Source organism: Megascapheus bottae, chromosome 17, assembly GCF_031878675.1.
Source record: "Megascapheus bottae isolate mThoBot1 chromosome 17, mThoBot2.hap1, whole genome shotgun sequence".
NCBI lineage: Eukaryota > Metazoa > Chordata > Mammalia > Rodentia > Geomyidae > Megascapheus > Megascapheus bottae.
In genome coordinates, this window is record NC_143525.1 from 19,855,142 (window position 1) to 19,993,257 (window position 138,116).

The 138,116-nt window shown below is 48.8% G+C and overlaps 7 protein-coding genes across 14 annotated transcripts; 5 read left to right on the forward strand and 2 right to left on the reverse strand.

The window, feature by feature from the left end:
- Positions 1-6,329: 6,329 nt before the first annotated feature.
- Positions 6,330-55,427, forward strand: Hdac5 (histone deacetylase 5). Of its 7 annotated transcripts, none has more exons than XM_090350160.1 (27): positions 6,330-6,397; positions 21,824-22,036; positions 30,220-30,294; positions 40,882-41,141; positions 41,242-41,386; positions 41,484-41,598; positions 41,882-42,012; positions 42,169-42,315; positions 42,407-42,519; positions 42,856-42,987; positions 43,183-43,420; positions 45,071-45,285; positions 45,563-45,844; positions 46,530-46,695; positions 47,421-47,554; positions 47,873-48,005; positions 48,381-48,430; positions 48,579-48,686; positions 49,037-49,092; positions 49,218-49,305; positions 52,915-53,034; positions 53,295-53,392; positions 53,512-53,630; positions 54,136-54,269; positions 54,856-54,940; positions 55,059-55,224; positions 55,306-55,427. In XM_090350160.1, exons 2-27 carry the CDS (start codon positions 22,015-22,017, stop codon positions 55,343-55,345), a joined length of 3,372 nt encoding a protein of 1,123 aa, XP_090206286.1. In that variant the 5' UTR covers positions 6,330-6,397; positions 21,824-22,014; the 3' UTR covers positions 55,346-55,427. The 7 variants fall into 7 exon arrangements, with proteins under 7 accessions (XP_090206286.1, XP_090206285.1, XP_090206288.1 ...); XM_090350159.1 differs by lacking the exon at positions 6,330-6,397 and adding an exon at positions 15,912-16,051; XM_090350162.1 differs by lacking the exon at positions 6,330-6,397 and adding an exon at positions 15,912-16,051 and having other exon boundaries at positions 47,873-47,993.
- A 2,003-nt stretch (positions 55,428-57,430) lies between these two features.
- Positions 57,431-61,819, reverse strand: G6pc3 (glucose-6-phosphatase catalytic subunit 3). Its single transcript, XM_090350164.1, has 6 exons — positions 61,497-61,819; positions 59,376-59,482; positions 58,885-58,975; positions 58,580-58,698; positions 58,239-58,380; positions 57,431-58,061 (listed from the first exon to the last, which is right to left on the reverse strand). Exons 1-6 carry the CDS (start codon positions 61,712-61,714, stop codon positions 57,698-57,700), a joined length of 1,041 nt encoding a protein of 346 aa, XP_090206290.1. The 5' UTR covers positions 61,715-61,819; the 3' UTR covers positions 57,431-57,697.
- A 4,226-nt stretch (positions 61,820-66,045) lies between these two features.
- Positions 66,046-86,267, forward strand: Lsm12 (LSM12 homolog). Its single transcript, XM_090350166.1, has 5 exons — positions 66,046-66,220; positions 68,083-68,216; positions 80,501-80,610; positions 82,866-82,992; positions 84,566-86,267. The coding sequence occupies exons 1-5, from the start codon at positions 66,097-66,099 to the stop codon at positions 84,656-84,658; spliced, it is 588 nt and encodes a 195-aa protein (XP_090206292.1). The 5' UTR covers positions 66,046-66,096; the 3' UTR covers positions 84,659-86,267.
- A 6,568-nt stretch (positions 86,268-92,835) lies between these two features.
- Positions 92,836-96,150, forward strand: Tmem101 (transmembrane protein 101). Its single transcript, XM_090350168.1, has 4 exons — positions 92,836-93,047; positions 93,309-93,489; positions 94,144-94,290; positions 95,141-96,150. Exons 1-4 carry the CDS (start codon positions 92,911-92,913, stop codon positions 95,447-95,449), a joined length of 774 nt encoding a protein of 257 aa, XP_090206294.1. The 5' UTR covers positions 92,836-92,910; the 3' UTR covers positions 95,450-96,150.
- A 765-nt stretch (positions 96,151-96,915) lies between these two features.
- Nags (N-acetylglutamate synthase) lies at positions 96,916-101,697 on the reverse strand. Its single transcript, XM_090350167.1, has 7 exons — positions 101,263-101,697; positions 100,582-100,856; positions 100,282-100,495; positions 99,946-100,126; positions 99,065-99,236; positions 98,791-98,973; positions 96,916-97,907 (listed from the first exon to the last, which is right to left on the reverse strand). Exons 1-7 carry the CDS (start codon positions 101,683-101,685, stop codon positions 97,754-97,756), a joined length of 1,602 nt encoding a protein of 533 aa, XP_090206293.1. The 5' UTR covers positions 101,686-101,697; the 3' UTR covers positions 96,916-97,753.
- A 28,125-nt stretch (positions 101,698-129,822) lies between these two features.
- Positions 129,823-130,953, forward strand: Pyy (peptide YY). 2 transcript variants are annotated; one of them, XM_090351629.1, is made up of 4 exons: positions 129,823-129,895; positions 130,273-130,460; positions 130,559-130,648; positions 130,786-130,953. In XM_090351629.1, exons 2-4 carry the CDS (start codon positions 130,273-130,275, stop codon positions 130,811-130,813), a joined length of 306 nt encoding a protein of 101 aa, XP_090207755.1. In that variant the 5' UTR covers positions 129,823-129,895; the 3' UTR covers positions 130,814-130,953. The 2 variants fall into 2 exon arrangements, with proteins under 2 accessions (XP_090207755.1, XP_090207756.1); XM_090351630.1 differs by having other exon boundaries at positions 130,789-130,953.
- Positions 130,954-134,866: 3,913 nt separating this feature from the next.
- On the forward strand, positions 134,867-135,741 carry Ppy (pancreatic polypeptide). Its single transcript, XM_090351631.1, has 3 exons — positions 134,867-135,057; positions 135,523-135,594; positions 135,717-135,741. The coding sequence occupies exons 1-3, from the start codon at positions 134,867-134,869 to the stop codon at positions 135,739-135,741; spliced, it is 288 nt and encodes a 95-aa protein (XP_090207757.1).
- The last annotated feature ends 2,375 nt before the right edge of the window (positions 135,742-138,116 follow it).

A 138,116-nucleotide genomic window follows, 5' to 3' on the forward strand; every position in this document is an offset into this window, starting at 1 on the left:
TGCTCTGGCTTCCTCTCTGTCTCATCCTGCTTCTCATTCAGTCTCCCAATCAACATCAAATCTAGAGAGAGGTTTGATAGCTGCCTTGGCTATACAATTAGACAATGGCTTATATTTGATTCTGCTGCTAAGTGGCTGGGTAACCTTGAGTAAAGTTTCTCCTCTGAACTTCAGTTGCTTCATCCATGGAAATAACATACTTCAACATCTTCTCAGGGCTGCTGGGGGAATAAATGAATGAATGCAATAAAGTGGCTAATTCCAAGCCTGGCATGTTGGCAGGGCCTCAACAAAGTGGTGGGTTCCCCCCCCCCCCACCTTGCTTGAGTTTGCAAACATGTGCTGAGAATTGTTATGGGAACCACATGGCTTGGGTTTGTATCTATTTTGGCATATTTGAAAATGGATTTTTACCCTAATTTGTGTTTTTATCATAGGAGCAGTTGTATGCAAATCTGTATCAGGATGCACCTCTATATTTACATTTGCCTTGCTAGAGACAATTGTATGTGTTCCACATGCCCAGAGTTTTGTGTGGCTGTGTTAGTGTGTGGGTGTTGTATGTTGAGTAAATGTATGGAATTCAATGTGTGTTGTGTACGACATATGTGGGTGGTGGAGGACTGGCCTGTGTGTGTGTGGCTTTGTGTGAAGGCTGTGGATTCCAAATCAAAGTGTATTCACTGTATGCAAACCAGCTGTTTAGAACTTTGTGTTGACAAAAATATTTGCTTTCTTTCTCTTTCTCTTTCTTTCTGTCTTACTCTCTTGCCAGTACTAGGGCTTGAACTCGGGGCCTTGAATTCAGGGACTTATGTTCTTGCTTGGCTTTTTCTGATTAGGATTAGTGCTCTGCTACGTGAGCCACTGCTTCACTTCTAGATTTTTCTGGTGAATGGAGATAAGAGTCTCATAGACTTTCCTGTTGGGGCTAGCTTCAAACCTTGATCTTCAGATCTCACCCACTTCAGTAGCTAGGATTACAGGTGTGAGCCACCATAACCTACCTTTTATTTCTTTTTCTTTCTTTCTTTCCTTTTTTTTTTTCTTTCTTTTTTTGGTGGGTCATGGGGCCTGAATTCTGGGCCTGGGCACTGTTCCTGGGCTCTTCAGCTCAAGGCTACTACCCTACCCCTTGAGCCTCAGCCCCACTTCCCATTTTCAATTGATTAATTGTAGATAAGAGCCTCATGGTCTTTAGTGCCCAGGCTGTCTTTGAACCTCGATCCTCAGATCTCAGCCTCCTGAGTAGCTAGGATTACGAGCTTCTTTAATTCTTTCTTTTGGAGCTAGTTACTGGGGACTGAATTCAGGGCCTCTTGCACTCAAGGCAGGTGCTGTACCACTTAAGCCACACCTCTATTCCCCTTTGCTTTTGTCAATTTCAAGCAGGGTCTCGGTTTATGCCAGGACCACTGTGGGCTGAGAACCTGTGCTTTTTCCTGAGCCAGGGCTGACAAGCTTGCACCATTATGCCCATCCATTGTACATCTCCTGTTAGCTAGGACAACAGGGCACCAGCCACCACATCCTGTCACTGGTTGAGATGAGTCTACAGACATTTTATGCCTTGGCTGACCTCCAGCAGAGATCCCCTGGTCTCTGCCTTCCAGGTATATAGAATTACAGGCTTGAGCCACTGCCAGGCTGTGCAAATGTTATTGACACCATCCAATAGAGTAGACATTGGCCCCCAGTGACTTATTGAACACCTCAGATGTGGCTGGTGGATACCAAGGAACTTTAATTAAATGCAAATAGCCACAGGTACAAAGCACAGACAGAGAACTCCCGAGTTTATTTTCTCTACTCACCAGGTGATGTGTCTATTTCTCTCCCTCTTACCTACTCCATCAGCATCCGCATCCCAGTATCTAAAGGAGCCCCACCCACGCCAACACACTCGCGTGTGTGTCTGTGTGTGCGCGTGCGCGCGTGTGCATGCGCGTGTGTGAGACGTACAGACAGGCCTCGCCCCCTCCCGTGAGTCCCCAGTGGAGCAGTGAATCAGCCTGACAATGAGGTGAGTCATTCAAAAACTGCTCCAGGCCGGGCCCAGCAGGGGAGAAGCGAACGTCAGCCAGCCTGGCAGCCCTGCCCCCTCCCCATCACCCGCTGGGATGCTCTACCCCACGCACTGCAGATGTTCGGAAGCAATTGACGCGGGCCAATCAACGCACCGAACTTCAGCTCCCCCGCCCCTCCCGCGGCGTTGCAATCCATTCATTCCCCAGGCCCTTTCTCCCCTCCAATGGCTGGTGAGTCATCTCAAGATTTCCCTCGAGGATGGAGACTGCAGGTCCTCCTTCCTCTCTGTGCCACAAATCTTAACACCCACCTCCCCAAACCCTCTAGCCCAGCGGGTCCTGACAGGAGGGAATGGGAAGTTGGGCCTTTGGTGCCAAGATTGGGCTTTGACAATAAAATTGACCTGCTCAGGGATGCGGAGGTTCAGGGATGGACTCTTATCTCCAGTTAACCACCCAAAACTTGGTAGTGGAGTTGTGTGGCTCAAGAGGTAGAGTGCCAGCCTTGAGTGAAAAAGCTAAGGATCTGAGCACAGGTGGTTCATGCCTGAAATCCTACCCAAGCCCCAAGACACACACACACACACACACACACACACACACACACACACACACACAATTGTAAATCATGTGCAGTGACACATACATCCCAGAATATATTCAGGAAGCAGAGGTAAGAGTATCTCAAGTTGGATGTTGGCCCCAGGGGAAGGAAACAGTAACAAGAAAAAGGATTGTAGGCTTCTATGCCTAATGACATACAGTTTTTTTTTCTTTAAGGAAATGAGAGTCAGACACTGTTGGCTCATGCCTGTAATCCTACCTACTCAGAAGGCTGAGAGTTGAAGATTGTGGGTCAAAGCTAGCCTTGGCTGAAAACTTCTTGCAAGACTGTTATCTCCAGTTAACAACCCAAAAAACCTGGAAGTGGTGCTGAATTCAAGCCCCAGGACCAACAACAAAAAAGAGAAAGGAAAGAAGGAAAGAAAGAGGAAGGAGGGAGGAAGGAAGGAAGAGAGAGAGAAAGAAGGAAAGAAATGAGAAAGGCTGGTTCAGTGGCTCTTGCCAATAACCTTAGCTATTCAGGAGGCTGAAATTGGGAAGATATGGGTTAGAAGCCAGCCTGGGCAGCAAAAAATCCCTGAGACTCAATCTCAGTTAAAGAAATTTGCATGTATGGTAGCACAGGTGTATCATCCCAGCTATGCTGGGAAACATAAAATAAGAGGATTATGGTCCTGTGGAAAAGGCAAGACCACCCCATCTCAAAATAATCAGTGTGAGCTGGATGCCTATAATCCTAGCTACTCAGGAGACTGAGATCTGAGGATCACAGTTCAAAGCCAACCCAGGCAGAAAAATCCCTGTAAGACTCTTATCTCCAATTAACCACCAGAAACCAAAAGTGGAGATGGGGCTCAAAGTGGTAGAGTGCTAGCCTTGAGGGAAAGAGCCCAGGGACAGCTTCCAGACCCTGAGTTCATAACCAAAAACAAAAAAAAAAATCATTTAGCCAGTCACCAGTAGCTCAAGCCAGAATCCTAGCTACTAAGGAGGTCAGGATCTAAGGACTGTGGTTCAAAGCCAGCCCAGGCAGAAAGGTCCATGAGAATTTTTTTGTGGGTTGAGGGCGGGGAGTTATGGGGCTTGAACTCTGGGCCTGGGCACTGTCACTGAGCTCTTCAGCTCAAGGCCAGCACTCTATTACTTGAGCCACAGTGCCACTTGCAGTTTTCTGGTGGTTAATTGGAGATAATTGGAGTATCATGGACTTGTGTCTGGGCTGGCTTTGAACCACAATCTTTAGATCTCAGCCTCCTGAGTAGCTAGGATTGCAGGCATGAGCCACTGTTGGCCCAGCCTGTGGCTGAGTGGTAGAATGCTAACCTTGAGCACAAAAAGCTCAGAAATAGTCCCTAGGCCCAGAGTTCAAGGCTCAGGACTGGCAAAAAAAAAATGAATAATAGGGCTGGGAGTTTGGCCTAGTGGTAAAGTTGCTTGCCTAGCATGCACACAGACCAGGGTTCGATTCCTCAGCATCACATACATAGAAAAATCTGGAAATGGTGCTGTGGCTCAAGGGTAGAGCTCTAGCCTTGAGAAAAGTCCAAGGACAGTGCTCAGGCCCTGAGTTCAAGCCCCACAAATGGCAAAAAAAGAAAAGAAAAAATAAAAATATATAAATAAAATTATAGGGGTATTAATGGGAATTAAATGTACGGGATATTTTATTGTGTTGATTAAAAAATGTCCTAAAACTGGACTTTGGTGATGATTGAATCATCTGGCTACAATTTAATTTAATTTATTTTTTTGCCAGTCCTTGGGCTTGAACTCAGGGCCTGGTCACTGTCTTTGAGCATTTTTTTGTTCAAAACTAGCCCTCTACTACTTGAGCCATAGTGCCACTTCTGGCTTTTTCTGTGTATATGGTACCCAGGAGTCGAATCTAGGGCTTCATGGATGCTAGGTGAGCTCTCTATCTGTATGCCACACTCTTGGCCCTAGACTGTAAGTTATGTATGTTATACTTAAAGAAAATTTTTTTACCAGTCCTAGGCTTGAACTTAGGGCCTGGGCACTGGCACTGTCCTTGGACTTTCTCAAGGCTAGGGTTCTACCACTTGAGCCTCAGCACCAGTTCCAGCTTTTTTCTATGTATGTGGTGCCGAGGAATCTAACCCGGGTCTTCATGCATGCTAGGCAAGCATTCTACCATGAAGCCAAACTCCCCCCCTACCCAATTTTTTAAAAATAAAACAAAATCCATTTGCTGGGCCATCTGCCACTGAAATCAGTTTTCTAGCCCAGCGTTCCTAGGAGCCCCTTAGGTCCTTCCTTATTCAGGCAGGATCTGTGGGGGCAAGGAAACAGACTTGAGTGTGGATAACTGAGCATGCACCTTGCTTCCCATTCCATTCAGAGTGGTTTGGAAAAGCCTGGTCCCCAGGGGAATGAAGAACCCAGGTTTGTAAATGGCAAAGCAACACAGAGTCGAGTCAGAAGTCATTTTTGTTGTGGAAGACTCAGTGAGTAGCCATAGCCTAAATGAGAGAACCAGGCTGAGTAAGGCTGGAGCTTTGGCTTTGTTACATGGTAGCCCTTTTCCACAGGTTACTCCACATCATTCCCTCAGCCACCCAAGGAGAAGGTGGTCATCCAGTTTCACAGATGAGGAGACACAGATCCAGGAGAATAAGTTACCATGGAAGCTCACACAGCTGCCAACTGCCTGAACTTTAGTGTAGGTTGAAAACCTTATTGGCTGGGCATTTCCCACAAAGGAAGATGGATGGATGAAACCAGTGGTTAGGTCAAGTGCTAGGCTCTGATGATCTAGGGTCAGACCTTGCATCTTCACTGCCTGGATTTGTGGCTTTTGGCAAATTTCTGAAGTGTCCTTAGCTTCAGGTCCTTTATCCTAGAAGTGGGGATGGGGCCAAAGGTAGTTCAGTGGCAGATACTTGCCTAGCTTATGTGAAGCTCCAATACTATTTTAAACATTTAAATAAAAAGCCAGGTGCTAGTGTAATCTTAGTTATTTAGGAGGCTGAGATGCGAGGATCCTCAGCTGTCAGCCTTCTGATAGCTAGCATTATAGGTGCCTGAAAAGGATTGAAGTTTGAAGCTAGTTCAGGCAGGAAAGTATGTGAGCCTATTATTTTTAATTAACCAGCCAGAAGCTGGAAGTGGAAGTGTCACTCAAGCAATAGAGAGCCAGCCTTGAGTAAAAAAAAGGTGAGAGAATCAGGCTCTGGTGGCTTATATCTGTAATCTTAGCTACTCAGGAAGCTAAGATCTGAAGATCATGGCTCAAAATCAGCCTGGGGGAGTTTGGCCTAGTAGTTAAAGCGCTTGCCTAGCATGCACGAAGACCCGGGTTCGATTCCTTGGTACCACATACATAGACAAAAGCCGGAAATGGTGCTGAGGCTCAAGTGGTAGAGTGCTAGCCTTGAGAAAGTCCAAGGACAGCGCTCAGGCCCTGAGCTCAAGCCCAGGACTGGCAAAAAAAAAAAAAAAAAAAAACAGCCTGGGTAGGAAAATCCATGAGACTTATCTACCCAGTTAACCCCCAGAAAACTGGAAGTGAAGTCATGTCTTCAAGTGGTAGAGCAGTGGCTCTGAACAAAAGGAGCTCAGGGAAAGCACCGAGGCCCTGAGTTCAAGCCCCAGTTATCACCTATACCCAGAGTAATTTTTTTGTTTTAAACAAGTTCAACCAACTTGTTTTAGGTGCCATGATGCTAGCTTTGCCTGGGAGATGCCATTGTTTGCTAAGAGTAGAGAGCTAGTAGCCTGTCCTCAGTCTCCAGGACCAGAGAAGACAGGAAGCCCGGGAAAGATACAAGAGTCCAAGGACTAACTAGGTAAGTTCCCAGAAGAAGAATGACTGTCTGTGATCTGGACAGGTCCTCCCTGTTTTATTTGTTTGTTTGTTTTGAATTATAACTCAAAGCTTGCAGAGCTGGAAAAGTCAGAAGTCATCAATCCAACCATGCCCTTTCCTTTTGTTTTTGAGACAGTCTTGCTATGTAGCCTAAGATGGCCTTACATTTAGGATCCTCTTGCCCTGGCTGAGATGACAGATACAACTATATCTTTTTCAGATGAGAAAACAGAAGCCTAGAGGGGTGATGGCTTGTTCAAGGCTCTTCTTTGTTGCCCTTCCTCCACATGTATCTGAGACTCAAAACTTAGTGACTGGGAGTTGGACACTGGCCGGAAACTAGTTGCTATCTACCTCAGGCCCAGTGGAGAGTGCCCTGGGGATGGAGAGGAAAGGGAAAGGAGAAAGAAATAGTTTTTTCTATCCTTCCTTCTCAACTTCACTTTGTTGGATCATCCGGAAATGTCTCTATATGGAGAAAGAAAATCTTGTCTACCTGTTTCATCATACAGATAGATAAGCAAGGGCCTATTTGTATCCCATTGCTGCTTCCAAAGAAAGGAGGAAAGGAAGGAAGGAAGGAAGGAAGGAAGGGAGGGAGGGAGGGCGGGAGGGAGGGAGAAAGGAAAGCCTGGAGAGAGGAAAAGACTTGTCCAGAATCATGTAGGGAGACCCAACTCAAATTTAGGCATCCAAATGGGATCTTGCCTGCCTGCCTGCTTGCCTTTCTTCCTTCCTTTTTTGTTGTTTTATTTTGTTTGTATGCCTGTAATGGGGCTTGACCTAAAGACTTGGGCTCTGTTCCTGAGTTTTTTTTGCTGGAGGTCAGCAGTCTACCACTTGAGCTACAGTTCCATTACTGGCTTTTTTGATGATTAAGTGTTGATAAGAGATTCAAGAGTTTCCTGTCCTGGTTAGCTTTAAACCCCAATCCTCAGATCTAACCTCCTGAGTAGCCAGGATTATAGATGTGAGCCCCTTGCATCCAGCTTGAAGGGCCGTTTTCACTAGACTGCATCAGTCCTGGATAACATTGGTTTTTTTGCTTGTTTGTTTTGTTTTGCTTTGCTTTATACACATGTCATTTGCCTTAAAATCAATTTTCTCCTGGCTCCAGAGCCTTAAGCGTCCCGATGGAATGAAGGTCCATCCTCTAATTTAAAGCTTGTCACTAGCTTGGTGCTGGTGGCTCATTCCTGGAATCCTAGCTACTGACAAGGCTGAGATTTATGGGTTTTGGGCTGAGATTCTCAATTTTGATTCACCACCAAAAAGCTGGAAGTGGATCCATGGCTCAAGTAGTAGAGTGCCAGCCTTGGCTAAAACAGTGAGAACCTGAGGCCCTAAGTTCCAGTTCAAGCCCTAATAATACACACACACACACACACACACACACACACACACACACACACACACACCATCACTATGTTGGACTTTGCCACATCTGTCATCATACCTAATTTGAAACTCACAGAGTGTAAGAACTGAAAAGGATTTCAAAAAGCAGTAGTCTAAGTCCTGTTCTAGACAAGTGGATAAAAGCCCTGAGGGAAATGATATTAAGAGCACACCAGAATGAGGTCGTCCTCAGGACCCAGGTTTCCTCATGTCCTGACCTGTGGTCATGATTGTGTCATCCTCTCTTGTAGTCCCCATAGAAACTAGCATTGTGCTAGACTCATCACTTTCCAAGAAGCTCAATAAAGTCTTGCCGAATGCAGCATAGACAAGACACCATTGTGTGCAAGATACCTTTGCCTTTTGCTAAAAGCTTTACAGTACATATTGTCTTTGATAAATAGCTAATAAGTGATGGTTGCTTGAGTTCATCTTCATTCTGCATTATTACTTTCTGCCTGAGGCTGTATTCAGGCAGAGGTGGACTATTTCAATGGCAGTCACTCTTTGGAGGCAAGGAAGATCATTCCATATAGCCTTACCAAGAACCAGAAAACTCAGGGCTAAATCACTCTGGCCAGAGCCTCTGGCATCTACCCACAGAATCCTCCCAGCCCAGAGAAATTACAGATGAGAATTTAGAAGTGAAGCCACATTGTAACACGGGTGTACTGTCTGTATCTCAGGCATTGCTATCCCTGGAGGGGTTTTCCACACACCCTGGGGAAGCCAGGGGGTATGGAGGAAATAGTTATACTGACAGCTCAGCAATATGCATCCACCAAAGCAGGGAGGAAGATGGCTTCTATCTCCTGCCCCAAGTCATGGCCAGGAGATGCTCATGATTCCAAATGGGAGTCATAACGCCCAGAGCCCCAAGCAGTGTTGCTTACTACTTACCATTCCACTCCTAGCCCCTTTGCAAAGTCTCTAATTGTGCTACTACTTGTCAGGCGAGAGCAGTTAAACGCCTAGCTCTCCTCTGAGACTTACTTCCTATTACCAAGGGACAAATTCAGCACTGGTTCTGCTGCAGAAGTTCCCTAGTCATTCACTGGATCAATCTACTACTGGATCACATCTCCAGAGTCGCTGCACATGGAGAAATTAAGGTAATGTTTAAGGAGACAGCCTCTCAACTTGCTTTTTCATGGGGAATACTCCTGGCAACAATCTCTGCTTACCCTAAGAACTCACAATAAAAGAGACATTTCAGTGGTGGGGTGCCAGTGGTTCATGCCTGTAATCCTAGCTACTCAGGAGGATCTAAGGATTGTAGTTCGAAGCCAGCCTGGGCAGGAAAGTTTGTGAGATTCTTGTCTCCACTGAACTATCAAAAAAGCTGGAAGAGGAGCTATGGCTCAAGTGGTAGAGTGCAACCCTTGAGCAAAAAGCTTGGGAACACCTCCCTGGCTGTGTTCAAGCCCCAGGACTGGGGTGGGAGGGGAGAGAAAGAGAGAAAGAGAGAGAGAGAGAGAGAGAGAGAGAGAGAGAGAGAGAGAGAGAGAGAGAGACAGAGAGAGAGACAGAGAGAGACAGAGAGACAGAGACAGAGAGAGAGAGACAGAGACAGAGAGACAGAGACAGAGACAGAGAGACAGAGACAGAGAGAGAGAGAGAGAGAGAGAGAGAGAGAGAGTTAGAGTTGTTTCTATCCTATTCAGAACTTCAATCTCTTTCAAGCCAGACATCTCTGTACTCTCAGTACCTATCACAGGCTCACGAAACATTAAAAAATGCTGATTAGTGCAATATCCACTCACCTGAGAGGGAAAATCGGAAGGTTTATCAGGGCCTCATATACTGTATTATTTCCTCCCACCCTCCTCTCTTCTTTCCCTCCCTCTCTCCCTTCCTTCCTACCTTCCTTCTCCAACAACTTCTTCACCTCTTCCTCCTCGTCTTCTTTCACCAACTACTTCTCCTCCTCCTCCTCCTCCTCCTCCTCCTCCTCCTCCTCCTCCTCCTCTTTCTCCTCCTCCTCCTCCTCTAACTATTTATCCTTACCCTCTTTTTCCTTCTTCTGGGAATGAAACCCAGGACCTTACACAAACTAAGCATGTACTGTACCCCTACTCTCAACCTCCCATAAGGTAAATTCTTGTGATTTCTGGGGAATTTGGCTTCTGGGAACCTGAGGTGATAATTTCAGAACATCCAGAGAAGAGGACTAGAGTTTTGGGTTTGGGAGTCTAGCTTCAATGACACCTTTCCCTTTGTTTGGAACTATTGAGTCCTGGGTTTGCATTTCAGTTCTCTCTTGCAGGAACATTTTAGCTTCTCTGAGCAACAGACTGTCATGTATGGAACAGGACATGTCTAGCTTAAGTGTTCTAGGAGACAGTTACTGGTCATCTTTTGTCGGATAGATAGATCTTAAGAGGAGACTGTCTGGAAATTTCTTGTGTCCTCAGACGTTCATTGAACACCTATTATGTTTGAGGTCATGGACTAGGTGATGGAAAGGCAAAAAATCTGTGATTTAGACTGGGTGCTGGTAGCTCACACTGTCATCCTAGCTACTCAGGAAGCTGAGATCTGAGGATCATGGTTTGAAGCCACCCCTGGTAGGAAAGTCCGTGAGATTCTTTCTTCCAATTAACAGCCAAAAAAGCCAGAAGCGAAGCTGTAGCTAAAGTGGGAGAGTGCTAATTTTGAAAACAGAAGCTCAGGGATAGCACCCAGGCCTTGAGTTCAAGTCTGAGGACTGGGACAAAAAAGCAAAAAGAAGAACAAGAGGAGGAGGAGGAGAAGGAGGAGGCAGAGGAGGACGAGGAGGAAAAAAACAACAGCTCCCAGTGCTGAGGAGGTCAAGGCAGGAAACTTTTCAAGGCCCTGACCAAGAGAAAGAGAGGTGAGGGGGAAAGGAACACCAAATTGCCCCATAATTAGAGAAGTACTGTCTTCAGAATGATGAGGGGTGACTCTAGAGGATGGTTTTCTTCTCATTTCATTATCTCTGAAAGTGCTCACCTTGGCTTACTTTGTTTTTGGGCCAGCCCTGGGGCTTGAACTCAGAGCCTGGCCACTGTCCCTGGACATCTTTTACTCAAGGCTAGCACTCTACCACAGGAAAAAAAGCCACAGCTTCAGTTTTGGCTTTTTTTTTGTACTGTATTAGAGATAAGAATCGAATGTACTTTTTCTGCTCAAACTCAAACTATGATCTCAGCTCTCAGCCTCCTGAGAAGCTAGGATTAAAGGCTTGAGATACTGGCATCTGACTCTTTGCTTACTCAAGCCTCTCTGTTTCCAGGCCTTATAGGAAGAGGTGTGGTTTCTGTACTCAAGACACTTGCTTATAGTGTACGGGTGTGCATGTGTGTGTGTGTGTGTGTGTGTGTGTGTGTGTGTGTGTGTGTGTGTGCTGGGGGTGGGGAGGAAGAAGAGTTTTGGCTCAGTCATGGACTATGTGCTTAGCATGTGCAAGACACATGCACCAAAAAAGAAAACAAGGAAAAGTAAAAAGGAGAAGAAGAAAGCTTATAGTTTAGGAGAAGGATATGGACAATGCCATAAATATGCCATAAATGGTTGTTTATACAAATTATTTTCAGGGTCAATGAAAACCTACATAACATTAAAGGATTATTGAAGGCCTCTTTTGGGAAGTGATAGTTAATTAAACTCTCACAGATGTGTAGGAGCTAGCTCTGCTAAAGGGGAAGGGGCATTCCAGAAAAGAAGAAGAAGAAGAAAAAGAAGAAGAAGAAGGGGGGCAAGCAAAAGGAAAAAGGCCTGTGCAAAGGCCCTGAAGAGCAAGGAGCCCATTATTAAGGGACAAGAGAAAAAGCCACATGGCTGGAAGATAGAAAACCGAGGAATGGTTAGTTGGTAGAAACTTTGGGCTGGTATTTTTCCAAGTTCCAGAACTCAGTAAATTTGCTCCTTTAGTTCCAGAAAAGGATTAGCTGCAGCAAAATTTCCTGAGTATGAGTTAAAAAGCAAAGATTTCTGGACCTCCTTTCTGATGAGTTAACAAGCCTTGGAGATGGAATCCAAAATTTAGCATTTGTGTGTGTGTGTGTGTGTGTGTGTGTGTGTGTGTGTGTGTGTATGCACATGTGTGTGCTAATTACTAGAGCTTAAACCCACAGCCGGATACTGTCCCTGAGTTCAAAGATGGCACTCTACCATTTGAACCACAGCTTTTTTGCTGGTTAATTGACGCTAAGAGTCTTTCAGATTAGTCTGCCCAGGCTGGCATTGAACTCTGATCCTCTGATCTTAGCCTCTTGAATAGCTATGAATCATCCTTACCTAGATCAAGAGGTAACATTTTGAACAAGTGCCTCAAGTGATTCGTTACAATGGAAAGTTTGAAAGTCCCTTTTTTGGACCACATAGTACACGTTAGTGGCAAAACTCTTTCTTGTTTAGATTTGTATTCTAAAAGGTCCTCCGGTTTCTGGAGGAAGCTGAGATAGATGAAGGCAGTGGATGAGTCTGGGGTGAGCCAGTACTGTCTCAGGTGAAGAGTCTTTAGCATAGAACCAAGAGGTGGTGATGGACAGATTCATGAACTACTTTATAGAAGATCTTTTAATCATTATTATTATTATTATTATTATTATTATTATTATTATTTTGCCAGTCCTGGGCTTGAGCTCAGGGCCTGAGCACTGTCCTTGGACTTTCCTCAAGGCTGGTGTTCTACCCTGAGCCACTGCACCACTTATGGCATTTTCTATGTATGTGGTACCGAGGAATTGAACCTGGGTTTTCGTGCATGCTAGGCAGGCACTCTACCACTAGGCTAAACTCCTGGCCCACCTTTTAATTATTATAGAAAGGTTTGTGTGTGTGTGTTTTCTAGTGCCTGGACTCTTGGTGTTGTCCCTGAACTCTTCAGCTCAAGGCTACTGCCCTATCCTTTGAGCCACAGCCCCGCTTCCCATTTTCTAGTAGTTAATTGGAGATAAGAGTCTCGTGTTCTTTAGTATCCAGGCTGGCTTTGAACCTCGATCCTCAGATCTCAGCTTCCTGAGTAGCTAGGATTACAGGCGTAAGCCACCACGCCTGTCTTTTTTTTTTTTTTTTTTTGCCAGTCCTGAGGCTTGAACTCAGGGCCCACTGTTCTTGGACACTTTTTGCTCAAGGCTAGCACTCTGCCACTTGATCCTTAGTGCCACTTTTGGCTTTTTCTGTATATGTGGTTCCAAGGTGCATGCTAGGTGAGCACACTGCCACAAGGCAAAGCTCCCAGCCCATATTACAGAAAGTTTTATGTAACATCCTTTGCTGTCTTTGACTAGGTAGGTAACTCATGATTGTTGAAAAACCAGATACATAGGGAAAAAAAAACACACACAAACAAAAACACCAAAGGAGAAAATAAATCTTTCTTTTTTCATGCTGGTCCTAGGGCTTTTATGCTGGTCCCCCAGGGCTTGGGGATTGTCCTTGAGCGCTCCCTCTCCTCTCTTTCTCCAAAGCTAACATTCCAGTCCTTGAGACACAGCTCCATATTTGAGTTTTTAGTAGTTAACTGTAGATCAAAGTCTCACTGACTTTTCTATTGGGCTGGCTTCAAACTATAATCCTCTGATCTCAACCTCCTGAATAGCTAGGATAATAGGTATCAGCCACCAGCACTTGGTGAAAGTAAGCATTGTGATATATATTCTTCCAGGCTTCTATATCTATATATATCTTCTCTCTCTCTCTCTCTCTCTCTCTCTCTCTCTCTCTCTCTCTCTCTCTCTCTCTCTCTCTCTCTCCTCTCCTCTCCTCTCCTCTCCTCTCCTCTCCTCTCCTTCTTGTTCTACCTCTCTCTCCCACCTCTTCTTCCCTTTCTCTCTCCCCCCATCCCTCTTTTTTTTTTTTGCCAGTCCTGGGCTTGGGCTCAGGGCTTGAGCACTGTCCTCAGACTTTCTCAAGGCTAGAGCTCTACCACTTGAGCCTCAGCACCATTTCCGGCTTTTTTTCTATGCATGTGGTACCGAGGAGGAATCGAACCCAGGTATTTGTGCATGCTAGGCAAGCACTCTACCACTAGGCCAAACTCCCGGCTCCCCGCCCCCCCATCCCTCTTATGCTGGTTCAGAGGCCTGAACTCAGGAACTGGGTGCTGTCTCTTAAGGTTGTTTTTTTTCCCCCCTATTCTGGAGTTTGAACTCAGGGCCTGAGCACTGTCCTTGGGTTTTCTCAAGGCTAATGATCTACTATTTGAGTATTTGAGCAACAGCACCACTTCTGGCTTTTTCTGTATATATGATACCTAGGAATCGAATCTAAGGCTTTGTGCATGCTAGGCAAGTGCCAGTAGACCACACTCCTAGCCTTTTTTTTTTTTTTTGGTGCCAGTCCTGGGCTTCAACTCTGGGCCTGAGCACTGTCCTTGGACTTGGACTTTCTCAAGGCTAGAGCTCTACCACTTGAGCCTCAGCACCACTTCCGGCTTTTTTTTTTTTATTTATGTGGTACCGAGGAATTGAACCTGGGTCTTTGTGCATGCTAGGCAAGCACTCTACCTCTAGGCCAAACTCCCGGCCCCCCTAGCCTTTTTTTTTTTTTTTTAAATTTTTAATAGTTAATTGGGGATAAGAGTTTCAGAAGTTTCCTTCTCTGGCTGGCTTGGAACTATGATCCTCAGACTTCAGCCTCCTGAATAGCTAGGATTATAGATGTGGACCAGTGGTGTCTAGCTATATAGTTTCATGATCTAGTTTGTTATTGCTTATAACAAATCAATTCAATGATGTTTATTGGATTCCTGCTTTTCAGGATAATAATATATCAAGCTAGGAACGTGACTCAATCCCTCAGTTGGATTCCTCAGTACCACATTAACAGAAAAGGCTGGAAGTGGTGCTGTGGCTCAAGTCATAGAGTGCTAGCCTTGAGCAAAAGAAGCTCAGGGGCAGTGTCCAGGCCTTGAGACCAGCAAAGAAAAAAAAATACACACACAGACAGTCAATGGTAGAGCTATGCATTTTGTTTTCTTTTGTGTGTGGTTTTGAAGCAGGGCTTCTCACATTCTGAATACATGCCTTGATTCTGAAATACACTTACCAGCCCTGGACTTTTTCTTTTCTTTTCTTTCTTTCTTCCATTTATTTTTAACGAGTTGTGGGGTTTGAACTCAGGGTCTAGGTTCTGTCCCTTTTCTCACTCTACCACTTTGGGCCACAGTGCCACTTCCTGTTTTCTGATGGTTTATTGGAGATAAAAGACTCAAGGACTTTCCTTCTGGGGCTGGCTTTGAACCTTCATCCTCAGATTTCAGCCTCCTGTGTTGGTAGAATTACAGGTGTGAGCCACCAGTAACCATGGATTTAATTAATTTTGATAACATTCTATACTATTATAAACAATCTCCTATGCTCATTTTGGAATCCAATAATATTTATTTCCTTATAATACATTTTTGCTAGTGGTATTGCTGGGTTTGACAAACTGTGCAGGTTTAATCACATACTCCTGTTGTGTCTCAAGGGGTGGTATTGTGAGGAAGGCTGGCACCACAGGGACTGGCAGTCTTTCAGGTTCCTGGCCTGCCCTTATTTGAAGTCCCTGGTCTGTCACACACATCTCCAGGTTTTCTGCACGTTTTTCTTTCTTCACTAGCATGGATGTAAAGTACCAGATCTGGAATGGCAAGTCAGAGACTTGCCAAAGGAATGCATTTCTAGCTTTATCCTGCAACAGAGGCTTGTGGTCTTTAACCCCCTAAGAATCTACCCCAATCCCCACCCCCAGCTCTCCCTGGAGGGCGTGTTAGGAAGCAGCTTAGGCAGGCAAAGATTGCACCATCCTGGGGTTTGAAAAAGAAGTGGAGGAAGCATAGAGAACAAAGTCCTAGTTCCCAAAGGCCAAAGCCCCAGAAGCCGGTTCCCAATGCTCCCAGCTCTTCTTCCATGAGGAAGCCTGGGACTCCAATCCCTTCTCCTCCAGCCCCTCTCTAGCCCAACCTTTTTTTAGGACTCTGGCCCTTTAAGAAGCTGTCACTGTGGCTCGGCTAGCCCCGCCCAGCGAGGGGCGGGCCCTCGGGGAGGGGAGGGGCTCGCAGTGGTTGAAGCTGGGAGAAGGGGGGGGGGGAGCTGGGTCTATTTTTAGCTCGGGGCCGGGTCACGTGACGGGAGTGACGTCTCCGAATGTTGTTGTTGGTGGCGGCGGCGAGCGGAGCCGGAGGAGCCGCCGCAAAGATGGAGGAGTCGTCGAGGAGGCGCTGCTGCTGCCGCCGCCGCCGCTGCTGCCGCCGCCGCCCGCGAAGCCGGAGCTCGAGCCGCAGCGGGTGAGCGCGTCGTACCCGCCGGGATCCCACCTTCTGTGGGTGGGGGTGCAGGGCCGGGACTCCCGCCGCGGCTGCCCGCGGGCTCCCCGCGCCCGCGCCCCGCGCTCCGCGCCCCGCGCCCCTCTCGCCTTCCTCCCGGCGCTCGCTCGCTCGCTCGCTCGGTGCCAGCCGGTGGGCGCCCCCCCTCGGGAGCGCCCGCCAGCCCGGGAGCCGGGCCTCGGGCTCGCCGCGCGCGCCCCTCCCCAGCCCTCCCTCCCGAGCAGGGCGCCTTCTCTGCAGGTAAGGGAGGGGCGGTCTTCCCGCGCCCCCAGATCGCCCAGGGACCGGCCGGGACGTCTCGTGTGTCCCCTCCCCAGCGGCGCGTTTGGCGTTGCAGAATGATTTCAGCTCTGCACCCGGATTCTGGGCAGATCCCCCCCCACCTCTTCGCTGGACACCCTTTTTTCTTGGTACTCTGAGGGGAAGGGCGCTGCCCACCCACAGCGCTTCTCCCTATCACTAGGAACGCATCCTGGGTTTTATGTCCTTGACTTCCTTGCAGAAGAAGGGGGACTGGGGCGGCGGGGGGGGGGGGGATTGTCCCACCTTACTTCTCTCTCCTATTATTCTTACCTCCTCGCCTGGGAGGTGTTACTGCGTTTGTTCCTGCCCTCTTCTGTCTGACACCCTGGAGCTAGGGAGATAGCTAGGAGATAATTTGGAGCTTCACCTTCCTTGTCCCGGGTGGATGCCCCCCCCCTCGTACCCATTTTTCATCCTAGGTCTGTGTCTCACTGGAGGTAGGGACTCTGGTTGACTGTGCCTTGTTAACTTGAGGTGGGAGGGGGAGTCAGTTCCTCTACCCCACCCTTCTCCGGGGCCCTGGGGAAGATGAGAACTGGCTGGATATGTGTAATTAATCTGGGAGTGTATTGGGGGGGTGAGGGGTGACCACCACCTGATATTTCTGTATTTGGTCCTTTGAGATGAGTTGTGTCCTTAAAGAGGAAAGGTAGCAACTGCAGTTTTCTTTAGAAGAGGGGATTGTGAAAGGGACCCACCACTCTGACAGTGACCACTATGCTTTTGGGACATGGAATTAGTTTTGGAGTCTGTGGTGGTAGTGGTGGGGGGTTGTGGTTAGGTTCAGGGTCCATTGGGAGGGGAGGTTGGAGCCAGATCATAGAAACAAAAGGAGGCGGAAGATGGTAGGGTCTTGGCCAGAGGACCTCTGGCCACATTCCCTGAAGGACTGATTCTGGGACTAGTTCCTATCTTGAATCTCCTCTTAGGTTTTGGAGGTGTGGGCTGAGAGAATCCTCAATCTCCTGAAGCCCTTGGCACTGGGACCCTTGAGCCCGAGCTGCTTGTTGAGATTCTGGGCTGGGCTGGGGATATGGATGAGCCATCTTGGGGTCTGCCTGTTTTCTTCATTCCAGACTTTCCTCCTTCCTTTCCCTCCCTCAGCACAAAGCTTGGAGGGTGATCTTGGTTTGCTTCCTTTCCTTTTTCTTAGATACTCTTTTCCCCTTTCCACTTGCACTTGGATCCGCACTGTCTTGATGAGGCTGGTGTGTGGGGGTTGTCTCTGAGTTAGAAGCCCCCAGCATCTCTACTCTGTCATGGCCAGTGGGACAAATCCCAGGTACATGTTACCTGGGAGCAGGGGGAGGGGAAGTGCTTGCTGAGGGCCAGCTTCCCCTGTCCCTGTATAGCTTTCTACTTTGGCTGGATGTGTAGTCTGGAGTGGGGGACAACAGTATCCTATGCTCCACCCACCTCAAGTAGAGGCAGAAACAAAGGTTTGCTTTCCCTTTCCAAGGGGTGGCATCTTAGCTGTGTGCTTACAAATGGGGCCTGGGAATTGAGGGGGGGTCATTTGTGTTTCTGCACAGCAGGGGAGGGGGATCAGCCACGGGAGCTGGGGGTAGTGCAGTTGGTACTGAAGTACCAGCTGCTCTTTAATAATTAATTCTTCCTACTCACATCCCTTTGAGGAGGGATGTCTGGAACACGGCATCAGGCTCAGCCAGCCTGCTAGAGGACGCATTTCTGTTGGTGGTGGTTGCTGGTTGCGGGAGTGGGGTGGGGGTAAGAGAGAGACAGCAAGTGGGGGCCGTTCTTGGCATTTTCGGAGCGCTGTCTTTTGCTCATGAATGAAAACCTGATGCAGCCAGTGAGGAGGCCTATTGTAGCCCACTTAGGCTAATTAAACTTTCTCTGCCTTTCTTCCCCCACCCCACCTCAGCCCAGCCCTTTCTTGAATAGGAACCCTGTCTGGTAATGCTGGGGAGTGGGTATCATTCTGTCTGAGGTTTTAGGGCAAACAGACCCCTTCCTCTGCCCTCTGCCTCCGCCTCTTCCCCTCTTCCCCTCCCCCCCTCTTTTTTTTTTTTTTCTAGAAATAGAAGCCTCCTCCATCTGGCTTGTGCAGATGCCTGGAGCTGCGTCTGAGCAGACAAACAGAAATGGGCCGATTGCAAAAATGAATTTGTCAGCCCCGTGTCTTTTTTCCTCTCTTGTTGTCTTCTTCCTTTTCCTAGTTTGGGGCCTGAACATGTGAGTCAGTACCCTGCGTGTCTTACCCTTCTGGTCTTCGGTTGGCTCAGATTGGGAGAGATACAAGGCCATGGAGGCCCTCAGAGGCTGGAGAAAGTGGTCTCCTGTGGCCATGATCAGGAGGGGTCAAGATGAGGAGCACTTGGTGCCTATGGATGGGATTGGCGCTTTTTCTTGCAGTCATTGGGGCAAGCAAAGCCCATGTCAGACTCCTAGGACCTCTTGACCCTGCTGCCTATGGCCTGGGGAGTGGCCTTGGCCTAGCTGCTCAGGACTTGGGCCTGCCTTTTGCAGGGCCAGAGCTATTTGTTGAGAGGGGGTGGCGTGGAGGTACTAGAGTCCAGGTTCTGGAGAGGCCTTCCAAGGCCGGCCCTACACCTGGAATTTAGAGGGAATTGTTTGAGAGACAAGATCCCTGCAGGGCAGCATTGTGAACATGTGGCCTTTGGGACATTGCACTGCCCCAGCCTGCCTTACTGGTCTGCACTTTTCCACCCTGGCAGTTTTTATTGCTCACAAATGTGGTAGGAGGGTCTCTGTTTGGTTTCTGCCCTACCTACTGCAGCTTAGCCACCCTTATAGATAGGATTCTGCTAGTTTCCTGCATTCTTCTTGCTCCGCTGCTCTGGCTGGAGGTAGAAGGTGGGTTTGCCTCCTGCATGGAAGTAGATATCTATCTGGAAGAAAGTTAGTCCACCAGGGTGGCGTGGTCCCTGAGGGTCACCACGCAGTTCCTGGTCTGCAGCTTAGGTATTTTTTTTTTTTTTGACCAGTCCTGGGGCTTGGACTTAGGGCTTGGGCACTGTCCTTGGATACTTTTTGCAAAAGGGTAACACTTTGCCACTTGAGCCACAGCACCACTTCCAGCTTTTTCCTGTGTATGTGGTACCCAGGAATCGAACCCAGGGCTTCATGCATGCTAGGCTAGTATTCTACCACTAAGCTATGCTCCTAGCCCCTGCAACTCAGGTTTTGAACATCACGTTGCCCTCTTTCCCCTTTGTGCCCTACCCCAGACAAGAATCTACACCTGTTCTGATCAGGGACAGACCTTGAACATGGCTTTGTTTCCCAGAAAGTCCTAGTCTGTGGCTCTTATTCATTTACGAGACTTATTTATTTATTTATTTATTTATTTTTGCCAGTGCTGGGGTTTGAACTCTGGACCTGAGTGTTGTCCTTGAACTCCTTTTGCTCAAGGCTGGCACTCTACCACTTGAGCCAGAGCTCCAGTTCTAGATTTTTCTGTGAGTAATTAGAGATAAGAGACTCACAGACTTTCCTGATGGGGCTGGAGGCTTTAAACTATGTTTCTTACATCTCAGCGTCCTGAGTATCTAGGATTACATGAGTGAGCCACTAGCTTCTGGCTGTTTATTTTTTGAGGTGGTCTCACTATATAGCCCAGGATGGCCTTAAACATGCCATCTTAGATCCAGGAAGATTCTCTGGTAGTCCATAGGGGCCAAGGGGTACTGCTGGGTCTCATGGGATGGGGAGATGTGGAGCATAGCTGAGTCTTGAGCTCACTGTGAGTTGGAAGAGTTGTCCCCTTCCTTTTCTCTCCAGTGAGTGAGAATCAGCACCTTTAAGATCCAGAGAGAAGCTAGGAATGGGAGGGGGATAGTGTCTGAGCGTGACTTAAGTTTTTGTTCCATTACCATCTGACCCTTCTGTAAAGGTGTCTCTCATTAAGAAGATGGGCTGGACTACCCAAGCTGCTGCCAGTCATGGGAATTTCTGAACCTATGTTCCCCAGCCCACGGGAAAAGGGTGTGAGCAGGACTGGGCGCCAGCCCTGGTGTGGGCACTGACTGAGCTACCTTCCCACACAGGCCCTGTCAGGGCATTCACAGCCCCACCTGCTGCATTCTTGAAGTTGGCCTCAGCCCTGCTTAACCTCCTTTGTCCTTACCCCACACCCCTTTTGGAGCAATCTGGTCCCTTCAGCCCTGACCTCTCATTCTGAATGTACCTTCCTGTAGCTACAGAGTCCAAACCCTGTGGGTAAGAGCAGAGGGCAGCAGGCCCCAGAACCTCTGGGTCGTCTTCATGCATGTTGTGCACATGTTCTTGTGTCCTTGCCATAGCTGATTTAGTTTCTGCATGCCACATGAACCCTATCCCTGAGAATCCTTCATGAGAATTCAAGGCTTATTGAGAATGAATCTTGCCAGGAGGTGGGGCTCTCCAGGAGGCAGAGCTGATTGTCTGCTGGAGGTTTGGGGAGCAGTTAGGTTAGGACTTACACATCCAGCAGCTCTGGGCAGCCTTTGATCACTTCAATTCCATTGGGTCTGCCTTCATTTGGAATGAGATCATGTTTGGGTGGATTGTGGGCTGCTTAGGGAAGACCCCAGGTGGGTATATGCCTAGTGTGTGAGGCTTAAGGACTAACTCTGGGGCTGGGGCTTGGGGGACCTGGATGGGGACTAGCAAACCCTTGGTCCTTTAATTACTCCATTGCTATACTGTCCTTGGCTACTGTGAGTGCTTTTGTACAAATTGTTAAAAGGTGTCCCTTGTTCCATGGAACGCATCATAACTAAGGCTGTGGCTTAGCAGGCAGAACACAGCTGTACATAACCCCCTGGTCTTATACTCTGCATCACCCCCCCCACCCCCCAGGCTGGGGTACTGGATTGAAGATGGGTGTCTCTGACTTTCCTAATTCCTGGAAACACATTCTTATGCCTTGACTTGTTAAATTGGAGGGTTTGGACAGAGACAAAGCATATCTGCGTTTCCAGAGGTGGGTGGTAAAAGTTCTGGAGGCCTAGAGAAGATAACTGCCCCCCCTGGGAGTCCCAGTTTGGGTTATACTGAGTTCCAACTCTCCTTAAACTTCTGCCATGATCTCCAGATCATCCTCATAGCTTCCCCTGCCATGTACAGTGGATAGGGATAGCAGCAGCCTGCCTGGGCCTCTTGAGTAACTCTTGGTTTCACATTAGGCACTCTGGGAAGTTCTCCTCACCTGGCAGTGGGCACCAATGCCTGCAAAGGAGTTGTTTTGACTGTGGACTCTGTAGCCATTTCCTATCCTTGGGGCACTCAGAGCTTCACCAACTAGGAAGAGGAGAGACTAAGGTCTGGTCTAGTTCGGCTACTTCCATTTGTGCCCTGGGGCTGGTGTGCCTTCCCAGGTGTCTCCAGATGTAAACTGACTTCCATGGTTTTCCTTTGGTGGATTCCTGAGTTGGGAGCCTCTAACCCTGCTCCATCTCTCCCCAGGGTTGCTGTTCTGAGTGCCTGACTGCCTCGCCCCGAAGGATGGCCTTGGATGGGTATTAGAGGCCCGGGGGCCCGGGCTCCTGTCCCGTTCGTCTGTCTGTTATCATCGTCTGTCTCTCTTGACATCATCGCAGCTTCACCCCCTCCTGTCCCAGCCCCCAGCACCAGCTTCCTGCAGGCCCAGAGCCGGCATGAACTCTCCCAACGAGTCGGGTAAGAGCTGGGAGGATGGATGAGACCCCTGGGGCAGCTTTGATGAAATAGGCTGTGTGGGTTTCCTGCCCAGGCCAGCTGACTGCCAGTGTCTGAGCTGTCAGGGAACCAGGAGGATCAGGAGTGGAGAAGCATGGCAAGGAGTGGACAGAGGCCAGCCTGGCAGCGCTTGGGTCCATCTCTGCTTCATGCTGGCCCTCAATTTAAGAGCCTTTAGTTCCTACTGCATCCTGCTCTGTGATTCAGACCAAGTAGGCCTGATGTATGTGTCCTAGAATCTCTTGATAGCGGACAGTGGTGTTAGAAACATCTCCTCACTATAGATAACATACCCATCTTCTTTCTTGTGGAAGCTAGAATGTAGAATGTTTCTGCTGTGTTCCATACTGAACTGCATTTACTAGACAGGTGCTTTACCACTGAGCCATACCTCTAGCCCTTTTTTGCTTTAGCGACTTTTAGCGTGGGTTCCCTCATTTTGCCCCGGTTTTGGCAGTTATTCACCTACCTATACCTCTGGTATAGGTGTAGCTTGGATTATAGGTATGAACCACCACATCTAGCTTGTTGGTTGAGATGTAGTCTTCCTTGGCTGTTCTTGAAATACCACCCTTTTGATTTCTACCTCCCAAGTCGAGGCATATACCACCACACCCAAACTTCATACTTTTTTCTTGGTGGAAGTTTTCAGAGCTCTGGGCCTTAATCTGTGCTTGAGCATGTGGCACTGAGGCAGAAGTAGGATACGTCCAGGTAGACTTGCCCTCTTCCTTTTGGGCATTGAGCATGGCGATTCCTCATCTGAAGTCTTTTACTCTGAGATTTCCCATTCCCCTCTGCTAGAATGCTGTCTAGTGGTGCCAGAAATAGTCCAGGGTGGGACTCCAGGCTGTTTTACATATGGGTGGGACTGGATGTGTGCCCATGAGGATGTGTCCAACTAGCCTGAGCCGGACCCTCAGGACTTTCCCAGGAGAGTCACAGGTCAATGTGGTCAGGGTAATAACTGCCTTCTTTCCTCTGCTCTCTCCTTCTGCCCAGGCTGAGAAGCTTAGTCCATCTTTTTCAACTTTAACCCTCTACAGCCCATCCTCTCCCCATTTGTTTTTCTTTAGGAGTGTCTAGATGAACATTTTTTTTTCCTTCTTTTAGAGACAGGGAAATTTGATCCTGGAATGAAAACTTATTTACTGAGTGGTCCAGAAGCAGCAACAGGGAGGAATCCAGACAGGCCAACCCCACTTGACTCCCATTGTCTGTGGGGCTGTAGTTCCCCTCAGATCCTACCTGTGTTCTTGCTTTCATCTGTAGGAGCTATGCCAGGTGCTGTTTCAAATGCTGACTTCCCGCCTTATCCGTGTAGGCTGATTTGGAAGGACAGGAGATGCCTGGTGGATGTTCATCAGTCACTGCTCCTTTCTGAGCTGTGACACTGCCTTTCCCAGGAGCCCTTTGCAGTCTTGCCTCACATTGGGGCGAGGATGTGACCCTTGGCCAGGGGCACACAGACTGCTCATTATGTATTTGTTGGTGGCTTAGGAAGGATATTTACTAGCTGTGGGGTTTCATTTCCTTATAGGGAAGATTATACAAATCTACTCAAGGGGCCAGGAGTTTGGCCTAGTGGTAGAGTGCTTGCCTAGCATGCACAAAGACCCAGGTTTGACTCCTCAGAAAAAGCTGGAAGTGGTGCTGTGGCTCAAGTGGTAGAGCTCTAGCCTTGAGAAAGCCCAAGGACAGTGCTCGGGCCCTGAGTTCAAGCCCCAGGACTGGCCAAAGAAAAATCTACTGAAGATTGATTATGTTATTGAGTTACTCTGCTAGATGCTCATAGTCCCATTTTCTTTGTAGCCATTTTTTTGAGGGGGAGGGGACAGATTTGAACTCAGAGCCTTCACATTCACTCTGCTTGCTGCTGAGCTTTTACTACTTAAGCCATGCCTCCAGCCCTGCTTTTTTTTTTTGTCAATTGTGGGGCTTGAACTCAGGATCTGGAAGCTGTTGCTGAGCAGTTTTGCTCAGGGCTAGTAATGCTGTACCACTCTGAGCCAGAACACTCTTTCTGGTTTTCTGTTGGTTAATTGGAGATAAGAATCTCATGGCTGGGGCTGGGAGTTTGGCCTAGTGGTTAAAGTGTTTGTCCAGCATGCATGAAGACCCGGGTTCGATTCCTCGGTACCACATACATAGAAAAAAGCCAGAAGTGGTGCTGAGGCTCAAGTGATAGAGCTCTAGCCTTGAGAAAGTCCAAGGACAGTGCTCAGTCCCTGAGCTCAAGCCCAGGACTGGCAAAAAAAAAAAAGAATCTCATGGCTGGTGCTGTGATTCACGCTTATAATCCTAGCTGTTCAGGAGGCTGAGATCTGAGAATCAAGGTTCAAAGCCAGCCTGGGCACTAAAGAACCTGAGTCTCTTATCTCCATTTATTCACTAGAAAACAGGAAGTAGGGCTGTGGCTCAAGGAGAGGGTGGGCAGTAGCCTTGAGCTGAAGTGCTCAAGGACAAAGCCCAGGCCCAGGGGTAGGCCTGTAGCCTTGAGCTGAAAAGCTCAGGGATAGCACCCAGGCCTCGAGAGTTCAAGCCCCACAACCCATTTAAAAAAAAAAAAAAAAAAAAAGAATCTCATGGACTTTTCTGTCCAGGTTGGCTTTTAATTGTGATCCTCAGATCTCAGCCTCCTGAATAGCTAGGATTGCAGGCATGAGACAGCGTGTCCAGCTCTAGCCCTGCTTTTATGGTAGTTATTTTGGAGAAAAGAGTCTGCCTAGGCTGGCCTCAAATCACTGTTCTCTGGACCTCAGCCTCCTGAGTAGATAGAATTACATGTATGAGCCACCATCACTCAGCTTGCAGCCACTGTTGCCAGAGCCAGCAGGAGTGCAGTGGTATCTGAAGATGTCCACTAGCTTGGGAGCTGCTGCCCAACCCTGGCAGGATGGCCTCCTGAACAGACCTGTGTTTATTGGCTGAGCCTCTGAGCTGTCTTTCCAGCTCTCTCCAGCAGGGGGAGATGCTGTCTTCCCTATGTTTGGGAGGGAGGGAAGAGGGAAGGTAGAGCCAATGGAGTCCAAGCATCAGGGACCTTGTTTTAGGTTTGTTGAGCAACTTCAAAACTGTTGGGAACCTGTGGTTTATGTCTGCAATCCTAATATGTCAGGAGATATGGGCTGGCATATGAGTGAGGATCGTGGTTCCAAACCAGACCAGATAGGAAAGTCCATGAGGCTCTTACTTCCAATTAACCACCAGAAAACTAGGAGTGCTATGGCTCAAAGTGGTAGAGCACTAGCCTTGAGCAAAAAAACAAGCACAAAAAATGTAGTCATAGCACCCAGGCCCTGAGTTCAAGCCACAGGACAGGCACTAAAAAAAAAAGACAGATCACTATTTGAGGTTAGCCTGCTGAGGGCCCTTCTGATAGTTTTACTGGGGTTGTGTGAGGAGCTCAAATTGTGGGGTTCCATCCACTCTGTACTAAGGAGATAGACTGTACTCAGCTCTTCCTCTTTGAGGGGTTCAGTATCAGAATTCCTAGAATTCAAGTTGACATCTGGGCTGGGGCTACATGTGCCCAGTACAGAAGTCTGAGACTTCAATGTCTTGAAATCGCACAGAAATAAAACCATGAATTGTAGCCAGAGCACATGGGGCCTGCTTCTATGTGGCCATCTTGTATACAGCTCCTAGTAGGAAAGGTGTAAAGTCATATAGCAGACAATAGAGTCTGATGATGAATGTAGTTAAGTCCTCAGGGCGTAGGAGTGCGAATGGAGGGCAGCTTCTGAACCACTCTCATCTTTTCCTACATCCTCAAATACTCCTCTTTTTCTAGGCCCCAGAGCAGCAGGGCTGGGTAACAGCAAGGAGTTTTCTGCTATTCTTCTAGTTCCTTTCAATGCCTCTAAACATAGGAACTTTTCTGTAGGTCCTTGTTGAGCAACATCAGCTATGGGAACAGGAAAGGGAGAGAAGATCCATTCCTGCTCTCCTAGCAAGCAAGTCAGTCAGTGTGTTCCTGTGTAAGGGATGGCAGATGGAGATGACTGATTTGCTTCTGGGTCCACCATCCTGGGGAGTGGGCACTCACCCACATACTTCTGGGCTGGGCTGCATGCCAGCACTTGACCTCATCTACTATGGCTCTGATGAGACCATTGATGAGGCTGCCCACTCCCTTGATGAGGCTAGTCCCTGAGCTCTGCTTCTCTTTAGGCCCAAGGAGGCTGGAGGAGGAGTATTCTTTATTTTACTGGAGCCAGTCTCATCTGCATGTTCTCTGTGGGGTTGGAGGATTAGTGGAATCTGTCATAGCCCAGGTTCCGTCTAGCCAGGCTGAAGGAGTTGCTCTAGACTTAGATTCTTTTGGTCATCCATACCCTGTTCTCTGCCACTGCCTAGAGGAGAGGACAAGAGTACTACTTGCCACACGAGTTGGTCTGGGTGGTAGTGGGACTGAGAGGAGGCAGCCAAGTTCCTATCCCCTGCGTGGGAGAGAGGTACGCTTCATGGCAACACCTGTCTGCCCAGTACCTCCCAGTACCCTCCACACTTTCTCTCCTTCCCTTTCCCAGGAGGGAGGGTAGCTGCCCCCTCCCTTCTGGGTGATCAGGGAAACTGGGGCATTGGTATGGGGTGGAGCCAGGAACCTAGGCGTCCTGTCTCCCTCCCTGCCTCAGGCTCTGCCTCTGAGCCCCTGGGAAGACAGGCAACCAGTCCAAGGAAAAGAAAGTGGGTCAGTGTTGGGCAAGGGTCTGAGGGAAACCCTAGCTCCCCTTCTTTACAGTATGTCATGTACAGTTCATTGTAGACTGGGATTTCTTCCCCCTTCCTTGGCCTGTTCCTTTATTCCACAGGGACGAGATGATGAGAGGAGGGGAGTTGGAAGAAGCCAAAACAGGGATTTACATTTTTCTTGGAGCTGATTTCAAATGAAAGGGCTCAGTCAGCACCTTCAATAGATCTGGCATATGGCAACTTCCAGGTCTTGCTGATGGGCTCAAAGGGCATGAATGCCTGAAGGGAAGGCCTATGTAGTATCTCCAGGATCCCAGGGCTGCAGGCATTTCCCAGTCCAGAGTATTTTAGCCAGTTCTCCCCACTCCCCTATTTTTTTGTTGTTGGTTGTGAGACTTCAACTCAGGGCCTGGGTGCTGTTTATGAGCTTTTTCATTCAAGGCTAGCACTCTACCACTTTGAGCTGCAACATTACTTTTGGTTGTCTGGTGGTTAGTTAGAGATAAGAGTCCCATGGCTGGCTTCAAATTTCAGATCTCAGCCTCCTGAGTATCTAGGATTATAGGGATGAGCCACTGGCAATTCCCCTCCCCCCATTTTTTTGTACTTGTACTGGGCTTAAACTCAGAGCCTGAGCTTTTGTACTCAAGGCTAGTGCCCTGCCACATAGATTCTGCTCTATATCAGCATTTAGACCCAGGAAGTGAGAGTCTAGAAGAGCTTTATAGGGTTTGAAGGCCCAATAACATGTATAGCCTTAGTTGGTCACTGATTTGGGGAGAATGATGCTGGCTCTGAATATGGCTCATCTTTAGTGGCTACCTTATAAGTGCTGGATAGGTAAGGATGGAGAAGAGAAGGAGCTGGCTATATCAGGAAGATTGAGGTTTGATACTAGGAAGAGTTTGTTACACCTCTGAATCTCAGAAAGGAAAAGACACTTGTTCCAATTTTCCCTAGACCTCCCTTTATTTCTCTGGAGGATTTTGGAGCTTGGATGGCCTATTGTCTGGCTGGATTTGACTCTTCACTTACTACTTGATGGAAGTCATGGTAGTATTGGGAGTTGGGCCCATATGCTGGATATTAATGTAGGCATCTGGCTGCTTTGGGGTTTGGTGGCCCCTGCTTTTCGGTTTTAGCTGATGCCTTCCTCTTCTTCAGAGAAGGGCTCTCTTGGCATTCTCCTGTGCCTGGGGCAATCAGAGAGAGCCAGGACAGGGCTAGCCAGCCTTTCTGGTTGCTCCTAGCGTGGGTGGGTGGAGTCTTAGTCTTCCTCCCCTGGCTTTATGGTTCCCTTTTGTCTGCTACCCATCACCCCATTCATGGGGCCCCTGATTTTCCCTTATGTTCATCTTAAGAGGTCCTGATTAGCTTGGATGAGATTGGGGCAGGTGCTGGTGAACAAAGTTCCTGTCCTGAGATGGGGGAGCTCATCCTGGGGCAGCATTGCTTCATTGCCTTTCTTCTGGAATCTTCCTTGGCTTAGAAGCTGTGCTTCCAGAACCTGATTGTTTCCCTGGCACCACTCCCCCGCTACCCCCTCACATCGTCTGTATATCATTAGGCTAGGGCTTTGGGGAAACCTGCCTCTACCATCTCCCCTGAGGAAGGAGGCCCCTGGACATCCTTGGCTGGCAAAAAGCTAGCTGAGAAGATGGGTTCTAGGAGCCACAGCTCCGTGTCCTTGGTTGGCCAGCTTCTCCCAGGCTTTTGACAGGAGGGTGAGGTCATCCAGTCCAGAGAGAGGACAGGTGTCCCTGGCTCCCTGCCTGGAGTAGGGGGCAAGAGGGGCTCCAAAATAGCAACTGTGACATCAGAAAGGGGGACGGGATACAGACCCAGGAATAACAGGGCTATTAAAAGGCTCCAGTGAGGTCAGGGGGCTGAGTGTTATCTCTGTACCATTGGAAGGCATAACCTGGGGCAGAGGGACAGGCTAGCAGTGGTACACTGGCTCCCAGTCCCAGCAGGAACTCAGGAGCCGGGGCTACTCTGCCAGGTCTGGATGCTGACAGCCTCATGACTTCCTGGAGAGCCTCCAACCTTCAGTCTGTTCCTACTTGGGCAGTAGGGTCATTGTACCTGTTAAGGGAAACCCTGCAGCAGTCTTGAGTGTTTCCTTGAATTTGGGGTAGTGGCATACAATGGTTAGAGCTGGGACATAAGCCTCAATCCTTCCAGCCCTACTGTGAACAGCAGTATGACCTGGGGCAAGTAATCTTAAGGTCTCCATGCCTCAGTTTCTGCAACTATAACCTTTCTTCTGAGGTCATCATACAGAATGAATGCATATAGTACTATGATGCTTTTAGTACCACACCTGGCACACTGCCAAGGATGAACTGCCATGCTGAGAATGAGCAGGTGCCACCTAGTCCCTTGCCTGGGTTGTGTTAGGTCTGCCCAGGAAGTCTTCTTGCCCCCTAGAAAGAAAGGCTGAGCTGTCTCTGGCTGCCAACTCCAGAATGGGTGAGAGGGAGCTGCCACTTCACTGCTGTTTAGGGTCTCCCTGCTAGTAAGGGGGGAGGGGGGGTATCTCCCAGCTCTGGAGGAAGGCAAAAGTTAACCCTTACAGGGCTGTTAGAACCCCAGGGAAGGCACAGGTGGCTGTGTCTGATACCTCTCCCCATTTTTTCTGCTTCCTTTACCTATTGTGTATAGCTAGAGCAAGGATTAAAAAAAAGAGGATGGAACCTGGCTTCTTGGTCTCTAGTCCACTGCCTGCCAACAGGAGTAGCCAGAGTGGCTCCTAGACACTTGGGTACCCCTGCCTGCCTCATTACCCTGTGCAGCCTTTGGCCACCCAGCTCTGTGGCCTTGGCCCTGAGTGCAGGCCCTCCTCCACCCCCCTCCCTGCCTGGCGCTTCCTCCTGGGGTGGAACGCCACCTCCCCCCATGGGGCCTCCGCCAGGCCTGGGCTCCTGGCAGCCAGCCGGCGGCTCCCTGAGCATGCTCCACCTATTTATAGACAGGGCCCTCCCCCAACTGCTATTTCAGTCTCCTGCCAGCTGCCGGCGGCTCATTCGGGGAAGGAGGAGCAGGGAGCCAGGCCCAGAGCTGTCACCCAGTGGCGCTGGGAGGGAACACAGAGAGCCCGCCTGCCTGCTGAGATCCCCTTCCTGTCCCCCAAGCGAGCGCTCAGCCACATACCCCGGCTCTTGGGATCTGAGGACCGGCTGAGGTGGATGCTCCTGTAGATGAGGGCAGGCCTGTAGCCTGTGGGCTTCCCGGGAGTGCCCAGGCCGGATGAGGCACCTCCCTACCTTGTGGGTTCCAGCAGCAGCGGCCTGAGGGAGTCCCAGAGCAGCTGGCCTGCCAGCCGGACCACCTTCTTCTGGCTGGCTCCCGCCTCTGGCGGCCCATCCTGGGCATGCTGCTGGTGCCCAAGGCGCAGGGGCTCGTGGAGATGCTGCAGACCATCTATGAGACTGAGTCCTGTTTCTCAGCAGATGGCATGTTAGGCCGGGAACCACCCTTGGAAATCCTGCCGCGGACTCCTCTGCACAGCATCCCTGTGGCAGGTAAGTGTCTCTGTGCCCTCACCTGTCCTCCGTTCTTGGGCATCTTGCTCTAACCTTGCCCAGATGGAGTCCTGCTTTGACCTTTCTTGAGGGCTTTGTTGGGCATCCAGGAAATGGGAAGCTGTGCTCCCAGGGCAGGCATCCTGCCCCTACCCCTGCCCTTGCCCAGGGTTTCCCTCCCACTGTGCCTCCCTGCTACAGTTTCTTTGCTGCATCCTTCCAGTTCCTTTGCCTCAGGTAGGATTGGCCTCAGCTGCTGGGGGCTGGGGCTTCCTAGAGGATCCTGGCCTAGTTGGCACTGTGGTCAGAGGGGAGGAAATGGGTCAGTGACCTGTGTCCACTCTGCCTGCTCCCCTGGTTTGGGTAGTGGAGAAGAAGCCTTAGCTAGAATGTCCAGAAGAATACAAGTTACCCCAGCTTCTCTGGCTTAGTTTGGTATTAGAACGTTAGGTGCAGTGAATTGGTAAGTCCCTGACCAGGAGTCCCCTGAGAATAGACCTTTCTGGAGAGGTTCTGTGTAATCACGGTAGTGTGAGGCAGAGACCAGCAGCTGGGATGTTGAATGGTCTTAGCTGCCTCAGCTCCTATCACCTCTGTCACTCTCCTTTCCCTAGACTTGGTTTATTCCTACCTCCTAACGATAGAGATGTGCTGCTTTGGCTCAGAGGGGCTTGAGTACCCTAAACATGCCACCTTTTTGGCAGGAACTTCTTTGGCCCTCGCTGGTAGTAGGGTGTTTCCTCCCCTCCTCCCCCAGCTGGGCCACTCCTTCCCTCACTCCCAGGAACCTGTTGGCAGCACCAGGGCCTTCTGGCACAGCCTCCCCACCAGGCCGGCACCACAAGATGCTTCCTCTAGGGAGGGGCCTACTGGAGCCATGCCCACTTGGCCCCTCCTAGCAGTAGCTTGGCACTTCTAAGGGTGGTGGTATGTGTGTGTGTCTTTGGGAATCCTTGACTCTGGATACGTGGGTGTGGATCCCAACGTTTGAATTAGAAGGTGGGTACCTGTGGTTCGGTCTGAGCTATCCAGGGATAAAGTTCCAATAGGACTAGCATGTATCAGAGGAATGCTTTGAGAAGATTTGGATAATGTTTTGAACATGGCTTGCCATCTTCCTGAACAGGAATGTACTGGTATAGGGCATAGCCCTGGAGAATAACCCTTCAGGGTGCCCATCAGGCCCGTCAGGTGAGGTAGAAACATAGTTTTGCAGGTTCTTGCCCTCTATAATAGCTGTAGACTAACTTAACCTCATTAAAGCCAAAGGCCATGTTCTCTGCCCCCACCCCCAGCTTCTGGGTCTCAAGGTAGGCTCCTAAAAGGTAATTGTGGCTGTGCAGAACACACCTGCTGGAGGTGCTTGCTGCCTGTTTCCTGCCTTGGCCCCTCCAGCCCTTGCAAACAGCAAACAGCAGCAAACAACAGTGGGCCCAAAGTTTCCTCCTCTGCTTTGTTTATTTACTCCTTTCAAGTTATATCCTAGAAACCTTGCCAGCTAGGACCCCACTTCCTCACCCCTATCAGTTCCTGGACAGACTATACAACTAGTCCTTTTACCCCCACCCCACAGCCCTACCCCTGCCTCTAACACTGCCTGGCCTTCTGAGCCTCAGCTCAGTCCTTGCTGGCAGGAGGGAGGCATGAGTCACCCCCACGGCTCAGGGAGAGGGCTAAGAATGTTCCCCCTGAGCAGCTCTGCTGCTGTGTCTGTGACGCGGCTGGGGACAGATATAGGCCTGGAGCTTGGCTGCCTTTTTTTTTTTGGACTCTGGAATGTAAATAGATGTTTCAAATAGAAACACTTTAACCTTTAGGTTAAAAAAAAATCCACCTCAGATAAACATGGCTATGAGGTCCCAGGCAGCCTGGTGTTTCCCTCCTTCCTCTGTTCTCCTCCTGTCACCTTCCTCCCTCCCCCACCACCTACTGATCAGTCTCCAGACAGGATAGAAAACCCCACAACTGAGAAAGCAGGTGTCCAGGGACACTTGAGTTCTGTGTGTTGCACTCCTGTGCAGCCTAAAGGGTTAGAGAAAGAGGCATTCTAGGGTGGTGCCTTACCTCCCTCCTCCGGCAGCAAGTCTTGGGAGCTGATTTGGGGGCAGCCTTGGTTCTCTGGGTTGTCTCATTGGCTGCCATTGATCAGTTCCTAGCACAGTGCCTGGCACTTGGATGAATGAATGTTTCACGAGAGGGCAGAGTCCAAGACTGCTTGGCAGGATTCCTGGGCTCTATTCTGAGGTTTGGCCTTCTGGGTGAATAATGACAGTTAAAGCTGGGTACTTCTAGGGGTGATCCAGAGCCTAGCCCATAAAGGGTACTCTGCTGTTCCTGCTGGAGGAAAAAGGATGGGACAGTCTCAGTTTCTAGAGTGGTTGGAGGTCTCTCTTGCTGGCTGGGGTCTCTGCCCAGCTATCATGCCACAACCCTGCACTCAGAGGGTACCACCATCATCCAAGACTGATCTTTGCATGGGAATTCTGGGAGTTTGAACTCCATTGTGCGATTGCAGAAGGCAGAACGAGGGAATTCCCTGACCCCTTCTGAAGGCCCTGGATTCCTCTCCATCCAGTACTGGGTAGAGCTGGCACTGGAGAGTGTATAGGACAACAGGACAAGGCCTAGGAGGAGTCTCTTTCCCCTCCTAAAGAGGGTACGAATCCTTGTGCCAGGAAAGGATACTCTGGATGTTGGGAAGTCTCAAGGGAATCAGATTTGGCACTGGGACTTTCCCTGGATCCTCTTATTCATGCTCTTCAGACCATTCCGAGCATGACTCTGGGGGTGTGTAGGTGGAGGGATGCCGGGAAGGTAGGAAGGGCAAGACTAGAGTAGGAAGAGAGCTAATAATATCCTAGGTAACAAGGGTAGCCGGGACTTTCCTTACCTTATCTCTTTAAGGAAGGTTATTAATAAAATATTTGACAATTGAGAGGGAACAGATTGGTTAAGAAACTCACAAGGTCACAGAATAAATAAGAACTGCAACTTGAACTCAGGTCTGGGGGTGGGGAGGGTCATTGTTAATCCATACAAAACTTTCTTCTCCTGTCATGTTTTTGTTTTTGTTGTTTTGTTTTTGTTTTTTGCCTGTTCTGGGGCTTGAACTCAGGGCCTGGGCGCTGTCCTTGGACACTTTTTGCTCAAGGCTAGCGCTCTGCCACTTGAGCCAAGCATCACTTCCAGCTTTTTCTGTTTATGTGGTACCAAGGAATTGAATGCAGGGCTTCGTGTATGCTAGGCAAGCACTCTACCACTAGGCCACAATCCAGGCCAGGTCCCCTGTTATCGTTTTTTGAAAGACAGTTCTTGGGACAGGCTCTGGCGATTCACACCTATAATTCTAACTGCTCAGAAAGCTGAGATCTGAAGATTGCTGTTCGAAGCCAGCCTAGGCGGGAAAATCTGTGAGACTCTTATCTCCACTAAACTACCAAAAAAAAGTCAAAAGTGGATCTATGGCACAAAGTGGTAGTCTGGAGCAAAAAAAGCTCAGAGATAGCCCCCAGCCCCAAGACTGATCCAAAAAGGAAAGAAGGATGGAAGGAAGGAAGGAAGGGAAAAAAAAAAGCAGTTCTTCTGTGTTGGATATGTGAGGCTTAGCAATTGGAACATAAGCTAGATGTCAGCCCCAACTCTCCCTTCAATTGGGTGCCCACAAGTCAGTGTGCAGCCTGTATAGCTTTATGTGTAGGTCTCCCTATGTGCCTCCAAATTAGTGTTTCTAGGGACTAGAAACCATTTAGGCCTCTGGGAGTTCCCCAATTTTCTGAGTCTTTGTTTTATATAAATACTTGGTCCCTGATTGCATTTGGGCCCAAAGTGAGAAGGGGATTGAAACATTTGGGCACTAAAGCTGGAGGCAGTTAAAAGGCACACCTCCCATAGACAGCCCTTGCTGCCCAACCCCCTCCTACCACATCCCCTCTTGTTTTTGAGCCCCTCAGCTGTCCCTTTCCCACTGTACAGCTGCCAGACAGGAAATCAGATTAACTGTGTCCACACACACAGCTGTAACAGCTGTCAGATTGGCAACAGAAATGAGTGCGGGCAGTCTGGGGACACAGAGTGGCTCTCAGACTTTCACCAAGAGACTATATTCAAACACAGTCTCTCAGATTCTTGTAGGAACCAATGTTTTAAACACTGATAGACAGGATTTGTGGACACTGAGCACATGCTTTTAGATTAGAGACGGTGAGGAACGGGCTCATGGGAGCAGCATCCTACCGGTGGAGTCTCCAGTATTCATGGAAGGCCCTAGTGGGCTTTGGGACTTCTGGGAGAAGTTCCTGTGCATGTATAGAGGGAGGCGGCTGTTGCCCCAGACAGGCAAATCCAATTCCCAGCAGCCTGGCAGTCTGGAGAGAGGATGTTTTGAGATGCCAGGAGCAGGTGTCTAAACCCCAGGGGGGTGGGGATTATGGCAGATGGCCAGGTGGGCAGGGCAGCTTGATGGATGCTCAGGACCCATATGTGATGGTGAGTAGAGGCAAATCTGCCCTGGGGCTCCTGTCATCCCACCCCAGGTGGGGAGTGAATTATCTCAGCAACAACTTCAGACTTTGCACATTTTGTGCCTTTTAATTGCCTATAGCTTTGTGCCCAAGTACTTCCTGGAAAGGCTTTGAGATAGGAGACTTCTTCAGACAGCACCCAAAGAACCACCACTAACTCTCTCCTCACCAGTGACAGGTTCTTTTTTTTTTTTTTTTTTTTTTTGCCAGTCCTGGGCTTGAGCTCAGGGCCTGAGCACTTGGAATTTCTCAAGGCTAGAGCTCTACCACTTGAGCCTCAGCACCACTTCCGGCTTTTTTCTATGTATGTGGTACCGAGGAATCGAACCCGGGTCTTCATGCATGCTAGGCAAGCACTTTAACCACTAGGCCAAACTCCCGGCCCAACACCAGTGACAGGTTCTTTGTACCTTCTACCAGGGTTCTGAATCCCCTGTAAGAGCCTTTAAGGTGGCCATCTGCTTCCATACTTCCAGGCCTTCCCTCCATTTGTTCCCCTACCCTCTTCTTGTATTCCTGGGCTCTGGTGTTTTGAGAGCCATCCAGGTATCCTAGTTTAGATTCCTGAACCATATACAATGTTCTCTCTCTCATTAATTAAGTTCAGGAGCAGCCTTCATGTTTCCCTCTTCTGAAAGCAGAGAGCCAGCAGAGCCAGGAGTAAACACTGGCAATTCTGCTTCTTTAAAATGACCTTAGGCATGCATCAGGAACAAAAACTTGTGCTCACTTGTGCTAGGTGTTTTGGGAGGACAGAAGGGATCCCATCACTGAGATGTGCGCTGCAGAGGATAGAGTAGGCAGACAAATGAGATGGTCTGCCAGAGCTGAAGCTGGGAGGCAACTGCTCCCTGAGACTCCTGTCTGTGACTGGCACCCAGCTTCTGGCTGCTCTGGCTTGTGTTGTGTGGGGCTAGAAGAAGTTCCCTGTGTGGGACAGGACCACAGAGCAACCTCTAACATCTGACATGAGAGCTAAGACATTGATGTGGCAGGAGTTTGAGCCTGACATTCTGGGGTGATCTTTGAAATGAGCCCCACAGGCATTTTATACCAGTATATATACTATATACTGTCTATACTATAGACAGTATACCCTGTATACCTGGCTTCTTCATGTATTTTAGAAACTGTTGATTTTGTGTACGGCGGGGGAGATTGATGCATACTAGGTAAATGCTCTACCACATATGGAAACAATCTGAAAAGTTGTCCATAGACTTCCGTAGATTGCCAAGGCCAAGGGGGTCTAGGACTGGAAAAAAAAAAAAAAAAAAAACAAGTCAGGAGCCATTAATAATAGCCCTGGCTAACACCTCCTGAGATCGTCCTAGGCCCTTTGCCAAGCTCTAGGCGTGCATTCTCTCGGGCCTGGCAATCTAGGAGGTAAGTGCACTGCTGCCATCTTGCAGATGCCTGCATGAAGTAGGGGGAGGAGGCACCTTATGCCTTGAACCCTTGCTATGTCTTCGCTCCAGAGCTCTCGCTCTTAACCATTACGTGATATGTGTTCAATTACGTTGCTTGGCAAGTTGTGCAAATTGCTAGGTGAGAGTCATGCCAAGCCCGCACATGTGGAAATACCATCTGAATTGTGGTAGAACCTGTTGGGCCTAAATCAGCCTTGCCAGTCACGTAAAAGTACAGAAATAGATCATGGGAAACTGGCTTTGGTGGGGAAAGGTTATCGGCATCATTGGCTGAGAAGTGTGGAGTATTTTTCTTGCCAAAGGACAAGAGCCTTTGCCTGTTCTCCAGGGACAGAAAGAAAAGGTAATTGGACATTGAAGGGATCTGCTGATTGCCTTGCTTAGAAAGGGAGATCCTGAGGGCCTGGGTTGGTGAAGATGATACCCCTAGGCTGGACTGGCTACCTGCTCTCTCCAGAGAGATGGTCTAGAATGAAGCCAAGCTGCACACTTTGCTCAGAGGGATCCTGCCTGTGCTGGGATGCCACCTGGGTTCAGATCCCTGCTTTGTTTCATTCATAGGGGTGGGGGGGGGGTGGAGGCTGTTGTGTGTAGCAGGACAGCCCCTTGTGAGGCAGAGCTTGGCATCCGCAGGGCCGTTCTGGTGGTTGGAGACATGCAGCCCTGCCCACCCCACTGCTTAAGCTGGGGTGTTCCATGGTGGCAGAGTGGGTCATTCCTGTAAAAGGCCACAAGACAGGATTGTGTCTTGTTCCTGAGGCCACCACTCCTTGGATGAAGAAGGGTTTGAGCCCACTGGGAAGAGCAGCATGTGGAGTGGGGTAGGTCGCCACAGCCTGCTTCTGGAATCTTGCTACTTCCCCCACTGGAGATGGTGGTGTTAGTATTGGCCATTGAGATTGTCAGTTCCCTGTGGCTCTGAGTGAGACCTGAGTGAGGGAAGGATTGAGGGCCTGGCTATCCTGTGTGGCCCTTTTCCTGGCCTTTCTGGAGATTCTTTACTACCTAATACTCCTAACCCATCCCTTTAGGGAAGAGTCCCTCTCTGCCTCCTCTCCTGATCCACCAGGAGGCCAACAAGAGCTTCTTCCAGTCATGACACACCCACTTCCCCTTCCATGTGCTTAAGCTGCTGCTACCTGCTCTGCTCATGCCAAGCTGGCAGGAGACATGGACCTTCCAGGGAGTGTCAGGCCAGCCAGGCTTTTAGGTTCCATCCTAGTCAGATTACATTTTGGGACTCCATCCTTTACTCCTTCCGTGACTTCCATTTTGGACACAGCCAGGTTGTTCCTTGGTAGACCCCTGGTGTGCTACATGCTGCTACAAATTATCATTCTCCAGTCGTCTGTGTTTCCTGCTTGCATGGAAGCAGAGCTGTGCCAGAGCCCTCCGGCTGCCCTGCCACCTGCATACCAATGGGCTCCCATTCTCACTGCAGCACTGAGCTAAACATCTCAGTGACAGTAATGGAAGATTGCCTGGACTGAGCCCTGTGTTCTCTGTAAGCACCATCAGAGCTGGTCAGAGTGCCTGCCTGAAGCAGGGTTATCTGCTGAGAACCAGGAGGGCTTGGACCCCTTTCCTTTCCTGGGCAAGCAGGCTGGAATCCAGCTCCCAAAGTCCTAGCATGGCTGGGAGCAGCAGATTGAAGCCCATCTAGCCTTGGCTGAGGAATCAGAGTGATAACCCTCTGGTCAAATTGGGGCTTTGCTAAATGTCACAGGTTAGAGAGACCTAAGGTTCCTACCCTACCTTTACCCTGGGCTAGGGCTGTTTTCACCAGAAAGGCTCTTTGGGGTTTTCAGCACCCTTTTTCCTAGTGTTGGGGATGGATGAGTTGGAGAAAGAGTGAGTGTACATATGTGTGTGTATGTGTATGTATGTGTATAACTCCACCCTCTTGGCCACATCTGGACACTCCTGTAGTTGTGGCTCTGGCCTGGTGGCCACAAAGTCGTCAGTGTGGCTGATGGGGAAACCACAGAGGAATGTGCCCAGCAGTGCTGGGGAAGGAGGAGTGGTGGGACAGAGAGACATCCTGCCCAGACTGTGCCTCTCCCCACCAGATCCCTTCTTCTATTGGCTCCCAGAGGCATAGTTAGGCATGAGGGTGGTATAACCTTGGCTTTCTATGGCCTTGCTCCTGGGTTCCCTGGAGAAATCCAGGTCCATGGACAGGATAGAGGGGCCTCTTAGCCACCCCCATGGTAGAAGGTAGGAATCTGGAGAAGGCTTGTTGCCTGCACCTATCAGAATGTTAGGGTCTTATTTTCTCCGCCCCGGCTGTAGTGGGCTACTTGGATGCATAAGCGCCTTCCTAGCCCCTTGTGGCCTTCCTAGGTTGTATCAAGAAAATGGGGGCTTTCTTTGGAGAAAAAAAGTGGAAAAGAAACATGATGGGGCTAGCCCTGCCTCCCTACTTCCTCCTTCCCAGGCAGCCATATCCTGCCTTCCCTTTCCTGCTGGCAGCAAAAGGCCTTGTGGGGTGTGGGCCGGGCTTGGGGCTCCCTGATGGTGTGTTGTTTGCCCAGTTGCCTTGGCAACCATAGAGCAGTGATTGGGAGTGACATCCAGTGACCGGGAGGACAGTGCTGAGGGATCACAGGTCGACACCCATCCTTCCCATAAGTTCACTGGAACCTTTTGCATGCTAAGGTTCCTCAGTCCATTGTCAACATTGGGACCCTGGGCCCAAGCCTTGGGAGCACTCAGTAGATCACACTACTGCTTTATCCTTCGCACTGTGTCCTGTCTTCCCTGGGACTGGAGTCAGAGGTCCTCCCAGCAGCTCCAGCCCTCTCCCTGCCATCAACCTTCTTCCTGTCTGATTCCCTTTCCTTTCCTGTCTCCTCCTCCCACCTCCTCCCTGCCCGCCCATTCTCTTGGCCCCCTCCCCCCAACACAGCTGCTGTTTGGCTCACTCTATATATAGCGGCATTTTCAGGGTAATTACAATAAAACTGTTGAAAGGAGATAATCCAGCAAAGGAAGCTAGGCTGACTCTCAGCCCCCTCCTGTCCCTGGCTTGGTGCAGCCCTTCACCCTCTTTCCCTGAGGCCTCCTGTCCCCCTACTCTTTATCTTCCCCTCTGCACCATTGGACCCAACTGGTATAAGCCAGAGAACAGGTCAGAGGAGGACAGAATGTCCACACAATCTCCACAGACCTGTGCTTTTCATGAGACCTGGCTAGCAGCACCAACAGTTCTAGAACTAACCTCTGTGCTTCAGTTTTTCTTTTCATGTGGACTTTAGTAGGGACTTGGTGTTGAGACATGAGGAGAAGGTACAGTACAAGATTTGCATTCCCATCCTGGATATTCAGTCAGGTGGCTAGATCTAGTCTACTTTCTGAGACCTTTTACAACCTTAGTTTCCTTGTCTGTAAAATGAGTAACAATCACGAGTCATAGATAACTAAGAATCTTACATGTCAAAGGCCCATTGGTGCCAGTGACAGTATTGTCAGGTACTCATATTCTGTCATTACCACTCTTCATGCTCATGTTTTCCTGCATATTGTTTTTGTGGTAGTGGTAGGAATGGAACCCAAGGCGTCATGCATACTAGGCAAACGCTCTCCTGCCAAGCACCACCACAGTCTTGCATGTTTTCTATATTTGTGCTGGTCCTGCGGCAGGAACTCAAGCCTGGACGCTATTCTTGTGTTTTTCTACTCAAGACTAGCATGTTACCACTTGAGCCACATTCTACTTCAGGCTTTTTGGTGGTTAATTGTAGATAAGATTCTCACAGACTGGGCTGGAGTTTGGCCTAGTGGTTAAAGTGCTTGCCTAGCATGCATGAAGACCCGGGTTCAATTCCTCGGTACCACATACATAGAAAAAAGCCGGAAGTGGTGCTGAGGCTCAAGTGGTAGAGCTCTAGCCTTGAGAAAGTCCAAGGACAGTGCTCAGGCCCTGAGCTCAAGCCCAGGACTGGCAAAAAAAAAAAAAAAAAAAAAGATTCTCACAGACTTGGGGCCTAGTGGTAAAGTGCTTACCTAGCATACATCAAGACCTGGGTTCGATTCCTCAGTACCACATACATAGAAAAAGCCAGAAGTGGTGCTATGGCTCAAGTGGTAGGGTTCTAGTTTTGTAAAAACTCAAGGACAGTGCTCAGGCCCTGAACTCAAGCCCAGGACTGGAAAATAAATAAATAAATAGAAAACAAAAAAAAGAAAAACTGGAAATGGTGTGGTCAGGTGATAAGGCTCTAACCTTGAGAAAGCCCAAGGATAGTGCTCAGGCCCTGAGTTCAAGTCCCAGGACTGGCAAAAAAAACAAAACAAAGCAAACAACAACAACAACAACAAAAAAAAAACCCTCTTACAGTCTTTTCTGACAATCTGGCTTTGAACCATGATCCTCAGTCTCGGCCTCTTGAATAGTTGTGATTAGACATGAGTCCCTGGTGCCCAGCCCTGTCACATATTTTCTTATTTTTCATGGCTTTGGCCTCTTTTAAAGAAGAGGAGAGGTGGCATCATGGATGGAGGGATTTAAATCCCCTCTCTGCCCTCTTGGGTCTAGTAATCCTGCCCAGTGGTCTCTTGAGCCTTGGGCCTGGCCGCTAGGCCTAGTGGGGTCTGAGATTGGGCCCATTGATGCCTCATATGTCTTGTGCCCGCAGTGGAGGTGAAGCCAGTACTGCCAGGAGCCATGCCCAGCCCCATGGGGGGCGGGGGTGGAGGCAGCCCCAGCCCTGTGGAGTTGCGGGGGGCTCTGGCTGGCCCTGTGGACCCTGTGCTCCGGGAGCAGCAATTGCAGCAGGAGCTCCTGGTGCTTAAACAGCAGCAGCAGCTGCAGAAGCAGCTCCTGTTTGCTGAGTTCCAGAAGCAGCATGACCACCTGACACGGCAGCATGAGGTCCAACTACAGAAGCACCTCAAGGTGAGCAAGCAGGGTGCAGGGTCACCCAGCTATACTTCTCCCCGCCCCCCCCCCAAACCCTCTAAGGGCCCAACTCATTCCTTTTGTCATGTGCTTGCAGCAGCAGCAGGAAATGCTGGCGGCCAAGCGGCAACAGGAATTGGAGCAGCAGCGGCAACGGGAGCAGCAGCGGCAGGAGGAGATGGAGAAGCAGCGACTGGAGCAGCAGCTGCTCATCCTGCGCAACAAGGAAAAGAGCAAAGAGAGTAAGGCCAGTGGGCAAGGTCCAGGGCTTCTGCCTACCTGGCCCCTGCTGTGGGTCCTGGCACCAAGCAGTCAGGTCAGTAGTGCTGTGTCCTGCAGGTGCCATCGCCAGCACTGAGGTGAAGCTGAGGCTCCAGGAATTCCTCTTGTCAAAGTCAAAGGAGCCCACGCCAGGCGGCCTCAACCATTCCCTCCCACAGCACTCCAAATGCTGGTAATAGCCCTGGGAGTGTAGGGTGGGCAGAAAGGCCCTGGGTCCCCTTCAGGGTCTGCTTGACTATAGGCTAGCTGGAGTCTCCTGCCTTGGGGCCATATTTGGGCTCTGTAACTTCTCCTTGGGAATGAGACTCCCACCCCTTGTTCATCTTCTCACTCCCCTCCTCAGACTCCATTTTCTGTCCCTGTGTGACATATGGCCTTTTCATAGCTGTAGATGGCCAGGTGACCAGATCCTGGGCCTGGGTGGTAACCTAAGTCTGCTTCTACCCAACCCCCAGGGGAGCCCACCATGCTTCTTTGGACCAGAGTTCCCCTCCCCAGAGCGGCCCCCCTGGGACGCCTCCCTCCTATAAACTGCCTTTGCTTGGGCCCTATGACAGCCGAGATGACTTCCCCCTCCGCAAAACAGGTACGTGAGTGCCCAGCCTGACCCCCCTAAGTGTGTCTCCTGGGGCAGAGGAGGACATGGGCAAGGGGAAGCTTTGCTGTGAGTCTGCTTTGATCCTGGAGGGCTGAACTACAGGTCTGTGTGAATATGCTTGAGCTCCTACACCTTTCTCTACAGCCTCCGAACCCAACTTGAAAGTGCGTTCGAGGCTAAAGCAGAAGGTGGCTGAGCGGAGAAGCAGCCCCCTTCTGCGTCGCAAGGATGGAACTGTTATTAGCACCTTTAAGAAGAGAGCAGTTGAGATCACAGGCGCTGGACCTGGGGGTAAGGCCTCACCATCTCATGTCCCCATTCTGAGGGTCTGGGATTGGGGGTGGCTCAGAGCAGGCCCAGGTGACAGCCACTTCTCCTGTAGTGTCGTCCGTGTGTAACAGTGCGCCTGGCTCCGGCCCCAGCTCTCCCAACAGCTCCCACAACACCATCGCTGAAAACGGCTTTACTGGCTCAGTCCCCAACATCCCTACCGAGGTACAGGCCTGGCTCAGGCTGGTGCGGGTGGGATGCTGGGGGAGGGCGGACCCAGAGCTGCTTTCTTTCCCTTGAATGGAAGAATCTAGCCCCTTCCAATTAGGCTGAAAGTGCCCAGCACAGACCTTTCTGTTGACATGCAGCATCCTTTGCCTGGATATGTTAGCTCCAAGGTTCTACAGCCCATTAAGGGCTCTGATCTCTAAAAGTCATCCCTCACTCGGGCGGGGGATGAGTTAGGGCCGTCTAGACTTCTTGGCTTCAGCCTTAGGTTGCCATCCTTTTTCATCTCCCCTTTTCCTGTTTTCATGGCTGTCTCTCTTGATTGCTCCTTAGATGCTCCCCCAGCACCGGGCCCTCCCTCTGGACAGCTCCCCCAACCAGTTCAGCCTCTATACGTCTCCCTCTCTGCCCAACATCTCCCTAGGGCTGCAGGCCACAGTCACTGTCACCAACTCGCACCTCACTGTAAGTGTAGGGCGCAAAGCCCTTCCCACTTTAGTGTGCAAGTTACTGGTCTTGCATGCTTCCCCCTGGGACTCTGTCCTAGGTGGTGGTGGGGGGTGGGGGCAGAGGGTAGATGTGGGATGCTGGTTTGGAGTTGGCAGGACAATGCAGTGGGAACCCCTTACCTTATCTCCTATCTCTCTCCACCCCATGCAGGCCTCCCCGAAGCTGTCGACACAGCAGGAGGCAGAGAGACAGGCCCTTCAATCCCTGCGCCAGGGCAGCACACTAACTGGGGGCACGCTAACGGGCAAGTTCATGAGCACATCTTCCATCCCTGGCTGCCTGCTGGGCGTGGCACTGGAGGGCGACAGCAGCCCCCATGGGCACGCCTCGTTGCTGCAGCATGTGCTGCTGCTGGAGCAGGCCCGGCAGCAGAGCACCCTCATTGCTGGTGAGTAGGTGGGCAGTAGTGCCAGAGCTGGAGAATTAGGCCCTGTGGGATCTCAGGTTAGGACCAACTGCAAGGGAGAAGCATCACTGATTTATTCCACATTCTGGAAACATCAAATGCCTACAGTACGCAAGGCACTATTCTTGGCAGAACCTACTGCTATTACCCAGTTCCTATGCCAGAGCAGCCCTGTCCAATAGTAGCAACATAATGCAAACCAGAGGTAGTCACATTTCAGAGTTTAAAAATAAATAGGAGGGGCCGGGAGTTTGGCCTAGTGGTTAAAGTGCTTGCCTAGCATGCATGAAGACCCGGGTTCAATTCCTCGGCACCACATACATAGAAAAAAGCCGGAAGTGGTGCTGAGGCTCAAGTGGTAGAGCTCTAGCCTTGAGAAAGTCCAAGGACAGTGCTCAGGCCCTGAGCTTAAGCCCAAGACTGGCAAAAAAAATAAATAAATAAATAGGAAAGGCTGGGCAAGGTGGCTCATACCTGTAATCCTAGCTACTCTGGAGGCTGAGATCTGAGGATCAAGGTTCAAAGCTAGCCCACACACAAAAAGGACCTGAGACTCTTATCTCTAGTTAACCTCTAGAAAACAGGGAGTAGGGCCTGTCTCAAGGGTAAGGTTTATAGCCTTGAGCTGAAGATCTCTGGGACAACACCCAGGCCCAAGAGTAGGGCAGTAGCCTTGAGCTGTAGAGCTCAGGGGCAGCACCCAGGCCAAGTTCAAGCCCCATGACCTACAAAAATAAATAAACAAATAAATAAATAAATAGGTAGGGGGGCCAGGAATGTAGCCTAGTGGTAGAGTGCTCACCTATCATGCACGAAGCGCTGGGTTGGATTCCTCAGTACCACATACTCAGAAAATGCCGGAAGTGATGCTGTGGCTCAAGTAGCAAGGCACTAGCCTTGAGCAAAAACAACAACAACAAAAAAGTGTCCAAGGACAGTGCCCAGGCCCTGAGTTCAAGCCCCAAGACTGGCAAAAAATTTAAAAATAAATAAATAAATAGGGACAGCCACTGGTGGTTTACACCTATAATCCTAACTACTCAGGAGGCTTAGATTTCAGGGTCAAGGTTCAAAGCTAGCCTAGACAGACACATTTTTGACACTTTTATCTCTAGTTAACCAGTACAAAGCTGGTACTAGAGGCAAAGCCCTGAATTCAAACCCCAGTACCTGCACAAACATGCACACACACAGAGTAAAACTAACTATGACATATTTTAACTAATATCCACATGTAACATGGTATTAGCCACAAGGAATTTCACTTTTGTTTGTGTGTCACACACTGGTAGCATAAGGAAGAACTCAGTAGTCACAGATGGCCAAAGGCCAGCAACGGCTATGGTGTTGGACGTGTTAGCATCAGGCTTCTTGGTCTTGTGGGAAGTCTTGTTGTTCTGGTGCCTGACTGTGCACTTGAGCAGACTGAAGGGAGAAAATAGTGAATTCAAGGAGGCCTGCTGGTGCCCCTGAGCTGAAACTACTCATTTGGGGGGGGGGGGTGCCTGTGCCTCAGGCTACTCTGAGGCTCAGTATGTAGGTGGTAGTCCACAAGGGGAGAACATTGTAGGGGATAACGGGGACGAGCCTGGTGTCCTGATGATGGAGCTGACTCCTCTCCTGCCTCCACAGTGCCACTGCACGGGCAATCCCCATTGGTGACTGGTGAACGTGTGGCTACCAGCATGCGGACAGTGGGCAAGCTTCCGAGGCACCGGCCCCTGAGTCGAACCCAGTCCTCACCACTGCCACAGAGTCCCCAGGCCCTGCAGCAGCTGGTCATGCAGCAGCAACACCAGCAGTTTCTGGAGAAACAGAAGCAGCAGCAGCAGCTACAGCTGGGCAAGGTGTGCCTGGAGAGGCAGAAGTTCTGGGGCTGACACGGCTAGAGACCCAGGATGGGTAGCAAAGGCATGAGGGGCTGTGGGGGAGGCTGAGCTCAGGCCTCCCACCAGGGGTATATGTCTACTCAGGAGAGTTACCGTCCTATTTTGTGATTTATGAGGAAGCTCCATATGAGCTGGCAGCTGGCTGGGAGAAGGGAGGGAAGGATGGATTGAGGAGGGCTTTAGGCCTGCACAGCTACTTCCCTTCCCAGCTGATAGCCCCCCATTCTGCTTCCAGATCCTTACCAAGACTGGGGAGCTGCCCAGGCAGCCCACTACCCACCCTGAGGAGACAGAAGAGGAGCTAACAGAGCAGCAGGAGGCCTTACTGGGGGAAGGAACCGCTACCATGCCACGGGAAGGCTCCACAGAGAGTGAGAGCACTCAGGAGGATCTGGAAGAAGAGGAGGAGGAAGAGGAGGAGGAGGATGAAGACTGTATCCAGGTCAAGGATGAGGAGGGCGAGAGTGGTCCTGAGGAGGGGCCTGACTTGGAGGAGTCCAGTGCCAGTTACAAAAAGGTGCACCCCTGTCCTGGTCCTAGTTCTTAGTCCCCACCCCATCGTCCTCCCTACCCCAACCTGCCTATCTCCATCCCCAGTAGCTCATTTGTCAGTAGAGCAGCTTTCTGAAGAGCGAGCAGGGAGGAGAGAAGCCAGGAGGCAATTGAAGGGGCTGCTGCTGTGTGGGTCCCTGAGCTGTGCCTCTGCTTCTCTGCCAGCCCCCTTGCATCTGCCTTTCTGCGTGTACTTGCGTGCGCACACATGGCCTGTGTGTATCTGCTTTTGTGCCTGCGTCCGCTGCTTGTGCGTCGGTCTCTGCGTGCCTGTGTGCGTGTGTACACACACGCCCCCACTGTTACTACAGTCTGCCTTGTGCCTGGCACTCTCCATTCATTGCGGACACAGCTGAGCCCTCTGGGCCTGACTCATCCCTCCCTCGCCTCCACCCCCGCCCCACCAGCTTCTTACCTCAATGCTACTCTTCCGTGTGACTCATCACATCCTCCATCCTTCCCCTTCTTGCTGGAGATGGCGGAGGCTAGAGTGTCTCCTGTCCCTAGAGGAAACAATTGGGGGATGGAAGAGAGGAGACTTGGAAGAGAGAGCTGGGTTGGGGTCCCCCTAGAGGCCCCAAGGGGCACCTGTCCTCACTCTTGTCCAAGCAGATTGAGCCTCACTCAGGCCCCCTCCCATTTCTTCCCAGCTGTTCACAGATGCCCAGCAGCTGCAGTCCCTGCAGGTGTACCAGGCACCCCTCAGCCTGGCCACTGTGCCTCACCAAGCCCTGGGCCGCACCCAGTCCTCACCTGCTGCTCCTGGGAGCATGAAGAGCCCCCCAGATCAGCCCACTAAACACCTCTTCACCACTGGTGAGCCCTTTCACTGCTTGTTACATCTTTCCACCATGTAGCAGGGTTCTGTGTGCTGCGTCTAGGCCCTTCAGACACACTGAAGGAAGGGAGGCGGGCCTTCATCTCTCTCTGTGCCCGTGGCTATTCATGGTAGCTGCAGCAGCATTTTGCCCCAGTCAGGTTAGGTGGGCAGTCCTGCCTCTACCCACTGAGGAAACACTCATTTCTGTGCCTCTGCCTCCCTTCTCCCAGGGTACCTGATTTTGCACTATCACCCCTACAAGCTCAGGAGGCCTGGGTGGAGAGAGACAGACTCATCATCTCTTTTGGGTTCTGCCCCTCTTACTTTTTTTCCTCCCTATGAGGTTGATAGTTGACTCAGTAGATTACAAAGGCTTTTTCCCATGAAGCCGCCACATACTGGGACTCTGGATGGGAATAGGCTCAGCTGAGGATGGATCCATCTCACCAAGGGGAGCCACACACGGAAAGGGGAGATTGGGGGGCAGGGGAAAGGTAGGCTATGCAGTTGCAAAGATAAAGACCAGTGGGAGGTGTCAAGGGAAGTCTGGTTGGGCCTGAGGGCCAGAGGCTTCTGACTGGAGTGTGAAGAAAGGAATTTCAGGAGCGAGGACAGGTGTATATAGAAGTGGTCATGGGCAGGTGTTTGGGTTGGGTATGGTGGCCAGGCTGTGATTCCCGGCCCAGATCAGGGCTGGCTGACATGAGGGTCTGTGGTCCAGGCGTGGTCTATGACACATTCATGCTGAAGCACCAGTGCATGTGCGGGAACACACACGTGCACCCCGAGCACGCTGGCCGCATCCAGAGTATCTGGTCCCGGCTGCAGGAAACCGGCCTGCTCAGCAAGTGCGAGGTGAGGGAGTCCCCTTCTTTCAGCCCAGTCTGAGCAGAGCCTCCATTCCCCCCTCCCTCCCCGGGATGAAACCTCTCTCATAACCCAATCCTCTAGTTAATCACCACCTCCAACTTCATTCCTTGACACCAGTTTCCTCCATGATTCCCAATGGACTCAGAGAGGCCTGGAGTGGGGTCCCTGGGGGTCCATGGCAGTTGCTCAGAATCCTTTGGATCTCTTAATGGATGACTCCCTGGGCCCTAGGCTGTGGGTATCAGGAGAGCTGAGCAGTCAGTGTGACTTTTTTCTCTTGTTTCTCCTGCCCTCCCCTGGCAGCGGATTCGGGGTCGCAAGGCCACCCTGGACGAGATCCAGACAGTTCACTCTGAATACCACACCCTCCTTTATGGGACCAGCCCCCTCAACCGACAGAAGCTTGACAGCAAGAAACTGCTTGGTGAGCTGACAGGTCTGAGGCCTGGGTGGAATGGGACAGTTGGAAAATTTGCCAGGGTTGGCAGTTGTCCGGATAGTCAAGGGTCATCCCTTTAGTAGAACTAGTAGCCCTCCAGAGAGTATCATTTACATAAAGCAGCCTGAGCGAGCTGGAGGGCACCGTGCAGGAGGGTGGAAGTGAGCCTGGTGGATGTTCCTCTCCCCAGCCTGTCATGTCCTTGTCATCCTACTCCCAGAGGCAGAATGTTTCCTAGAATGGGGCAGACAGCTTCTAGTTGGAGTAAGCGACAAAGGCCTCACCTGGGCTTGGAACTGAGGGGTTTTTTTCCTGCGACTGAGTTCACTGACCTCACACCTTCCAAAGTCACTCTGTCCCCTTTCCTTGTAGGCCCCATCAGCCAGAAGATGTATGCCATGCTGCCTTGCGGGGGTATTGGGGTGAGTGGGGTATATTCCAGAGTAGTGGGTGGGTGGCTCTCCTACCGCCTTCTTTCCTGGTCCCTCTAGTCTCTTGTCTGGTGCCCACCTCCACTCTTGCCCTCCCCCTGCAGGGGGCACCCTGAAGCCTGCTCTCCTGCCCCCGCAGGTGGACAGTGACACCGTGTGGAATGAGATGCACTCTTCCAGTGCTGTGCGCATGGCAGTGGGCTGCCTGGTGGAGCTGGCCTTCAAGGTGGCCGCAGGAGAGCTCAAGGTGAGGGTGTGCTTTTGGCATACTTGGCTTGGTCCTATGGCCTTAGAAATTGAGGATGGAAGCAGTTCTGGCTTCTCTTAACTTAGATGCTAGAGTGGGAAGAAGGGGGCAGCTCTAGGGACGCTTAGAGGTTGAGAGGCATGAGGAGGGAGCATTGAACAGTAATAGTGTTCTGAAGATATCTACTTGCCTGAGAGGCCCACGGTTAACATTCATAGAGGTTCATTGAATATGTTTTTCATCTGCAGTCCTTTCCCTGCCTGGCTTGTGCTTCTTTCCTTCTCTGTCTACCCCACCCCTGGCCATCTCTCTTTCCTATCTCATCTGTTCTTCTCTCTACACTTATTCAGAATGGATTTGCCATCATCCGACCCCCAGGACACCATGCTGAAGAGTCCACAGCCATGTGAGTGCTTCCCTGTCCTATCCCTGGCTCTCTGCCCTCAGCCTTCCTGTCCTCTGCTCTATGATCCAGCCCTACTTCACTCTGAAGCTGACCTCCCTGCCCTCTTCTCCCCCCACCCCCCTCAGGGGATTTTGCTTCTTCAACTCCGTAGCCATCACAGCTAAACTCTTGCAGCAGAAGTTGAATGTGGGCAAGGTCCTCATCGTGGACTGGGTAGGTAGTGGGCCGGGGCTGCTGGGCAGAGCGGGGCAGAGCTGGGCAGAGCTGGGCTGGGACAGTGCCAGGGCTCATTTCTTGTTTATGTTTTGTTTTATGCTCATGATGCATTAGCCTCAGTCTCTTCTTCTGGACCACATTCTATCATATGTACTCCTTCCTTTTCCTCTGAGAGACTCCAGAGTGCTTTTAGCCCCTGCCCATTTTGTCCTTCCCCAGCAGACTCAAGCATAGCATCCAGGGGGTTTCTTACCTTGAACAGGAGGAACAAGGGTGCCACTACCACTGCCACAAGCCATTTGTCTCCCCTCACACTTGGGGACTAATACGTGCCAGGAACCTGACTAGCACTTGACACACAACGATGCTTACAACCACCTTGAAAATAAGCGAAGGCACTATTATGGGACTTAGCCACAATCTCTCAGCTGAGGATGTCATACTTCTGTCCTGGGACAGCTTTTCAGAAGCTGCCCTAGTGGTGTCATACTGTCATACTATTCACTGTGTTCAGAGAACTCACTGTTGCCGGGAACAGCCTTCAGCAAGGGTGGAGTATTTGGTGTGTGTGTGCGCGTGCGTGAGTGTGTGTGCACGCGTACCTTCATGCATGTGTTGGATTTGAACATATAGTCTTGTGCTCTTACTCAGTTTTTTGCTCAGGGTTGACGCTGTTATCATTTGGGCCACATCTCTACTCCCAACTTTTTCTTTTTCTTTTTTTTTGTTGGTCATGGGACTTGAACACAGGGCTTAGGCGGTATCTCTGAGCTCTTCAGCTCAAGGCTACTGTTCTACCAATTGAGCCACAGAACCACTTCCAGTTTTCTGGTGGTTAATTGGAGATTAAGAGTTGCAGGGACTTTTTGTGCCCGGGCTGGCCTTGACCGGTGATCCTCAGATCACCTGAGTAGCCTACTACTCCAGCCTTTTGTTAGTTGGAGATAAAAGTTTCTCAGATTAGACACTTACATCCTATAATGGTTTAAAAGTCTGTAATTGTTGATAAGTGATTGATACATAGATGAAAACATTAGTATCTACCATTTACCACCATGTTGAATAGAAGTGACTATGTATATTAGCTTGCTATATAGACATCTTTGACAAAAGAAGTAATATCTGGGGCCGGAAGTTTGGCCTAGTGGTAGAGTGCTTGCCTAGCATGCATGAAGACCTGGGTTCGATTCCTCGGTACTCCACATAGAAAAAGCCAGAAGCGGTGTTGAGTCTCAAGTGGTAGAGTTCTATCCTTGAGAAAGTCCAAGGACAGTGCTCAGGCCCTGAGCTTAAGCCCAGGACTGGCAAAAAAAAAAGTAATATCTGTCATTTGTAAATTTTTTTGTTCTAAAGAAAGCAATTATGTTCTATAGATATAAATTATGTAAATAAAAGTTATTTTATACCATTAGAAAAAAGTTTCTCAGATTAGCTTGCCTAGGCTGACTTGAACCTCAGTCCTCAGATCTGAACCTCCAGCAGCTAGGATTACAGGCCTGAGCCATCAGTACCTGGCTAAAGTTGGAATCTTTAAAGCTCAAAAATTTTTTTTGTCAGTCCTGGGCCTTGAACTCAGGGCCTAAGCACTGTCCTTGGACTTTCTCAAGGCTAGGGCTCTACCACTTGAGCCTCAGCACCATTTCTGGCTTTTTTCTATGTATGTGGTACCGAGGAATCAAACTCAGGTCTTCATGCATGGTAGGCAAACACTCTACCACTAGGCTAAACTCCCGGCCCTAAAGCTCTGTTTTGGCTTAAAAATTCATGTCCATGCCGGGGGCAGTGGCTCACGCCTGTAATCCTAGCTGCTCAGGAGGCTGGTATTTGAGGATCAAGGTTCAAAGCCAGCCCAGGCCCAAAAGGACCTGAGACTCTTATCTCTAATTAACCTCTAGAAAGTGGGAAGCAAGTCTTGGCTCCAGGGTAGGATGGTAGCCTTGAGCTGAAAAGCTCAGGGACAATGCCCAGGCCGAGTTCAAGCCCCATGATCCACCAAAAAAAAAAAGAAAGAAATTCATGTGCACGTGGTAACTCATGCCTGTAATCCTAGTACTCAGGAGGCTGAGGCAGGAGGATCTCAAGTTTGAGGCTAGACTGGCTATATAGCAAGATCCTGTCAAAAACAAGCCAAGATGAGTATGGTGTTGCATACTTGTAATCTCAGCTTCAGTTAGGAAACTGAGGCAGGAGAATGGTGAGCAGAGTATATAGAAAGACCCTGTCAATTAACGAGCAAGTGGGTTGGGAGTTTGGCATAGTGATAGAATGCTTGCATGCACAATGATCACCCAGGTTTGATTCCTTGGTACAACATACATAGAAAAAATTCCAGGGGCCGGGAGTTTGGCCTAGTGGTAGAGTGCTTGCTTAGCATGCACGAAGACCCGGGTTCGATTCCTCGGTACTCCACATACATAGCAAAAAGCTGGAAGTGGTGCTGAGGCTCAAGTGGTAGAGTGCTAGCCTTGAGAAAGTCCAAGGACAGAGCTCAGGCTCTGAGTTCAAGCCCTACAACTGGCAAAAACAAAACAACAAAAACAAGCAGCAAGTAAGCAAACAAGATCATGTAAATGTTGGAGTTTTTTTTAGACTATGTCTGTCTGTTTGGGGTTTTTTGTTCGTTTGTTTTTGTGTTTCTTTTTGTTTTTGTTTGCCAGTCCTGGGGCTTGAACTCTGGTCCTGGGCACTATCCTTGGGCTTTCTCAAGGCTAGTGCTATACTACATGAGCCACAGCACCACTTCTGGCTTTTTCTGGGTATGTAATACTGAGGAATGGAACCCAGGGCTTCATGCATGCTAGGCATTCTACCACTAGGCCACACTGTCTGTCTGTCTGTCTGTTTTAAAGGTCTTAAGGTTCCTTAAACTCAAGTGGAATATGTTCTGCATATTCACCTTATCTCATGGTTTTGTATGGCCTGTATTCAATGTAACACCTTAGTTGTGAAATCCCAGTTAAGAAAAGTGAGGCCAGGTAGTCCTATTGGGAATGGAGTGCAGGTTCCCTGAAACTAGTGGTGGATTCATCACAAAGCTCAGCATAGAGTGGGTAGTAGGCAGGTGTGTGTGTCTGTGTCTGTCTGCTGTCTGCCATCCAGTCCTGGGGTTTGAACTCAAGGCCTGTGTGCTGTCCCTGAGCTGTTTTGCTCAAGGTTAGCACTCTAGCACTTGAGCCACTTCCGACCTTTTCTGTTTATGTGGGTTGAGGAATCAAACCCAGGGCTTCATACATGCCAGGCAAGCACGGTGCCATTAAGCCACATTCCCAGCTCAAGTCTGTGAGGTTCTCACCTCCAAATTAAGTACCCAAAAAAGCCAGAAGTGGAGCTATGGCTCAAGCAGAAGAGCACTAGCCTTGAGCAAAAGAAGCTCAGAGACAGTGCCCAGACCCTGAGTTCAAGCCCTAGGACTGGAAAAAGAAAATTAAAAGAGAATCTCACAGACTTTTCTGTCTGATGGTTTTGAACTGTGATCCTCAGATCTCAGCCTTCTGAGTAGCAAAGGATTACAGGGTGAGCCACTGATGCCCAGCCTGACAGGTGGCATTTTCACCTTTGGGTCAGAGCTTGGACCACTTTCCCAAAGTTTCCACCTCTCTCTGCCAGGACATTCACCATGGCAATGGCACCCAGCAAGCGTTCTACAATGACCCCTCTGTGCTCTACATCTCCCTGCATCGCTATGACAACGGGAACTTCTTTCCAGGCTCTGGGGCTCCTGAAGAGGTACAGCTCGAGGGCCTACACTTGGGCCTTTCCGGGAGGTAGCTGACTGGGGCCCATCAGGAAGCCATGAAAGCTCATGTGGTGCTGGTCCCTGGGGCATCTGAGGGCTCGTAGTGGGAGGACCTCACAGGTCTGACTGCCCCTCAGGCACAGCAGAGGTCAGTGGAGTGGGGCCCTGGAGGTGAGGGTGGAAGTTGGGCAATGTCTGGGACCCCCCCCCCTAAGCAGAGAGAATAACCCCACCCCTATCTTGGTGCCAGGTCGGTGGAGGGCCAGGTGTGGGGTACAATGTGAACGTGGCATGGACAGGAGGTGTGGACCCCCCCATCGGAGACGTGGAGTACCTGACAGCCTTCAGGTGGGGACTGAGAAAGGCCAAGGGAGGGGTGGGAAGAGGGATATAATCTCTGAAAGAGCAGAGTGGGGTGAGGGTGGCCTGGCCATCTACCTGGATCAGCTTGGGCCATCCCTTTGCAGGACAGTGGTGATGCCTATTGCCCATGAGTTCTCACCTGACGTGGTCCTAGTCTCTGCTGGGTTTGATGCTGTTGAAGGCCATCTGTCTCCACTGGGTGGCTATTCCGTCACCGCCAGATGTAAGTCCGCTGGCATTGGAGGGAGGTGTGCAACAGCGAGGCCAGAGGCAGCGGGGATGTGGGCCAGAGGAGACTCGACACTGAAGGGGATAGTGTGGACAAATCTTGGATTTGGAGCTATCCTGCTAGCTCCCCCCACTCTTCTGCCAACCTTGGCCCAGGGGCCAGTAGGCAGAAGTGATATAGCACAGCAGGGGTCTAATGCTGGAGCCCAGGGGGCAGTTTGCTGATCCCTGACGATCTAGAGATGCTTTTGAAAGAACATCATGTGATTGGATTTCTGTCTTATGCTTGGATGGAGCATTTAGTCTACTATATACATACACACACACACACACACACATATATATATATATATATATATATATATATATTACACACACACACGCATATATATATTTTTGGCTTTAAATCTGTCATCCAATTTTGTTTCTTTTTGTCTCCTTTCTAACCATCTCTAGAACTGATACTTACCACCTTATTCTTTCTTCACTCATGTGCAAAGGTTTTGGCCACTTGACCAGGCAGCTGATGAAGCTGGCTGGGGGCCGGGTGGTGCTGGCCCTGGAGGGAGGCCATGACTTGACCGCCATCTGTGATGCCTCTGAAGCCTGTGTTTCAGCTCTGCTCAGTGTGGAGGTGAGAGAAGACAACAGTGAGAGAGGTGGGATGGTGGGGAGGTGGAGGTGAAAGGTCAGAAGGGCCAAGCAGCTGCAAGGGCCCTTGGGGAAGATTTGCCTGGGTCCTGAGAATAGTTGGTAGGAAGGGCTTCCTGAATAGGGCTCCTCAAATGGTTGTACTTGCTAGGCCTGGTGGCTCATATCTATGATCCTAGTTACTCAGGAGGCTGAAATCTAAGGATCGAGCACAGTCTAAAACCAGCCCGGGAACTGAAGAATGTGAGACTCTTATCTCCAATTAACCACTAGAAAACCAGAAGTGGGGCTGTGGCTCAAGGGGAGGGCGGTATCCTTGAGCTGAAGAGCTCAGGGAAAATGCCCAGGCCCAGGGGTCAGGTGGTAGCCTTGAGCTGAAGAACTCAGGGACAGCGCCCATGCTGAGTTCAAGCCCCATGACCCACAATAAATGAATGAATGAATGAATGAATGAATGAATGGCTGTGCTTGCCCACCATGAGGGATGTCTGGCTAAGGAGGGTAGTTACAGGGATAGGCATCGCCATTCCACATCCCCATTCTAAACCTGATCTTCTCTCTCCTGCCAGCTGCAGCCCTTGGATGAGGCAGTCTTACAGCAAAAGCCCAACATCAATGCAGTGACCACACTTGAAAAAGTCATCGAGATCCAGAGTGCGTGGGAACGTGCCAAGGGGCTCGGGCCTCCAGTTGCCTTGTGGGAACACCTGGGCGGGTAGATCCACAGGGGGCTGTCTATACCTCCCTGACTCCTTGCTGGTTTCTTCCACAGGCAAACACTGGAGCTGTGTGCAGAGGTTTGCTGCTGGTTTGGGCCGCTCTCTGCGGGAGGCTCAGGCCGGTGAGACCGAGGAGGCTGAGACTGTGAGTGCCATGGCCTTGCTGTCAGTGGGGGCTGAGCAGGCCCAGGCCGCTGCAGCCCGAGAGCACAGCCCCAGGTAAGCTCCTCACCTCCCACTCCTGTCTCTGGCCCTCACTGGTCTCCCCCACTCAGTGCCCTCCCTGTGCTTTTCCTACAGGCCAGCAGAGGAGCCCATGGAGCAGGAGCCTGCCCTCTGACACTCTGGCCCCCATCATGGGCTTCATCATTGTGATTTTGTTTATTTTTTCTATTAAAAACAAAAAGTCACACATTCAACAACGTGTGCTGTGTGGGTCTCTCAGCCTCGCCCCTCCTGCTCCTCTAAGCTGCCTCAGGCCCCCAACCATATGACCCACATCTCAGTTCTAGAAGTTGCAAACGCTGTAGGAGGTGGGGGTGCACAGTCCAGCCTCTTCCCCGTGTTGCATCCCATGCCACTTCCCCAAATTCTGTCCTTTTCCACTTTGGAATCTGGGCCAGCTCAAGATGAGCACGGGGGCCCAAATAGTACCCTCCAGTTCTGACCCCCCCCCCCCCAGTGAGGTGGGAATAGTAGGTTGGTGCCTTGGCTTCAGCAGTCTTTGTGGGGGGAATGCCTTAATTTCACTCCATCCCCTCTCCAGCCTCAGAGGAGGATCTTCTGCCTAAGTTGCAGTGGCAGGGAGGTGGGCTTCCACACTGCACTCTGTAATCCTTCCCATCTGTTGTCCCCACCATCTCTGCAGACTCCTCTTCTCTCTGGCCTCAGCACCCACCAAAGGCTATGCTAAGGAGGAGGGCCTTGGGTTTGTGACCAGCATTGTCTTGCCTCACACTCCCAGCAGCTGAGAGGATAAGGGGATGGGATCTTAGGCTCCTGGGTTCTGAGGGTCTAGGATCCCCAGAAATGGGCTCTCACTTCAGTTCTGACCTTCCTGCCCTCTGCTGATACAACCTGGAGTGGAAGAGAAGGTGGTTCCTATTGGAGGGCTTCAGGCTGGTGAGAGTCTTCTTACTGTTTAGGACCAGATTTCTCCTAGCTATCCAGCATGCTGCAAGCAGAAGGGTTGGGCTTACTCCCTTCCTTTGAAGCCCGAGAATGGGAAGAGACACATCTAGAACAGGCAGAACCAAACCCGAAGAACCCAGGAACTGGCTCTAAGATTCCCTTCCTCCTGGGTTGTCTTTTTTAGCCACTAGGCAAGGGGTCCAAGACCAAGAGAGGCTGGGTGCTGTCTCTCCTTTTTTCTAGTAGCCCTCTCTCCAGGGCTGGGGGCCACAGGCTTCCAGTGAATGCTGTCTAGCCTGGAGGAAACCAAAGATGTGAAGTAGCTCCTAGGGGCCCAACTCTTCCCTGATGTCACATCTGTAATCTCCCATCCCCAGGGCCCCACCAATCTGTTTACATAGTTATTATCCAGATGGGGGCCTGAGTAGGGTTGTGGGAGCCAGGGGAGGGGCAGGAGTCCCACCACCATTGGTTCATTGTGTGTGCTTGCGTGTTGTATTCCGGATTCTCTGTGGGGATAGAGATGGGGCTAGGCCCAGTGTACCAGGCCTCCCCGCACTAAGCCCCAGGCTCTGACCCCTCTATCTGTGGCTGGTCTGGTTCTCGTGTAAACCCACTCCTTGCTTTGTCTCAGTTAAGTATTTTGTAACCCATTACACTGTGTGTCCTTGTGTAAATAAACTTGTTTCTTGCAGTGCCTTCTGGGACTAATGTCTCTATTCTCTGGGGCTCCAAATGGAATAGGTTCTTATCTTCTTCTAGCCCTAAACAAAAACCTGCCTTTTTCTTCCAGCCTTGGACTAGAAGACAGTTTGTTACACCAAATGCCAACTGAGAGATCTCAGTCTTGTAGGTAAAATATTCTACTGAAGCTAGGCGTTGGTATCTCACGCCTATAATCTAGCTATTCTGGAGGCTGAGATCTGAGGATCGAGGTTCAAAACCAACCTAGTCAAAAAGTCTGTGAGACTCAGCTCCAGTTAGCTACCAAAAAGCCAGAAATGGTGCTATGGCTCAAAGAGCTAGAGCACTAGCCTTGAGCACAAAAGCTCAGACACAGTGCTCAGGTTCTAAGATCAAGCCCCAGGACCAACACACACACAATTCTACTGAATGTAGCTACACTTCTCATGGGACCTCCCCAGAGGCCTCAGTGGTAATGGGACCTGAGGAGTGGTCTCAGCTGAGTTTACAACCAGACCCGTTCCCCACAGAAGCACTACAGAGGAACTCTACTTATACACACATAGATAGACAAGGTCAGTGGAGACACATACACAGACAAAGAAAGCTATAAGTTTCAAGGAGTTTATTGGGGCCATCTTGACCCACCCCTCATAGTATTGCAGGAACCTGCAGGACTTGCTGTTGTCTTTGCTCTTTGACATGTTGGGAGGAAAGGCAGGAGATTGAGTCCCCTTAGGAGATACCCTTTGGGGCTAAGACCAAGTGGTGGGAGTGGTGATAGGCCTGCTTGAGGGCTGCAGCTGTCTCCTGGAGTGTGAAGGTTGTGGAGTATTGGCTCTCAGTTAAGGAAAGTGGCAGGAGGAGGCACAGGAAGTCAGGAAGAGCGGATGGGTGGTGCTTCCTGGGCACTGAATGTATGTACCACCCAGGGCACGAGGGCCAGGACCAGGCATGGCCAGAGTGTGTACTTGAGGAAGTTGAAGATGTAGAAGAGGCTGATCTGAGGTGGGTGACCCAGCCAGTTCAGGAGGCCCAGCAGTACCATGGCCAAAGCAAGACAGGCTATCTTCTGGCCATTTCTCAGGTGGACCCGTCGTATCTGGGCATAGCAGGGAGAGTGCAAGGCGATTCCCAGACCCAAGGCAGTTCCTGAGTCACGGCTCAAGGAAGCAAAAGGCCGGCTATCCAAAAGCACCCACTCTGGCCGCTCACACCACTTGGACGCTAGGTTGATGGACCTGTAGGGAAGGAACGTCCTTGCCAGGAGAGGCTAGAACCCAGAGGTCCACAGCTTTTAGTCATCTGCCCGCATTGTGCTGCAGCCCCAAGAGGATCTATGCGGTAATATATCCTATCTTCAGACCTAATGAGTGAGCTCTACCAACTAAGTACAGAATTGGTAAAGAGGGACTTACCAAGAAAGATCCAAGCCCAGCGTAAAGAGGGTCCAATAGATGAGGCTAGCCCCTAGCATGAGGGTTAGAGCAGTCAGCCCATAGAAGCTTAGTTCCCGCTCCATGGGCACCCGGGGGGCCATCAGCCAGCCTAGGACAGCACCTAGGAGAATGAGGTAAGAACAGCTTCAAGAAGTTTGAGGAAATGACACCCCTCCCTCCTGCTCCAAGCTGCAGTGGAGAACAGACTTGAGAGAGGGTGGGGCCTTGGGGGTTGGCTTTACAGAAGCTGGAAAAAACAGGAAGGTTTCAGACTGGTTCTCCCACTACCAAAGGCCCACCCTGTTGCCCCAGCTGCTCACCAGTTAGTAGGCCAGACAACACTTGATGAGGGAAATGTGCTAAGAGGAAGACCCGGGACATGCCAACCGCCAGTAGGAAGGTGCAATAAACCAGGCTAGGTATCACCCTAAGCCAGCGGCTAAAAAGAAGAGAGATGAATGCTCAAGGGATGTCCAGCCACAGTTGGTTTTCCTCAGCACCCAAGTATTTTATAGTTTGACACCAGGCTCCCCAGGCTCCCCAGCTTCCAGACTGCCATGCTGAAGCGTCTTTTGGGCCTGTTATTAACCTCTGTTCCTGTTGCTGAGCAATGCCAAAGGCATACCTGTGGGTCCGAGTGGCCATCTGGGAAGAGAGGGCTGTCATCATGGGCCAGAGGGCTGCTCCTGTGATCATGCAGTGTCCAGAAGGGCTGCCTGCCCACAAATCCGGAAACTTGGGGTGAGACTGGCAGAAGCCAGGTGTCACTAGTGATCACTTCACATGGCTGCCTCCCCAAGACTGAGGAGGCTCTGCCCAACCCAGGTTCATCCATTGCTCCCTCTGGCTCAAGGTTTTTTCTTCTCCCACCTGAGACCACTGCTTTCAGGCTTCTGCCTAGCCCTTTAACTCTATCCTATACCAGGTTGGTGGGTAGCACCTGGTATGAGTGCCCTCCTCCCATAACTCAACCTGGTCTTTCTGGAGTTGCTTTATTCTCTACGCCAGTAACTGAAAAGCTGGGCCTCTGGTTGGGCCACCCTGGATGAAGTGTTCCAAAACCCTCACCCAAACTCCTCACCACCCTGATAAAGGGAGGAGCTGGAGATTTCCCACCTGGACCAGTTTCACAAGAAGAAGGGAACTGGTGAACTTTGACTGGAGCCTGGTTGTAATATCCAGACTCATGGACCCACCAAAAGGGCCTCTCTCCAAACAGAATCCTGGAAGAGAAAAGATACAAGATGAATCCATTCTCTCTCTCTCTCTCTCTCTCTCTCTCTCTCTCTCTCTCTCTCTCTCTCTCTCTCTCACACACACACACACACACACACACACACAATGGAGGGGGCAGGACAGTAGAAATGTACTTGGGGTAAAATCAGAAAGACTGATTTTGGTTGGGTACCAACCAAAATCCTAGGATGAGATCTGCGGCTCATGGTTTGAAGCCAGCCTGGGCAGGAAAGTCCATGAGAGTCTCATCTCCAATTAACCAGCAAAAAGCCAGAAGTGGAGTTGTATCTCGAACAGTAGAGCGTTAGCCAAGTGTGAGGCCATGACTCCAGTACCAGTAAAACAACCAGTAAAACAACAAAACATAATGAAAATGAATAGGAGAAAGTAGAAGTATATATCTTAATTGGTAGAAAGCCAGCCTTGAGCAAAAAAGCCAAGTGAGGGGACAGGACCCAGTTCAAACCTTAGTACCAGTAGGGGGGGAAAAAAAAGAAAGGAAGAATGACAGAAAACAATAAAGGAACTGTCACTGGGAAAGGGTGGGCTGGGGGATAGAAAGTGTCCACTAAGGTGTGCCTAGCCCTTGGGGGAGAGAGGCTTTTATAGTCTCTAAGGCACAGAGCACAAAGCAAACAGCAATTAAGAAAGAAGGAAATGACTGGCCAACTGCTTTTCCATTTGTAATAAGGATGAAGTGGTGGAGAAGTCAGGAGGGGAAAGGACTACTACCTTATTTTTCAGTAAGTCATTTTAGCCCATTCAGTGTCTCCCATGAGCCTCCCCTTCCTTTCCCTAGGTTGGGGACTAGACTAAAGGCTGAAGTGAATGGGCTGCCTACTTAATGGCTCTCTCCTTACCTACCAGAAAAAAACAAGTGACCCAAAGTGATAAACCCCAAGGCCTGCAGGGCCTCCACCCATTTGCCTGAGATACCTGGCTTTTAAGTCTCAGAATGAAGAGCCTTCTTGTGAATGTAAGGAAAAGAAAAAAAAAAGTGTTCCTTGGAAAGTAGTATTTTCCCTCCATTGTTCTTCAAACTTTACTGTGTACAGAAAATCACCTGAGAGCCAGACGCACATAATCCTAGCTACTCAGGATTTAAGGATCACGGTTCAAAGCCAGCCTGGGCACTAAAATCCCTGAGCACTCATCTCCAATTAACCACCAGAAAACTGGAAGTGATGCCATGGCTCAAATGGTAGAGCCTTGATCTGAAGAGCTTGGGGACAGCACCCAGGTCTGGAGTTCAAGCCCCACGACCGACAAGAAAAAAAGAAAGGCATGGAGCTGGGAGTTTGGCCTAGTGGTACAGTGCTTGCCTAGCATGCACGAAGACCCGGGTTCGATTCCTTGGTACCACATACATAGCAAAACGCCAGAAGTGGTGCTGAGGCTCAAGTGGTAGAGCTCTAGCCTTGAGAAAATCCAAGGACAGTGCTCAGGCCCTGAGCTCAAGCCCAGGACTGGCAAAAAAAAAAAAAAAAAAAAAAAAGAAAGAAAACTGAGGACCAAATACAGATCTACATATCTAGCAAGCCTTTTAGTGCAGCCTACTTTGTTTGGATCAGGGAACACAACTTGCATGGCCGTTTGTACGGTGCCTGGCTTAAAGCTTGCTTAACAATGCTGTTAAGCAAAAGACAGATGAATGAAAAATCGGAATTGAAAAGTGGGAATTTCTGCTATCAGTCACTACAGATATTTGCTAAAAATCCAACTGCCACCCCCCCCCCACACACACACCTTGAGTTGCTAAGTCAGTAAGTCTGAGGGGAGAAGGGATGTCTGCAGTTTAAACACACTCCTTAGATGATTTTTCTGAGAAGGCCAGTGTGAGAAACACTGGTCCCAAGAGTAGGATAGGTGAAGTCTGGGTCTCGGGGAGGAATCAGTTGGCCTCCGGGGGTAAGGGAAGAATGGCCTTAGAGCCACCTACTGGGAGAGGTCCGGGCCTTCAGTGGTAGGGGACTAGGATGCCCGAGGGCGTCTTTGTCTCACCACTTGAAGACGAGGTTGAGCCACTCAGTGATGAAGCTGATCCAGAGTACCGAGATGCCCACGCGGCGGGAGGCATAGTAGGCCACTGGGAAGTAAAACAGGAAGAGGTTTTTGGGATCGCCCAGAAAGGTGACCCAGAGCCACACGTTCTCCAGCCAGGGCAGCCGGTTCTGCAGCGCCTCAGCCATGGCGATGCCCGCGCTCATCGCGTACTCCATGGCGAGGCCGCGGCTGGCAGGGCCGAGGGCCTGTGGTCCGGGGGAAGCCGAGGAATCCCGGCCAGCCCAAGAGACTGCCTGCGGCCCTCCAAAGCCCACCCTTCCCAGCCCCACGCCCCGCCCTCCCCGCCAGGGGGCTCGGATCCAAGCCCAGCCCCTATCCCGCCCCGCCCCCGGCCGGCCGCTGCGCGCGCGCGCGTGCCCGGCCGCAGGCCGCACTGTTTCCTCTCGCGCTCGTCTCCGGTTTTCCTCTCTACCGGGCGGCGGAGGGGACAAACCTCTGCGAAGGCGTTTCCTTTGGGCCCCCACGTGGCTGCTGTTGCCGGCACATGGGCAACCGGCGTAGGAGAGGAATCGGCTGCTGTTCCGGGTCAGGGGCGGATTCATTTGCTCGAGAGCGGGTTCTGTGGCTGCCAAGGCGGATGTACAATCACCGGGGTCGGGGAGCCCTTCCAGATCCGACCTCGCTTCTTTCGTAAAAGTTACCCACTCTGATCAGTCTGGGGTGTCTTGGACGGAAGGCTGGGGACTCCGCCCCCCCCACTTCCTCCAGGGTGCTGAACTGGGACCCTGAATTTAAACTCCTAATCCATCCACGAAAAGAGCCCTGATTTATCCGCTATTGGTGGGGAGGCCTCCTGATTTCCAGAGGTCTTCCCAAAAGGAGGTGGATTCTCCCATGGTTTACCCCCGCAACCCTTTCAATCCTCCAGCCATTCCAAACCCCGCTGGGCAGCTAAACCTAGAGATGTTTGGGTAAGAAAAAAAAAAAAAAGGATCTCACACCACATAAAAGGTCTGCTGAGACGCTAAGGTCAGGGGTGAGGAACCCCTGAGTGTCTCCCTACCCTGGACAACTTTGTTCTTGATGTTTTCTGTTGAGTGGATGAAAAGGAGGATGCTAATGTGAGTTCTTAAACACTCATTTCCCTTGCATTTTAATTGCTTCAAGGAGAAAGCCTATTTTTTTTTCTCTCTCCCTTCCTTCCCTCCTTCTTTCCTTCCTTCCTTTCTTCCTTCCTTCCTTCTTTCCTTCGCCCTGCCCTCATTACCTCCTTCTTCCCTCCCAGCCCCTTCCTTTGAGACAAGATCTCTTTGGATAGCTCCAGGCTGCTTTGAGTTTACAATCTTTTCCCCAGGTATTGAGATTATAGGTTTGCCCCCACCATGGCCCTCTTCTTACCTAGTCTTTGAACTTGCGCCCTGACTCCAGCCTCAACATTCACCAGCATTCTTACACAAACGTTTATTTTTCTACGCTGTTGGTGATGGAACCCAGGGCCTGGCAAGTTCTCTGCTACTGAGCTACACCTTTAAACTCTATTTTACAATATTTTTTGTCTTGGGGCCGGCAGCATAGCCTAGTGGTAGAGTGCTCACCTAGCATGCATGAAGCCCTGGATTCGATTCCTCGGTACCACATACACAGAAAAACTTGGAAGTGGTGCTGTGCCTGAAGTGGCCAAGTGCTAGACTTCAGTAAAAAGTGCCCAAAGACAGTGCCCAAGGCCTGAGTCCAAGCCCCAGGACTGGCAAATAAATACATATTTTTTTGTGGGTCTGGGCCTGAGCACTGCCCTGGCACTCTTCAGCTCAAGGCCACAGCCCTACCCTTGAGCCAAGCCCCACTTCCAGTTTTCTAGAGGTTAATTGGTGACAAGGGCTGGGTAATTGGAGATAAAAGCCTGAAGTGGTACTGAGGCTCAAGAGGTAGAGCTCTAGCCTTGAGAAAGTCCAAGGACAGTGCTCAGGCCCTGAGCTCAAGCCAAGGACTGGCCCAAAACAAAACAAAACAAAGTCTCAGATCCTTTTGTGCCCTGGCTAGCTTGGAACCTTGACCCTCAGATCTCAGCCTCCTGAGTAGCTAAGATTACAGGCATGAGACATTGTGCCCAGCTAATAAATATTTCTTTTGAAAGAAAATACTAAATAGAAAATTTCAGAAATAATTTTTAAGATTCAAATTGTATGCAGTTTTTTTTTTTTTTTTTTTTGGTACATTGTGGGACTTGAACTCTGGGGCTGGGCATTGTCCCTGAGCTCTTCAGCCCAAGGCTACTGCCCTACCCTTTAAGCTACAGGGCCACTTCCCATTTTCTGGTGGTTGATTGGAGATAAGAGTCAGGAACTTCAGTGCCTGGGTTGGCTTTGAACATTAATCCTCAGATCTCAGCCTCCTAAATAGCTAAGTTTACAGGCGTAAGCCATCATGCCTGGCTTCAAAATTGTACGCAGTTCTAAGAAGCTGTCCTCTCTCTACTTTGGGATATAAATTATTGTTTTGTCCTGCATACCCATGCTACATCCATATGCCTATGCTACATACCTGCTAATCACTCTGTGTATATCTTGATTATCATACCATCTTGGTATATTAGTATGTTGTGTTCCAATAATTCTTTTTTTGTTTAATTATGGTCCAGACCCCCATGATAGTGATGTTGACAATTCATATTTGCCAAACAAAAGCCATAAAATGTGTCCTTTAAGTGAAGAGGTGAAAAGTACAGTAAGATTTTTTTTTTTGCCAGTCCCTGGCTTGAGCTTAGGGCCTGAGCACTGTCCCCTGAGCACTGTCCGTGGGCTTTCTCAAGGCTAGAGCTCTACCACTTGAGCCTTAGCACCATTTCCAGCTTTTTTCTATGTATGTGGTAGCAAGGAATCGAACCTGGGTCTTAATGCATGCTAGGCAAGCACTCTACCACTAGGCCAAACTCCCGGCCCCATACAGTAAGATTTTGAGATCATGTTGACATAGCTTTTATTAGAACATATTGTTATGATTATATTTTTATTAGTTGTTAGTTTACTGGTACTGGGAATCTAGCCAGGCACTGATGGCTCAGGCCTGTAATCCTAGCTACTGAAGAGGCTGAGATCTGAGGATCATAGTTCAAAGGCAGCTCTGGCACAAAAATTTGTGGTACACTTATCTCCAATTAACCAACAGAAAACCAGAAGTGGCACTGTGATTCAATGTGGTAGAGCTCCAGCCTTAAGCTGAAGAGCTTAGGGACAGCGCCCAGGCCCCAGGACAACAACAACAAAAAGATTCTCAGATCTTAGCTTCTTGAGCTAGAATTATAGACTTGAGCCACCAATGTCTGGCTTTGGCTTATTTTCTAGACAGTCTAGCTATATAGCTAGGCTGGCTCCAAACTCGAGTTCCTTTTGTCTTAGTCTCTTGAGAGGATTATATGTGTGAGCTAGCAAACACCTTCTTTTGAGAACAGGCATGACTCCAGGTCTGTTGTGTGTCCCTGAGGCAAGTTAAGACTTAGTTCATTCATTTGTAAAACTGGTAACAATCACAAAGGTTGTTTGATCAATGTTTCATAAACTATGTTTAGATGCCAATGAAGAAACATGATCATGACATGTAATTTTTTTTTCATTTTGTTGGCCATAGGGCTTGAACTCAGGGACTGAATGCTATTCCTGAGCTCTTTTGCTCAAGGATTGTGCCCCACCACATTGAGCTATCCCTCTACTTCCAATTTTCTGGAGGTTAATTAGAAATGAGTCTCATAGAATTTCCTTCCCAGATTGGCTTTGAACCTTGATTTCAGACCTTAGCCGCCTGAGTAACTAGGACTACAGGCCTTAACCACATTGCCTGACTGAGGTATGTAATTCAATGAAGGTCATAAAATAAACGACAGACCTAAGCTTCAGCTTCCACTTTATCTAATTCTACAGCCAATGATCTTTACAGCACCACTTTATAATTATAATCATCTGCAGCGAGTCCTGTTATGTCCTCTGGGCCTTTGTTCCTCTGATTATGTAAATAAGGATAAAATTTTATTTATTTCTCTGCCTGTCCTAGGGCTTGAACTCAGGGCCTGAGCACTTTCCCTGAACTTTTTTGCTCAAAGCTAGAGCTCTTCCACTTGAGCCACGGCTCCACTGTCAGCTTTTTAGAAGTTTATCAGCGTTCACAGTCTCATAGACTTTTTCCTGCCTAGGCTGGCTTTGAACTACGACCCTTAGATCTTAGCCTCCTGAGTAGCTAGGATTACAGACACCAGTGCCCAGCTAAAGCGTTATTTTGTATAGTTTTTTTCATGAAACTTTTATGCAAGGTGTGCACCTAAGTAGATACTACAGTTCCTTCTTTTTTTTCCCCCTTTTAATCTTCACTTCTAAATGGGTTTCACAAGCTCTCAACCAACAGGGCCCAGCTGCACAAACATCACCGTATTCAGATTCCCCTTTATTTCCTTTTCTCTACCACCTAGGCTCTCGCCCCACCCAGGGATAGACCACGCCCCGGCGTGTGACGTCAACGCGTCCCGTGCGTCGCAGCGCGGCGCTTACTGGGGGCCCGGCTTTCGCCCGCTGCTGCCGCCGCCGCCGCCGGCCGCGGCTGCTCTCCCAAGATGGCGGCTCCTCCGGGCGAGTACTTCAGCGTTGGGAGCCAGGTGTCGTGCCGGACGTGCCAGGAGCAGCGGCTGCAGGGCGAGGTGGTAGCCTTCGACTACCAGTCCAAAATGCTGGCTTTAAGTATCCTTCCCTGCGTGGAGCCTGAGGCCTGGCCGGCGTGTAGGTGCGGTGAGGGGGGGGGCGGGGGACGACAGCGGCGGCTAGGGCCCTCTCCGGGCCTTGGGGCGACCGGCTACCGCGGCGCCCGGAGCGCATGCGCACGGCCCCGAGTTCCCCTCCCCCCTCCCGCGGGCCCTTCGGGGCACTTTGGGGACCCTGTCTCCCATCCCTGCGGGAGCTGGGCCCCAACCCTGGCTTGTTGGGTGGAGGACGTTTGACACGCGGGTGGCTTTTTGGGGGTGAGGGACATTATGAGAGGGGACACACCGATTAGGAGAAGGGGTGGTGGTGGGAGGGGGCTGGTGGATTGGATTCCGGATGGAGGGTTGGGTCCGGTCAAGTCGGTAGAATCTTAAAGGGGAGGGGGTGTGTAAGGTAAGGGACTGCTAGTAGGGCAAGGGTTAGGGAATTTGGGCATGTGTGGATATATCTGTTGTGGGATTTGGTAAGGAGAAAGAAAAGGCAGTGGGATGGTGGCCAAATGGTCCTTGCCTATATCGGGGGAGACTACCTGCAAGACAGAGTTTGGATCTTAAGTGGTGGCTTATATTGCTGGTGTACATGTGTGGTGCAGCTGTGTGTGTGTGTGTGTGTGTGTGCTTGCACTTTGCTCGAGAGCTGAGTTTTAGGTTTTTAAATCATTTGGAAATTGCTGTTGGGAGTGTTTGATTGGTAACTTGTCTAGAGAGGGTATGCCACGTTTTTTTTTTTTTTTTTTTTTTTTTTCCCCCCATGGGTTTATGTGTGAATGTGGGTTACAGGTGACAGAGTAAGTTCTCATTTTCTTTTGCTTAGTCCAGCACATGGAGTCCTGACTTCCATAGTAGTGGCCTCCTTTTTGAAAGTACCAGTGTTAAACTGAATGGAAGAGGTGGTCTGCTCCTTTGGGGTGGAAATGATTTCTGAATTACTCCAGCAAACTCACTCTTGGAAACAAAACGCTTCCTGATTGGAATAAAACCGCTTCCCCTTTTATTTGAGCTACAGGTGGGTTAATTTGGATTTTTATTTACTTTTTTTTTTTTCTTTTTGAGAAGTAATCCTTTATGGCATTCTTCCAAATGAAGTTCCCTACCTAGTGTGCTGCCTTAGTGGCAAGCATTTTAACTCATTTAACCACCAGTTGTAGCTTTGTAACTTAGAATAGGTCTTCTTAAACTAATGTAGGAGTAATTGCTTACTTGTTCTTTCTCTTTATAAAGAACACAAAACAAATCCAAGAGATGATACCTCTGCTAAGTGGTTTAATTTGTAAGGGTCTTAGGAAAAGGACTTAACTCTACTTTTTAATTGTAGTGGAGCAGGGTCTTAGTAAATGATTGAAGAATGAACGGATGAATGGATGAATCGATTAACTAGGTTGGTCACCCTTGCTGTTACTTTCCAGTGCTCTGGTTTTCTCCTTAGCGAAATGGGAAATCTCAAAACTGAAGGGGAAAAAAATCTTATATAGATTCAGGACTATATTACAGAAAGGAACAGAAAGTAGTACCTCTTCTGTGTGGTTCATAGGTTCAAGACAAATGTTGCAAAAAGGTATTGAAACTCATGTCTCCATAAAACCCATAGGGAAATTTACAGAAATATCTTAGAGATTTTTGGTTTCGGGTCAAGTATGTGTTTGAAAAATGAGATGTTTTGGTTATGGGTTGGTACAGGAGGAAGGTGACAGGCACAGGTGAGGTGAAGAACACAATCTTATGAAACCCTTTTGATGATGGCATACTTTGTACACTAGCCTTGAGTGTATTGTTTTTTTATGCTTCTTTTGAGATATGTCTCTGCTTGTCCTTCTATTTTCCTTAACTTTATTTTCTCACCAGAATGTCCCTCTTCCAGTGGAAAGCCCAACCACGCAGACATCTTGCTCATAAACTTACAGTATGTTTCAGAAGTGGAAATAATTAATGACCGAACAGAAACCCCTCCTCCCCTAGCTTCACTCAATGTTAGTAAGGTAAGAACACAGGGACAGGTTTGGCTCTCCAGAATGATGGGAAAGATGAGTCTGAATGACTTTTGGTGATACCAATACATTGTCCATTTTGTATTGACTTACAATTGTTTTTACATATGTATATATGTATTTTTATTTTTTTAGTTTTTTTCTTTTTCTCATTTTTCCTGGATATCTTCAGTAGGTCTTAAGAAATATTTTGGGCTGGGGGGGTGTGTTTCATTGGTGAAGTATTTGCCTAGCCCAGGCCAGGCTTGGGTTTGACCTCTTCCCCTATTTTTTTTTTTTTTTTAATTTTTATTTTGTCTGTCTGTGGGGCTTGATATCAGGGCCTGGGTGCTGTCCCTGAGCTCTTGCTCAAGGCTAACTAGCACTCTACCACTTGGAGCCACAGCTCCACTTCTGGTTTTTGAATGGTTTATTGGAGATAAGGGTCTCATGGGGACTTTTCTACCTGGGCTGGCTTCAGACCTTGATCTTCAGGTCTTAGCCTCCTGAGTAGCTAGGATTGTAGGCATGAGCCACCAGCGCCTTGTTCTCCCCCCACCCCCCATCTTAATATCCAAATAGAGTTGAGAGCTTGATTTGCCTTGTATATAGAGGGCTCCCCCCCCCCCCCCCCCCCCCGGCAGTCTGTGCATGAAGGTCTGGATTGGACAAAGAGTATTGCCTGTTAACCTCTTAAAGTTTTTTTGTGTACTATGACTATGTGCATATGTGATTGGAGTAATTTTCAGATTCTGAGGGATTCATGACCAATAAAGGCACTACCTTAGAGTTTTTGTCTCTATATTTAAATTTTAAGGTTTAATATCTCATTATATGTTTAGGATATTTTAATCTTGCAGATGCAGATTAATCTCAGGGAGCCTTAAGTCACCTTTTTTTTTTTTTGCTTGTCCGAGGGCTTGAACTCAGGATCTGGGCACTGTCCTTCAGCTTTTTTGCTCAAGTATAGCGCTCTACCACTTGAGCCACACCTCCACTTCCAATTTTTTTTTTCTTTGATTAATTGGAGATAATAGTCTCAGATTTTCCTGCCCAGGCTGGCTTTGAACCTCAGTCTTCAAATCTCAGTCTCCTGAATAGGATTACTTTTCTTCTTCTTTTTTTTTTTTTTTGTCCAGTCCTGGGCTTGAACTCAGGGCCTGGGCACTGTTCCTGAACTCTTCAGCTCAAGGCTACCACCTTACCCCTGGAGCCCTAGCCCCACTTCCTGTTTTCTAGTGATTAATTGGAGATAAGACTCCAAGGTTAGCACTCTACCACTTAAGCCACAGCTCCACTTTTGGCTTTTTCAGTTTATGTGGTATTGAGGAATTGAACCCAGGGCTTCATGCTTGTTAGTCAAACACTCTTACCATTAAGCCACATTCCCAGTCCTTTCTTTTTTTGTCGGTCATGGAGCTTGAATTCTGGCTTGGGCACTGTCCATATATTTGTGCTCAAGGGTAGCATTCTGCCACTTTGAACCACAGTCCATTTTCTGTTTGGGGCTGTTTAGTTGGTAAAAAGAGTCAGTGGGGCCAGGAGTCTGTCGTAGTGATAGAGTGCTTGCCTAGCATGCATGAAGACCTGAGTTCAATTCCTCAGTACCACATACATAGAAAAAAGCCGGAAGTGGTTCTGTGGCTCAAGTGATAGAGCTCTAGCCTTGAGAAAGACCAAGGACAGTGCTCAGGCCCTGAGTTCAAGCCAGGATTGGCAAAAAAAAAAAAAAAAAAAAAAGAGTCTCACTGCAATTTATCATCTTTTTTTTTTTTTCCTTTCCATTCCTGGAGCTTGAACTCAGGGCCTAGACACTGTCCCTGAGCTTCTTTTGCTACTTGAGCCATATGCCATTTCCTGCTTTTTCTTTTTCTTTTCTTTATTCCTTTTTTTTTTTTTTTTTTTTTGGTCATGGGGCTTGAACTCTGGGCCTGGGCTGGGCGCTGTCCCTTACACCTGAGCTATAGCCCCACTTCTTGTTTTCTAGTGATTAATTGGAGGTAAGACTCTTACATTCTAATTGCATTGGCTGGCTTTTAACCGAGATCCTCAGATCTCAGTCTCCTGAGTAGCTAGGATTATAAGCATGAGCCACTGCATCCTGTTTTTTCTGTATATGTGGTACTGAGCAATTGAATCCACGGCTTCCTGCCTGTTAGACAAGCACTCTGCTACTAGGCCACGGTCCCAGCCCCTGCATCATCATTCTGAGGGGCTTAGAATTAGAGGCCTGAGCCACCAGTGCCCTGCTACAATTTTCTTTTTATATTTCTTTAAATAGCTGTAGATATTATTGTTTATTTAGCAAGTGGAATATCTTTTGTTTTTAAGTGCTTTGCTTTTTGCTGGTGAATTTTGCTTACTACTGTTTGTTTTTCCTCTGTCATAGGGCTTGAACTCAGAGCCTTAGGCGCTGTTCCTGAGCTTTTCCGCTCAAGGCTAGTGCTCTACCCCTTTGAGCCACATCTCTGCCTCAGGTTTCCTGGTGGTTCATTGAAGATAAGAGTCTCATACTTTCCTGCCAGAGCTGCTTTGAGCTGCAATCCTCAGATCTCAACCTCCTGAGTAACTTAGGATTATAGGCATTGCTTCCTACTATTTTGCAAAGTAGTTGTTTGCCCACTTTCATAAGAAAGCTTCAGGAAGCAATAGCTTAGGGAATATTAGTAATCTTTTGTTAATAAATGGTTCTCTTGCCAAGTGTTGAAAAAAGTTACTGGGAAGAGTAGTCAGATACCAAAAACTAAAATTGGATGAGAGTTGATTATCTTTGGATTTTGTTAACCTTTCATTTGCAGATATGTTTGAGTAAACTATGTTTGCTTTTCCTTAAAAATCAACCTTTTAAGTCCACACTGGTGGCTCATGCCTATAATCCTAGCTACTCAGTAGGCTGAGATGAGAGAATTTCAATTCAAAGGAAGCCCATGAGGCTGTGGCTCAAAGTGTTAGAGTACTAACCTTGAACAAGAGAGCTCAGAGATAACACCCAAGTCTTGAGTTCAAGTTCCACCAGTCCCATCCCCCAGTCACACCCCCCTCTCCCCAAATATAACTGTTTTTTTTTTTTTGCCAGTCCTGGGCTTGAGCTCAGGGCCTGAACACTGTCCTTGGACTTTCTCAAGGCTAGAGCTCTACCACTTGAGCCTCAGCACCACTTCCGGCTTTTTTATATATGTGGTACCGAGGAATCGAACCTGGGTCTTCATGCAGGCTAGGCAAGCACTTTAACCACTAGGCCAAACTCCCGGCCCATCTTTTTTCTTTTTTTGGCCAGTCTTGGGCCTTGAGCTCAGGGCCTGAGCATTGTCCTTGGGCTTTCGCAAGGCTAGAGCTCTACCACTTGAACCATAGTACTACTTCTGGCTTTTTTCTATGTATGTGGTACCAAGGAATCGAACTCTGGTCTTCATGCATGCTAGGCAAGCATTCTACTTCTAGGCCAAACTCCCAGCTCCCCAAATATAACTTTTTAGTAGACTGCCACACCAGGTGCTGGTGGCTCACACCTATAATCCTTGCAAGTGAAGAAGCTGAGATCTGAGGATTGTGGATTGAGTCCAACTTGGGCAGGAAAAGTCTGAGACTCATTTCCAATTAAGCACAAAAAAGCTGAAAGTGGAGCTGTGGCTGAAGTGGTAGAGCACTAGCTTTGAGAAAAACAGTTCAGGCACAGGGTCCAGGCCTTGAGTTTAAGCCTCAGACTCTACCAAATTCTTTCTTGTAGTGTGAGTTGGAATTAGAGTGCCTACTGGATTGTTACTTAAATTTGAGTATTTACATCTTCCTTGAGTGACATGAAAAGTCTCATTTGTGAGAGCATGGATGTGGGTTTTCTTAAGATGAAGCATTGTTTAAACACATGGAAGGGAACTAAAGTACGTGGAGATGCAATGTAGTGTTTTAGGTGGTTGCTATCTTGTGGAGCAGTTTGTACTCATAACTTCCCAGTGGGAGATACCATCACGTTTGCTTTTCTTGCTGGCATAGGAATGGATCTGTCTAATCAAACCTATTCATATAAGCTGGATATTTGTTTATTTCAACCCAGAAGGAAATAGAAATGACTTTTTTTTTTTTTTTTTTTTTTTTTTTTGCCAATCCTGGGACTGAACTCAGGACCTGAACACTGTCCTTGGACACTTTCTGCTCAAGGCTAATCCTCTGCCACTTGAGCCACAGCACCCCTTCCAGCTTTTTCTGTGTATGTGGTGCCAAGGAATTGAACCCAGGACTTTGTGCATGCTAGGCAAGCATTCCCCCACTGGGCTACGTTCCCGACTGAGAAATGACTTTATTTTTCCGTTCATGGGGCTTGAACTCTGGGCCTACGTGCCATCCTTGAGCTCTTCAGCTCAAGGCTGCCACCCTACCCCTTGAGCCTTAGCCCCACTTCCTGTTTTTCTAGAAGCTATTTGGAGATAAGAGTCTCAGGTTCTTTAATGCCCAGACTTTGAAACACAATCGTCAGATCTCAGCCTCCTCAGTAGCAGGAATTACAGGCATGAGTCACTGCCCCTGGCCCGAGGAACGACTTTTAAAGGAAATACTTAGGAATGGCTCAACTAGAGAAGGTATAAACTGGCAACTTCTTGGGAATCAGCCTGTTTTGCTTTCAGTTGGCAGGTCACTGTAGATGAAGAAGTCTAATGTCTATCTCTAACAGTGAAATGGAAACTTGGGAGAAGACATATACAAAGTCGGGAATATCTATTTATGTGTAACTGTGTGGTGGGACAAATTGAACCCAAGGCTCAAGAGCATGGTTTGCTAGCCAAATGCTCTACCACTGAGATATACTTGCAGCTCCTCTGATATCATTTAATAATCTCCATAATAACATTGTATACCTATTCCCAGTTAAAATGTTCCAAATTTCTTGACTAAAATGGAAGTATTTAACTAAACATACAAGAATGTTCCCAAATCTATTGCCAGTGAGGTCCAGTCTAATCATAATGGTAGCTATTTTAGTTTTTTTTATTATTATTGTTTGAAATGGGATCTTGTTAGGTAGGCTGGTCTCAAATACTAGCTTCCCTACTTCAGCTACCTGAGTGCTAGTAACAAGTCATGTACTACTTTGGCTATATCTCTTTCTTAATTTGCTATTTCAAACTAAGGAAGGCTTAAACACTGCCTGGAAGCAAGAGCCCTAGGTACAGTAGGGTGAAGTAGGACCGCCCTTCTGCCCTCCCTCCCTCCCTCTCTCCCTTCCCCTCTTTTTGTCTTCCTATTTCTGGTCCTGGGTTCTAGATCTGGGCCTAGGTGCTGTCCCTGAGTTCCCTTTGTTCAAGGCTAACAGCACTTTTAACCACTTGAGCCACAGTGTCATTTCCAGCTTTTTCTGGGATTAATTGGGGATGAGAGTCTCATGACCTTTCCTGCACAGACAGGCTTTGAACCATAATTCTCAGTCACATCTCAGCCTCCTAAGTAGCTAGGATTACAGGCATAAGCCACCAACACCCAGCTTTCTCCCAGCTGTTATTTTGTTGTTGTTGTTGTTTGTTGTTGTTTGAGGGGCTTCTACTCTGGGTCCTGGGTGCTGTCCCTGAGCTCTTCAGCTCAAGGGTACTGCCCTACCTTTGAGCCACAACACCACTTTGTTTTTTGTTTTTTTGCCAGTTGGGCTTGAACTCAGGGCCTGAGCACTATCCTTGGACTTTTCTTAAGGCTAGAACTCTTAACACTTGAGCCACAGCACCACCTCCAGCTGTTTTCTACGTACATGGTACCGAGGAATCAAACCTGGATCTTCGTGCATGCTAGGCAAGCACTCTACCACTAGGCCAAACTCCCGGCCCCACCACTTTGGTTTTCTATTGCTTAATTAGAGATGAGTCTCAGGGACTTTAGTGCCTGGGCTGGCTTTGAATGGAGATCCTCAGATCTCAGCCTCTTGAATATTTAGGATTAAGGCAGGAGCCACCATGCCCAGCTTTTATATGATATTTATAGTGTTTTTAAATGAACTTAGTTTAAGTGCCTTTTTTTTTTTTTTTTTTTTTGCCAGTTCTGGGGCTTGGATTCTGGGCCTGTGCACTGTCCCTGAGATGCTTTTGCTCAAGACTTAACACTGTACCTCTTGCCATAATGCTGTTTCCAGCTTTTTCTGTTTATGTGGTACTGAGGAAGCAAATCCAGGGCTTCAGGCATGCTAAGCAACCACTATTACTAAGCCACAGTCCCAGCCTTTTGTTTTGGTTGTTGGACTTGAACTTTGGGCCTGGGCTCTGTCTCTGAGCTCTTCAGCTCAAGACTAGTGCTCTACCACTTTGAGCCATAGCTCCATTTCAGGTTTTCTGGTGGTTAATTGGAGATCAGAGTCTCATGGACTTTTCATGCCTGGGCTGGTTTTGAACCACGATCCTCAGATCTCAGCCTCCTGAGTACATAGGATTACAGGCCTGAGTCACCAGTGACTGGCTATTCCCAGTCCTTTAAGTGCCTTCTTGAAGACACTGTTAAGAGTGAGAACTATTTTTATGTATCATATTCTTAATTACCAATAGATGGATATCTTACTTATTTTTGTGTTGGGCCTTATTCATGCTAGACAAATAACAAGTACGATCTACCACTTGAGCCACAGCACCACTTGCAGCTTTTTCTATGTATGTGGTACCAAGGAATTAAACCTGAGTCTTTGTGCATGCTAGACAAGCACTCTACCACTAAGCCAAACTCTCAGCCCAAGCAAGTCAGTCTTTAAGACCAAGTCCTAACATTTTTTCATAGTAAGTATCATTTTCCTGTCTTATAATTTATTAATTTTATTTTATTTTGGTGCCTTTATTAGAGCTTGAACTCAAGACTTGTGCTTTTTTACTTGACTGTTTTGCTCAAGGCCAGCACTCTACCACTTGAGCCATATACCTCAACTTCTGACTTTTTGGTGGCTAATTGGAGGTGGAGAATCTTTTAGATTTTTCTGGCCAGGTTGCTTCAAACTTTAATTCTCAGATCTTAGCTTTCTGCATAGTTTTTTTTTTTGGCCAGTCCTAGGCTTAAGCTCAGGGCCTGAACATTGTCCTTGGATTTTTCTCAAGGCTAGAGCTCTACCACTTGAGCCTCAGCACCACTTCCGGCTTTTTCTAAGTATGTGGTACCAAGGAATTGAACCCAGGTCTTCGTGCATGCTAGGCAAGCACTCTACCACTAGGCCAAACTCCCAGCCCCCCCCGCCCCTTTGTTTGTTTGTTTATTTTGCCTGGCCTGGGCTTGAGCTCAGGGCCTGCACACTGTCCTTGGGTTTTCTCAAGGCTAGAACCCTAGCATTTGAGCCATAGCACTGCTTCTGGCTTTTTTCTAGGTATGTGGTATGAGGAATTGAACCTGAATCTTCATACATACTAGGCAAGCACTGTACCACTAGGCCAAACTTTTAACTTTAGTGTTTTTCTTTTTTTTTTTTTGGCCAGTCATGGGGCTTGAACTCAGGGCCTAGACACTCCTTGAGCTCCTTCTGCTTAAGGCTAGCACTCTACCACTTGAACCACAGCTCCTGAATAGTTTATTGGAGATGAGAATCTCATGGATTTTCCTGCCGGAGCTAGCTTTGAATGGTGATCCTCAGATCTCAGCCTTCTGAGGTAGCTAGGATTACAGGTATGAGCCATCAGTGCCTGGCTTATTGTATCTTTTCTTCCTGTCTGTATCACTGAATGCACGAGAGTTGTGTGCCTGTGGTGTTCAGTCAGTCATTCCCTTAAGGGTTATTCAGCAGCAGGCATAATTAGAAGCCTTTTAATATTGATGGTGCTTTGGTATCAAGTTCATGTGCTTTTCTCCTTTGCCCACATCAAGGTGCTATATATAAAATGGCCCCAGGAGGAAGCACTGGTTAGTAGACAAGGAATGACTTTGTTTTCACTGGGAATCATACAAAATGAAAGGAGAGGCAGGTAAGTGCAGGTTGTCACGTGCAGTCATTTCAGTTAAGCCACATGCACATTAGTAACATGTGTTTGTAGGCTTACGCTTTTTGATTTGCCTGAACCCAGTGTGTTCTCAAACTTGGTGCCTTTTATTTCAGATGCTAAGTAATTAGTGCTTTGGTTTTGATTGATAATGAGGCCAGCAGCTAGTATGTTGGCATTGAAAATGGGTTTTGTGTGGGTGATAAATTGTAATTCCAGTGACCTGAAGCCTAATAAGCATACCCTGTACCTTTGCTATTGAGGTCATCACTGTTATCGGTTCTTTCTGGCCTTCTGACAATAAACATGAACATACTAACTTGGAATAACTGGACTACTTATAGATAGATGTACAGACATTTACTCTACCTGCCCCCCCCCCAAAAAAAAAGGTGGAAAGCTGGGTACTAGAGGGCTTATGCCTGTCAACCTAGCTATTTAGAAGGCTAAGATTTAAAGGTCATGGCTCAAAGCCTGGGTGGAAAAGTCCATGAGACACTTCTCTAACCACCAAAAAGCTGGAAATGGAGTTGTGGCTGAAGTGTAGAGCAATAAAGCAAAAAGCTCAAGGACAGAGCCTGGAGCCCAGGAGTTCAAGTCCCAGGACTGACGTGTAACTCCCCTGCTCCCAGTGTGAAAAATTAGGTTTGTACAATAGCTAAGATGATTACTTGCTCTTCAAAAGAAGGCTTGTTCACATTTTATATGAAATTTCATGCCTGGAAAAAGCAAGGTGATTACCCTCATCCCAGTTTTGAGAAGAAATATTTATAGTATTTTTTTTTTTTTTGTAGGTCATGGTGCTTGAACTGGGCCTGGGCACTGTTCCTGAGCTCCTCAGCTCAAGGCTACCACACTATCCTTAGCCAAGCCCCCTTCCCATTTTCTAGAGGTTAATTGGAGATGAGGTCCTTTTGTGCCCGGCCTCACTATGACTGGTGATCCATCCTCAGATTTCAGCCTCCTGAGTAGTTAGGATTACAGGCGTGAGCCACCTCGCCTGGCTACTTCTAGATTCTTTTGTGGAAACAGTCTCTCCATGCCTAATTGGTTGTGCCCTCTGTGGAGAACTTCACCCTATTTGTACAACTTTGATGAAAGTAGATTCTAGTGTCACATTAAATCATTTTTCAGAATGCATGAAAATACAGTTTATGAACTGTCAATTGAGGGCTTCAGAGTTTGCATAGATCAGATCTGCAAAGCCTAATTGTATAAAACTAAAGTTCATAAAGACTTTGGGGTTGAACTAAGATACAGTTAAAGGGCTATAGGGCCCCTAACTGTCTGTTTAGAGCTCTTGAGCCAAGTATGTATAAAACACTGAGTTCGATCCCTAGCACCACAAAATTAGCAAAAAGAAATAAGCAATGTAGCCAGCTTGCACACATTTCTGCTGACTTTTCCAAGTGCTCCTTATTTCATCCATTTTCTTTTGCTTTCAGAACCTTCAAAAGAGATTGTACAACTGATGTTTTGGGAGACAAAGGGTATATTTTGAAATAGCCTGTGTAACAGTGACACATTTGGCTATCACTTTGGCAAGATTTATGTTCATTTTATTCTGCATCTGGTAAAGATCCTAAAGTGGCTCCTATCTCAGTTTCCCTTACTCCTTCCTGCTTAATTTGTCAGTTCCAATCTAGAACTGGTTTCCTGAGCCAACTCATCTCTTATGGAATGAGATGATATTACATTTTAAAACTATTATGTATAAGCACATTCAGTTTGTCTAGTCACCATAAGCTTTATAGAAAGAAGGAGCTTTGTCTGACCCAGTGTTAGATTTGGTTTTCCAGGGTAAAATGTTTAAGGGGATTGAGACTTCAAAGTCCCGGCTTATGACACGAACACCTGACTGCCACTAGCTGCTTCTAGGATCTCTGCTTCCCTCCAGCTTCTTTCTTTGCTTTAGGTTTTCTAAGGTGTTATTTAGATAGCAAGACTCAAGGAAACTTCCTTGTTACCAGGGTTTTCTTGGTCCCTAAATATTGCTTTGCTTGTTGCTTAAAATACTCTGTCAGCAGTTCTCTTTCCATAGAAACTGAGTGCTTTCAAGCCAGCAAGACTTTCTTGCAACAGTTAGAATTGTTATCACTCATTTAAAAAAAAAAAAAAAGTCTCTGTAAAATTGTAGCCTGATGAGGCTAAATGACAGCCAGGCTTCAAGGAAAGGTTTTTTTGTTTGTTTTGTTTTGTTTTGTAGGTCATGGGACTTGAACTCTGGACCTGGGTGTTGTCCTTGAGCTTTTCAGCTCAATGCCTAGTGCTCTACCATTTGAGTCATAGTGCCACTTCCAGTTTGCTGGTTATTAATTGGAGATAAGAGTCTCATGTACTTCTTAGTGCCCTCACTAGCTTTGAACTGTGATCCTTACATCTCAGTCTCCTGAGTAGCTAGCATTCATTAGAGGTGTGAGCCACCGCGCCTGGCAAGGAAAGATTATTTTATATGCTGCTGCTGTTTTTGAGTCTGTTCATGTCTTAGAGACCAGGTGAACTCTGGCTTCCTGTCACTACAGTTTTGCCTTGCTTTCTGCTCTTCCCTGGGAAAGTGGAAATAACAATGTGTATGGGGCTATGAACTAGTCCTTCTGTACTCACATCTCTCGTTTCTCCTTCAGACACTCCGAAACTTAAAGATGAGACTACCCACCTCTCTGTAACCCCTTCTTTTTTACATAGCCAAACTCAAACTTTGATAAAATACTTCCTTTTACCTATAAAGGATTACTTTGTTTTTTCTTCCCATAGAACTAATGCTTTTTGTTTAAAGAGTCACTGTAGAAGCAGAATATAAATGTATAAGGATTCCAAGCATCTAGGTACTGTTGGAACATGCTGGAGGGTATAATCCCTTTTTGTACTTATGGAGCTGATGTTTGGTGAAAAGTGAATTTGTGTGTGTTTGTGCATGTGTTTACTGTGATACAGCTTCATTACTCTTGGTGCTAAACAATCTCCAGATCATTCATTTGCTTTTCAGATGCATTGTCTTTGTCCTAACTGCACATGTGTTTGACTCTTAAATTTGTACTCTGGAGTCTCTTAACAAAATCAGTAGTGGGGGTTATATTATATTGTGAGATGTCTTGGGGGCTCATGCCTTTAATCATAGCTACTCAGGAAGCTGAGATCTGAGGATCATGGTTCAAAGTCAGCCCAGGCAGGAAAGTCTGTGAGACTCTAATCACTTAAAAGGCCCGTAGTGGAGCTGTATTTCAAGTGGTAGAGCACTAGGCCTTGAGCACAAAAGTTCTGGGTTAATGCCCAGGCCCTGAATTCAGGCCTCAGGACCATCACGAAAAAATAAAAATAAAGGTTTTTCTAGAATGTCTTTTGATTAGTTTGTAATTGTTCCACCAGAGGGCAGTGAAGGAACAGACAAAGTAGAATGCAAACATTTCCTTTTACTGAAGATCAGGGCAGGGTTACCTGCGGCTGCAGCATCCATGGTTTAAGTGTACTTGAGACCTAGTCTTTGTGTGAGCAGATAATAGTGCTGGACAGGCAGAGCCTCAGGAGCCTCAGAATTTGGTCTGTGAAGTTGTGATGTGCATTAATATCCAAACCTGAGGCTTTAACCAGCAGCAGTACACATTATTTTCTTCTTTAGCTGGAAATGTATACATATGCATTACCTTTTATCTCTAGCACTCTATCACAGGGCCTTATAGGCCTATTGTATGCTTTTAGCTATTACTACTGTTTTTTTCGTTGTTTTAAAATTTTTTTTAATTTGTTTTTATGTTGTATTTTATTTATTTTTTTATTTTTTGGCCAGTCCTGGGCTTGAGCTCAGGGTCTGAGCACTATCCTTGGACTTTCTCAAGGCTAGAGCTCTACCACTTGAGCCTCAGCACCACTTCTGGCTTTTTTCTATGTATGTGGTACCGAGGAATCAAACCTGGGTCTTTGAGCATGCTAGGCAAACACTCTACCACTAGGCCAAACTTCTGGCCCCCACTTCTCCTTTTCTCATGGTTAATTGGAGGTAAGAGTCTCACAGTCTTTCACGTCCTCAGATCTCAGCCTCCTTAGTAGTTAGGATTACAGGTGTAAGTCACCAAGCCCAGTTCTTTTTATTGTTATTATTTTACATGTATATTTTCTCCCTTCCATCCCATCCCCCCTTCAAAGCATAGTGTACATTTGGCACATGGGAAGTCCTCAGGAAGAAAGTAGGAAAGAATGGTGTTAAGACTAGCAGTAACTACTGAGGTATTCTATTGTGGGGTATCTGTTGCACTTTGGCTCTCTGATAAAACAATCTCTCCAGACCAGTTTTTTTCTGACTCTCCTCAGTTTAGGTCCTGCCTATTGGGAAGGGTGAAGTGAATTTTTTCTGAGTCTCTTTCATCTCCCACATCCTAGCTTGCCAGCAAAGCGCGGACAGAGAAGGAAGAGAAGCTGAGCCAGGCCTATGCAATCAGCGCTGGTGTCTCCCTAGAGGGCCAGCAGCTCTTCCAGACCATTCACAAGACGTGAGTTGGGGAAGGATAAGGGTCTCTAGTCCTAGGGATGATGTTGTCTATTTGTGTTTTATGGGGGAAGATGACTATTGTGCTGGTGCTTATTGCTTCTTTCTGTACACTAGTTTGCTCATATTAATTATCTCTGGGCTTCAGTTTTTTGTCTCTAAAACTTGAGGTCCCTTCTAGATCTGTGCCTAGACACTGTCCTGAGCTCTTCAGCTCAAGACTACTGCCCTACTCCTGGAGCCGCAGCCCCACTTCCCCTTTTCTGGAGATTAATTGGAGATGAGTCTTTGCTCCTGCTGGCTTTGAACTTCGATCCTCAGATCTCACCTTAGCCACCTCACCTGGCTAGTATTTTCTTATTTCTTCCTCCTCCCCCAACCTCTTTGGGTCATGGGGCTTGAACTCTGGACCTGGGTACTGTCCCTGAGCTCTTCAGCTCCCACCCTACCCCTTGAGCCACAGCACTGCTTCTGGTTTTTCTAGTGGTTAATTGGAGATGAGCGTCTTCTTGGACTTGAGTGCAGGACTTTAGTGCCCAGACTGGCTTTGGAAGGCGATCGTTAGATCTCAGCCTCCTGAGTAGCTAGGATTACAGGTGTGAGCCACTGTGCCCAGCTAGTATTTTCTTGTTATCAAACCTTTCTCTAAAAGCTGATGCTCTTTATTTTTTAAATTGTTTAATTTTATTATTATTATTATTTTTTTTTTACTTATTTATCTTTGCCAATCCTGGGGCTTGAACTCAGGGCCTGGACATTGTCCTTGCGCTTTCTCAAGGCTAGTACTCTACCACTTGAGTCACAGCACCACTTTCCATTTTTTCTGTGTACCGAACTTAGGGTTGTGTGCATGCTAGGCAAGCACTCTACCACTAGGCCACACTCCTAGTCACTATTTGTGCTGATCCTGGGATTTGAACTCAGGGCCTGGGTGCTGTCCCTGAGCTTTTTTGCTCAAGGCTCGAGCTGTACCACTTGAGCCACGCCTGCACTTCTAGCTTTTTTGATGCTTATTGGAGATAGTAGTCTCTCAGACTTTTTCGTGCCCAGGCTGGCTCCGAACTGTGATCCTCAGATCTCTTTCTCCTATGTAGGTAGGTTTATAGGCGAGATCTAAGCCATCAGTGCCCAACTTGATGCTGTCCTGAGGGAAAATTAACAATATCACTTCAGCAGTTGTACACTGGGATGTACAGTAGGGAGTTAGAGAGCACAGAAGGCTACCTTCTTATTACTTCCAAAGGCATTTTGTCACAGTAGAAGTCATTTGACTCTACTAGCTTCCCTAGCTGCTGTAAACTGGAACATTTGACACCTCCCCTCCCCCCTGCTGCCTTCTGTTATTCTATTTAACCACCCAGGGTCTGGTGCACAGATGGCAGCTGGCACCAGAGCTTTCTGAAGCCATGTATATCTGAGCATTTACAGGTATGTGAAGGAACTCTCTTGGAAGTATCAGCTGCCCTGGGATTCCCCAAGTGTGAATTCAAATGGTTTTCTCTGTCTGGACATTGTCCAGTTGTCTGATAACTGAGAGGGGCCACTTGCATGGAGGTTAGTAAGGGCAGAGTATAGATAACTTTAGAAGAGTTTGCCTTAGTGGTGTTTCTCCTGGTCAAGGGTAGGCAATCTATTCCAGATCTGTTCATTTCCGTGTGTTGTCTATGGTGGTTGCATTTCCCCCCCATGACAATGTTCAGTCATTGTGTCAGCCCATAATATGGCCTACCTACAGAGCCTAAAATATGTTCTGTATGACCCTGAATGAAAAACAATGGGCAGAGGTTGTATTTAATTTATATTTGTGAGGCTGCCACCAGCCCTTTTAAGTCTCTGATGCTTCAGAGTAACAATTCCAACTTCTACTCAGATTAAATATGCATGTTTCCAGCCACTGGCACCCAGAGAATATTCCTTGGTTCTTTTTCCCTGGGCTGCTGCCATCTAGCTATTGGCTGAATAGTAAGCTTAAATGCTTAGGGGCTTGTCTTCTGAAGTTAGTTCTTTATCAGACAGGAGATATGGGATATTTGCATAAGAAATATCTTCTCAATATCAAGAAAAATCTTTTTCTTTGAGATGGGATCTTTTGCTTTGTAGTAGCTCAGTCTAATCTCAAATTCACTACATAGTCTAGACTGGCTTGGAACTTAAACTTCCTACCCTCCTGACTTAGCCTCTTGTGCTAAGATTACTTGAATTTGTCACCATGTCTATTGATTAAGAGGTGACATTTCACCTTGTCTTTTCTCCTTCCAGCATTAAAGACTGTAAATGGCAAGAAAAAAACATTGTAGTCATGGAAGAAGTTGTAATTACACCTCCATATCAAGTGGAAAACTGTAAAGGCAAAGAGGGGAGTGCACTGAGCCATGTACGCAAAATAGTAAGTAAAGGTGCTGAGAAGCTTAGGGAGAGCCACCCTCCCCTTGGCCTTCACAGCATCAAAGTAGATGCTGTGCTTTTATATCTGTCATGCTTCTCTAGCATTTCTGCCTGTCTTTTATTGCGGGTCTCTGTAACTCTGGTTTGGACACTCCAGTCCAAGCAGTTCCACTGCACTGGAGTGTACAGTGTGGAATGAAGTGAGGGATGAGCTTTATGTTCTCTGACTTTATAGGATTAGCCAAGCCATTCCATGTTATCATTCCTGAACAGTCCCTCTTAGTCCTGCTGCTTTTTTTCATTTTTTTTTTTTTTCAGCTATAGGTGCTTTTTCAAGGAAAGGGATGATTGGTATAAATTTGTTTCCATGAGCATTTCTGGTCCCTTGTATCTTACCTGACTTCCTGATTGAGATAAAGCATTTGTAAAAGAAATTCTTTTGGTTTTGATTTTTTTTTTTTTTTGGTCGTTCTTGGGACTTGAACTCTGGGCCTTGGCATTGTTCCTGAGCTCTTCAGCTCAAGGCTAATTATTGCCCTATTTCTTGAGCCTCAGCGTCACTTCCAGTTTTCTGGTGGTTAATTGGAGATAAGAGTCTCACAGACGGCTGTGCTTGGACTGGCTTTAACCTACATCCTCAGATCTCCACCTACTGAGTAGCTAGAATTTCAGGCATGAGCTACTGCACCTGGCTGGTTTTGATCTTTGAATAATATAGAATCACCAGTATCATGGATTTTGAATGTCTGAGATTTATTCTTCTCTTCCTTAGCTTTATTTTATATCTATATCAAGAAGGGAACAGGGATTTTGTTGGTAATAATCTTCCCTCATTTTGTTTCACATTTTAGCTTACAGATTTAGCTTCTTCAAAGCTAAATCTGCCAAAAATGTGGTTGAAATAAAAGACTCTTGGCCTGCTTTGTTGGGAAGGTCAGTAGACAGTGCCAAAAGGTACCTTGTATACAGTCCATGGGCCTGAACAGCAAGGCCAGGGCTGGTGACGCTGGGACTCATTTGTTTAGGAGCCCTTGCTTGCCTGCCTCAATCAATCTCTCTCTCTCTCTCTCTCTCCCTCCCTCCCTCCCTCCCTCCCTCCCTCCCTCCCTCCCTCCCTCCCTCCCTCTCTCCCTCTCTCCCTCTCTCCCTCTCTCCCTCTCCTTCTCTCTCCCTCCCCCTGCCTCCTTTCCTCCCTCTCCGTGTGTGTGTGTGTGTGTGTGTGTGTGTGTGTGTGTGTGTATCTGTCTGTCTGTCTGTCTGTCTGCCTGCCTGCCTGCCTGCCTGTCTGTCTGTCTGTCTGTTGTGGGGCTTGAATTCTGGGCCTGGGCACTGTCCCTGAGCTCTTCAGTTCAAGGTTACTGCCCTACTCCTTGAGCCAACAGTGCCACTTCCAGTTTTCTAGAGGTTAATTAGAGATAAGAGTCTGGAGGACTTCTTTGCCCTTACACGTGCTGGCTTTGAACTTTGAACCGTGATCCTCAGATCTCAGCCTCCTGCGTAACTAGGATTACAGAAGTGAACCATGGACACCCGGCCCATCTCATTTTCTAACTTAGCTGCTTGATCTCTTGCAGGTTGAAAAGCATTTTAGAGATGTGGAAAGCCAAAAGATACTGCAGCGTTCACAAGCCCAACAACCACAGAAGGAGGCTGCTCTGTCATCCTGAGTCCACACATGTGGAGGACTCTTCCAGCATCCAGCCAAGAAGGCAGTGGTGGTGGCTTCAACGGAGGCAGGCCGGGGGAGGGAAGGGATCCTATATTTCTTGTTGGCTCTTGTGAACAAAGGGTCAGCATTTCCAAATCTTAGACTTGAATGAACAAACAAAACACCCAACAAAAAAAGAACAAGAGAATAATTTAAAAGTTAAACCATTACTTGACTAACAGACTTTGGTCCACCATGTCCTTTTCACAGCCCCCTCTGGAACAGTCATCTTGTTAATTTTATTTTTGAAAAGTCCTTTCCCACTTGCCCCTTCATCTCCTACTTTCCTTTCCTAATCTGTTCCTGCCATTCTGTTTTTATAAGTGGTTACACTTGCCTTCTCAATGACTGAAAGAAACTTTTACATCTCTCTTCCAAAATAAAAGTAACAAGCTGACTGTGATTCTTAAGTTGAGATCAGAGCAGCAGTGGTCTCACTTTAAAATTTTCCCTTTTTTTTCTTCCTTTCTTTTTTTTCTCTTTCTTTTCTCTTTTTTTTTTTTTCCTTTTTTTTTTTGCACAGGGCATGGCTTGAATTAGTTTTATTTTTCTTAACTTTAAATATATATATGAAAATATATATTAAAATGTTCTCTAAATATTTTCTGCTTCTTGCAGGTCTCTTTTTACTAGATCATGGCCACTCTTTCCACCTCATACCTCTGAGAAAAGAACTGTGTTGCCCTTCTACCACTCATATCCAGACAACTAACTTGGTTTAGTTAGTAGCAGGATCTCCTGCAGCACTTGTAGTGTGCAGATGGGATTTGCTTTGAGGGTCCTGATGGCCTTTTAGTCTTTTACTATATGTACCAGTCTTGCATTTGGCCCCCAGCCTCAGGATTCTCCTTTTGTCTCACTTGATGGTACTAGAAGAATCTCTTGCCACTCTCTATGCAAGAGTCAGCTTCCCCTCCCCTGTGCCTCTGCAGGAAGAACTTGCTTGCATGGCACATCTCAGCTCATCTTCTCTGGAGCTGATTTTCTCTTCCAAGAAACCTAGAATCCATCTATTCTTTTATAAGTCCTATATTCAGAGCTTCTAGCCCAGGAAAAAGCTTGGGTGACTTCTAGTTTCTCTTCTGCCATCCCCCTGCTCCTTTCCCCGCCCCCTGAAATCTTACAAGCTTATGATAGTTTGTATGTGCTCAGCCAATGGGCAGAAAACCTGGAAAGAATTTCTGGACTTTAGCCCACCAGTTTGTCTGGTTTGACTAACCTGCTGAGAGCTGATATTGGCACTCACTGCCTTTGTGCCTTCAGGGCAGTCTCATGGGGCAGAGGGTGCCACCAGCTGATTATCAGGCACTGAGTGGGACATGGGTGCTGCTCATGTGCCTGGCTAGAGCTGTGGGGATGGGGTAAGGGCTAACTACTTTTCTTTCTTTCTTTTTCTTTTTTTCTTTTCTTTTTTTTTTTTTTTTGGCCATGATCTCTTTCCCCTTCCTTTTTTTTAATTAAATAAATGGATCAAATTTAAATAATTCAAGCCCTGCCTTCAAAATGAAAAAAATTTTTTTTAGTATTGTTTAGCAAAAACAATAAAACCCAAATTTTTTTAACCATCATTCATGTCTCGGGTTTGTGCGTGCTTTAAAACGCTCTGAGGAGGGAATTTTAGGTAACCAAAGAGGGCATATGTGCTTGGTTTGACCTTTGCCATTGGGTTTCCTGCTTTTCCTCTCTTTACTCCTTTTCTCATTCCCTGAGAACTCATTCAGTAATGTGCAAATTAGATAATTTAAGGTGGCTCAGGCAGGGTTCCAAGTTGTGTGGAAATGGATGTGAGAGCAAAAGATACACGCCTCCTGCTTCATTACAAAGGATAGAAGGCTGAGAAGTAAATCTTTAAATCCACCTGTTATTGGTTTGAACTCAATTTAAAGAACTGAGCTTTTGATTTAGTCTTAATGCAAATGTTGAGTTTGGGAAAAGTTTAAACAGGAAAATGAGAAGAAACCTTGTCACTCCTAGAAAACCTGGTATTGAGTAAAAGGAATGAAGGCATTGTAATAATCACTGGGTAATGGGTAATCAGGAACTTGGGGGAAACTTGTTACCTGCACTCTGTCTTGTCTTCAGTTCCTTCCCAGTAGGGCCTAGGACTATAAATTTGGGGTCATGAATGTCAGCTGATTTGGGTATTTTAAAATGAGCAAGTGGGCCGGGCCTGTAAACCTACCTACTCTGGAGGCTGAGATCTGAGGATCAAGGTTCAAAGTCAGCCCTGACATAAATGGACCTGAGACTCTTATCTCCATTTAACCTCTAGAAAATGGGAAGTGGGGTTTGGCTCAAGGGTAGGATGATAGCCTTGGGCTGAAGAGCTCAAGGACATCATCCAGGCCCAGGGTAGCATGGTAGTCTTGAGCTGAAGAACTCAGGGACAGCACCCAGGCCAGTGTTCAAGCCCCAAGACCCACAAAAAAATAAATAAAAATTTTAAAAATGAGCAAATGGGTTGGGAATATAACTTAGTGGTAAAGTGCTTGCTTAGCATGTAAAGTCCTGAGTTTGATTCCTCAGTGCCACATAAATAGAAAAAAGCCAGAAGTGGCATTGTAGCTCAAGTGGTGGTAGAATGCTAGCCTTTAGCAGAAGCTCAGGGATAATGTCCAGGTCCTGGGGAATAAAATTAATTAAAGTAAGGGAACTTGAAGTAGTTCAAGAGATGGAATTATAATGTTTGAATGACAATCAGTGAGGCCCAGGAGAAAAAGCAAGGGCTTTGGAGATAGGAGGTGGGTTCAAATCCTCATAGTTCCATTTCTCATTTTGTGTGTATAAATCATTTCTTCTGCCTGAGCCTTCATTTTCCCAAGTGTAAACATGGAAATAGTGCCCATCACGTAGAACTGGTATGATGTGCTAAAGGTATTTAGGTATCTAATGCTTAAAAGATAATCTGTAAATGTTTTTTTTTTTTTTTTTCTCCTTTGGTTATTGGGCTTTGATCTCTGGGCATAGGTGCTGTCTTTGAGCTCTTCAGTTCAAGGCTGCTGCCCTACCCCTAGAGCTACACACTTCCTGTTTTCTATTGGTTAATTGAATATGAGTCTCACGGACTTTACTGCCCAGGCTGGCTTTGAACCGCAGTCCTCAGATCTCAGCCTTCTGAATAACTAGGATTACAGGCGAGCCACTGCACCTAGCATAAATGTTCTTATGAATATTAGTTTATTCCTAAGAGGATCCAATCAGGAGTTCCAAATTTACTTGTGAAGTCTTTGTTTAGAGCCAGGTGAGATGATACATTCATGTAGTCCTAGCACTTGGGGCTTAGGCAGGAGGATCAAGAATTCAAGTTCTGCTGTGTGTCATAGTCACACCAATAATCCTACTCAGAAGGTTGAGTTCTGAGGATCTCCGTTGTAGATCAAAGGCAGATGAGGCAGGAAAGATCTGTGCTTAGTGGTAGTGCTTGCCTAGCATGCTGGAAGCCCTAGGTTAGATTCCTTGGTACCACATATACAGAAAGAGCTGGAAGTGGTGCTGTGACTTAAGAAATAGAGCACCAGGCCTTGAGAAGGCTCAAGGACAGTGCCCAGACCCTGCATTCAAACGCTAGGAAAAAAAATGAAAACAAAAACAAAAAACTAGGCAACATTGACTCTTGCCGGTAATCCTAGTGAAAGATCTGAGAATGAAGGTAAAGATAGAACTTCAGAGCTGGGAACTGGTAGCTCACACCTGTAATCCTTCTCAGGATGCTAGGATCTGAAGATCGCAGTTCAAAGCCAGCTCAGTCAGGGAAGTCCAACTCTAGTTAGCCAATAGAAAACTGCAATTGGTACTGTGGTTCAAAGTAATAAGAGTACAAGCCTTGAGTTAAAAAGTTCAGGGACAAAACCCAGGCTGAGTTCAAGCCTTATGACTGACCCCCCCAAAAAAAACAAAAAAACAGGTGAGGTGTTGGTGCATCTGTGATCCTAGCTACTCAGGAGGCTGAGATCTGAGAATTACGGTTCAATGCCAGCCCAGGTATGAAAGCCTGTGAGACTCATCTCCAGTTAAACACCAGAAAGCCAGAGATCTCAAGTGGTACACAAGGACAATGCCCAGGCCCTGAGTTCAAGCGCCACAACTGGAAAAAAGGAAAAAAAAAAAAGTAGGAAAGCAAGCCATGAAAAACTGAGGGTAGATATTTGGGTCACCTACCTCTGCCTGCCTGAATGCTTCAATCAGCCTCACTTAAAATATCCTCAAAGGACTCCTGCCCCACTTCAGTAATGGAGCTTGAACTTAGAATCCTGTACTCACTTGGCTTTTCACTTCACTTTTACAGAATAACAGGCTTTCATTATGTAATACAGGATAGCTTTGAATTCTGTGAGTACTAGGGCTTGACTCAGGGCTTGGGTGTTGTGCCTCAGCTTCATTTGCTCAATGCTAGCTCTACCACTTGAGCCACAGCTCTGCTTTCTACTTCTTTGGTGCATAATTGGAGAATGTTGGATGTCAGTGGCTTATGCTTTAATCCTAGCTACTCAAGAGGCTGAGATCTGAAACTAGCCTAGGCAAGAAAGTCTGAGACTCTTAACTCCAACCAACAAAAATTGCACTTTCTTACCTGAGCCGGCTTCAAACCATGACACTCAAATCTCAGCCTTCTGAGTAGCTAGGATTACAGGTATGAGCTACCAGCACCTGACTTCCTGACATTTTTAAAGTTTATCACTAGGCACCTGTGGTTCACACCTGTCACCCTAGACATTCAGGAGGCTAAGATCTGAAGATCTGAGGATTGAAGGTTGAAGTCAGTCAGTCAGGGGCAGGAAAGTCCATGAGACTTTTTTTTTTTTTTTTGGTCATAGGGCTTGAGCTCTAGGCTAGGCACTGTAATTCTACCACTTGACCCACAGTGCCACTTCCAGTTTTCTGGTGGTTAATTGGAGATAAGAGTCTCAGGGACTTCTATGCCTGGGCTGGCTTTGAACCTCAATCTGAAGTCTTCCGAGTAGCTAGCGTTATAGTCATGAGGCACAGGTACCTGGACTGATGAGACTCTAATCTCCAATTAACCATCCCAAAAAAGCCAGAAGTGGAAGTGTGGCGCAAGTAGTAGGGTCTATCTTTGAACAAAAAAAACCTCAGGGGCAGCACCCAGGCCCCAAGTTCAAGGACTAGCACCCCACACACACACACGCACCTAGTGAAAAGTGTCAAAATCTGTTTTCAATACAAATAAGATAGGCTTTCTGGTCATGCATAGTCCTGCCCTGCCTGTGGATACTGGTGAGAATGCAATACTGGGGGCTTGGTACTGAAGAAGTACTGGCAGAAGATAGCATGGAAGCTGGCTATATGATGGTTTAATTTCCCATTGCTGGAGTCCTCTGATGCCAGTCTTTTTTGTTTATGTGTGCTAGTGCTAGGGCTTGAGCCATCAACACCCAGCTTAGATTGAATATTTCTGAATATATCTGAAATCCTATACAGAGTCTAACTGATCCCATATAAAGACACAAAATTTCAGGGCCAGGAGTGTAGCCTAGTGGTAGTGTGCTCGCCTAGCATGCATGAAGACCTGGATTTGATTCCTCAGTACCACATACCAGAAAAAGCCAGAAGTGGTGCTGTGGCTCAAGTGGCAGAGCACCATCCTTGAGCAGTAAGTGTCCAAGGACAGTGTCCAGGCCCTGAGTTCAAGCCCTAGGACTGGCAAAAAAAAAAATTCACACCTGATCTCATATGATTGGTAGCAGTCAAAACAGGTGCACTAAAAATGTACAAAATTCCCTTAGGTCATGTGTATGAGGTATATGCGAAATATGTCATATTTAGCTGTGCACCGGTGGCTCACACCTGTAATCCTAGCTACTCAGGAGGCTGAGATCTGAGGATCAAGGTTCAAAGCCAGCCATAGCACAAAGGACCTGAGACTTATCTCCAATTAACCTCTAGAAAATGGGAAGTGGGGCTTGGCTCAAGGGTAGGATAGTAGCCTTGAGCTGAAGAGCTCAGGAATAGTGCCCAGGCCAAGTTCAAGCCCCATGACCCACCAAAAAAATAAAGTCATATTTAGACATTTATCCTGTCTCCAAGGTATCTCATGTATATGAAATTATAAAATCATATATATCTGGTTCCAAGCATTTCAGATAAGGGATTTTAATCTCATAATACCTAATGCACTGTAATGCTATGCTAATAGTTGTTATGCAGACATGTTTTTGTCCCCTAAATATTTTTGAGCTGTAATGGTTTAAATCTACAAGTGTGGAACCTGAGATGATGAGGCCAGATTGGTTGGTGTGGGTGAAAAGTTTTGTTTAGAGGTTTGGTAAACAGACGAGGGACAGGTGGTAAGACTGTTGAGTACTCTTGGAAGTGGGTGCTCAAGCATTTAAGATAGCCAGGTACCCTGTGTGACTGCCAGTCATGTCAGGGGACTGGATGCAGACCTAGAGATCGTGGGTTAATTGTTTAGGAAGTATGGGTGTGTGGGGGCTGCTGTTGAGGTGAAGGGGAGCAGGCCAGATAGACTTCTTAGGACTATTTATGGCATAGTCCCAGTTCTGATCCTGAACACGTAAGGGCTGTTCCTCCATCCCATTTGAATCAGAAATAAGTGAAGAGATTGGGAAAAAGAAACCAATTGAAAAGCGATTTTCTGCTATGTACTTGTATTACAGTGAAGAAAAGTCATGTGGCTGTCACTGAGCAGCAGGGATAATCAAAAAATACATTTAATTTGGACTTTCTCCTCTTGAACAGAGAGCTCAATCTCACATATATACATCCCCTAATATTTTTTTATTTTGCCCATAGTGGGACTTGAATTCAGGGCCTGGGTACTGCCCTTAACTGTTTTGGTCAAGGCTAGTGAACTACCACTGAGCCACAGCACTTCTGACTTTTTGGTGGTTAGTTGTACCCCAGGTTTCAGTCTCTGGAGTAGCTAAGATTACATGCATGAGCCACCAGTGCCTGGTCATCACCTAGTTCTTTGCATGGGTTTATCCATATTTTTCTAACATACTCAGGTTTTGTCCTAGTATTTTTATTAAAAGTAAAACGTGACTCCTAGGCACTAGTGGCTCATACCTGTTACTCTTAGCAACTCAGGAGGCTGAAATCTGAGGATTGTGGTTCGAAGCCAGCTTGGACAGAAAAGTCCATGAGATTCCTCTCCAATTAGCCACCTTAAAAACAACTTGAGCTGGGAGTTTGGCCTAGTGGTAGAGTGCTTGCCTAGCATGCACGAAGACCCGGGTTCCTTTCCTTGGTACCACATGCATGGAAAAGAAAAGACGGAAGTGGTGCTGAGTCTCAAGTGGTAGAGCTCTAGCCTTGAGAACGTCCAAGGACAGTGCTCAGGCCCTGAGCTCAAGCCCAGGACTGGCAAAAAATAATACAAGAAGGGCTGGGAATGTGGTTTAGTGGTAGAGTGCTTGCCTGGGTTCAATTCCTCAGTACCACATAAACAGAAAAAGCCGGAAATGGTGTTATTATTCAAATGCCGGAGTGGTTTAAGTGGTGCTCAGGGCTAGCCTGGGAGAAAAAGAAGCTCAGGGACAGTGCTTAGGTCCTGAGTTCAAGTCCCAGGACTGGCAAAAAAAAAAAAAAGCTATGGCTCGGGAACAACTGAACCCTTACATTTTGTGCTCAACTCAAGGACTTAACTTTTAAAAAATTTATTTGTGTTGGCTTATTGGAGATAAGAGTCCCATAGACTTTCTTCCCCAGGCTGGCTTCAAACTCTGATTCCTAGATCTCAGATCTATCTGTAGATGCCCTCATTCATATATGAATCTCAGCTGGAGTAAAGTGGCCCAAATCACCTGTTAGAATTCAGTTAAGTGGGCTGGGATGTAGCTCAGAGGCAAAGCGCTTGCCTAGCAAGTGCAACGTCCTGGGTTCGATCCCCAGTGCCAAAAAAGATTTCAGTTTAAGTGTCCAGGTTTGATTGTATCCATACTCATTTGCTCCCCACATATCCAGCCATAATCCAGGATTTCAGATGTTCTGACCTCATGTTGCTTCCTATAGTTTTCAATTCTGAAGGTAAAAAGAGAAGCCCTGAAGTCTCCATAGGCAGAGGACTAGGCTGAACTCCCGTAGCTGGAACGCTACGGGAACTAAAGGGCGAGAGCATTGTTTCCGGGCGGAGGGTGGGAAGGAAGCAGTCGAAGGACCGGAAGTTCGTGTTTTACTGTACCCATGCTGTCCAGACCCGGGTGAGGCCGCAGCGGACTGCCCTTCCCCAAGATGGCTTCGAAGATAGGTTCCAGACGCTGGATGCTGCAGTTGATTATGCAGTTGGGCTCGGTGCTACTCACACGCTGCCCCTTTTGGGGTTGCTTTAGCCAGCTCATGCTGTACGCTGAAAGGGCCGAGGCGCGTCGGTGAGCGCGCCTGTTTCGTCTGCGCGGCGGGGGGGGGCGGTACGGCCTGTCAGGTCAGGGGAGCCAGGGTGCAGTGATGTGGACAAGTCGGGAGTCAGACACTGGGACCCTTGGACCGAGCAACTGGGTAGGGATCTGGTCCAGGAGGTACCCGGCCAGAGCTACAGTTTGGGGGAACAGTACAGCTTGTGGGCCCTCCCGGGATCTCAGGTCTTCTTTGTCACTTCAGTCTGATCTCGCTTCCCCGCTGTCGGCCTGCAGGAAGCCCGACATCCCGGTGCCGTACTTGTATTTCGACATGGGAGCAGCCGTGCTGTGTGCCAGCTTCATGTCCTTCGGAGTGAAGCGGCGCTGGTTCGCTTTGGGGGCTGCACTCCAGCTGGCCATCAGCACCTATGCTGCCTACATTGGGGGCTATGTCCACTATGGGGACTGGCTGAAGGTGAGCGTCGACTCTAGAACATACTTTCTCAAAGTCACCCTCAGTTACCATACTGGTAGGACCATAACTTAGGTCCCCTAGTTCCTAGAAACCTTTAAACCATTATTACTTCAGTAATAATCCCAGACCCATAGAGCAGAAGGGATTTTGAAGACCATCTGGTCTACAGATCTGATTTCATGAGCTGTAACTTAAGGCAATACATGCCAAAACCTGTGCTAGGCACTGCAGGCTTGGAGATATGATGATACTCAGGAACTGTCCATTCAGTAGAGGAGGCACATATGTGAACAACTATGGGATCCGTGGGGTTTTTAAGTAGAAGAGATTCTACTACATAGAAGAAAGGAATGAAAAAAAAGAAGAAGGTGGGGCTTAGCCTCCAAACTTAGGGGTGGGGGAGGGGTAATGTGTGGTGTCTGGGTTATGCCACTTACTTTCTATAGGACCATGGACATTTTTCTTAATCCCTCTGGGCCTCAGTTTCTACTTCTGTAAAAAAAAAAAAGAATTATTTATCTCTGCTGTACCTGTACCATCGCACTTGGAATAGGTAAGAGGGCTCATTAGATGGAATGGGATATATAGAGATGGACAGCCAGGAGAAATGTTGGTGCTGCAATTCCTGACTTGGATGTCCTTGTCCTGGCTTAGGTCCGAATGTACTCACGCACAGTTGCCATCATCGGTGGCTTTCTGGTGCTGGCTAGTGGGGCTGGGGAACTATACCGTCGGAAACCTCGTAGCCGCTCTCTACAGTCCACTGGCCAGGTGTTTCTGGGCATCTACCTCATCTGTGTGGTAAGTTGGGATTCTGTTGGTTGGAGGTGACTGGCTAGATGTAAAATGTGGTTAGAGGCCTACAGAACCCAATAAAAGGGTGCAGAAGAAGGCCTCATATACAGCTTTTTATGGCCTGGCTCCCAGGGGCTAGTCTGGACACCTTCTAGGCATTGAGCTCTCCAGGCCCCTGAGCTCTGGACAAGAGACCCTTCTTCCAGTTGTATTGCCACTAAGTAGACATCATTTATGCTCCACCCTGAAAGGAGAACAAGCTAGTTCTCTCATGGATCTAGCTTCCAGGGAATTGGTAGAAAGTATAATGTGCTTCAGGCCCCGAATAGAACTCTGCTATCCAGAGCTGATGGGAGCCACCCAAGGTAGACAGGCTCCAGGCACTTGGGCTCATATTAGTGTCCAGGTTCATATCCCAGGTACAGAATTCTCTGTGGGCTTTCATGGAATCTTCAGAGGTAGGAGCCCCAGGAGAATGAGATACAGCATAGCATCTGTGCAGCCTTACTTTTAGAGTCCCCATTCTTTTTTATTTTTATCTTTTTAGCCAGTCCTGGGGCTTGAACTGAGAGCCTAGGCACTGTCCCTAAGCTTCTTTTACTCAAGACTATTACTCTATCACTCACAGCATCACTTCCAGCTTTTTCTGTGTATATGGTGTTGAGGAATTGAACCCAGAGCTTCATGCACCTAAGGCAAGCACTCTACCACTAAGTCACCTTCCCAGCCATAGAGTTCCCCTTTTTAGAGTCGACTCAGAAGCCCACTTAGCAAGGGCTGCCTTGTGTGGTTGGTGCTTTCCCCAGATGGGCATCTCAGCCTTCTTGGAGAGGCTTAAAAGATGATGTTTCCCCAGGCCTACTCGCTGCAGCACAGCAAGGAGGACCGGCTGGCATATCTGAACCACCTTCCAGGAGGAGAGCTAATGATCCAGCTGTTCTTTGTGCTGTATGGTGTCCTGGCCTTGGCCTTTCTATCAGGCTACTATGTGACCCTGGCTGCGCAGATCCTGGCTGTACTGCTGCCCCCCGTCATGCTCCTTGTTGATGGCAATGTGGCCTACTGGCACAACTCACGGCGTGTTGAGTTCTGGAACCAGATGAAGCTCCTCGGTGAGAGCGTGGGCATCTTTGGGGCTGCTGTCATCTTGGCTACTGATGGCTGAATTTCACAGTGAGAGGCTGAGACAGGCACAGGATGCCCTTGAGGACTGCCCTGCCTTCCACCTTGTTGACCCAGTGCTGTTTATTTATGCTTTTTAGTGTTTGATACTTTTCATAGTCTCAAGGCAAGTTTTTCTCCAGTTCCTGGCTGGGCCCATGGGAGGAGAGGAGCCCTGATACTAATACTTTAGTTTGTTGTTTCTTTTTCTTTCTTTTACTGTTCATTCAGAGGAGAGCAAAAGTCAATTGCTCTCTGTGTATCTTGGGGGGAAGAGTCCTTGAGAAAGAAGGCAGGCAGGGTTGGGATGCAAGTACTGGGAATGGGAGACAGACTAAGATCTAAGACTAAGAAGTGAATGTGGAAAGTCCCTTTTGAACATGGTAGATGCAGCTAAACTCTGTGGTGCCTTTCAGAGACAGCATGAGGGTGTACGTGTATGTTGACACATGGCTCAGGCCTCCCTTCTGAGAAGCAGTGGAGCCTGGCACTGTAGAAGTTACTTGGATTCTCAGGGTATGCCAGAGCAAACTGTAGCAGTTCTGTCACAGGCCCTCGTCTGCTCTGGGATAGGCAAGGTGGCGCAGGCAGCGGCCAGTGTTCCACCAGCTGCCATCACCTCTGCAGCCATATGGTTGGCCTGGTGAAGTGGAGTGCCTGCCCAAACACCAGACAGTCCTCCAAAATAAATCGTTTTTATCCACATTTGGCTTTGTGGCTGTTTTCCCCAAGGGATGCTTTACCATGGCCTCAGATTGATTTTGCTTTGCTTTTATTTTTTATTTTTATATATGTTTTGGCCAGTCCTGGGGTCTAAACTCAGGGCCTGAGGACTGTTCTTGCTCTTTCTCAAGGCTAGAGCACCACCACTTGAGCCACAACACCACTTCCAGCTTTTTTATGTATGTGGTACCAAGGAATGGAACCCTGGCCTTTGTGCATGCTAGGCAAACACTCTACCACTAGGCCAAACTCCCAGCCCCCCTTGCTTTATTTTGCATTAGGGATTCAAAGTGGTGCTACGGCTCAAGTGTTTCAATGACTCAGGGCCTCATGCTTGCTAGGCAGACATTGAGCCATTTCTGCAGCCCCAATGGACTCTCATGACCAATTATTCCCAGGCTGGCCCCTATTCACTGATCTCTGCCTCCGAAGAACCTAGGATCACAGGTTAGAGCCCCCATTCATGGCAATCTTGGCTTTCTTGATAGCTATCTCCTTAAATCTATGAGATTTAACCATAGGAGGACCTTGATTCTATAATTATTCCCTTGTTCTGAGAGTTCCTGCAGTCCTTCGGCTCCCTGACTGGGTACCCATGGCTCAAACCTGTAATCCTAGCCAGGAGGCTAAGATCTGAAGATTGGGATTCAAAACCAGCCCAGTCAGGAAGTCTGTGACTTTATTTCCAGAACTCAGTCTGCTCATGGATGGTGGGCCTATCACAGCCCCTTGTATGCCATGATGGTCTCATCGCTGACTATCTCTTTATTTCAGTAGCAATAAAAAGCCAAGTACATCCTGGGGGTTCCAAAAAAAAAAAAAGAGAGAGAGAAAAAAGTTGAAACTTCTGGGCTCTGGATTGCTGCTTAGGTGCCACGTGTTGGTCTTGCAGAGATGGTGTGACCAGGCAGAAAGAATAAGTGTGGGCTATCTCGTGGCTTCTTTGGGCTCTGGGCAGTAGGATAAGCTAGCTGCTGCTGTCTGGGTAGAACTAGGAAGGTTTAAGGGGGGTCCTACAAGAGTGGAACTGCTTTGCATTCAGATTGGCAGCATTCATCAGTGGGGCCCCATTTTTAGCTCCCTTTACCCTCTTGCACCCTGGCTCCCTAGATGAGCTCTTAGATTGTCACTGCTAACTTCCCTTTTTAAATATGAGCTGATTCAGACAAATATGAGCATTTTAATCAAGACTTCTGAAAAATTAAGTTCCAAAGAAGACCAGGCAGGTATGTGTGCGGTGCTATCATGGGCAAAGGAGCCTCAGAACATAATTCAGAGTCCATAGGAACTTGTCCACCCCCTCAGCAATGAGCAGAGTCCTTAAAGCCTCTGCCCTCATCCCCAGGCTGAAAAATCAAAGGCCACCTGGTTTCTGCTTTGTCGCAAGTCCGGGTCTTAGGCTGGCTCCCCCTCCTTGGGCTTGTCCCACTTGTGTACTCTTCTAGGCAGTGCAGGGGCTGCTTTCTCTGTAGGCCACTCAACCATCAAGCTCCATCCAGCCTGTGGCAGCCTCAGATCACCCCCAGCAGGTATAGCTTTTGGTCTACCCTGGCTGTCCCAGAGTCTGCAGGGCTCATAGCATAGGTCAGCTGCCTGGGTCAGAAGCCGGCTTGCAGAAGGAGTCTGGCAGGCCTTTGGCATGGTTAACAAGTTCATAAGAGTCCCGGATATCAGCTAGGCCAAACCAGAAGAAGATCCACTGCTTGTTGGAGAAGCTGCCATCACTGTGCTTGAAGTACCTGGATAGGAGAAGCAAAGGACAGCTTTTAGGGCAAGACTGGTGCTCCATATTCACAGCTTCTGTTTTCAAAAATATGTGTTGGGGGACTGGGAGTTTGGCCTAGTGGTAGAGTGCTTGCCTAGCATGCATGAAGACCCAGGTTCAATTACTCAGTACCACATACATAGAAAAAAAGGCAAAAGTGGCGCAGTAGCTCAAGTGGTAGAGTTCTAGCCTTGAGAAAGCCTAAGCACAGTGTTCAGGCCCTGAGCTCAAGGCCCAGGACTGGCAAAATAAACAAATTAATTTAATTAAAAAATATAGTGTTTATTACATGTTCAAACACAGCTTGGACTCTGTCTTATTTTACCCTCATAGTAGCAGCCTGAGCCTGTCATTTCAGGCTATAGCCTGTAATTTGGTAGAAAAGCAGCCAAGACTCAGATGAGTTAGGGCACTTGCTAAGGTGGCATAGTTAGAGGGTCAGCATGAGAATGTTATTGGCTCTCTCCAGGGCCTTGGCTGTGTAGCAAAAAAAGGGAGGCTTGGTCACTTCTTGGTATACATGGAAGGGGAGGGTGAAGGAGGCAGGGTAAGATCCTAGCTGCTGTAGGAAGAATAGTGGTGTACCCCACTAGAGGGTAGCCTGGAGCCTGGCAATTGGGCCTGAAAAGAGCTGGGAGAGTCAGGGTTTCAAAGCACGGGGGGGAGAGGCAGGCTTTGTGGTTAGGAGGTGAGCAGAAGTGTAGTCTTGAGTGATTTCACTAGGTGAGTGATTTCACTAGGTGATCCACTCTAGATGAGACATCTCCCCCAGAAGAGAGACTAGTGAGAGAAAACTGGTTCATGAGCCTCACTCAGGGCTGGCTGAGGGGAGCTCAGGAGAGGAGAGCAAGACTTACCAGGGATTGATGGGGTTTGTGACTCTGGAGCGCCAGAACAGAGTTTGCAGATCCTGCCGCAGGCACTCCCACAGCATCTGACCAGAGCCTTGGCCCTGGCGGCTGGAGCCCACCACAAATTTGTCCAGGTATGGGGTACCCCCCAGTACCGGCTCTACTGTCAGGATGGCGGCGGCATTGTACCTAGTGCAGTGGGAGAAGCAGGCTGGGACGGCTCCTTGGCCCGGCCGAAGCTGGCTGGCTGGGTCCCTGCTCTCTAGGCCCCCATGCTCACCCCTCGGACACGTAGATGGAGTGCAGTCGTGGGCGCAGCGAGTCTAGGTAGTCGTTCCGGAGCTTCTTGCCAAAGCTGGTGTTGACTAGATTTACTAGGCGGTCCTGGTCCAGGTTGTGCAAGTTAAGCACTCGCAGCATTCTCTCGGCATTCTTGAACAGGGTGCCGGAGCCTGGGGCGAAAAGCAGAGAGGGCTTTAGGTTGGCCCAGACAGAGCCTATCCTTATTCTTTTTTTTTTTTTTTGCCAGTCCTGGGCTTGGGCTCAGGGCCTGAGCACTGTCCTTGGGCTTTCTCAAGGCTAGAGCTCTACCACTTGAACCTCAGCACCACTTCCGGCTTTTTGCTATGTATGTGGGGTACTGAGGAATTGAACCCGGGTCTTCGTGCATGCTAGGCAAGCACTGTACCACTAGGCCAAACTCCCGGCCCGCTATCCTTATTCTTGACTGCAGACTGCACAAAGTTTGGGGGAGCAGAACCCCTTGGGGCCCCCCAGTGAAATGATGGGTGTGGCCTAGGTATTATGCCTGTTGTCTCTAGCCCCTATCCTGCCAACCATCCGAATCCCGCCCGTCCTTCCAGCCCCGCCCCCCGCGGGCGGCCCCTCCAGTAAGGCTCCGCCCACCAGAGCCCCTCCAGTATCCCAGCTCCTCATGCAAGCCCCGCCCATCTGCCATTCCTTCCCCTCCCCCTGGACCTCGAGTCGGCCCCGTGTCCTGCTCCCAACCAGGTTGCATCACCAGTGGGTCTCTGCCTTTCTCACCTCCCCTAGTTTTGGAAGCCATTGGTGTGGTCCTACCCCGTTCGGGAGGCTTCCGGCTTGGCGCGCAGACGTCTCCCTCCCCCCCCCCACACCCGCCCGCCCGCCCGCGGCGCTCACCCTTGTTGCTGAAGAGCTCAGTGAGCAGCGTACTGGCGGCGGTGATGACCGCCGAGCAGTAGTGGGGCAGGCGGCTGAGCACGTCCACGATGAGCCGGATCTGCTGCCGCTCCTTGGTGCTTAACCACTCCGCGTTGGTCACCAGGTCCAAGTCGGCGGGCAGGTTCACGTTGCTCAGGACCTGCGTCCGGGCAAGATGAGCCTCCCGGGCACGACCCGGCCACGATGTGTCCCCGCCCCAGACTGCACTCCGGTCCCCGCCTCCCCTCCCCCCCCCCCCGTCTGACAGCTCCACGGGAGTCACCGGGTGGGGTGGGCACGGGAGGAGGGGCTCACCTTCTGGCTGGTGTCGCGCAGGCCGCCCGAGTTATTGAGGAAGATGATTTTGATGGGCCGCAGCGCCTTGGCTAGCGACGCGGTCACCTCCAGGGAATCGAGGAGCACCGATTGGCGCGCAGACGTCTCCCCAATGGGGCACAGGATAGGGATGCTGTTGGACTCCAGGCACCACTGCAGCAGGTCCGTCTCCACCGAGACGATGCCGCCATAACTGTGGGCCAGACGCCGAGCTGGAGGAGCGCCCTCGGAGCAGGGCGAGCGGAGAGGACGCGGGGGCGGGCGGGGCCCGGCACTAACCTGGCCTGGGGGGCGGGCTCCGCCGCGCTCAGCACCGAGCCGCCGCCGAAGAACGGCACGGCTGTGGCGGCGTTGTGCCGCAACGCGTCCACCAGCACCTTGCAGCTCTGGGCAAGCTGCGCTTTGGCCTCCCAGAAGGAAAGACATCCCGAGGGCGCCGTGGGTGCCGGCAGCCCCAAGACCACCAGTGGCTTCATGTCCATGCGCTGCAGGAAGGCCAGGGCGAAGGCGAGGCTGGACACCGCCTGTGGACACCGGAGCACCTCCTCGTCCACCTGTGGGATGGCGTGGGCGCTGAGCCACCTGCTCTGACCCTCGCCCGCCCCCCCCCTCCCGGCTCTCCCAGGCCGACCCCAGTCTGGCCCCCAGTCTGACCATCTGCTCGGGTCTGCCCCGCCCTTTGCCCGTTGGGTCTAGCCATTGCCTTATCTCGTTCCAGAGATCCAGCCTGCCTCCGCTCCACCTCCCAGCGACCTTGGACTCTGGGCGCCTTGCGGGGGGAGGGCACGCGGCAGGTCGGCTATGGGAAACCCTGCCTGCGCCCGCGGTGAGGGGGCTTCTTCAGACATCAGCCCCCGGAGGCTGGGCGCCAGGCGTCCGCCGCGCTCGGCCTCTCTCCTCCCCAGCTCAGGCCGGCGCCCTGGAGCTCCCGGCCCCACCCCCGTCCGCGCGGCTGCTCACCTCGATGACCGCGAAGGGCTTGTCCGCGGAGTACTGGCAGGACTGGAACTGCGTGAGCCAGTGCCGTGCCTCCCCAGGGCTGGCCCCACACTGGTTCAGGAAGGCCTGGATGTCCCGCTGCACCAGCGAGCGGCCCGCGGGCGGCGCGGGGCTTTCCGAGGGCCGAGGAGGCGGCGTCCAGGACGGCTGTTCGGTGGCCAGCGACGGGGCGCAGTCTAGCGGGGCGCTGTCTTCCGCGCCCTCCGCCTCCTCCCCCGGGGGCTGGGCCCGCGCCCAGGCGGTGCTGAGCCGGCGTCCCGGGCTGCCGCTCGCCGCCGCCCGCCGCCCGGCGCTACCACTCAGCCTCCGGGAACCCCGGGTACCCCGCAGCCTCCCACCCGCAGCTGCGGTCCGCAGGGTCGTGGCTATCCAGGATGTCGCCATGACGACAGCCAGCCCTCCTCCCCCCCCAAGAATAGAAGTCAGTCTGGAACACCCAGCTCGGAGGGGCTCTTAACCTGTTGCTGGGTGGGGCTGCATCGGCCGAGGCGGGTCAGGACATGTGCTCTGTGGGAGAGGGTCGGTCCAGGGGTCAGGGGGCGGGGCCTCCCGGAGCCCCGCCTCCCGCGTCCAGACTCACGTCTAAAATAAAGTGGAGGGGGCGGGGCCGAGGCCAGCTCTTTAATCTGCTGCCCAGACGCCTTCCTGGCAGGGCCCCAGGACAGAGTGCGATCTGGGAGAGAAAGGGGAAGGGCTGGCGAACAGAATAATTAGGCTGGGTGGAGGATGTGAGCCCCTGGCGTGATTTCTTCAAAGAACCACCCTAGGAAATTTTCAACTAAGTAAATGTAAGGTCTGTTCATCTTTGGACTTTTACTGGGAGGCCTGTGTCTTAAGCAGGAGATAGCCTTAGCAATAGAGTGAGAGCAAACCAATCAATGTTATTCAATTCCTAGGCCTATGGGAGGGTGCAGTGATGGAAAGTGACTTAAACTAAAAACACTCACCTTTCTCCTGGACAGCCATAAAACTGCCCTTTGCTACCAGCCTCCCTAGAGCATATTCCTTGCCCTCCCCGCTCCCCAAACAGACCCTGTGGTTGTAAAAGAGATAACCTGAAAGTAGTGGGCCCTACTGTTTGTTGATAAATCTGATAAAACAGATAAGATGCAATCTCTACAAAGAGCCCCTTTCCCATCCTGCCCCTCCTCCCAGGACAAAAGCCAGGTCAGACTTCACTCTCCAGACTAATCAGAGGAGACTTGGTGGAAAGATTGTCTTGCCTTCTTCCCTCCAGTCTAGGTGGAGGGAAGCTTGAAGATTTTTTTTTTTTTTTTGGTGGGTCATGGGGCTTGAACTCTGGGCCTGGGCCTTGTCCTTGTGGCTCAAGGGTAGGTAGCCCCACTTCCCCTTTTTCTAATGATTAATTGGAGGTAAGAGTCTCACAACTTGTGAGTGCCTGGCTGGCCTTGAGCCACAATCCTCAGATCTCAGCCTCCTGAGTAGCTAGGATTATGGGCGTGAGCCGTGGCTCCACTCAAGCGTTTGTCTTTCTTTACTCTCCTGACTCAGTTTCCTACATGCAGAATGCCAGGTACTGTGGAAAACCCTTTCCCAAATCCTGACATGTCTCATCCTCATTTTACAGATGAGGAAATGGAGGCCCAGACATAGCTGAGGGCCATTCCGCTCCAAGCAGGGTTTGGAAAGAACTTGACGGTGCCTGGCTCTCACAGGAAGTGAGTCATGTCACCTGCTGCCAGGCCCATGTGCTGTGTGAAGTCACCCTTGTGCACTGTTACACCAGCCTATTCCTACACATCGGTGCCCACAGCCCACTCCCCATGAGAGAGCAGGAGATAGGACATCTGATTTTGGACAGGGGACGATAACTTGCCTAGGTCACACAGCTTGCTTCTGTTATGATCAGATCCCAGGTTCCATTTCTGGCCTTTGCTTTTCTTAGTGTGGCCTGGTACTCCCCAAGCTGGAGCTCAGGACTTCTGCCTAGATAGGAGCAGTGACCACCTTCCTCCAGAGTATTCCGGAGGGCTGGGGGTAGCAGGGAGGGAGATTGATACTTCCAAGGAGCCAGGCCCCAGGTTCCATCTCCTACACTAGAGAAAGTCTGGAGTGTGCTGAGTGGGTGTGCTGACCCCTTCCTGGAAGACTGTAACACCCTTAGTACTGCCTCAGGCAGAGACTGCAGGGGGAGGGGAAGCTGGCCTCAGTGACCTGTCTATTGACATTTCCTTTCTCTAAGCTGGGAGGGTCTGCCTCACCGCCTAGGGGCACTGCCAGCCCCTCCTACAGACACTTCCCAGAATCCCCGGGGAGGGGGGGGGGGGGGGGGGGGGGGGGGGGGGAGGGCTAGCCCCTGTAGTTTTCCCTTCGGAGCCCTTCCTCATCCTCTGGGCACCCAACTACAAACTTTCTCTTTCAAGCTCTCCCTCCGAATCCCCACTGTCTCTCAGCTTTCATAGCCTTAGCCTGGAGCTTCCCAGGGTTGCTGCCTCCCTCCTTACACTGGGGGCTTCCTGAGTGTCCACCCCTCCTGTGGGAGTCCTCCATTGGCTGTGAGCCAGACACTAGCTTGGAAGATGTGTCCAATCCCTTTGGGCATCATCCCAGAGGGCTGTGTCCCAGACAGCCAATGGGACCCCAGTATACCCCTGGTAAATAATTAACTCTAGGCTCATTGACCTGGGGTCACCTGTCTCCCCTCTGCCCCTCCCTGAGGGGATGGTGCCCTGCTTCTGGAGTGGACAATGATGCAAGGGCACTGTTGCCCAAGCCCATCATGTCTGGCTGAGACCCAGAGGACCCTAACTGCTCTATGGTCCCAGCCTGATTTTTTTTTTCTTTGCCATTACTGGGGCTTGAACTCAAGGCCTCATGTTCTTACTTGCCTTTTTTTTTTTTTTTTTTTTTTGCACAAGGATGGCACTTCTACCACCTGAGCCATATCATGACCAGTTTTTTTTGCTGGTTAATTGAAGATAAGTGTCTCTGGGATCTGTCTGCCTGGGCTGGCTTTGAATTGAGATCTTCAGATCTTAGCCTTGACAAGGCCATAGTGACCCACATTGCTGAGCCAAAAAGCTATTCTCAGTCCTTCCCCTGCTCTGAAGCAGGATACCTCCCTTGTTCTCCTAAGTCCCTGCCTTTTTCCTTCCCTGCTGGTTAATGTTTCTCACCTAGTTCCTTTTATTCCCTCTTTCTTCCTTACCTGGTACTGTTGGGTGAGTTAGGTATTGAAGCTGGTTGGTAGGTAAATATTTTATTTTACTATCCCTCTGCTTTTACTTGTGCTTGGGCTTTTCCAACCTGGGAAGGATTAAGTATGATTCACAATGTACCAATTCCAAGTCTGACATTAGATTAACATGCTAATTTGTTTTCTCCAGACCTAGTTTTCCTGTAAGGCCTGAGTATATAACATACAAAACACTCCAGAAATATGTAGTATAAGGCAGAGAAAGAAGGTCCTGGATTTATTGATTGGCAAGTTTCAGTGGTGTGGCTCAAGTAGTAGAGTCTTTGTCTAGTAAGCAGGAGACCCTGAATTCAATCCCAATTCCACCAAAAACAAAAATAAAAATTCAGCTTCAAGTGCTCCACCAGCCTCTGGCCAGCAGGGGGTGCCCTATACTTTGCTTTTTGTCTCTCCAGTGGCTGCTAGGTTTGCAGAAAAAAAGATTATCAGCTGTGTAATAGAACCATCCAAAGTAGCATTTGACAAAAACCTGCTTGAAACAAACAAGAACAGGAAGAGGAAAGAAAAGAATCTTCCCATAACTCCATGACAGGTTTCTGTAAAAACCTGGAAAACAGAGAAGATACTGTTTTAATTTATTTAAGTTTCACACTAATTTCATAAAGTAGTCCTTCCAGAGTTCTCAGAAGGCTGGTTTTGGACTTGTGGTGGTGAAGTGCTTTCAGTGCAAAGCTACCTAGTAGGCAGCTGGGAAAGGGATGTGGAGTTCAGGAGAGAGGTAGCCTGGAGAGGTCCTGAACAGAGGTGACAGAGGAAGCCTCAGAGTGAAGCAACTCAGTGTATCCCTGGGGTGAGCATGCGCGGCCAGGAGGGGCTGTAAAAAAAGGACCCCATGGTGGAGGAGAGACTGGAAGGGGCTCAGAGGCAGGAGACCAATCTGAAGTTGCCTCCAATTCTTGGATAGGGCATCTCAAGAAGGAAAAAGGGCAAGCTGGGTGCTGATGGCTCACACCTGTAATCTTAGCTATTCAAGAGGCTGAGATCTGAGGATCCTGGTCCAAAGTCAGCCCAAGCAGGAAAGTGCATTTAGATCCTTCCTTCCTTCCTTCCTTCCTTCCTTCCTTCCTTCCTTCCTCCCTCCCTCCCTCCCTTCCTCCCTTCCTTCCTTCCTTCCTCCCTTCCTCCCTTCCTCCCTCCCTTCCTCCCTTCCTTCCTTCCTTCCTTCCTTCCTCCCTCCCTCCCTCCCTCCCTCCCTCCCTTCCTTCCTTCCTTCCTTCCTTCCTTTCTATTTTGTGCCAGTTCTGGGCTTGAACTCAGGGTCTGAGCACTGTCCTTGGACTTTCTCAAAGCTAGAGCTCTACCACCTGAGCCTCAGCACCACTTCCGGCTTTTTTCTATGTATGTGGTACCAAGGAATCAATTCCGGGTCTTCGTGCATGCTAGGCAAGCACTCTACCACTAGGCCAAACTCCTGGCCCCTGCATTTAGATTCTTATCTCCTATTAACCACTAAAGGAACAGGTTTCCAGGCCCTGAGTTCAAGCCTCAGTGCCAGCATAAGAAAAGAGGGGGAGGGAGGACCCCTCACAATGTAAGTGTGTGTGTGTGTGTGTGTGTGTGTGTGTGTGTGTTGACATCTCTTAGTGACATTCAGTGGGGTGTAAGAGAGGGGGAGAGGGGTTGGGGTGACAGCACAGTGTAAAATTCCTGGAGAAGAGAAATAAATGATTTTATTGTGTTTATTTACTTTTTGGGGGGGTCTTATTAATTACTTCATTTTTTTTGCCTTTTTTTTTTTTTTTTTTTTTTTTTTTTGCCAGTCCTAAACTTGGGCTCAGGGTTTTTTTTCAAAGCTAGAGCTCTACCACTTGAGCCACAGCACCACTTCTGGCCTTTTTCTATGTATGTGGTACCGAGGAATCAAACCTTGGTCTTCGTGCATGCTAGGCAAGCACTCTACCACTAGGCCAAATTCCTGGTCCCCCTATTTACTTGTTTTAAGATGCAGTCTTACTCTGTTGCCCAATTTAATCTCCAACTCCTGGACTCATGTGAACCTCCTACCTTAGCACCCCCAAGTAACTGGGGCTTATAGGTCTGCATCACTGTTCTCAGTTCAAAGTCTTTCTGTGGCACCAACTAAAGCCAATTAGAGATGCAGGCTGGAGGTGGTAATTGCTGAGGTGGGGTAGCTCAGTGGTACAGCACTTTCTTAATATGTAGGTGGCAGGGTTGAATCTCCAGCAATGAAAATAAATAAAATATAGGCCCAGCCTATGAGGCAGCATCTATCTTGTTACCAGATGCCAGGGTATTCTTAATGTGCATGACAAGGGTGAGAGGTAGCATGGCGGAGCCAGGCATGGGGCCTTTGTAGACGTGGGCAGAGCTGGCAGAGGGAGGAGAAGGTGCTGGGAGAGTGCTGGCTGAGCACTGTGGTTGGTGTTTATAGCTGTACAGGGCTGCAGGATTGTATGGCACCCCTGGATAAGGTTGTACAATGCCAGGTGTTATCTCCATCATTTATGGCTGAAGTGTCTCTGGGGGATATCCATCTGTGTGTCCTCTGTGAGAGGCGGGTGTGCAACGTCACACGTCTGTGTGTGTGTGTGTGTGTGCTCCAGGGTGCTGTATGGAAGTTGGAGAAAGAGCTCGTGTGTTTCTGTATTGTGTGTTAGAGATAGTCAGCTGGAGGAAAGTTTACAAGGTTCAGCCTGATCTGTACATGTGCTAAGGTGAAGTGAATGCGTGGGGAAGAGACTGGGGTGTCAGGATTCAGGAAGATATCCTTAATGTGAATATTCAGCTAGTGGCTGGAATTTGGAATCCTACTTAGGAGGCTGCAGTCCTGAGGATCAAGGTCAGAGGCCTGCCCTGTCAGAAAAGTTTACTAGTGTCTCTCTCCAAAACAAATAGAAGGCTGGGGGCGTGGAGGCATAGCTCAAGAGATAGTATGCCAGCCAAACAAGTCTGATGCCCTGAGTTCAAACTCCAGCACTGTCCAAAAAATAAAAAGTAAAATTAAAAAGATGATTTCAATCGGGTGAGGTGGTTCACACCTGTAATCCTAGCTATTCAGGAGGCTGAGATCTGAGGATCAAGGCTCAGAGCCAGCCCTGTCACAAAAGGACCTGAGGCTCTTATCTCCAATTAACCTCTAGAAAATGGCCAGTGCATCTTGGCTCAAGGGTAGGACAGTGGCCTTGAGCTGAAGAGCTCGGGAATAACACTCAGGCCCAGGGGTAGGGCAGTAGCCTTGAGCTGAAGAGCTCAGGGACAGAGCCCAGGCAGAGATCAAGCTCCATAATCCCGTCCCCCCCCCACACAAAGATGACTAGCTTTCTGGACTTGGATCCCCATGTTGGGCCCTGACAGCTCAATTCCCTGCACTTCCAAGCTTGTTATTACAAAAGGCTGCCACGAGGGAGCGATGGACACATGGTACTCTGCCTCTGCCTGCGGCATTGAGCAACTGGAGGGAGAAGCAGATGTGAAGAAGCACACTGGGGTGTTGGTTCTGGACAGAGGACACCTCATGTTGCCTTGTGTCTAGGCTTACCCACTCCTGCCTTACCCTGCCCTGCCCTGCCCTGCCTTGGGCCCTGTCTCCCTCCCATCCACCTTTGACCCCTACTCAAGTACCCCAACCTATTCCTAGAAAAATGCAGCCCATGCTCAGGCATCAAGATGCAGCCTCAGGAGTGGTGGGCGAGAGGCTTTGAGAGGAGCAGTGGGGGTTTAGGGGGTGAACAGCAGGGGTCTGCTGAGCTGCCATGGAAGTGGAATGGACAGAGAGGCTGGTGTTTACTAGACCGTACTTATTTTATTTTATTTGTATTTTTTTTGTGGGTCATGGGGGCTTGAACCCTGAGCTCTTCAGCTCAAGACTACCGTCCTACCCCTTGAGCACAGCCCCACCTCCCTTTTTCTAGAGGTTAATTAGAGATAAGAGTCTCATGGTCTTTAGTGCCCAGGCTGACTTTGAACCTCAACCCTCAGATCTCAGCCTCCTGAGTAACTAGGATTACAGGCATGAGCCACCACACCTGGCTGTATCTTGAATTCTTTACCCCTAATTTTTCTATTTCCCTTTTCCCTCCATATCTTTACTTCAGACAAATTTGCTCTACTACTTGAGCCATGGCTCCATTTCCAGCATATTTTTTTCTGTTTTCAATCATGGGCCTTGAACTCAGCGCACTATCCCTGAGCTTTTTTGTTCATGGCTAGCGCTCTACCACTTTGAGCCATAGCTCTACTTCCAGTTTTCTAGTAGTTAATTGGAGATAAGAGTTTCATGGAGGGGGGCTGGGAGTTTGGCCTAGTGGTAGAGTGCTTGCCTAGCATGCACGAAGACCCAGGTTCAATTCCATGGTACCACATACTTAGAAAAAGCCAGAAGTGGTGCTAAGGCTCAAGGACAGTGCTCAGGCCCTGAGCCTAAACCCAGGACTGGTAAAAAAAAAAAAAGAGTTTCATGGAGGGCCGGGAGTTTGGCCTAGTGGTTAAAGTGCTTGCCTAGCATGCATGAACACCCGGGTTCGATTCCTTGGTACCACATACATAGAAAAAAAGCCGGAAGTGGTGCTGAGGCTCAAGTGGTAGAGCTCTAACCTTGAGAAAACCCAAGGACGGTTCTCAGGCCCTGAGCTCAAGCCCAGGACTGGCAAAAAAAAAAAAGGGGGGGGGGTTTCATGGACTTTCTCGTTGGGGTTGGCTTCAAACCACAATCCTCAGATCTCAGCCTCCTGAGTAGCTAGGATTACAGGTGTGAGCCACTGGTCCATGACTTAAAAGTCTTACAGGTTGTGAGTTCAATTCCCAGCATTGAAATCAATCTATTTCTGAAAAAATAAGATAATTGGTTTTAAAACAAATAAAATGGGAAAAAACTGCATATTTACCAAAAAGGGAAAAAAATGTTGAGTTCTCCCTGTACTAAATATGATTGCTGTGCCTGAAGATTAGAAACAGAAAATGGCACTGTGCCCCTGGTATGTATTTAAACAGAGTGTCCAGCACAGCAAAGAAAGACTGGGCAGCCTTGGAATCCTGGGGTGTTCCAGCCAGTGATCCCCAAGGGGTGTGGGAGGGCTGTAGGGCCAGGGGAGGTCAGAGAAGCCTGGCAACAGAGGACACATTAGAAGCTGGCCAAGCAAAGTTGGTTCCCGGCTGTCATTTCAGTTCCGCTTCTGTTTAATGCTTCCTGAGCAAGGCTGTTGACCTTTTTCTGTGATTTCTTCCCAGGGTTTTTATGCTCATAAAGATCTTTTCCCGAACAGGACTGGTAGTTCTATTTCTTCCTGTTTTCCCATGGCTGACACTATTTTTACATTTAACTCTTTCTGCCTGCAGTCTGTGCTGGGGACTGGGTCTCTGCATGCAGCTTGGTTCCTTCCTCCTGCCTCCCTCCTTCCTGACGCTACAGGGCACCCACTCCTCACCCTGTCTCCTCCCTGTGATGGTGTATGTGATGAGAGAGGAGGGTGTGTGTAGTCCAAGGTCTGGGTGATTAGAGGTGATGATCCAGACAAATGTGTTATCCTTGAAGCACAGGAGTTGCAGAGCAGACTGCTGTAAGGACTTCCAGCCTGGGCACTAAAGCAGATTGATTGGGTTAGAGGCTCAGGGGCCCTGTCTTCCTGTCCATCCTTTCCAATCTGAGCTGTGACTCTCAGATCCCCTTCTCCTACTTGATAAAGAATTTCTTTTTTCATTTGTCTGTTTTTCTGCCTGTGTGTGCTGGCAGTGGGGCTTGAACTCAGGACCTCAGACTCTTGGTCAACTTTTCTCCTCACTGCTAACACTCTACCTGTTAAGTCACAGCTCCACATTTGGCCTTTTGCTGGTTCATTGGAGATAAGAGTCTCACGAACTTTCTTGCTCAGGCTGGCTTTGAACCATGATCCTCAGATCTCAGCCTCCTGAGTAGCTAGGGTTATAGGCGTGAGTCACCAGTGCCCAGATGATTGATTTATCTGTTCTTTTGCTGTCAGCTAATTTCCCTGACATACCTGGGGGCAGGGGAGAAGGAAACAATGAAAATTACATTGTCACTTCCTCACAGTTCCACCAGGACCAACACTGCTGGCAGTGCCCAGAGCACTGGCCACTCTGAGTTGTCAGCTCCAAAGCCCTGAGGCAGGCAGATTTCTGGATGAGGATCAGGATCTGGGACAGAGACAGGATCTGTACAGAAGAATCCAGGCTCAGGGAAGAATCCAGAGCGGGAGGATGGGGGTGCATGCGCAAGTTGCCTCTCAGGGGTTCCCAGTAGTTCATTACAAGAGAAGTAATTAAGGCCAGAGAGGTGTCAGGGAAGGAGCAACTTTCCTCTGGAGGCTCTGGGTGTGATTAAGATGGAGGGGAGGAGGGAGGAGGGAGGAGGGAGGAGGTCCTGCCTCATCTGGGAACTCTGATGATTGAGTCATGACTCCAGGCCTGCAGTCTCCTATATCTGTGCTGATCACCAGAGAGGGCTGGACACAGGGCTGAGGAGACTGTTGTGGCATCTGGATTCCTCATGGCAGCCTGGCTTCGCAAAGCTGACCCTGTGCATTGCCCTTTCCACATTAGACAGGTTATTTGACTTCCCTGAGCTGCCTGCCTTATCAGTGGAAGGGACTGAATCATATGGACTACGTAGCATGGCCTTGGATGCTTAGCATCCAATGTAAGATGCTTAGCAGTGTGCCTAGCCCACAGCAAAAGTATGACTGGCTGGGATTTAGAGACTAGTTGTTAGACTTGATGTAGTGGGCTCTCCCCCTAATCCCAGGTACTTGCATGGCAGGAAGATTGTAGATTGAAGCTAGTCCAGCCTTCTCCCCCACTCCCCACCCCCTCCAAAAAGTTAACAAGACTCCATCTCAAAAAGGCAAGGCAGGGCTGGGAGTTTGACCTAGTGGTAGAGTGCTTGCCTAGCATGCACGAAGACCCGGGTTTGATTCCTCGGGTCTTCACATACATAGAAAAAAAAAGCAAGGCAGTTATGATTATTCACTCCTATAATCTCAGCTACAGCCTGCAGGAGGATTTTTTTTTTTTTTGGCCAGTCCTAGGGCTTAAACTCAGGGCCTGAGCACTGTCCTTTGGCTTTCTCAAGGCTAGAGCTCTACCACTTGAGCCACAGCACCATTTCCAGCTTTTTCTGTGTATGTGGTACCGAGGAATAGAACCCGGGTGTTCATGCATGCTAGGCAAGCACTCTACCACTAGGCCAAACTTCCTGCCCCAGAAGGAAGATCTTGGTCCAAGGTCAGACTTAAACAAAAGCTGGAGACTAGCTGAAAAAAATGGCCTAAAGAAAAAAGGGCTAGAGATGTGGCCAAGCCAGTACTACCGGGACCAGGAGCGTGGCCTAATGGTAGAGTGCTCACCTCGCATCAAAGCGTGGGTTTGATTCCTTGGTACCACATATACAGAAAAGCTGGAAGTGGTGCTGTGGCACAGGTGGTAGAGAAAGCCCAAGGACAGGACAGTGCCCAGGCCCTGAGTTCAAGCCCCAGGACTAGCAAAAACAACAACAACAAAATAAAAACAAACAAACAAAAAAAGTCAGTACTCTCCCCCTCAAAAAAAAGTTTATGGCACCTGTGAGCAGTTGAATAAGCAGAGGGATAAATATTCAAGCTGCCAAATGATGTCATGGTCTGAGACCTGGTATAGACATTTCATTCATTTATTCATTCATTCAGGACCTGACAACCAGTTCCTTAATTTTCTTTTGCTCAAGGCCAGTGCTCTACTACTTGATCCACATTTCCACTTTTGGCTTTTTTTGGTGGTTAATTGGAGATGAGAATCTGGTGGACGTCCCTGCCTGGCCTGGTGCCACTCCAGATCTCAACCTTCCAAAGTAGCTAGGATTACAGATGTGATTTAATATTAAACTTATAAAATGTATTCATTTAAAATTATTTTCATATTTTATTTTATTTTATTTTTTTGCCAGTCCTGGGCTTGAGCTCAGGGCCTGAGCACTGTCCTTGGACTTTCTCAAGGCTAGAGCTCTACCACTTGAGCCTCAGCACCACTTCCAGCTTTTTTCTATGTATGTGGTACCGAGGAATCGAACCCGGGTCCTCATGCATGCTAGGCAAGCACCTTAACCACTAGGCCAAACTCCCGGCCCCATTATTTTCATATTTTAAAGGACCTTTTTTTTTTTCTCTCATGATAAAAGTCCTAAGCACTTTTCTCCAAGTTTGGAGGAAAAAGAATGGTGGCAGGATCCACCCCCTCATGCAGCCAGACAGTATTTAATTAAGAGCAAAACTGAGCTTTAATAAGATTGCAGGCCTTGGTCTAGACTGAGACCATCAATTTCAGCAACCTCAGGGTGGACTATGTGCCTGAGCCCAGGAGGAGGAGGGAGTGGCCGTGTGGAGGACAGCCTGAGACGATACCTGGGGATGCCTATCTCAGTTTCTCCATGTGTAAGGGAAGAGGTTGGAACCACAGGCTGGCCTTGTGTGCGTGGTGTGTGTGTGTGTGTGTGTGTGTGTGTGTGTGTGTGTGTGTGTGTGTGTGTGTTGGTCCTAAGGCTTGAACTCAGAGCATGGGTGCTATCCCTTAGCCTTTTACTCAAGGTGAATGCTGTACCACTTGAACCATCCCTCCACGTCTGGCTTTTTACTGGTGAATTGCAGATCCGAGTCTTACAGACTTCCCTGCCTGAGTGGGCTTTGAACCACAATCCTCAGATCTCAGCTTCATCAGTAGCTAGAATGACAGGCATGAACCACCAGCCCCTGGCTGGGGTCCTTTTTAGCACAGGGAGGCTCTGGGTTCAGACAGCCAGCATCAATGCTCACTTGCCCCAGAGCAGCTGGAGGCTGGGCGATGGGGGGGAGGGGTGTCACCATCCAGGACAGGGACAGAGTGGGAGAAAAAAAATCAGGTGGTGGAAACTTTGTTTGGCATCTTGCCTCCAATAACAGAGACCATGCACTATTGCTGTTACTGTTGGTGAGGAAGGCATGCTGGTTGAGGGTCCTGTCCGCCCCGGGACCGGGTGGGGTCCTGGCTGTATGGCGGTGGTTATGTGGTGGGCCGCAGGCAGGCAGGCAGGCAGGCGCACACAGCTCAGCCAGGCTCTGGCCCCAAGCCTGGACACAGTCAGGAGTAACGGGGAAGGTGCTGGAAGGTTCCCAGCGTCCCCAGGGTTGGGGGCTCTTGGCAGTGACCCCATCACTTCCCCTGTCTTATCAGCAATGGGCTGATAAGACCATGAGCCGAGGCTGGGGTTCCGGGGGCTAATGGAGGCCCGGCCAGGTGCGGGTTCCGGCGCTGGGCGCTGTTTGTGGACATAAGCCTGGGCCGCTGCGCCCCGCTGGGTACACAGACACCACTTAACTGCGCAAACAGCCTGGGCTGGCACCGACCCCACGCCGGCATGACGTGACAGCCACCGTGGCCCAAGGGACTCCGCAGGGGACTGGGCTGAGCCCCTGCAAGGCCAAGTTCATGAGCCTGCACCGGAGGAGGGGGCCCAGAGGCGCTGCATCCCAGCGAGGAGGGCGCAGACACAGCCCTCGCTCCCTGCAGTGTCCCCGCCGGCCAGGCAGTGTCGCCCTCCTCAGTTTGGGACCCCCCCACCCAGTGCCCCTGTGTTCTAAGCAATGGGGCCTCAGCCGGGTTGTGTCTGAATAACGGGGTGAATGGGACACTGAACAGGTCCCAGGGGTTGGTAGACCTCGCCTGTGCCCAGCGGGAACTGGGGAAACAGATCCAGGAAGGGCTGCGGTACCCCCTTTTTGCCCTGTCTCCTCCTGCAGCAGCCTTCACCACCCCCAAATGCTGCTGGAGGCCACAGAGGCCGACTATTACCCTCTTCTCAGACCTCCCTTACACCTGGAATGCCTGAAGCTGGCACAAGGTGAGCTGCTGTCTCCAGACGAGGGAGCATGTTGGCACAGAACAGCTGGGCACCCAACCCAGCTTGGCCCAGCATTAGACTTTAACATCTCATGGTCTGTCCTAGTTCCTTTTACATAAATTGTGGCTGCTGACTTCAAATGATTTTTAGAAGCTGACCCCAGTCTCTTGACATTTGAGCGGCTGAGATCTGAGAGTTGTGGCTCAAAGCCAGGGTCAGAAAGAAAGTCCATGAGACTCGTCTCCAATTAACTACCCAAAAAGCTGGAAGTAGAGCTGTGGCTCAAGGTGTAGAGCATTAGATTGGACAGAAAAAAAAGTACCAAGGCCTTGAGTTCAAGTCCTGGAACAGAAAAAATAATTATCCCATCAAAGTTTGGAAGATAAACCACTCAGTTGGAGATTTTTTTTGTGCTTATCCTGTGACTTGAATTGAAGGCCTTACACTTGTTTAGCCTTTTCACTAAAAGCTAGTGCTCTGTCACTAGAAACACACCACTGCTTTTGGCTTTTTGGTGTTTAATTGGAGATAAAAGTGTTAGAAAAGAGGGTGAAAGAAGAGAAAGACAGAAAGCTCAGGCTATCATCATTGCTGCAGAAGGACTTCATGCTGAGCAGAATCAGAGGGAGAAGGCATGAGGAGTGTGGGGTGATAGGGTTTAAATATCAGGAATGAGGGTCTTTTGAAATGTATTTGTATTAGTAGCAGACTGTCTTGGACACTCTTGTACGTTCAGGTGAGACCTGGAATGAAGCCCAGCACTGGTGGCTCATGCCTATAATCCTAGCTACTCAGGAGGCGGAGACCTGAGGATCGAAGTTCAAGTCTAGCCCAGACCCAAAAGTCCATGAGACTCTTATCACCAACTAACCACCAGAAAACTGGAAGTGGAGCTGTGGCTCAAGTGGTAGAGTGTTAGCCTTGAGCTGAAGAGCTCAGGGACAGAGCTAAGGTTCCTCAGGGGAGGAGAATTCTGGGAAGAGTTGGAGGGTGGTGTCAGTGGGCCATGCCATGGAAAAGATATTTGTAAGGGATTTATATTATTCAATATAATATATAATAACACATATTATTTAAAAAATATAAAACCACTTTTACAAGTCAATAAGAAAAATGACAGACAATAGAAAAATGGGCAAAAGACTTGATAGAGAATTGATGAAAGAGTCCAGCAGTTAGTAAATAAATGAAAAGTTGATCCTCTCACTAATTAGTAGGCATGTGCAAGTTAAAACCACAATGAGATCATTACTACACAGCTGTCAGAATGACTAAAATGAAAAAGATAATAACTGTTGAAAAGGATGTGAAACAATCAGAACTATCATATTCCTCTAGGGGGAAAGTGGAAATCAATAAATCACTTGGGGAAAACTTAACATATTTACTAAAACTTAATCATCTCCACAACCTATAATTCTATTCCTAAAAGTGTATAGAAAAATATATACAGGACTGCCCCAGACACTTTCAAGAATATCATAGATACTGTGATCACAATATCCCCAACCTAAAACTACCCAAGTTACTAATCAACAATAGTATGGCTAGATGGACTGTTCACACAACAGAATATTATATTCGACTGACTAAGCAGACTATAAATACAATACAGTGATACAGATGGATTTCACCAATATAAAGCTAGGCAGAAGAAACTACCTAAATATGTATATATATATGTGTGTGTGTGTGTGTGTGTGTGTGTGTGTATACCACACACACACACACATAAACCATATACAACTCCATTTATGTTAGAGCTCAGGATAGAAAGCTGGAGGTAGATGAGGGGGGATGGCTGGGGTGTCTCAGGGACTCGTAATGTCATCTGTCTCCAGAGCTGTGTTCTGATGACACAGATGTGTTTGGTTTGTGAAAATCCACTGAAGTGAACATTTACAACCTGTAGACTTTAATGGATGTGTGCTGGTCTTCAATAAAAAGTTGAAAAAAATTTAAAACATTTATGGAGCTACCATTTGGATGAGTTTAAACTGTATGCTACCAATTAAACTCTTGGCCTTGTGTTCCCTCCTTCTCCCCCCCCCCCGCCCCACCCCCACCCTGCCCTCTATTCTGGGCCTCAGCCAGCTGTCCATGTCTCCATTCTCCACCCTCCTCCTCCACAACTGACCTGCTTCTGGCTGCTTAGATTATGCAAATTCTAACAATGTATTTAGTAAATATAACATACACAGTATTATATAATATATTATATATATTATATATTATATATGCTAGCCATAGGGCTTGAATTCAGGGTCTGGGTGCTGTTCCTGAGTTTTTTTTCACTCAAGGCTAGCACTGTAACACAGTGCCTCTTCTGGTTTCCTGGTGGTTAATTGGAAATTAAGAGTCTCATGGGGGGCTGGGAGTTTGGCCTAGTGGTAGAGTGCTTGCCTAGCATGCATGAAGACCCAGGTTCGATTCCTTGGTACCACATACACAGAAAAAAGCTGGAACTGGTTCTGTGGCTCAAATGGTAGAGCTCTAGCCTTGAGAAAAGTCCAAGGACAGTGCTCAAGCCCTGAGTTCAGTCAAGCCCCATGACTGGCAAAAAAAAAAAAAAGTGTCTCTTGGACTTTCATTCCTGGGCTTGGCTTTGAACTGCAATCCTCAAATCTCAGCCTTCTAAGTAGCTAGGATTATAGGCATGAACCACCAGCTAAATATAAACTGTTCTCGTTGTTAAAAAATGCTTTCTTAGGGCTGGGAGTCTAGCCTAGTGGTAGAGTGCTAGCCTCACATACAGGAGAAAATCTGGAAGTGGCGCTGTGACTCAAATGGCAGAGCACTAGTCTTGAGCAAAAACATGTCCAAAGACAGTGCCCAGGCCCTGAGTTCAAGCCCCAGGACTAGCCAAAAAAAAAAAAAAAGTGCTTTCTTAACCAGGCACTGGTGGCTCACACTTGCAATTCTACTCACTGAGATCTGAAAATTACTGTTCAAAGCCAATTCTGTCAGGAGAATACCAAAAACGAGAAATGGACCTGTGGCTCAGAGTGGTAGAGAACTAATCTTGAACAAAAGAACTCAGGGACAGTGCCTTGGCCCTGAGTTCCAGCCCCATGACTGACCCCCCCACCCCCCAAAAAAAGAAATAGCTGATCAAGATTGCGGTTGGAAGCCCACCCAGACAGAGAAAGCCAAGGGACTCTTATCTCCAGTTAGCCAGCAACAGAACTGTGGAGCTTTGGCTCAAATGGTAGAGTGACGGCCTTGAGCAGAAAAAGCTAAGCGAGAACCCAAGACCCAGGTACTGGCACACACACACGCACACATACACACACACACACACACACACACAGAAGTACTTTAAATTACTCCTCCCCACCACAAAGATGCTATACTCCAATGCATAGCTGCTGCCAGGAAGCCCTCATCCTGACTAAACTATCAGAGGAGGTTGGTTCAGCCATAAGTGAAGAGAAACACAAAATAGCAACGCCCTTAAGTCCTCAAGCCAGCAGCAGTTCTTCAATCTAAGCAGGCTCAGGCTCAGGAGGGCTTGTGAAACACAGAGATTGGTTTGGTAGTAAATTATCAAGAACTTAAGATCCTTAAGTTTTTTTTGTTTTGTTTTGTATTTTTGGTTGGTCAGTCGAGGGGCTTAAACTCTGGGCCTGGGCACTGTCCTTGAGCTATTCAGCTCAAGGCTAGTGCTCTACCATTTGAGCCACAGCTCCATTTCCAGTTCTCCGGTGTTTAATTGGAGATAAGAGTCTCATGGATGGGGCCTGGAATTCAGCCTAATGGTAGAGTGCTTGCCTAGCATGCACGAAGACCCGGGTTCAATTCCTCGGTACCCCACATACATAGCAAAAAGCCGGAAGTGGTACTGAGGCTCAAGTGGTAGAGCTCTAGCCTTGAGAAAGTCCAAGGACAGTGCTCAGGCCCTGAGCTCAAGCCCAGGACTGACATTAAAAAAAAAAAAAAAAAAGAGTCTCATGGACTTTCAAGCCCGGGCTGAAGTGAGACTCATCTCCAATTAAACACCATGATCCTCAGATTTCAGCCTCCTGAGTAGCTAGGATTACAGATGTGAGTCACTGGCTCCTTGCCCTATAAGTTTTCTTTTATTCTGTCAAAGGTATGACCCTTATCTACTGGGCTAAAATGGCTTCTCGAGCTCAGCCTTGAACAACTAATTCCTGCAGACAGAAAGAAGGAGGGACAGAAGGAAGGTAAACCATAAAGATAGTGCCTTAAAGGTGTCTTCTTTAGGGACATTACATAGAAATGATAAATACCATTTCCACTTACAATTCATTAGTTAAAATTTAATCATACATAAAAATATACAAGTAAATACGAATACATACATACGATCAAATATTTTAGTTAAGTACAGAAGCATGTATCTATGAATAATATTTATACATTTTATAGTATATAATACATAGGCATAAAATATATAAGTATTACATTTTTATAAATAAAAATAAATATATAGTTATATATTTACTCTTATACCAGACTGGGGAGTGTGATTTTTAAAATTTTTGTAAGGCTGTTGTGGGCTAAGTCATAGGTTATCTGACTAACGCAGTGACCCTGGTTGGGCACAACGCTGCTAGGTGTCAGAGGCCCTGGTTTCTGCCTGCCTCCTTTTCGGAGAGGCCGCAGCAGGGCAGGAGGAAAGTCATTTCCTTGTGTTTCTCTCTGCTGTCACCTTCCACACTGTCTCTGATGGATGGCTCAGGCAGGGTTACAACTAATAGCTTGGGAACTAATGAAGCTGCTATCGAGCCAGAAGATGAGTTCATCCTCCCTCTGCCAAAGGCCACGGAGCAGGCATGGGACAGGCAGGGGGAGGGGCACACCTGGGGAGCTAGGGACAGAATGGGGCCAGGGAGGAGGGGCCAGACAAAGAAGGGGTGAAGAAAGGAGTAGGCAGATGACAGGCATGATGGGAGACGGGGAGAGAGGGGATGGGATATAGTAGAGTGAGGGTCTCTTTTGGTTTCAGGCCCTGAAGCATAAAGATAGGAAGTCCAGCCTGTTGCTGGTAGTTCACACCTGTAAATCTAGCTACTCAAAAGGCTGGGATCTGAGGACTGAGTTTCAAAGTTAGCAGGAGACTGTTATCTCCAATTAACCACCAGATAATCAGAAGTGGTAATGTGGCTCAAAGTGGTAGAGCACTAACTAGCCTTGCGTAAAAGAGTTCAAGCCCCATAACTGACAAAGAAAAAGAAAGAAGCCTGGGGTAAGTTTTGACAGAGAGGCATGGGGGCTCTCTGTCAAATTTTCCCTCCATCACACATGTGGAATTCAAACCCAGAGCAGTCAGATTCAAGAATCCATCGCCTTTCTGCTACCTTATGTTTGTAGGTGCATGGAAAGGAAGATGATAGCATGGGGTTGATCAGGATACAAACTGTACACGTGGGTGGAAATGTCACAGTGACACCCCCCCATGCACCACTAATCGATGTTAATGAAAATGTACAAAAAAGAAAAAAGATGAGACACAACTTAGATGGATCACCCTGAGTTGATGTGATTTTCAGTGCTGATTCAATTACTGGGCTACAGTTAGGAAGCTGCACATTCCTGTGTCTGGACATGAGCAAGACCTAAAGCAAAATCTCTCCTGACACTGCAGACCCGGTGAGGTAGGGAAATGCCTGGCAGGTTGGAAGAAGAATGTTTAATTAGTTGAGGGCCAGGGCTGGCTCAAGTGGCCTGTGGTGGCCACGAATGGAGTTCTGTCCTTAGGCTATTTTGTTCACCTTTATGTGTTTTTTTTTTAAGCTATAAATGGCTGTTACTAACTCATGCCCATTGTCCTAGCTACTCCAGAAGAGGCTGAGATCCAGAAGGTCATAGTTAGAGGTCAGCCTGTGCAGACAAGTTCACAAGAATCAGTCTTCAAAGTAACCAGCAAAAGGCAAGACTTGAGGCATGGCTTAAATGGTAAAGTACCCGTTGAGCAAATGAGAGATCCTGAGTTCAAATCCCAGTACCAGAAAATAAAAGAAAGAAAGGAAAATATAAACTATAGATATGCAGGAAGAAAGAGCAAGTGGCCAGTGTTTACCAATACCACTGTTACAGCTGGCTTTCAACGGATTCTAACTGAACATGTTCATAATGAAATGTTGGGGCTAAAAAAAAAAATCCCATGACCCCAGCTAAACTTACTCTTTCCACATCAATGTCTATTGTAAACAATAACATAGTGCATTCTGGGTACTCACGGTTCTCTGGGACAGTGCTGGCCTGTCCTCATTGGTCACAGTGCTTTGATTATCTGCTTTTCATAGATGACAAAACTGAGGTTCTGGATGAAATAACATGCCCACGCCCAAGCCCCAGGGAGAAACTGAGTCAGGCTTTGAAGCAGGCTTTGTCTGGCTCTGGAGCAGGGATCTGAGCTTGGATGTGAAACCTATCCTCAGGTGCCCATCCATCTACCTGTCCTCCCCACCCTTCCCCTCTCTTTTCCCCTTCTTTCACCCTCCCCCAAACTCCCACCTCTGTGCTGGGGCTAGGGGAGTATGCCCATCACCCTTTTTCCGTTCCTGACTGTGATCCACGGAGGACTCACACCTCAGTGTAGAGTTTTTCTTTTTTGTGTCACTAGGGTTTTTTTTCCCTTGCTTTCTTTTCCAGTCCTGGGGCTTGAACTCAGGGCCTGGGCACCACCCTTGGACACTTTTGCTCAAGGCTAGTGCTCTGCCACTTGAGCTACAGCTCCACTTCAGGCTTTTTCTGAGTATGTGATACCGAGTTATTGAAGCTAGGGCTTTGTGCATACTAGGTGAGCACTACCACTAGGCTATACTCCTGGCCCCTGGCACTAGGTTTTGAACTCAGGGCTTTTAGCTGGCTAAGCAGGTACTCTACTACCTGAACCTAGATTTTTTTTGTTAGTTGTGAGGCTTGAACTCAGGGCCTGGGTGTTTCCCTAAGCTCTTCCACTCAAGACTACCACCCTACCCCGTGAGCCACAGTGCCACTTCTGGTCTTTAGTGCCCGGGCTGACTTTGAACCTTGATGCTCAGATCTCAGCCTCCTGAGTAGCTAGGATTACAGGATGAGCCTCTGATGCCCGGCTTTTTCTTGCATTCTTTGTCTCGCCACCCTCATACCTCAGTCATTTGTCCTGTGGTTCCTGGAGTAGCCAGAATGACAGGCATATACTACCATGCCCACGATTGCTTGAGAAGTGGTCTCATGAGCAGTTTGTCTGGGCTGGTCTCAAGCCAAGATTCTCCTCATCTTCACCTCCTGACTAGCTGGTGTGATAGGCATGAGTGCTGTGCTGGACCAAGGCCAGAGGTCTTTAAGTAACTCCTATGGTTATTTATCCGATTTAAGTAGCTCCCATGTGCCTGTTATCTTCAGGGATACAAAAAAGACCAAGCAGGAGGATCGTTAGCAAGGTTAGCTCAGGCATAAAGCAAAACTCTACCTCATAAACATCGAAGGCAGCGGTGGCTCACACCTGTAATCCTCGCTATTCAGGAGGCTGAGCTCTGAGGATTGCAGTTCAAAGCCAGCCACCTCACCCCCTGCAAGTTAATTTATTTTTCTTGGCATGTAAGTTGCTCTATGAATTTTCACACAGGTCTTTTGTTTTTTGTTTTTGTTGTGAGGCTTGAACTCAGAGCTGTCCCTGAGCTCTTTTTGCTCAAGACTAACACTCAGCCACTTTGTGCTACAGTTCCACTTCCAGTTTTTGAGTGATTAATTGGAGATAAGAGTCTCATAGGACTTTTCTGTCTGGCCTGGCTTCCAACCCTGATTTTCACATCTCAGCCTCCTGAGTAGAGGATTCAGGCACAAATACTGAAGTCTGGTGGTAGTCATTCTTATAACTACAGTGTAGTCAGATACAGAATAATAGTCCTGCGATGTGTGTGGTGATGGTGGTGGTGGTGGTGGTGGTGGTGGTGGTGGTGGTGGTAGTGGTGGTGTGTGTGCTGATCTTGGAACTTGAACTCAGGGCCTGGGTGCTGGCCTTGAGCCTTTTAGCTCAAGGCTAATTGCTCTACAGTTTGTCACAGCTCCAGTTCCAGATTTTTGGTGGTTAATTGGAGATAAGAGTCTCCTGGATCTTCCTACCTAGACTGGCTTCGAACTCTAATTCTTGGGACCAGGAGTTTGGCCTAGTAGTAGAATGCTTGCTTAGCATGCACAAAGACCTGGGTTCAGTTCCTCAGTACCACATGCATAGAAGTGGTGCTGTGATTCAAGTACTAGAGCCCTCGCCTTGAGAAAGCCCAAGGACAGTTCAAGACCCATGACTGGCAAAAAGACCCATGACCATGATTCTCAGATCTCAGCCTCCTTAGTACCTAAGATTACAGGCATAAGCATAGTTTACCACTCTTGATTATTATTGTTATTGTTATCATTATTATTAATTTGCTAGTCCTCGGGCTTGAACTCAAGGACTGAGCGCTGTCCTTGTGCTTTCTCAAGGCTAGAGCTTTACCACTTGAGCACCACTCCTAGTTTTTTCTGTGTGTGTGGTACTGAGGAATTGAACTCAGGGCTTTGTACTTGCTAGACAAGCACTCTACCATTAGGCACACTCCCAGTCCTAGCTGCATCTTTTTGAGAATGTCATGTAAATAGAATTATACAGAATGTAACTTCTGGATAGGTTTTGTATGCTCAGCTTAATGCCTTTGAGACAAATCTAATTGTTCTGTATATCAATAGTCTATCCCTTTTTATTACTGAGCAGCAATTATCCCAATTTGTGGATGTACCAGATGTGGATGTTTAAGGAAGACATTCTGTTGAGGTCAGCTTAGCAATGACAACAGATATGTTACGGGCCTTCCTATACAGGCTGCTGTGTAGACAGATGTATTAATCTTTGTATAATAAATACCCCTGAGGTGGGATTTCTGACTGACAGACACCTCATGCGTTGAGTTCGCATTGTTCTTATGTCTCAGGTTATTGACCATATGTATTCATGTTCTTAATTGCCACTTGTATGTGTGAAGGGTTGGTTTATATCTCTTTTTTTTTCTGTCAGTCCTGGTGCTTGAACTCAGGGCCAGGGCACTGTCCTTGAACACATTTTGCTCAAGGCTAGCATTCTGCCACTGGAGCCACAGTGCTACTTCTACCTTTTTCTGAGCCACACCTCCAGTCTAGTTTCCCTTGCTCATTAACTGGATATGAAGTCTTACAGACTTTTCTGCCTGGGCTGCTTTTGGACTGTGATCCTTTAGGTCTCAGCTTCTTAAGTGGCTAGGATTACGGTTGTGGGCTAGTAGCACCTGGCAAAATTTAAGAATAACCCAATTATGTCTTTCACAAAGCAAAATTTTAATTATAAAAATCCTGTTTTAAATTGGATTTTTTTTGGATTTGATTATTCTTGTGTTTTTTTCTTTTAATTTAGGAGTTTCTTTGTGGATTTCTGTGTATGCGTGTGCGAGCATGCGCGTGCACAGCCAGTCCATGGCTTGAATTCAGGGCCTGAACACTACCCAGAGCTCTTTGTGTGTGTGTGTGTGTGTGTGTGTGTGTGTGTGTGTGTGTGTGTGTGTGTGTGCTCAAGGTTGATGCTGTGCCACTGTTTCACTTTGGCTTTTTTGGTGATTAATTGGAGATAATCTCACTGACAGCCCGGCATGGTGGCTCACGCCTGTAATCCTAGCTACTCTGGAGGCTGAGATCTGAGGATCACGGGTCAAAGCCAGCCCAGACACTAAAGTCTGTGAGACTCTTATCTCCAATTAACCATTAGAAAACCAGAAATTGGGCTTCACTTAAGGATAGGGTGGTAGCCTTGAGCCCCAATGCTCAGGGACAGTTCCCAGGCCCAGAGTTCAAGCCCCACAATCAACAACAACAACAAAAATCTCACTGTCTTTCCTACCTGGGCTGGCTTTAAACCTCAATCCTCAGCCCTCAACTTCCTAAGCAGTTTGATTACAGGTGTGAGCTACCAGTACTTAGCTCTTTTTGCATGTTTTGATGTGTTCTATGGAGCCAATCATGTCATCTATAAATAGGGGTGTGTTTATTTCTTTTCAATTTAATAGACACTTTATTACCTTTTCTTGCCTTATTGCCTTGGCTACAGTTTCCCATGTGATGTTTCACAAGAGTAATAAGATTGGATATGCCTACTTTTTCCTAATCTCAAGGGGAAAACATTTCCTTGTCTACCACTAAATATGATGTTAGATTTTTTTTTTTTTTTGCCAGGCCTGGGCTTAAACTCAGGGCCTGAGCACTGTCCTTGGATTTTTCTCAAGGCTAGAACTCTACCACTTGAGCCTCAGCACACTTCCGGCTTTTTCCAAGCATGTGGTACCAAGGAATTGAACCCGGGTCTTCATGAATGCTAGGCAAGCACTCCACCACTAGACCAAACTCCCAGCCCCAGATGTTCATTTTTTTTGTACATGACTTTATCAGAAGGTGGTTTTTTGTTGTTGTTGGTTTATTTTGTTTTTGTTTTGTTTTGTTTTGTTTTGCCAGTCCTGGGCTTGAGCTCAGGGCCTGAGCACTGTCCTTGGACTTTCTCAAGGCTAGAGCTCTACCACTTGAGCCTCAGCACCACTTCCAGCTTTTTTTTTTTTTTGCCAGTCCTGGGGCTTGAGCTCAGGGCTTGAGCACTGTCCTTGGGCTTCCTCAAGGCTAGCACTCTATCACTTGAGCCACAGTACCACTTCCAGCTTTTTTTTGTTTCTATGTATGTGGTACCAAGGAATTGAACCTGGGTTTTCATGCATGCTATGCAAGCACTCTACCACTAGGCCAAACTCCTGGACAAATTTCTGGCTTTTTTCTATGTATGTGGTACTGAGGAATCGAACCTAGGTCTTCGTGGGGGCTAGGCAAGCACTCTACCAATAGGCCAAACTCCTGGCCCTGTCCTTGGACTTTCTCAAGGCTAGAGCTCTATCCTTTGAGCCACAGCACCACTTCCAGCTTTCTCTATGTATGTGGTACCGAGGAATTAAACCCAGGTCTTTGTGCATGCTAGAAAAAAAGCACTTTACCAATAGGCCAAACTCCGGCCCTGAGTTTTGCTTTTGTAATTGTGAATGAACATTGGATTTTCATCAAATGCTTTTTTTTCTTTTCTTCCCCTTTCTTTCTCATTCTCCTCTCACTTGCTCTTTCTTTCTGACAGGGTCTTACTACATAGCCCACGTTCTCTTCAAACTTTTTTTTTTGGCCAGTCCTGGGCCTTGAACTCAGGGCCTGGGCACTGTCCCTGAACTTCTTTTGCTAAGGCTAGAACTTTACCATTTGAGCCACAGTGCCTCTTCTGGCCTTTTCTGTTTATATGATATTGAGGAATCAAACCCAGAGCTTCATACATGCTAGGCAAGTACTGTACCACTAAGCCACATTCCCAGTCCCAAATTCAAGGAGATTTTATTTTTGTTTTTGTTTTTCTAGTCCTGAGTCTTGAACTAATGGCATGAGCCATCGGTGTCTAGCAACTTCACTCTCTCTTAAGCTCACTTGCTAGCTTTAACCAGAATCATGGTGCAGTATGGCTGGGCAGCAACTACACATCTCATTACTCCCTGTGCTTCCACATGCCCTCCTCACAGCGCTCATGGGAAAACCAGAACTAGATCCCGCCTCCTTGAAGGTGGCCAATGACATTGGAGAGGGAGGCACTCATTTCTCAGTGCTGTGCTGAGAACCAGAACATAGTTAAGCCAGAGGATATTTGTGCTCAGGACAAAATGAATATGCTTACATTTCTTTCCTTTTGCCAGTACCAGGACTTGAACTCAAGGTATTATAATTGCTAGACAAGTACCTTTAGCCCTGGTGTGTGTGTGTGTGTGTGTGTGTGTGTGTGTGTGTGTGTGTGTGTGCTGATTTATTTATTTGGTGCTGGTACTAGGATTTGAACTCCAGGCTTGTTTTTTTTCACTTAAGGATGAACCTCTATCACTTGAGCTACATCTCCTCTAGCTTTTTTTTTTTTTTGCCTGTCCTGGACTTGAGCTCAGGGCCTGAGCACTGTCCTTGGACTTTCTCAAGTCTAGAGCTTTACCACTTGAGCCTCAGCACCACTTCCAGCTTTTTTCTATGTATGTGGTACCGAGGAATTGAACCCAGGTCTTCATGCATGCTAGGCAAGCACTCTACCACTAGGCCAAACTCCCGGCCCCTCCTCTAGTTTTTTGCTGGCTAACTGGATCTAGGATTCTTATGGAAGCCAGGAGCTGGTGGCTCGTGCCTCAAGAGACTGAGATCTGAGGATCACTGTTCAAAACCAACCCAGGCACACAAGTCTGTGAGACTCTTACCTCCAATTAATCACCAGAAAGCCAGAAATGTTGCTGTGGTTCAAAGTAGCAGAATAGCTATCAAGGAAAGCTGAAGAGCCCAGAGTTGAAGCCCCATGACCAAAAAAAAAAAATAGATTCTCATGGACTTTGAACCATGATCCTCATAGCTCATCCTCCTCTATAGCTAGGATTATAGGTGTGAGCCAGGAACAATGAATGCTCCAGTGATTCTATCCCTCTATCCACTGACCATCAAAAACAAGTTGGAGGGTAGGTCCTGGTCACAAGTTTAGATATCAGCAACCACCCCTCTCCCCTACCCCCACCAGCTCCCAGACATGTCTCCCAGCCAGTGAGTCATGGGTCAATGATACTGGTGGGCGGATGGGAGATGCTGAACACATTGATCCAGAGCTCAGACATCCACCCTACTAATCAACAAATTAATAAAATCTTCCAGGAGGAGGCGGTGATTAATGAAGCCATCAATGTGCCCTGTAATTGGGGAAAGAATTGGAGGGAGGGGCCGTGATGGATAGTCTAAGCTTGCGGAGAGGTGGGGGTCTGGCTTCTGGTCTAACCCTGAGGAGCCATTTGTATTCCTGTTCACTTACTACACATGGAAATGGATTCTTTAGGGATCGGACACTAAATCTGGGCCTTCTCCATGTTCTTAGCATCTCCACCCCTTCTCCTCTTCTGTCATCTGTCCTCAGACCCCATATCACAAGTCTTGGGGTGGAAGGGCCCGAGGACAGTGGATTCCCTGTGTGAGTCTCAGGCAATGTGTGCAGGTGCTGGGGTTTGAACTCAGGGCTCAACCTTTTGCTTGGCTTTTTCTCTCAAGGCTAGTAGTCTACCATGTGAGCTACACCTTCACATCCAGATTTTTGCTGGTTGGTTGGGAATGAGTCTCTCAGTTTGTCTGCCCAGACTAGCTTGGAACTGTGATCCCCAGATTTCAGCCTACTGAGCATTTAGGATTACAAGTGTGAGCCATCAGTGCCTTTTTAAAATTTGGGGTTACTACGCCAGAAACACCTCTTACTCTCCTGGTGACTGCAGCTGGGTCCAAAAAAAAAAAAATCAAATTATTCCCCTCTGCCATCTTTGTCAGAGTCCTTGACAAGGCCCTGACCCCTGGGCTCTGAGCTGTCTTCACAGCTCTGGTACACACACCATTTCTTTCTTTCCATGGTCCTGTGGAATTTTTTTTTACTCCCATCATTTCTTTTCCAACCAAGATGGAGTCTTATTTTAGGAATCTGTTCTGATATCTAAAAGTGGTGGTGCCAAAGGATTCAGCCATGTCTCTCCTGAGACTGGAATTCCTGAGAATAGGGCTGCACCTTATCCCTCAGACACACAGGATGCCTAAGAAGAATGACTTTTCTCCTCCCTCCAAGGATGGGGTCTGTGTCCCTTTGTCCCCATGTTCTCTTTGCCTCTGTCCGTAGTTTTACCCAGATATTTCTTGGGTTGTAGTGGGGGGGGGCACAGAGCCTAACTGGTTGATAAGAATCCATTTCCTGAGAATGCAGATGATTGAACCCATAAAAAAGTGATTGAGGGAGCCCTGGCCTCTGCATCTCAGGAGAGCTCTAAAAATAGCACAGAGGGCCATCTGTCCTGGAAGGTGGAGGTGCTGGCCCTGAACCAGGGGTTAGGCAAAATGGCTCCTCCTGCCTCCTGGGGTAAGAAGTTATGTAGGCGCTGGCCAGCCTAGGAGGATGGAATTGGAAAGAGCTTTAGGAGGGACTTTCTAGTACTCTCTTTCTTGGTGAGGTGAGGAGGTTCTGAAGGGGTTGGAAGTCGGGGGGTCCTTCTTCTACTGGTCTCTCCGAGTGGGGTGCCCCTGACTTAGTCTCCCATCCCCTGCTCCCATGATGAGGCAGGACCTGCAGGGCCAGGCCAGGCAGGGAGCCTCTTCCTGGGAGTAGAGCCATCTTCGGTTTCCTGTTCGCATCATGACAGATCTCTCACCACTTCAGTGTTCTTGCCGATGTCCTCATGGCTTTGTTGAGTAGGAGAAGGGACTACTCAGAGTACTGTAGATGCCTAAGTGCTAGTCCCCTCCTCTTTCCTTCAGAGGCTCTGGGAGCAGGTCTTAGCCCCAGGGTGAGGCAGTTACAGAGGACCCCAGGGCCCTCTGAATGACACCTGCCTTGGGGTAGCACGCATGTGTGGATGGACCGGGAGCTGTAATTGCCAGGCTGGATGCACAGGTGGTCCATTCAGCTGCGTCTGGAGATTGGACTGCAGTCTGCCTTTGTCCTCCTCCTCAGCCTTTTTCTTTTTAATTTTAAATGTTTTGGTTGTGGGATTGGGCTCTGTCTCTGAGTCTTTTCATGCTCAAGACTAGCGTTTTATCAATTGAGTCACAGCACCACTTCTGGTTTTTGAGTGATTAATTGAAGAGCGATTTTTCTGCCTGGTTTGGCTTTGAATTGTAATATTTAGATCTCAGCCTCCTGAGTAGCAAGGATTATAGGAGTGAGCCACCAGTACCTGACAACGTTTGTTTGTTTGTTTGTTTTTTTGAGACAGAATCTGTGCAGTCCAAACTACCCTTGAACTTATAACCCTTTTGTCTCCACTTCTCAAGTGCTGGGTCTTCCCAATGGAGAGAGGACATCATGGTTTCCAGAGACTCTTCTCCCCAGGATATCATAAAAGGTCAGGAGCCAATCAGATGCTCCTATCCCTGCCTCTAGTAGAAAATCATGATGCCCCCCCCCCCCCCCCCCCCCCCCCCCCCCCCCCGCTCCCCCAGGCCTTTCTCCAAGGCATTAGGGAACACAAGATAAGAACCATATTCTCTGGAAGGAACTGTCTCAGGCCTGGCCGGTTATGGAAAAGTTTTGCCCTTGCTGTGCCCCACCCCTAGCTAGGGACCTGCTAAGGGGCATGGAATCTCATCCCTCCTTCTTGGGGATGCCCCACTTGCTCAGGAAGCTAGATCTGCATCTGGGGGGCTATGGGGCCAACCAGAGCTTGAGATAAGGCACCTACTCAGCAGGACCTTGAGTCTGAGTGTGCGGCTGCCCCCTCTGCGCCTGCATGGCGAGACATCACGTCCTAGCGGGAGGAAACTCAGCGAAGGCAGGGGTGGAGGGAGGGAGGGAGAAGGAAAGGCCCTCCCTGTGGGTTCCCCTCCCCCCAGGACTCCCCCTCCCTTCCCAGCCCAGGGGATATAAGCCCCGAAAGAAGGGACGACGTGGACAGAGGCCTCAGCTCGACCTGCAGCCGTCCAGCCCTCGGCACTGCCCTGCCTCCCACCTCCTGCTCATCTCCCTTCGGGAGTTGTCCGCTGTGAGTGACTCAGGGCTTGGGAGTGGGAAAACTGAGGCCGGGATGGTGGAAGCTGGGGCTGAGGAGCGGGGCGCTGGAGAGGAAGGGGGCCACCAGGAGCACGGTGGGCAGAGCAATCTTCAACTATCCCTTCGGGCTGTCGTGGGAGTGGGGAGGCCGGGATGGGGCTTGTGTGCTGCTCTCTGACAGGTGAGGAAACTGAGGACAGAGATGGTGTGTGGTGCCCTAGGATGTACAGCGAGGCTCTGCAGGGTGGGGTACTGGTCCCAGAAAGTCCAGAGGAACCCAATTTGAGCCACGATGGCAACCGCAGGCTCCCACCGTCGAGGGATGACACCCCTCCCCCCCCCCCCCGCGCTCCCCTGTCCCCTTCCCAGATGGTGACAGTGCGCAGGCCGTGGCCCTCCATGGCCACAGTGCTGCTGGCCCTGCTCGCCTGCTTGGGGGCGCTGGTCGAAGCCTATCCCACCAAACCCGAGGCTCCCCGGGAAGACGCCTCCCCCGAGGAGCTGAGCCGCTACTACGCCTCCCTGCGCCACTACCTCAACCTGGTCACCCGGCAAAGGTGAGCGCATGCGCGGCGGGCGGGGTGGGCGGGGCGCACTGGAGCCCCGCCCACTCCCCGGGTCTAAACTCGACCCTTTGTGGCCCCATCCCCCCCAGGTATGGGAAACGCGACAACTCGGATGCTCCCCTCTCCAGACTGCTCTTCCCCAGCGACAGTGACAGCGAGGGTCATGCCACCAGGCAGCGGTAAAAGCTCTGCGCACACCCCCTCTCGCCCCCCACTGACCGCACAGGCTGTCCCTGGAGCGGCCCGCCCGGGCACCTGCACTCAGGACTTCTCCCAGCCTCGCCTTCTCAAATCCAAGTGTTTCCCTTCCTTCTAGCAGGCCAGAAGTCGCCTACCCGTGGTGAAGACTCCCCGAGCCTCCTGACCGCCGGCGTTTTGGTTCAGGATGGAGACCCTGTGCCCATTTCTCAGTGCCCTCCACTCCTCTGCCGCAGGACTGGAGGGCTGTGGGGTGACCCTCCCTGACCCTCAAATAAAGAGCAAATCTCACAAAGCACAAAGGATGCGTTTGTATTTCCTTTCCCTTCTCCTGCTCAGGGGAGGTGGTTCCAGTAGAGTCAGAGAAATAACAAAAGGTGCCCAGAACAAGGTGGAGCCCAGAACAAGGGGCTCCCTCTGCTGCTACTGTCCCAAAAACACTCGAGACAAAGGACACAGTGGCTGGAACTCCAGGCCTTATGGAGGAGGGGTAGTAGATGAGAGATCTTGAGAGGTCAGGAAGGCAGCCTCTGAGGGTAGCTGGGTATGGAACTGCCCAGCTCCACCAAGATAAAGACAATAGGATGACAAAGGAGAGGAGGCCCAACTCAGGGAGGCTCCCCGAGGAGCTGCTATCAGTTCCCAGGGCTGTTATGGCTGGAGGTTAAGGTGGGGGTGAGGCAGTGGAGAAGGAGCCACTGGGAGTTAGTGAGGGGGTGAGGTGGCAGAGGAGGTGGGTCATATCTCAGGTCCCCCATCCCCTGAGTAGGGGAGAGGGCAAGAGAGGCATGGAAGTCCTCTTGATCTCAGCAATGGCTGGCCCCACTTTGCTCAACTCACACTCATTGCCTTGGTTATTAACTGCCTTTTTGGTGACAAGGCCATAGGGACAACCCTCCAGTGTTTCCCCTCCTGCTCCCTTCTACTAGACACTGAAATCTAAAGATGCTATGAGGCCCCAGCTGGGCAGGAAAAGTCTCTGACATTTTTTTTTTTTTTTTGCCAGTCCTGGGCTTGAACTCAGGGCCTGAGCATTGTCCTTAGATTTTCTCAAGGCTAGAGCTCTACCACTTGAGCCTCAGCACCATTTCCGGCTTTTTCTATGTATGTGGTACCAAGGAATTGAACCCTGGTCTTTGTGCCTGCTGGGCAAGCACTCTACCACTAGGCCAAACTCCCAGCCCAAGTCTCTGACACATTCTTATCTCCAACTAACCACCAAAAAAAAAAATCCAGAAGTGGCACTGTAGCTCAAGTGGTGGAGCACAAAAGCTCAAAGAAGAGCCCAAGCCCTGCATTCAATCCCGGGACTGACAAATAAACAAACAAACAAGCAAGCAAGTTTATGAATGTTTAAATTGGGCTCCAACCCCAGTTGGAATCCTCTGACACTCTTCCTCTTAAGATCCATTTTTTTAGGAAGGTGGGGTCCTTGCAGGACTGTTTACAGCTAAATGACCCTGGTGGGAGAGAGGACTCTAGAGCTATGACTGCCAAGGAGGCCTCTGCTTGGATATTATCTGTGCTAGGGTGGTCTGTGTGTCCCCCATCCATCTCTCCAGTGTTCCCCTCAGCCTTCCCACACGGCGTAGGAGGAGGGCTTGGTTCTCTGTGGAATCTGAGGTGCTGTGTAAAGCCACTTGTGCCCTCACCCCCTACAGAGCTCTTTCCCTCTATTCAGCCTTAAAACATCTTTTGGGGATAGTGGGCAGCAACCAGAAGCCAGTCCTTGGGGGGTGAAGTTAGATTCTCTCTTGCCTTTTCCACTTTCCATCCCATTTTGCTTCTGGTTCCCTCCCTAGCAGCAGGGAGGAGTTGAGAGCATGTTGGAGTGAGAGGGGGTGACCCTCTTCTCTTTGCTCATTCACCCTGCGGGTCCAGGTGTCCCATTCCCTGTCTTATTACTTGTCAGTCCTGAGGTTTGAACTCGGGGCCTGGACACTGTCTCTGAACTTTTCTGCTTGAGGCTAGTGCTCCATCAGTTGAGCCACAGCTCCACTTTCAGCTTTTTGCTGGTTAATTGAAGAGAAATGTCTCACAGACTTTCCTGCCCAGGCTGGCTTCAAACCTCGATGGTCAGATCTCAGTCACACGGGTAGCAATGATTATAGGCATGAGCCACTAGCACCCAGCCCAGTCTCATTATTATAGCACTTGCTCTCTATCCCAGCACTGAACAGAAGCCCTTTCCATGTCTACAGGACATGGGGTTTGCGCAGAGCCCTTAGCAAAGTGGCCAGTGGCCAGCCCAGGTTAAGCAGGTTCCCAAACCATGGAAGACCAGTCCTTTTCAACCAGGTCTGGGGCCTGGCGCCCCCTAGTGGCTGCCGCAGCCTTTCCCTGCCAAGGCTGAGGCCTGATGCCAGCTGAGGCCTGATGCCAGCCAATAGCAAACTACCCCTGTTTTGTACCATGGAAAACTCAGGCCCAGAGAAGTGCCCAGATGTGCTGAGACTCAACAGACTGATGTGATGAGTCCCATATCAATTGAACAAGGAATTGTGTCTCCAGGTCCACACAGCTAGCCAATGGCAGATGTAGGATTTAGGACTAGGCCTGTCTGACCTCTAAGTCCACCATTCCAGATTCACAGGTATCAGGGATGGCCTCTTTCATTCACCCCCCCCAACACCCAAATCCTCCACTCCCCCACCTATATAGATGTTTCCTGCAGTATTGATGTGAGACAGAGGTCCTGTGCTGCCTGTTAAGGCCTTAAGGTGGACACAGCCAATGACAGCCCATTCCTGAGCTGGGGAAGGGGCTGAGGCTAGGTAGGTATGCTAAGAAGAAAGACTCAGAGGCTTCTGCTGGGGATGGGGCCAAGGTCAGTAGGGAGGACTCCCAGGCAGACTTGAGCCATGGGGGTATTGACCAAGGGTCTCCATTCCCTCCCCCCCATTCTGTTTCCCCCAGTCTCCTTTTGCTCAGCTAAGAGGCAGGAAATGGAAACAATATGTTCAAGTGCCAAGTTTGGGGATAAGTCTTTACTTAAACTTACATGTCCCACAGACAGGCTGTGTGGTCTGGGGTCAGATACTTCACATCTCTGAGCACATTTCAGTTTCTGAGTTAGTAAAGTGGGTTATAGGAATCCTTTGAGGTGACTGAACTGGCAGTACGTTGGGTGGTCTGAGAGTTCACAAATGATGATGGATTTTGGCAACTGTCTGGGATGGGACTCCAGAGTGGGAGAGGAAATGGCTATCAGAAGTGGGCACCTCATAGTGAACCCCTGGTCCTTTTAATTTGCATGCTGTGTGTCATCAAATGGGTTTCTCCATGCTGCTAGGGTCCTCACTCTTTCCACTGGTCTGACCTGAGGTCCCTTTCTGTCACTTGTTCTAGTTGCATCTAGGAAAGGCTGGAGTCTCCACCCCTGGAGTCCTGGAGCAGCCACCTCAACCTGTATCTTGAGGGAATCTGATTAGTGACTTGTGCTGCACTTGAGGAGGCGGGAGGGGCTGTCCAGGGCCAGCAGCCAGAACCTTCAGGTTATTCTGAGGTCCAAGAACCTTGCCCTTCAGGAGCCAAACTGGTTCTGGAGCCCAGAGGAGGACAGGGACCCACAAGAGACTTTTATCGTGCTCCGATTTTGCTCACTCTGCTATTAAACTGGCACTGTGAACACTGCTCAGCCCCCTTCTTGTCCCTACCCCCAGTGCTGGTGTTGAGGCCACCAGGGTGACAGGCGAGGCGGGTGAGGGCTGGGGAGTGAGAGGATGACAGGGGGCGGGGACTCTGAGAGGGGGAGGCTGAGGATTATAAAGGGGCCCTGTGGAGGGCAGGGAGACCCATCTGGGCTGCAGTAAGTGCCCACCTGGTCCAATATCCACTCACTCAGGACCCGGGGTAAGTGAGCGCTCAGCCTGCCTGCGACTCCAGGGCCTCCTGGGGCTGTGAAAGAAGTTAGTGCTTTGCAGAGTCGGAGTCTTGAGAGACCGTAGCCCCTTCTTGTGTCTGGACGAAGTTCACAGAGGGGAACCCGACCCATGTGGCTGTGGGCTTCTGTCTTTGTGATGGGGTGGCTTCCCAAGTCCATTCCATGTCCCCCCCTCTGTAGGTGCTGGCAAATGCTTGCTTTGCTTCTTATCCCTAAGCTTGACTTGGACAAATGGATGACAATTAGGGGCTGGGGGAGGGAGCAGGTTCTGTTTCCCAGCGAAGGAACATCCGCAGATGTCCCCTTTGCTCCTCAGATGGCTGCTGCACATTGCTACCTGTCCCTGCTACTTCTGTCCACCTGTGTGACCCTGTTGCTACAGCCACTTCTTGGTGTGTGGGGAGCCCCCCTGGAGCCTGTGTACCCAGGTGACAATGCGACACCAGAGCAGATGGCCCAGTATGCAACTGACCTCCGCAGATATATCAACATGCTGACCAGGCCTAGGTATGTATGACAAAGAGAGAGATCCCAGCCCTGGTGGCCTGGAACTCACTCTGAATTTCTGATCGTGACTTCATCCTTAGCTCTAGTTCCTTCCATACTTGCTCTTAGGAAGGCAGAGCTTTTGTGTGTGTTGTGTGTGTGTTGCTACTGGGGCTTGAATTCAGGGCCTTGAGTTCTCCTTCTTATTCATGGCTGGTGCTCTACCACTTGAGCCATGGCTCCAGTTTGGCATTTTGCTGGTTAACTGGAGATGAAGTCCAGCGGACTTTTCTGTTTGAGTTGGCCTTGAATCTATATTTTCCAGGTCTCAGTGATTACAGGTGTGAATCACCATGGCTTTGAACAGTCTCTCTTTGAGGGGCCTGAGCCTGTGTGCCTCAGGCAATATGGGACATAAGAGAAGGTTTGAGGCAGATGAGCTGGCATCTGGGCACAATGTTTATCCTGGCTGCTTCTCCGCTCCAGGTATGGGAAAAGACAAAAGGAGGACATGCTGGACTTGGGGAATTGGGATGCCTTTTATACAGCTGCTGCCAGGTAAGTTTCAGCACCCTGGGGCTGAATATGAGGGTGTGGGAGGGAGAACAGGGGACCAAGGCAGTGTTCCTGAGGGTTCAAGGATGGCCCAGCATACTGTCAGTTTATGTCCCTTCCCACAGGGGGCTCAGCCCGGTGGATTTGTAGCACTTCATCCTGCCTCCTGTGACTTCGTGGCAATGCCAACCCAACTCTCTCCTTGGCACCCTTGGCTTGTAACCAAAGCATGCTCCCTGTTCCTACATGGGCTAAATAAAGCAAATCAAAATCATGGCCTCTTGCTGTCTTTGTGGGGTAGGAGAGGATCAACTGTACAGCAAACAGGGAAGGGAGGCAAAGTGGAAAGGGGGCTGCTATAAATGACCCCGGATGTTGGTAGGGGCATCAGAATTGCTTGATTCATCAGCTTAACTTCATAGATGACAAACTGTGGTCCCCAGGGAGACAGGGACTCTCCCAAGCTCAGTGAGCCACTACTCAGTACCGTGGCAGACTTTCTAAGTTTTCCTGATCAGTGGCCTGATGCCCAAATGTAGCCAGCAAGGCTTTCCTATGTTTGGGCAGTAGATAAAGAACTCATTACACTGAAGTGCCCTTGGTATCAGAGTCAAGGACAATTGCCCAGGGTGAACTGTGCTCTAGAAATTTGTAGAGAATGGGTTGTCCTGACAGGTAGGGAAATCCAGGATGTATGTAGGAAGAACTGAAGGGATGTGGCCCCTGGGGACAGGAACGGGGTATAGTTGGCCTTGAGTTCCAGTCACCTTTGGGAATCAGGTCTATGGATCCCACACTGAAGCTCTGGGGGTGGAGGAGTGAGATCTAAGATCTAACCCCAGGATTCCCAGTGGGCCTCTGCGGCCTGTCTGCCCTTGCCCTTCTCAGGCACCCTAAATAAATGGGGATGGGATGGGGGTGTTGTTGTTGTGAGACTCTTTGTCCTCTTTCTTGTCATGGAGACAGAGAGGAGTGAGTGACAGGCCTTTCTGGTTAATAAATGGTTTCTCCCCCACAGACTCACTCTGTGGCTTCAGTGGATGAAGGGTCCACTTCTGGGCCAAATTATGTTGCACTGACCTCAAGGAAAATAATCATGTTTCGGTCGGGTGGGTGCGAACAGGCTGGATCTAAACCTTGAAAGGCTTCTCTGCAGGAAATCACAACTAGACCAAAGCTTAGCCCAATGAGTCGTAAATCCAAGATGTGTTTGGATGGGGCTGGTTCTAGTAGATCAAAGTTTGAATATAAATGGGAGGTTCTGGCACTTTCTCTGGCAGCTTAGGCCATAGGTTCTCAATGCAGAAAGTTATAGACTCTTCCCAAAGGCAGAATAAGCAAGCTGCTAAACACAAACCTAGGGGTCCTGCTGCAGTGGGAGGGACTGCTGCTCCTGTCCAAACCTCTCTAATAGGCCACAGCTCAGGGATGGGTTAGGCTCCTCCCCTTTCTCCACTCACTGTGGGGATAGGGGGGTCCAGAAGGCACAGTGGACATGTTCCTGTGCCAGCATGGCTGCCCAGACTGTCCTGTTCTGTAGAGAAACTTAGCAGGTAGCAAAGTGGGTGGGCCTCTGGCTAAAGCCCTTGCTTTGAAGTTGTTGAGATCGGCTTCTCTTCTCTGCTCTCCCTCGCTTGCTGTGCCTTAGGGTCAGACCCTTCATCCCTGGAGCGGTGGATTTGGGTGAGGGGGAAATGGGCTGCGGGGAGAGGCAGGTGGATCCCGCCACTGGGATCTTTTTCTTCTTCTACAGTAGGCCCCCTTTCTCCATAGAAGGACAAATAAATCCTCTGTCCTTGGCCACAGAAGTCACTGAAGCAGCAGGGATTATTTTTCTTTCCCTTTAGAGTTTTCATTTCCAGGTGGAGAGGGCTGATGGTATAAAATAGCTGGTGGGCAGATGGCAACAGCTGGGTCAGGCATCTGGAGGTCAGGGCCCAGCCTGGCGAAGGAGGGCCCGGGGTCCTCCCTCCCCAGCTCCTAGGAGCTTCCTCTGGCTCTCCCGGACCCTGCCTTGCACGGGTGTTGGTAATGCCAGGCTCTCCAGCCTTGGGCCTGGAAGGGAGGCCTAGGGTGGGAATCCCGCGGGTTTGGGTTTCAAGAAGCTCCCTGGAGGCCGTTTCGTGGCGTTCACTGTTTTCTTCGGGGTTTTGGACTTCCTCAAGCTAGGGAACACGGCGGTGGAGAGGTCATCGGGTGGGGTGGGGGTGCCAGGCGGTCCTCCCTTCACCCGCTCCCGGTCTGGTGTCCTCCGCCAGCGCACCTGAACTTCTCCACATACTTGTGGAGCTCCCTGAAGTTCTCAAGCCAACTGGCCCACCTGGGCTCGGGGGCGACTGCAGCTGTAGCTCCTGGGCCCGAGCGCCCCTGGATCTTAGCTGCAGCTGGCACAGCGGCGCCAGCGCGCACGCGCAGAAGCGCAGCGCTGGGGTCTGGAAGGGGCGGGGCGGACAAAGCGGAGCGGTCACGTGATGCGGGTTCCCACGTCTGAGCAACGTGGGGGTAAAGTCAGGGTCCTCGGAGCG

Coding starts and splice junctions, on each gene's coding strand:
- Hdac5 (XM_090350157.1), top strand. CDS start 30,144: ATGCTGCTGGTGCCCAAGGCGCAGGGGCTCGTGGAGATGCTGCAGACC. Junction 45,286..45,562: donor AGCAGCTACAGCTGGGCAAG/GTGTGCCTGGAG, acceptor TTCTGCTTCCAG/ATCCTTACCAAGACTGGGGA. Junction 45,845..46,529: donor CCAGTGCCAGTTACAAAAAG/GTGCACCCCTGT, acceptor ATTTCTTCCCAG/CTGTTCACAGATGCCCAGCA.
- G6pc3 (XM_090350164.1), bottom strand. CDS start 61,714: ATGGAGTACGCGATGAGCGCGGGCATCGCCATGGCTGAGGCGCTGCAG. Junction 59,483..61,496: donor CTCAACCTCGTCTTCAAGTG/GTGAGACAAAGA, acceptor TTTCTCTTCCAG/GATTCTGTTTGGAGAGAGGC. Junction 58,062..58,238: donor CTGGGCTTGGATCTTTCTTG/GTAAGTCCCTCT, acceptor CCTTCCCTACAG/GTCCATCAACCTAGCGTCCA.
- Lsm12 (XM_090350166.1), top strand. CDS start 66,097: ATGGCGGCTCCTCCGGGCGAGTACTTCAGCGTTGGGAGCCAGGTGTCG. Junction 68,217..80,500: donor CTTCACTCAATGTTAGTAAG/GTAAGAACACAG, acceptor CCCACATCCTAG/CTTGCCAGCAAAGCGCGGAC. Junction 80,611..82,865: donor TTCCAGACCATTCACAAGAC/GTGAGTTGGGGA, acceptor TTCTCCTTCCAG/CATTAAAGACTGTAAATGGC.
- Tmem101 (XM_090350168.1), top strand. CDS start 92,911: ATGGCTTCGAAGATAGGTTCCAGACGCTGGATGCTGCAGTTGATTATG. Junction 93,048..93,308: donor GAAAGGGCCGAGGCGCGTCG/GTGAGCGCGCCT, acceptor GTCGGCCTGCAG/GAAGCCCGACATCCCGGTGC. Junction 94,291..95,140: donor GCATCTACCTCATCTGTGTG/GTAAGTTGGGAT, acceptor ATGTTTCCCCAG/GCCTACTCGCTGCAGCACAG.
- Nags (XM_090350167.1), bottom strand. CDS start 101,685: ATGGCGACATCCTGGATAGCCACGACCCTGCGGACCGCAGCTGCGGGT. Junction 100,496..100,581: donor GAGCCCGCCCCCCAGGCCAG/GTTAGTGCCGGG, acceptor TCTGGCCCACAG/TTATGGCGGCATCGTCTCGG. Junction 100,127..100,281: donor TGCGCGACACCAGCCAGAAG/GTGAGCCCCTCC, acceptor GCCCGGACGCAG/GTCCTGAGCAACGTGAACCT.
- Pyy (XM_090351629.1), top strand. CDS start 130,273: ATGGTGACAGTGCGCAGGCCGTGGCCCTCCATGGCCACAGTGCTGCTG. Junction 130,461..130,558: donor AACCTGGTCACCCGGCAAAG/GTGAGCGCATGC, acceptor CATCCCCCCCAG/GTATGGGAAACGCGACAACT. Junction 130,649..130,785: donor GGTCATGCCACCAGGCAGCG/GTAAAAGCTCTG, acceptor CCTTCCTTCTAG/CAGGCCAGAAGTCGCCTACC.
- Ppy (XM_090351631.1), top strand. CDS start 134,867: ATGGCTGCTGCACATTGCTACCTGTCCCTGCTACTTCTGTCCACCTGT. Junction 135,058..135,522: donor AACATGCTGACCAGGCCTAG/GTATGTATGACA, acceptor TCTCCGCTCCAG/GTATGGGAAAAGACAAAAGG. Junction 135,595..135,716: donor TTTTATACAGCTGCTGCCAG/GTAAGTTTCAGC, acceptor CCCTTCCCACAG/GGGGCTCAGCCCGGTGGATT.